General features: G+C 38.4%; 12 protein-coding genes and 5 long non-coding RNA genes across 32 annotated transcripts; 6 read left to right on the forward strand and 11 right to left on the reverse strand.

Moving 5' to 3' along the window:
- Positions 1 to 1,754: 1,754 nt before the first annotated feature.
- Positions 1,755 to 15,110, reverse strand: LOC132797587 (serine/threonine-protein kinase meng-po). Its single transcript, XM_060809348.1, is given in 3 exon segments — positions 1,755 to 3,703; positions 3,705 to 3,928; positions 14,603 to 15,110. Coding segments are annotated over 3 exon segments (1,359 nt in total). The 5' UTR covers positions 14,607 to 15,110; the 3' UTR covers positions 1,755 to 2,572.
- Positions 9,185 to 10,280, forward strand: LOC132797558 (uncharacterized). 2 transcript variants are annotated; one of them, XM_060809315.1, is made up of 2 exons: positions 9,185 to 9,519; positions 9,619 to 10,280. In XM_060809315.1, exons 1-2 carry the CDS (start codon positions 9,254 to 9,256, stop codon positions 10,022 to 10,024), a joined length of 672 nt encoding a protein of 223 aa, XP_060665298.1. In that variant the 5' UTR covers positions 9,185 to 9,253; the 3' UTR covers positions 10,025 to 10,280. The 2 variants fall into 2 exon arrangements, with proteins under 2 accessions (XP_060665298.1, XP_060665297.1); XM_060809314.1 differs by having other exon boundaries at positions 9,190 to 9,555; positions 9,619 to 10,274.
- A 1,955-nt stretch (positions 15,111 to 17,065) lies between the features above and the next one.
- LOC132797595 (uncharacterized) lies at positions 17,066 to 17,638 on the reverse strand. The gene is made up of 3 exons (XR_009633735.1): positions 17,391 to 17,638; positions 17,231 to 17,328; positions 17,066 to 17,150 (listed from the first exon to the last, which is right to left on the reverse strand). It is a non-coding gene; the product is annotated as an uncharacterized LOC132797595 (long non-coding RNA).
- Positions 17,639 to 19,025: 1,387 nt separating this feature from the next.
- LOC132797594 (uncharacterized) lies at positions 19,026 to 19,658 on the reverse strand. Its single transcript, XR_009633734.1, has 3 exons — positions 19,520 to 19,658; positions 19,300 to 19,460; positions 19,026 to 19,228 (listed from the first exon to the last, which is right to left on the reverse strand). It is a non-coding gene; the product is annotated as an uncharacterized LOC132797594 (long non-coding RNA).
- Positions 19,659 to 33,784: 14,126 nt separating this feature from the next.
- Positions 33,785 to 39,938, forward strand: LOC132797571 (tubulin glycylase 3A). The gene is made up of 5 exons (XM_060809332.1): positions 33,785 to 33,910; positions 34,685 to 35,030; positions 37,346 to 37,501; positions 39,164 to 39,676; positions 39,744 to 39,938. Exons 1-5 carry the CDS (start codon positions 33,785 to 33,787, stop codon positions 39,842 to 39,844), a joined length of 1,242 nt encoding a protein of 413 aa, XP_060665315.1. The 3' UTR covers positions 39,845 to 39,938.
- Positions 39,939 to 43,697: 3,759 nt separating this feature from the next.
- LOC132797599 (tubulin glycylase 3B) lies at positions 43,698 to 47,456 on the reverse strand. 2 transcript variants are annotated; one of them, XM_060809359.1, is made up of 4 exons: positions 46,028 to 47,456; positions 44,076 to 44,858; positions 43,945 to 44,021; positions 43,698 to 43,876 (listed from the first exon to the last, which is right to left on the reverse strand). In XM_060809359.1, the coding sequence occupies exons 1-3, from the start codon at positions 47,283 to 47,285 to the stop codon at positions 43,954 to 43,956; spliced, it is 2,109 nt and encodes a 702-aa protein (XP_060665342.1). In that variant the 5' UTR covers positions 47,286 to 47,456; the 3' UTR covers positions 43,698 to 43,876; positions 43,945 to 43,953. The 2 variants fall into 2 exon arrangements, with proteins under 2 accessions (XP_060665342.1, XP_060665341.1); XM_060809358.1 differs by having other exon boundaries at positions 43,945 to 44,858; positions 46,028 to 47,454.
- Positions 47,457 to 47,803: 347 nt separating this feature from the next.
- On the reverse strand, positions 47,804 to 48,716 carry LOC132797601 (metallo-beta-lactamase domain-containing protein 1). Its single transcript, XM_060809363.1, has one exon. The coding sequence runs from the start codon at positions 48,635 to 48,637 to the stop codon at positions 47,993 to 47,995; it is 645 nt and encodes a 214-aa protein (XP_060665346.1). The 5' UTR covers positions 48,638 to 48,716; the 3' UTR covers positions 47,804 to 47,992.
- A 764-nt stretch (positions 48,717 to 49,480) lies between these two features.
- Positions 49,481 to 50,043, reverse strand: LOC132797603 (uncharacterized). Its single transcript, XR_009633738.1, has 2 exons — positions 49,931 to 50,043; positions 49,481 to 49,852 (listed from the first exon to the last, which is right to left on the reverse strand). It is a non-coding gene; the product is annotated as an uncharacterized LOC132797603 (long non-coding RNA).
- On the forward strand, positions 49,811 to 53,116 carry LOC132797597 (FAST kinase domain-containing protein 1, mitochondrial). Of its 3 annotated transcripts, none has more exons than XM_060809356.1 (5): positions 49,811 to 51,722; positions 51,862 to 52,141; positions 52,318 to 52,592; positions 52,654 to 52,849; positions 52,912 to 53,116. In XM_060809356.1, exons 1-5 carry the CDS (start codon positions 49,895 to 49,897, stop codon positions 53,114 to 53,116), a joined length of 2,784 nt encoding a protein of 927 aa, XP_060665339.1. In that variant the 5' UTR covers positions 49,811 to 49,894. The 3 variants fall into 3 exon arrangements, 2 of the variants coding, with proteins under 2 accessions (XP_060665339.1, XP_060665340.1); XM_060809357.1 differs by having other exon boundaries at positions 49,811 to 50,037; XR_009633736.1 differs by lacking the exons at positions 52,654 to 52,849; positions 52,912 to 53,116 and having other exon boundaries at positions 51,862 to 52,195; positions 52,318 to 52,408.
- Positions 53,117 to 53,123: 7 nt separating this feature from the next.
- Positions 53,124 to 60,134, reverse strand: LOC132797596 (phosphoribosylformylglycinamidine synthase). Of its 2 annotated transcripts, XM_060809355.1 has the most exons (5): positions 60,021 to 60,134; positions 58,863 to 59,600; positions 55,462 to 56,978; positions 54,082 to 55,221; positions 53,124 to 54,023 (listed from the first exon to the last, which is right to left on the reverse strand). In XM_060809355.1, exons 2-5 carry the CDS (start codon positions 59,579 to 59,581, stop codon positions 53,305 to 53,307), a joined length of 4,095 nt encoding a protein of 1,364 aa, XP_060665338.1. In that variant the 5' UTR covers positions 59,582 to 59,600; positions 60,021 to 60,134; the 3' UTR covers positions 53,124 to 53,304. The 2 variants fall into 2 exon arrangements, with proteins under 2 accessions (XP_060665338.1, XP_060665337.1); XM_060809354.1 differs by lacking the exon at positions 60,021 to 60,134 and having other exon boundaries at positions 58,863 to 59,700.
- Positions 60,135 to 60,221: 87 nt separating this feature from the next.
- Positions 60,222 to 60,947, forward strand: LOC132797602 (uncharacterized). The gene is made up of 2 exons (XR_009633737.1): positions 60,222 to 60,258; positions 60,310 to 60,947. It is a non-coding gene; the product is annotated as an uncharacterized LOC132797602 (long non-coding RNA).
- LOC132797600 (protein slowmo) lies at positions 60,762 to 62,166 on the reverse strand. Of its 2 annotated transcripts, none has more exons than XM_060809361.1 (2): positions 62,082 to 62,166; positions 60,762 to 61,975 (listed from the first exon to the last, which is right to left on the reverse strand). In XM_060809361.1, the coding sequence occupies exon 2, from the start codon at positions 61,873 to 61,875 to the stop codon at positions 61,216 to 61,218; it is 660 nt and encodes a 219-aa protein (XP_060665344.1). In that variant the 5' UTR covers positions 61,876 to 61,975; positions 62,082 to 62,166; the 3' UTR covers positions 60,762 to 61,215. The 2 variants fall into 2 exon arrangements, with proteins under 2 accessions (XP_060665344.1, XP_060665345.1); XM_060809362.1 differs by having other exon boundaries at positions 60,762 to 61,971; positions 62,082 to 62,160.
- A 5,760-nt stretch (positions 62,167 to 67,926) lies between these two features.
- On the reverse strand, positions 67,927 to 70,952 carry LOC132797550 (uncharacterized). Of its 7 annotated transcripts, none has more exons than XR_009633701.1 (4): positions 70,855 to 70,952; positions 68,344 to 68,420; positions 68,111 to 68,276; positions 67,927 to 68,031 (listed from the first exon to the last, which is right to left on the reverse strand). It is a non-coding gene; the product is annotated as an uncharacterized LOC132797550 (long non-coding RNA). The 7 variants fall into 7 exon arrangements; XR_009633704.1 differs by having other exon boundaries at positions 68,344 to 68,407; positions 70,855 to 70,871; XR_009633703.1 differs by lacking the exon at positions 70,855 to 70,952 and adding an exon at positions 69,675 to 70,004 and having other exon boundaries at positions 68,344 to 68,407.
- Positions 70,953 to 73,950: 2,998 nt separating this feature from the next.
- On the reverse strand, positions 73,951 to 75,144 carry LOC132797583 (uncharacterized). The gene is made up of 2 exons (XM_060809346.1): positions 74,362 to 75,144; positions 73,951 to 74,282 (listed from the first exon to the last, which is right to left on the reverse strand). Exon 1 carries the CDS (start codon positions 75,058 to 75,060, stop codon positions 74,371 to 74,373), a length of 690 nt encoding a protein of 229 aa, XP_060665329.1. The 5' UTR covers positions 75,061 to 75,144; the 3' UTR covers positions 73,951 to 74,282; positions 74,362 to 74,370.
- Positions 75,145 to 77,616: 2,472 nt separating this feature from the next.
- LOC132797548 (sesquipedalian-1) lies at positions 77,617 to 80,644 on the forward strand. 4 transcript variants are annotated; one of them, XM_060809303.1, is made up of 7 exons: positions 77,617 to 77,720; positions 77,801 to 77,898; positions 77,963 to 78,304; positions 78,365 to 78,586; positions 78,809 to 80,109; positions 80,167 to 80,185; positions 80,350 to 80,644. In XM_060809303.1, exons 2-5 carry the CDS (start codon positions 77,838 to 77,840, stop codon positions 79,075 to 79,077), a joined length of 894 nt encoding a protein of 297 aa, XP_060665286.1. In that variant the 5' UTR covers positions 77,617 to 77,720; positions 77,801 to 77,837; the 3' UTR covers positions 79,078 to 80,109; positions 80,167 to 80,185; positions 80,350 to 80,644. The 4 variants fall into 4 exon arrangements, with proteins under 4 accessions (XP_060665286.1, XP_060665284.1, XP_060665285.1 ...); XM_060809301.1 differs by having other exon boundaries at positions 78,809 to 80,185; XM_060809302.1 differs by lacking the exon at positions 80,167 to 80,185.
- Positions 79,299 to 80,016, reverse strand: LOC132797549 (uncharacterized). Its single transcript, XM_060809306.1, has one exon. The coding sequence runs from the start codon at positions 79,923 to 79,925 to the stop codon at positions 79,299 to 79,301; it is 627 nt and encodes a 208-aa protein (XP_060665289.1). The 5' UTR covers positions 79,926 to 80,016.
- A 1,205-nt stretch (positions 80,645 to 81,849) lies between the features above and the next one.
- On the forward strand, positions 81,850 to 84,717 carry LOC132797582 (protein RCC2 homolog). Its single transcript, XM_060809345.1, has 5 exons — positions 81,850 to 81,958; positions 82,574 to 82,978; positions 83,037 to 83,618; positions 83,679 to 83,937; positions 84,011 to 84,717. The coding sequence occupies exons 2-5, from the start codon at positions 82,637 to 82,639 to the stop codon at positions 84,286 to 84,288; spliced, it is 1,461 nt and encodes a 486-aa protein (XP_060665328.1). The 5' UTR covers positions 81,850 to 81,958; positions 82,574 to 82,636; the 3' UTR covers positions 84,289 to 84,717.
- The last annotated feature ends 17,002 nt before the right edge of the window (positions 84,718 to 101,719 follow it).

Raw genomic sequence — 101,719 nt, forward strand, 5'->3', positions numbered from 1 at the left:
TGAACATCTACTTTAATATGTAAAGGCAATAGACAATCGCGCACTCCCTTCCACGCGCTTACAATCTATGTATGCTTTTGCAAAAACGTCAATGCGAGCAACGAGAATTATAAAAATTATAAAACAAACTTATTCTGCGAAACATTAGAGGCAGACATGTCTAGTCGTCTCGGCTGTTGACGGTGATTCTTGATCACTGATATATACTTTTTATACTATACAATAAGACGCTATTGATAAATTAATATAAATCACACTACGCATAGTTGACTTTAGCTGAATTTAAAGGAGTATCGCAATTTTCAGGTGCTATAAAAAAAATCACAAAACATAAGTATGTGTGTATATGTTCGTTGTATGTTGAAGACTATAAATAGGATTTATACTTATCAATCTTCTGAAATAGAAAATGTGAAACTCATAAAAATTAATTTATTATTAACATGCGCCACAGCGGTAAATGTGGACAAAACGATTATTTATTTTTGGTGTCTTTTAAATGTGCTTACAGCTAAACTCGATTAAATGAGCACAATTTGCCAGTCATTGGAAAATAGCCTACCAGCCCAATCAGCCTTCTTTTTATTTTATTATTAAAGCTATCTGCACAAAATATTTAATACTATAAGCAATTATTCCGAAAATACGTATACAATAAGTCAACATAGTAATACATCATGAATACTATAGTTATTATTGTATATACCAAAAATCACGGCTCTAACTTCGAAATTCTACTTTACTATTCAATATTTTTCGGTTTAAGCGGACGGAAAAGGCGTTGCAAAAATTTTAAACATATATCTATCTCTATCTCCTAAGTTTCTGAGATCCATTGTTTCATACGAACAGACGACCTGACAGACAGTCAAGTGTCGATCGTTTTTTACGCCACTCCAATCTAGGCAGAAGCAATTAAGACCAGGAATTACGCCTGAGGCATCCGATAAGCGATAGACGAAAAATCGGTGGGCACGGACAAAACAGAAGTAGCGCACGTCGTGCAGCTAGGGAGGCCAGCTTGAGAAGCAGGCTACACATGTGGGACTCATATCCAATGGATAGCGTAAGCTTCTATCTTACTCAACTCCTGAGCATTATTTGTACCATTTTGGTCGTGAGTGGTCGGCAGAGTGCACCTCCTGTCGACGATTCGCAGAGCAAAGGGAAAGTTTCGCTATGGCTGCTGGGTGTACTATTTGACCAGAGATCATGTGCTCATGTGCGGGAAGCCCGAAGTTTGGGAGGAAGCTTGCAGCTATGCAATGTATGTTATGCAGGAATTGTGTCGACTTGAAATAGAGCGAAACGTAGCCGCTTAATAGTGAGCTCTGAAAACCTGTGAAGCAATAATTAACATTAGTTCCGCAGGGATAGGTAGATCGGTCATTGATCCATCTTCCCTTTTACCTTTAATTTAATTTAAGAAAATAAAATATAATTATGCAAAACATTAAAATGAAAAACCTAACGCTAATCATATACATCATGGGGTTAGAGATGGCTCCTGCAGGCACAAAGTTATTTCGGTAGAGTCTATAAAAATGAGTTCTTCACGCGACCACCAAGTACTGAAATAACAATATACTCACACTTTCTATGTGGTGCCTGATTGTACTTGCACATTCAGATCGCGACAAGTATTTCAGACATGAGTGAAAAGAAAGAAATATAAAAAACGAGTAAAAAAATACTCAAATACGAAATTGATATTGTATTTATTTGCTGCACTACATAGTAGTTACGGTAGACCGCTGCAGATCTCTGATGAATACATATGACCATAAAATGCTGAAGCCATTAATCGAAGATCAATGTGCGCCACAGAAAACACCAAAATTCAAATCGTTTTCGTATGCAAAATTAGTTCAATAGTTCAGTATTGCCCATGGTTTGATGTGCCTTTTCAACGAATAAAAAACAAGCTCACGTTTTTTTAGCGCCTTTACATTGATTTGGAAAATACAATTCATTTTTACAAATTATTGTGAATATAAAACAAAGCTTATTATAGTTACATATAAAAAAAGTAAGGTATATATACAAATAGTTTATAAAATAAAATTTAAATTACATTTGGTCATGCATTATTTTGTATATTTCCTGAAATATATGTAAATCACACTTAACTATATAATTTCATTAGGTTCTACATAATTGCATTATTTCGTATCATTTGTATAAATAGGTTGTATATTAATAACATTTTTTATATAAAACTATATTTTCATACAGATTATAAAACCATCTTAGCGGAAGACTAGAAAGGTAACAATAGTGGAAAGTGATCCGAAGACATGATTTTCTTATTCTATTTAACGTCTATGTTTGTTATGAATATGAATTACCTATTATTTTTACATTCTTGGTCTTTAGAGCCTCTTGTTGGGCTTCTGTACTTCAAATTCTAAACATTGACAGAAGTTTATTATCTAAAAATATTATTTATGTATATAAAATTCGGTCTTGTGTTAACAAATTCCAAAATCCCTTTTTTTGGGGGAGTCATTTTTCATTATCGGTTGAATAGATAAACAAATTTGAATGTTTCACACTCATTAATTGCAGCCATCTACAAGGCCATATCTAAGGCATGCAAACTTTCAATTTCGGGATCAAAGCTTGCATCACATGTTGATAGCCAATCCCAAACGCGCCGCCGGACCATTGTTTGATCAATAGGTATATCTAGACCATAGCTTGACATCATCCTTTTGAAGCGTAACTTATTCTCATCTCCAGAGATTCGTCCTTCGCGCTGGTTAAGATAGATGCATGAATCTTGATCATGTTGATTTGGAGAGATTAGCGTAGCTGACTTGGAAGCTGAAATGCGGCATTCCACCCATCGATCTTTCATGTACTTGTTGACTTCAGTAATCTTGCAACGATCCTCGGAATCGTGACTCAAATACTTGCGAAAGCACCGCATAAGCCGTGGAGAGAAGCGACGGAAATTGTCAGGCACTTTTGTCGTCTTTCTCTGCTCATACTTCATAAAGTTGGCATACGACTGATCCTTAACCCAATCAGCGGATTGCCATGGTGGACTGCCAGTAAGAATGTTGTATAGCAATATACCAAATTGCCAAGAGTCGCTGATCGGCAAACACTGAAAGCGCTCATTTTTTATTAACTCGAGTTGCTCTGGGGGCACGCAACTGGTCCACGTATGCTTCACCTTGTGTACCAACAAACCCTTTTTAGTGGTAGCCCCAAAATCACAAAGTTTCACTCTCGTAAAATCTGGAGTAAAAACCAACACATTCTCAATTTTAAGATCACGATGTACCAAATTTTTTGAGTGCATAAAACCAAGAGCTGAGCTCAACTGTTCGGCAATCAACTTGCAGGCTGTCTCATGCAAACCATTTGGGCCAATATTAGAGGCCAAATCCCCATACGGTGCATGCTCCATAGCATAGACGTAGTAATCCATGGTTTGAAATGCCACAGCATATGCGCTGAGTATTTGATGATGATGAGATAGCTCATAGTTGTAGTGGAACTCTTTTTGAAACTCTCTGATCGTGGTAAGCTCAGCGTGGACCGCCTTTAGCACAACTGTTGTGTTTGTTTGCCTGTGACGGCAAAGCAGAATTTTGGCAAAACAGCCCTCAGCCAATGTCTTTTCAATGTTGTACTGATCTGCGAATGTCATCAACGGCAGCTCCACATCTGGAATCAAATGAATTTGGCCCCCCATCATTCTTATCTGGCTTCTTGTAAATGCTGCTACGGCGGCTTACAGATGCACCTGGTACCTCCAACTTGCCGGTACTAGTGCTAATCGGTGTCAATGGAGTACTGCATCGCTTCCGGTTGTTATGATTGGTACAGGTGCTACTGTTGTTATTGCTATTACGGCTATTCGTACTGCCACCATCGCCGAATGATCGGCGCAAACGAAAGGAAAACGATCGTTTCTCTGAAAAAGAAAAAAATGAAAAAAAAAATTCAAAAATTAATTTAAAACTAAAAGTTAGTGTATTCTTAATAATATCAAATTTTCCCAAATCATGTTCATTTTTCAAAAATATTGCAGATACTCAGGTCCATTGGTTAATTGTATGTACATAGGTAGGTATACATACATACATATATAAACATTAATAAATTTAAACCAAAATCGAAAAGAGGGAAATTACAAATAACTAAAATACAAAATACACAAGCCGCATAAAATAATAAAAAGGCTGCTGGAATGGAAGTATATTTTTGCGTTTTATTTTTTGGTATATTTGTAGAATATGGTTTAATTGAAAATGGGCAGCGGGTATCTCACAGTCGAGCACTTTCTACTGTAACTTTCTTAATTGTTTCTGTGTATATTTTTGCGACAGCCGCCTGATAAACGCATATACTTCAATACCTTGTATGTACCATATGTACATAAGTAATCATTTAATATCGAAAATGATCTGATCAAAACGGTGTTTTCCAAAAAAAAAAAATAAATATGTATGAACAAAATGAACCAAAATAAGCGTCGCATAAAATGTGATCGAGGTCCAATTAACAAGTCCCCTGTAGAAAGTTCCTCTGTACATAAAGGAACAAATATAAAAACATTGCACACATATATATTTTCCGCTTGAACTATGTAAAGAGCAAAGCTGCTCAACCTCAACGAGCCCATCGGAATGCCTATTATTGTTTTCACACCTCAACGGTACGTCGCATAAACTTCTACAGATGTTGGAAGAATTGAAGCAGAATAAACATTTTAAAAGATTTTCATTTAAAATTTTGAAAACATATTTATTATTTTGCAAAAAAACTTTCAAGCTTGCATTTCTTTTTTTATCCATATCTCAATTCCCATATAGTAATTATGTATCTATTCTATACCACTATTATCATCATACAGAATATTTGTATTAAAAAAACAAACTTTTAAGCAAATAAATGTAGATCATAAAAAAAAAGAAGTGTTGGAGCGAAAAGTCTTAACAACGAGTATTTTAGGCAATTTTGCAGACAGATTACCTATACATAAATGGGTAAAATCAATAAAATTAAGGTGAATCAGGGATAGTAATAAGTTGTATAATTGAAATTCATGTATCTGAATAAGCAATACCAGCGGGGCCACGGCCCCATTCCGGTCTGGTTTGTTTCGTTCTCGGTATGGTCGTGATACCTCGCCTTGTCTGCTTGACAGCCCGCCCGCTATAGTATATGACTTTGGGGGCATTGCTGACGTCAATGGGCAAGTCGTTGTCACTCGTGTATGTATCTTTGTATACGTAGACAAAGTGGGCTGCTGTGTCTATTCTCAGCAGCCGTGCGGGCGTCTACAAATGAGTTATACTTGCATTCATTTTTAAATAATATCTTTAGGCTGTCTGAATTATTATTATTGTTTCACGGGAGATATTGTCCAATCAACTTATTTGATTACCAATAAACAAATACAGACAACAAAGACTGACCAACTATTATTACTTTGTTGACGATATGATATTACATTTGGATGCAAAATTTATAGAAATCTAGAACTGGTGCTGAAACATACATTTGGTTTGTTTACCCTTAAATTGTTTACATAAAAAAGTATATAATGAAAGGCTATTATTGCCATGGCTGTCGCCGCTCCCAGAGTTCGATTGATGATTATATGTACATAGCATGTTTATATGCTAGAAACTACATATATTATAACACATTACATTTTCGCAAATATATTTTATTCGTGTGAATATAAATACATACGTAAATTTGCGGGTGTAAAAGTAAATTTCTGTTTAGCCTGGATGGAACAGCAAATATCAAATAGACAAAAAGCAATAAATAATATAAGACATTAATTTTTTAATGTACAGCAATTCCGGGGACTACACACAAACATGCATATATATATATATATATATATATATATAATATATATTCATATATTTTGTTTATTTGTATATATGTATGTATGTAAGTACATATGTAGTTTTTGAGCGACGAAAACAAAAAGATGAAAAAACGCGGCGGTTAAGATTAATTTTTATTTATAAGTAAACGCAAATATAATTTTATTGTTCTATTCGCGAATTTATAAAACGCCATTAGATCTTTGATTGCTATCTACATATAACGCGTATATAGGAATGTACATACAAATATGTATACATATGTACATGTGCAAGGGGACAATTCATTCATACATACATATGTATACTTTAGGCAAGCGAATAAGTATTCCATATCTAAATTGTTTCTCTGTTTAAGTAATAACGTATTGATAGAAATACATACATGTAAGTCAATCAACTCTACAAAGCTAATCAAGATTATATATATTATATTATCATTTGTCTTTTTTCCGTCAGATAAAAGGCAATAATACCTACATATTTGTAACAGCAGAAGCGATGGCATTTTAAAATATTTGAAGGAGGAGTAGGAGGCGTATCCGACTCCATAACATCATTTATTATTTTTGCATATAGATCAAGTTTGTTTTAGATTGTGCCGCGAAGTGTAGTTTTTTGGTCTATACAATCAGTTCAGTCGCAGATCGAATACGGAACGATGAACACGAGCGTATTTTGTCTAGCTGTGCTTTCGTTTGTTTACATGCGTCTATTTATTTACATGCTCACCTATATTGGTATGTGTATGCATGTGAAGTTTGGCAACGCACAATTGCCGCATAGGCTATTAGCTAACGCACATCAATTTTGTTTTACCGCGAAGAAAGTCTCGACAGTCAGGACGACAGCAATTGGTCCTTTTGCTTCAAGACTTGGAGTAATATATGTACGTATGTATTATGGTAATGTCAACATCGATGTATTGATATTTTTGCCCAATTTCGAACACTGCGAACTCAGTGTATTCCAAAAAAATATAAAATGGTATTTTGTTTTCAATATGTCTTTTAGAAGCGAGTAAAAAATCTTACTAAACAACTTTTGAAAAGTCGCTGTATTGATGTCTTTTTGCTCAATTCATTGGAAACTTCGATGCCACCAACAATGTTGTCAAACATCGATTATCACAAAATTTGATGTTTGCTACTAATCGATAGTTGTTCACCCATTTACTGTTGTGAAAAATATACGAGCATATCGATAATATATTTTTAAAGCGAAAGCACTGTACAATGTACGGTGTAAACTCCATTTAAAATAAAACGGACTTGTAACATTTTTGCGGCGACATTTCGCTTCGCAGTTCCCAGCACAGAAAACATTTGAAGTGTATCGCTACTCAACATACATATGTATGTATGTAAGTGGATATGAAATCATCAGTTTCACATGCAGAAAATAGACAACCTATTATTTATTCGCACTCATATCGGCAAAGTGAAGAGAAGCGTCAAAATGGATAATTTAAAAAAAAATTAAAAATAATGCGTCTGAGGCATTTTCTAGTGAAGAGAAATAACATTAAATAAAATTATGGAGTCGCAATATTATATACATTTAAAATTAAAAAAATGTTCAACCAATTTGCAATAATATGTGCTTGAGATATTGTCGCCATAAAAATAGGCAATGAATAAGTTTTCATCTATATTTTTTTTAATAATTATATTCTTCCAGGCGGAAGTTTTTGCCATTGGCAAGGCTGCCGAATTGGCTCGGGGTTTACAGCGTGATCACACCTCTATTAACATCTTTGTTGACAGCCAGGCTGCAATAAGATCAATGCACTCTGATGTGGTCAAGTCCAAAGTTGTCCTGGACAGCAGAAGAGCAATAGAGTCGCTGAACGCATCTGCGGTCGTGCGAATCTATTGGATCCCAAGCCACCAGGGCATCGATGGCAACGAGATCGCAGACACTCTCGCCAAAGAGGGAGTGGGGCTCGATGTTGGCAACATGTGCAATGTTCCGATATCCCTGCGAACTCTAGGCAGTGAAATTGAGGTGCGCTCTAGACTTCAGTGGGACGCGAGCTGGCGTAATGCCAACTCGTGCAAAACTGCAAGGCTGATGTGTGCCTCTACTAACAAAAACTTAACCAAATTCGTCATGCAGCTTTCAAGGAAAGACTGCAGGCTAATGCTAGGCATTTTAACTGGCCACTGTATGTCAGCTGTCCATGCTGTAAAGATGGGCATCACGAACAGTGATCAGTGCAGGAAATGCAACGAACCCGGGGGTTAAGGAAACACTTGAGCATCTTCTCTGTAGATGCCCAGCGTTATCCCGACTCCGGTTGAAATACCTTAATTCGACGTCTCACGGCTATCTCCTAGGATGCTGCTGGCTTTTGCCAAAAATGCATCCATACTGCGCGATTTCTGAGACGTAGATAAGCTACCGGTTCAGCTACGGACCTCCACTGGTCTATGCTTTGCCCCGTACTGGGGCAGCCGGTCCTACCTAACCTAACCTAACCTATATTTATTTTAAAAGATAAATGTTTGAATTGTGTGGCCATATATTTTTTTACCATCTCCGTGTCAAATTTAGGGCTTTAAAGATTGCCAAAAAAATGGTCTCCCTCAAATTTGTGGAACTCGCAAAATAAATTGCTTTTCCACAAATTTTGCTCATCTGGCACCAGCTCTTAACTCTCAAGATATTAGTAATTTGTGTATATCATATATGTACATATATATACAGTTGTCTATTTAGCACATATGTATGCATTTGCAAAAGGCAAATTTGTATGCATCTATTTTCCATGTTTCTTTATTGACTTGAACTAGACCCTTTATTTTCAGACTGTCGGCTTAATACATGCATATGTATGTATATACATAGAAAATAAAAATCGACTGATCTGGTGTTTCTCTATATAACAGTTAGAATGATTCCTTTTATTTCTTTCTATGTACTGTTAGTTAGTAATACTAATACAAAAACATTGAGGTTCCATCTCTTCTCGTATACTATCTTATTCTTGTATCCTCTGTTTGTAAACCTTTGCTTAAAAGAAATAAATAAATTAAGTACTTTACATTTTTTAACTACTATTATACATTAATAGGAGACATAAATGCACAACATTATAGAATTCAGTGTTGCAACATTTCTCAACGAAAATGACTTCAGTTCAACGAAAGTTAAGAGCTATCGCCTTCGCCAAAACACGATAACAATTTGGAATGTTTTATGTTACACACATTTTTACAAAACTAAGTAAAACTTTTTTGCTCGTTTTTGATGGTATAAGAAGTTACATTTAACATGTTTACTATTTTTATAATTGAGCTTAAATAAGTAAATCAGGTCACAAGTGCTTTGAATATACAATTTGAATATTCAAACCCACAAAAAATATTATTTAAGCATTAGATACAAAAATGTCAAGCCATAATGAGACGTATTTAACTGCGCAGTTGAAAGAGCACTTCGACAAAGAAGAGGAAGTTTTAAATATTTTGGTTAATCTGGAGCAAGCTTTTCGTGAAATTTACAAGTATTTTCAATGTGAAATGCAGAAACAGATGATACTCATCGAGAGACTATGGCTACTGACTCAACGATATCTCATCTTGATCAGTTCAGTCCCAGGTTGTCGATATCCTCAGGTTTATACTCTATCCGCAGAGGAGGCGATAATTAATGAGTACGAGGAAAAAATAGAAATTCTACGCGCTGCAACGTATGCAACGAGAACTAATCCTTCATAAATTACTAAATATATTCAATCTCTTTTGATCTACAGGGATAGTATGCAAGATGCCATACTGAATTTAAAACAGGATTGCAAGCAGTTCAATAAAATTTACAACCAACTAAATAAACGCATAGGGACCCCTTTGATAATGGGCGATGAGCATCATCAAAGTATTCAGTGCCACAAAATTATGATAACAGACATTTTTAACTATTTTTATTCTACAATATTAAAAATCAAGTGTTATGTGCATCAGTTGGACCCCATTAACTTAGAAAGTGTTGAGGATTATCGTGAACTATTAAAGAAGGAGACCGAATATGAGGATTTTCAAGATTACCTCATGCATTCATTTGTATATTGCAAGTGCCTACAATCCAGACCCACGTGTCCCATACAAAAGCTGAAATGTTATCACAAGATTGAAACCTTGAAACATACAAGTCGTATCTAAGGTCGAAGTAAATTTAATTACTGTCTGATATGTGAAAGATACGCTAAATTTTGACATTCGTTACTTTTATCTCTTATCTGAACCATAACATCTGTAGTGAACATATGTTATACAGTAATATATATGTATGTCGATACTTGCAGCAGAAAGTAATAATTAAGAAAACTAATATTACATATATGTACATAATAATGCATATATAATACATTTAAAATATACCATACTGTAAAAAATATATCAGATTGTCAGCCAAGTAGGCGTTTTTTACCATACAAAAGATTTTCTTAAATAACTTCTGCATTTTATATTTGATCGCAACCAAAGTTGCAGGAATAATCAAGACTATATAGTAGTTATTATAATACCCAACAAAATTCGCAACTCTAGCTTTAAATGGGCATGGCAAAAATTTGAAACAAACTTGATTTGCATGCAAACACAAGTGCTGACGAAAAAAAATTATATCTCTATGTCCTATAGTCTCTGAGAAATAGGTGGTCATACAGACTGACGGGCTAACAGACGGACATGGCTATATCGTCTCGAGTGTTGACACACACAAAATTATAATACCCTTCCTCCCTATGGGTAGCGGGTATAAAAAGGCGTATGCGATATAAAACACAAAACGCAAGACTCCTTCTCAAATCTGTAGGGGCGATGTTGTCTCTTTGAAATGGAAATTACATGAATTCGAAATTACATGCTTGATTAGTACAAGAGTATCGAGCAGTCTATACATAGTATTATGGAACACGTTCTTAAACAAAGCAACGCAGAAACACTCAAATCAAATTTCATAATACCACAACCCTATCCACAAGTAGCAATTGCTTGAGTTCATCTTTCACGGTATAACGAACCCTTTAAACCTTTGAAAGTGGTTTTCTCCTTCGCCATCTCCGCCTTGGACTGAGTGGCAATCAGGCGGTATTTATAAGCAAAACGTGAGCAATGAGGTGCTCTTGTAATGTTGTAGTTTATAAGAACACTGACGTGCATAGATAGATATGTAAGTTCACACTAGCCAGCTTTCCCTCAGCTTCGCTTCCGTTGATTTAGAGAGGACTACTAATTTTACTAACTAAAGGAAAACTGAAATATTTTAACTAAATTTTTTTAACTATTCAAATATTTCAAACAAAGCTTTGCAGAGATGCTTATCATCTTTTTTTTTTTGCAAATTATTAGTTTTGCCAAATACAATATAAATACTATATACTGTTCATCTGCAAAGAATAAGAATAAACCTTCAAAATAATATATAAATTCCTGAGTATTCAAATGAATATGTAAATTCAAAATTGGTAACCAAATTTTAATCAAATTATATTGACTGAAGATTATGATTCAAATGAATCCAAACAAAATCGACGTCTACTCCAAAAGGAATTTATTTTAATAATTAAGGTGCACAAAAGTTTAATAAAAAAAAAGTTTTTTATGAACAAATTGTCTTGACTTTCTACCAGATCGCGGATGATTGCAAGGTGCAGAATAATTCCTTAAAATGGATTGTACTTATTTTCAGATATAATTTAATTGATACTTGTATATAAAATATATATTAGATATTTTATATTTTCTTGAAATATAGCTTGATGAAAAATCACACAGACGATATTACATATTAACATAGATTTGATATAGGAACACACATTTAAGAGATGATAAACATTTTTTGTTTAAAGTTAGTTCAAAATAATGTTTTTTACATTTATTGAGAAATTAAATAAAAAATAAAAATAAATAAAAACTTAAGTGTGGTCAAAAAAGCAATTTGGCATTTTTTAGGTTCGCGTCCGTGACACTCGTATATCTTCAATAATTAATTAACAAGTAAGAGAGCTACAGTCAAGTGTCCTCGACTGTGAGATACCCGCTACCCATTTTGAATAAAAGTAAAACAGTGCGGCATTATTCATAAAACGGTATATTTGGTAGGAGTGGCAAAAATTTGAAACAAAATTAATCTGCGTGCAAACAAGTGTTATAAAAAAACCTCTATCTCTTATAATCTCTCAGATCTAGGTGTTCATACGGACGGATGGACAGACAGACTCGGCTGTTGACTCTGATCAAGAATACATATACTTATAGGGTCTGCCTGTTACATATATTTCCTGCCGACACAAAGTTAAAATACCGTTTTTTAAATTATGTTAAAACTATTCATTCTCATTCATTCATTCTTTCTTGAGTGTTTAATGAATGCATTTTATAAGAAATATTTATTTTAATATAAGACTGACTAGCTTTGAAGACTGATTGTTTTTGGTTTGAAAATTTAATTGAGGGGGCGGAAGTGGGCGTGGCAAACATAACAAATGCTGTCAAAAAAATTATAGCTCTATCTCTTGTAGTCTCTGAGATCCAGTGCTTCTTACGGACGGACGGACAGATACACAGACAGACAGACGGACATGGCCAGATCGTCTCGGCTGTTGACGCTGATCAACAATATATATACTTTATAGGGTCGGAGATGCCTCGTTCTACCTGTTACATACATTTCCTGCCGGCACAAAGTTATAATACCCTATGGGTAGCGGGTATAACAATACGTTTAACGGACAAAAAAGTAATGTAACTTTCTATTAGTAGGAATCATTATGAAGTACTGTTATTGTTATATTAATTTGTATATTTTTACGATTAGTAAATTATTGTAATTGTGATTTTTCGTTTTTTTTACACTTTTCAGGCAACGGATTAATATAAGATTTATACACTCTACTATGGTCGCAAAGTGCGGCATTTTTACATTTTTTTTGTGTACGGTATCATTAAATTGACTTTATTTTTTTAATTAGAATACTTCAAGAATACTGAAACATATTTTTAAAAAATTTAAGACTTCGTTGGTAATTTGTTATTCGCCCATATTTAAAGACTATGGTCTGGACTCTCTAAAAAAAAAAAATTGGCGGAAAAATTTGTGATTTTTTCTGTCAGATTTATATTTAAATATTAAATCAAACAAAAAAGCTTGAATATGGAATTTAATCGTCAAGGTATGTAATATTAATTATTGGCACTAAATTTTTAGTACATGTGATATATTGTCCAATAATGCAATGTGTTGTTTGTATGTTTTTAGGTTCCTGGTAACAAATGTATCTGTGTTTCTGTGGAGTGTAACTTGTGCGTCTAGGCTGGTCGAGGCAATATTAAAGCTGAATGTTATTAACCAAACTGTTAACAATCAAATAGTAATTAATATTTTTGCCCGATTTACGATTTACTGCTGTGAAGCAGTTTGTTTTGCAAAATATCGATGAAAATGAATAAAGTGATGTTCAGGAAATCTTAATAAAAGATAAGCTTATTCAGTTTTTCGGATTGAATAACACTAATTTACGAAAATGCAACAGAAAAGCCTGTGCAATGGCTTGCATCCTCGTTCATAATTGAGTTTCTTAAAATGATGTTCCACGCGAAAAGCCTGGTCGTAAACGATTGACGTATACTGAGGCAGGACCAAGGTTAAAGTGAAAATTAGCATTTGAACTAGTCTATGAAACAGAAAAGTCAATGCTATTGTTGCATGGCGTTTTGAAAAGTGTTTATATAATTTTAATTGCTACATAATGTGAGTTTGAGGTATGCCCATCAAAACTTAAAGTAGGTACTTGATGTACTTATAAATTAATATTTATGAGTGGTATCCAATGTCTCAAATTTTGCATAAAGTACTGGTACATTGGCACCAAATTATGGAAACTTCCGTACTTCTTCCAGGGGCTCTCCGAAAAAGGCGTCAGAAGAGCGCAAAAAATTGTACAAACTCGATATGTTTTCTCATGCAAGGAAAAACAGCCGCCTGAATACTATATCAGATGTGTTTAATAGTGCATTGACCCACTCTGACCCACTGCTTTCAACTATAAATCTAAAGGAACGCCAAAGATTAAACTATAAAAAAGCCTACCAAGAGATGTTATAGCTCTTTTGGAATCTCCTGATATTGAGCCCCCAATAACATGGGCATGTGTAGACAATAATGATAATCAGGTAGAAGAAGGCGGAGATAATAAACTCGAAATATTTGGGCAAAGTTCCCTGGAGTTGGAGGAAGAGCTTTGTGAAGAATAAATTATTAACTGGACACCAAGGTATGGAGTCACTAAACTTAATATTGGGCTCTAATTAATTTTTGATTTAATTTTGCATGGAGCCAAATCAAATTTAAAATGAGAATTTGCTAAAAATATATTAATTTAATAAATTTAGTTTAATTTTATTAATATTACATTAAAATATTTTAAAACAAATTTTTAGAAAAAAAATCTAAAATTATAACCTCATGGTAAGGTGGGCGGGAAGGAAGGCGTGGTCCAATTGAAAAAAGAAAAAATCCGAAATTCGATCTTTATTTTGTAGGTATATGTACAAAGTTTCATGTTTCTATCTTCAAAAATGGTAAAAATGCCGCAATTCGGGACTCTTAAATATAATATTATAGTAATAGAATCCATAACAAAAAGTTTACTAAACAATTTTTACTATGTATTTAAACTAAATATTAAAACTAAAACATGCAAGATAAACTCGAGGCCATATAATTACCAATTGTACCCATTTGTGGTTGCGTTAATCCTGTTTCGGTATCCAAATGAAACTCGTAATTTGATCTAGTTTTGTGGTATATTTTTGAAATATATAAACGACTTTTACACTTATAAAGTCACATTGCAAACTGTATTTGAATGCAAATTACATATTTATTATATATTTATAATTGACAATTTTGTTTGATTCCAGTAACAATAAAAGATTAAGTCCTTCTACACACAAAAATCATAAGATGGAAACTTTTAGATTTGCGTGTGATTAATGAATTAGTTTCATAGCAGATTCACAATTTTCAATAAGTTTATATACGATAATAATAATGAATAACAACTGAGCCGAATCGCACTCACATAAATAATGAACATACAAATTTCCGATACAAGTTCAACAAAAGCAAGAGAAAACACGTCCGTACGCAAGCAATTTCTCGTTCAGAATGTTTTTATATATTGTAATAAGTCAAATTTTATATTTGTTGCATCTCCATCGGGCTACTACACCGTTCTGGATAATCAGTGTTCGTGCTTGCTTCGGCCTCCTCGAGTTGGAGAAAAGCTCTAGCGCTCATCCAAAGCACACTCAAAAGCTATTTTACTTTAATTTATATGTAGTGTGCCTAAGTTTACTTACAGCACCAAAAGCACACTAAAAAGCTATTTTACTTTAAAATGTATTGTGAGTGATTTTATATTCGCCTTATACAGGAGCGGATTCAAAGGTTACATTTAACCAATAAGCATTTGCAAGCTAGGGTTGTTGATAATATATCAAAATAAGGTCGATAATATTTTCAATATCTGCTACACATACGGTAGGAAATGTACGAACAGATAGAAGGAAACGTCTCTGACTCCATACAAAATATATATTTTTTAACGATTTGTCTTATTTATTATTATTATTTATTTTTTATTTTATTTATTTTCTTATTTATGAAGCATTTTACGAGACTTTAAAACAATTTTCGATCTGTTAGGTAAAATGACCAAGGCCATTGTTTTGTCATGAATATTTAAATTTACTTAAAACAGTAATGTTACTACAATCGAGTATGCTCGACTTTAAGATACTTTTTTTTATGAGATTTACTTGAACAAATTTTTGCCAATCAATACAATAAACGAAAAATATTTAAACTTAAAAAAGGAAAATAGTTTTGGATATTGGATACTCAAAATTCTTGAAGCAATTCAAATGGTAGAAATCTGAGACGTTAAAATGAGCTACTAACCCAGTTGATTTTGTTCGTATCATGATGCAACTTTGCGATGCGTTTGCGCAAAATGAGTTGACTGTGTTGGGTAGTTAACGGTGCAATTGGGAAATATTTTTTATTGGTCATAGCTAAAATATTGTTTTTTGTGTTTTATGTTCTTAACCGACCCATGGGCAGGGGGCCGCTCCATAATCACACGAGTGAAAACCATTTGATAACCATTTTACAAGGTGAAAATCGCCACAAAAAATTGATTAAAATGTTAAATCAGTTGTCCAAATTTGTTTGTGTTACGAAGTCTATCAGGCATGCTCCGGTTTTCACTTTCGGTTTTCGTTTTCGTTTTGAAAACGAAAACGAAAAAATTGGTGCTCCCGTTTTCACTTTCACAAGATTTTTTCGAATTGCAAAACGAGAAAATTTGATTTGCCGAAATGAAAAGTAAATGCCTTTTTCTATATTAAAAAGGATCTTATTTGCAAAATGAAAAAAAGTAGTTGACTCATTGGTTTATTGTCGTTCTTTTAAGACCGCCAGCAGATCAATTAGGCTTGTAATTATTTTTAAAACGACTAATATCTGACCCCACCTCAAATTTGGATATCAAATTTTGCCATCGGCAACAACAATTTTCGTTTTGGTGAGCGACCGATAAGTCCGACACCATGAGTTATCGCCTAAGCTGCCATACTTTTGATAGAATGAAAAAGCAAGTTAAAAATACTTGTATAATCAAACGGATGGCGATAAATTTGTTGAAGTTTGGTAAAATATGTTTTTTAAAAATTAATTAATTTAATTTAATTAGTTATGTGCTAAAAGTGTATAAAAAAAATTGTTGAAAACACCGGAATGAAATACATTGAAAAGGTGGCATCCCCATTTTTTGTGGGAAACAGCTGATTGCCGTTCAACTGATTTTTTTAAAGAAAGTTTCAAATCTTTCTTTGCAAAAAAGACAAAAAGCAAATATATTTAATTCAGGGGAAGCATAAATAAACAATGCAGGATAAAAATATCCTTATGTGAGTTCAATCCACGCACGAAATTGGACATACAAAAGACATTTTTTCGCGTTGTTTACTTTTAACCAAAACACAAGTCAGCTGTTTCAGCAGTAAAAAATGAAACGTTTCGATAGCAAAACGATGACCAAAAACGTGTGAAAACCGGAGCACCTAAAAACGAAAATCTCGGTTTTGGTCCCAAAACGAAAACGAAAACCGAAAGTGAAAACCGGAGCATGCCTGTATGACAGTTTTCGAACTGCTGAGAATTGCATGTGAAACATTTCCGATAATTCCGCAAGTATCGCACAAGAAGTCCAAAGTAGAGCTGGAAAACAATCGATGGTTTCGATGTTTTTGAAAGTAAACATCGATGGAACATCGGTGTGTTCAGTTAACAATACATACGCATGTTTACATTTTCACTTGTATGCATAGCGTCATTTAGAAACAACACTTCTCACAAACCAACACCATGGTTCGCTTCCAAGGAAATATAAATTTCACTTAATGTAATCAAAAATTTAATAAAAATTAAATAATGCGACACAAAAGCAATTTTACTTACGTTGTCCTCAATTCACAGATATAATAAAAACAAGCGATAGTGGCCAAAGAACCGATGTTTATAAAATTTAAAAAAGTCAATAGTATCGATAGTGGTATCGATTGTTTTCCAGCTGCATTTTCCACATGCATTTTGAAAACTGTGAAAGAGTTGTACTCCTCTGAGGTGCAAAAACATCGATGTTTCCCAGGCACAACATCGATATATCGAACAAAATTTTGGAATTTATAAAACGATCAAAAAGTAAACGAAAAAAGTAAATAAATGTATTTCAAAAACAACTTAAAATGAATATAACGGAGCACTTTTTTCAGTTTCGTACAAACTAACAATTCATTTTTTCTTATAAACTTGTTACGTTTTTAGGTATCGTTTGTGCCAGCAGTTGGGGGGTTATCGATATATCGCGAGGCGATATATCGGAGGTAAGAAATCGTAACTCCTAGGGTGGGAGGGAGTTTTAAACTGCTCCTCCTGTTAAATAGGAGATGAAAGAGAAACGTCAAATTTTTTTCAGGAAGGATCATGTGGATTTTGCTGAGTCGAGGAGTTGATTCTTGATCGAGGTTGGAGACGGTCCACCGCAAGAAGGAAGAGAAATTGCTTTTCGCTGGTCGAGTTTTTTTCTTGGGTTTTGCTTGTTCGCATCGTAGTTGTGATTTTAAAATTGGTATCACGTAAAGCCGGGTATTCAAAACCGACTATAACGTCCAAAAATATAACGGCGCGACAATCAATGGCATCACCGCTGGACAAGTGCGGACAACCGTCGCAGCACGACGACGCCAACACCACCAGCAGCTATCATCGCGGGAACGAGGCCCGAGTGTGGAGGCCCCTCACATCGCGACGACAGACGACGCCTGGAAAGTTGAGAAGCAACTTACAACCGCAACCACCAGAGCAACAGCAGCAGCAACAACCACTGAAATCCTGGTCTGGTGCGTCCGCTTTTATCGCTCATTGCGTAGCTGTTCTGTGCCCAAAGTGCCGGCAAGTGCAATCTGGAGGAGTGGTCACAGCACCAACGGTATATGCAAGTCCAAATACCACGTCAAGTGCGTAACGGCGAGCGACACCAGCGGCCACAATCACCGCTGGATAAGTGCGGGCAACCGTCGCCGCGAGAAGACACACGGCGCTTTAACGACGGGAGCAGCATCGACGACGTGGGATAGCGAGCGAGACGAAGCCACCAACCCTGTGGCAGGAGGAGGAGGCCGACTGGTGAGTCAGTGCCCGTTCTCGTTCCAATCGCCATTATCTGTGGTAGCGGATTGCTCGATCCAGCTCGCGATCGTCGTCAATTCTAAACTGCATAAACATAGACAGCAATTAATTCTTTTTTTCGAGATCTCTATATTTTTTTCTGCCGACCTTATCAGTAAATTATAAATTTTGTGAAGTAAATTAAAATTCAAATTAAATTAAAGTAGATAAACAACTATTTTCTTGTGCAAATGACAGAGTAGGGGCGACAAAACACCTTCATACATATGTACATACATACATTCTTAAAAATCTACTTGCTGCGGGATTATATGATTATGTTTACTAATTTATATATATATACACACATTTTATCTATTATAACCCATATCGCCCCTTCACCAATCCCAAGAGCTCTTAGGTAGGTTAAGGTAGATAAATACTTATATAAAAACATGCGTATATAAACTGGTAAATAAATATATACGAACCGCCCGGATGCGTTACATGTAAAAGAAGTTGTCCTTTACGCCGTTGCGGCTATATGGTGGTTTCTCTCGTCCTACTGCGTGATTTTTTTTTTAATCTTGCTCCTTTGCCATTCTAGAGTCCAAATATTTGTTTGTTATCTGTAAATAAAAATAAATAAATTAAATGTTAGTATTTAAGGAAAATTCTTGGATAATATAATTGTAATTACCTTGAACATGGTTGTGTGAGTTTTCTCAGCATGGTGGGGAGGGGAAATCCGCAGCGCTACGCCAGATGAGGAGCGGCCACTGACGTGGTGGCCAACGCAAGGGAGATGGCGCCGATGTGGCCATCTCAGGCAGGGTAGGTACACTGGGGTCCAACTGGGCCCTATTCAAACATAAAATTGGATCAGTGAGTGTATTTATTGTTGTTTTCTTTGTACTTACCGTCGTCAATAGGTTTTTTTTTTTGTATCTCCTTTTGTTTAGCGCAATTTTCAATTGCGCGGCAGCTGTTTTGTTTTTCTATTAGTGATGCGTTTCTTCCGTCTTAAAGCAGCTGTTTTGTATCGGTGGAGTTATCGATTGTGCGGACTGCGGGCCAGGGACGAAACTCAACCTGAATACCGATGAGCCAGCCGGCGCGACCCCAGGGAGGACAAAAAGTCCGTAACAAACTACATTTTGATTTAGGGAGATCAAATTAAATCTCTATTTTTATTCAAAAATAAGAGAATGTTTACGTGTTTTGCCTTTAGCGCTGCTCTACGCTCTGATATTAGCTGTTCAGCTTTCCTGAAGAGCCTTTCAGATTCGACTGATGTGGCTGGGACACATAGAAATCGACGAGCGAGTGGTTTTAGGTTATTGTCATCTTGGGAGCACTGAAAAGATACAAATTTAGAAAAGCTATGGTATTCAATTTGTTTATATGCTTACTTTCCAAAATTCCAAAGGAGCACTCTCTCTCTTCGATGTATCGATGTTGGCTCCGATGTTTTTGCAGCTCTACTCCTCTTCCTATTCTAATTTAATATGTTTATATATCTCGAAGATTGCGTCTTTAGCAATTCAGCTTACCAGTTTACCAACATTTCAGTTTACGTTTTTTTGGAATGTTTGAGTGTCCCGGAATGTAATGGGATACCAGATTATTTTATCGATCATGTTGAATGTGATATGATTGTCGTGGCTCATTTTGCATGATTGATGGTTCTATTCTATTCTAATTCTGCTGTCCGTAAGAATAGCGGCACGAGGCAGATTTTTGGATAGACCAAATTCGAGTGCTTTGTCAATTCCACATACAAAGCTTGCAATCCAATCGACTACCCACAAAAACCCAATTTGTTAAGCTTACTCTGGAGTATGTTCACGGAGTCAAATTCTTTCTTGAGGTCTAGACATGCTACTAAAACTTAGTATTGCTTTGACTTTAGCGATTGAACTTTATTGATTAGAACGTTGATGCACAATGCTGTAGATCTACGACGTCGAAAAGCATATGCTCTCTCTGCGATTATCGAGTTAGTGCGAGTGTGCTCCTACATTCTTTGTTTCACTAGTCCCTCTAGTATTTTGAAAGAAACACTTAATAGGCAGATTGCACTATTGGCAAAAAGTCCCGAATTGCGGCATTTTGACCATTTTTGAAGATAGAAACATGAAACTATGTACATGTACCTAAAAAATAAAGATCGAATTTCGGATTTTTTCTTTTTTCAATTGGACCACGCCTTCCTTCCCGCCCACCTTACCATGAGGTTTTTTATTATTTTTGTTTTAAAATATTTTAATGTAATTTATTAATTGAAACTAAACTAAATTTATTAAATTAATATATTTTTAGCAAATTCGCATTTTAAATTTGATTTGGATCCTTGCAAAATTAAATCAAAAATTAACTAGAGCCCAATATTAAGTTTAGTGACTCCATACCTTGGTGTCCAGTTAATAATTTATTCTTCACAAAGCTCTTCCTCCAACTCCAGGGAACTTTGCCCAAATATTTCGAGTTCATTATCTCCGCCTTCTTTTACCTGATTATCATTATTGTCTACACATGCCCATGTTATTGGGGGCTCAATATCAGGAGATTCCAAATTCTTGGTAGGCTTTTTAATAGTTTAATCTTTGGCGTTCCTTTAGATTTATAGTTGAAAACAGTGGGTCAGAGGTATCCAAAGCTCTATTAAACACATCTGATATGGTATTCAGGCGGCTGTTTTTCCTTGCATGAGAAAACATATCGAGTTTGTACAATTTTTTGCGCTCTTCTGACGTATTTTCACGGAGAGCCCCTAGTAGAAGTACGGAGGTTTCCAAAAATTGGTGCCAATGTACCAGTACTTTATGCAAAATTTGAGACATTGGATACCACTTATAAGTATTAACGAAGTATGTATATCAAGTACCTACTCTAAGTTTGGATGGGCGTACCTCAAACTCACATTATATAGCAACTAAAATTATATAAACACTTTTCAAAACGGCATGAACAATAGCATTGTATTTTCTGTTTCATAGACTAGTTCAAATGCTAATTTTCACTTTAACCTTGGTCCTGCCTCAGTATACGTCAAGCGTTTACGACCAGGCTTTTCGCGTGGAACATCATTTTAAGAAACTCAATTATGAACGAGGATGCAAGCCATTGCGCAGGCTTTTCTGTTGCATTTTCGTAAATTAGTCTTATTCAATCCGAAAAACGGGCAAAAATTTTAACCACTATTTGATTGTTAACAGTTTGGTTAATAACATTCAGCTTTAATATTCCCTTGACCGGCCTAGACGCACTAGTTACACTCCACAGAAACACAAATACATTTGTTACCAGGGACCTAAAAATATACCAACAACACATTGCACGATTGGACAATATATCACATGTACTAAAAATTTAGTGCCAATAATTAATATTACATACTTTGACGATTAAATTTCATATTCAAGCTTTTTTGTTTGATTTAATATTTAAATATAAATCTGACAGAAAAAATCACAAATTTTTCCGCCAATTTTTTTTTTTTAGAGGGTCCAGACCATAGTCTTTAAATATGGGCGAATAACAAATTACCAACGAAGTCTAAAATTTTTTAAAAATATGTTTCAGTATTCTTAAAGTATTCTAATTCAAAAAATAAAGTCAATTTAATCATACCGAACACAAAAAAAAATGTAAAAATGCCGCACTTAGCGACTTTTTGACCATAGTGGATTGGTCTGTAGTTCCTGACTATTGAGGTGTCTGAACCATGCTTGGGAAAGGGGACTACTCTAATCCTTATCCAGTTTTCAAGAATCTCGCCCATGGACGATTTCTAGATAAGCATCTCTAGAAAACAATTCTCCCTTCTGTGATCTAACCTTTGAATCATTTTGTAGGAAATGCCGTGTAAACATCCAACAGTGTTCTTGCAATCCCAATACAGTTCGTCTAAAAGTAAATTAAAATTAAATCGTTTGTTTTATTTTTTATTTACCCTTCGTATAACGCGAAAAACATAATTGGCGCAGCTGGTAAGATATGTTCTAAAAGAATAAATCAACAAACAGACCGTTAAAGGATTCTAACATTATCCAAGGTCAACGCGAATAACGTTGTGTCTTTTTAAATAAATATCCGCTAAAAACATCTACGTGCGTGAAGTGCAGTGAGAAATCGGAAAAACCAAGACATTTGTGTATCCGAGCAAGTGGACAGCATTAAGAATAGCACTAATCGAAGAATTCAAAACCCAAACACCATATGAAGAACTGCTGGGACGATTATATAACACCAACTGGAATGAAAATCTACGTAAGGTCACAGAAGAACTTGAGCGGAAGTCCTATATTGTCACTAACACTAATTAGCATTAGATAACGACCCTAATAACACAATATTGTATACAGTCGCTTTGAAAACAACAGTTAACAATAAAGGTACAGTCGAATGTGAGATGCCCGCCACCCCTTTTTAATAAAAGAAATATATTTTGCGGTATTTTTCTCAAAGTATACCGAATATACTGCAAAAATATTTAAAAAATATACCAAATGTTATATTTTGTATATCGATATAGTACCGCATTCAAAATATACCATAGACGGCGCAATATACCTGATTGTCAGCCAAAGCAACTAAGACCCCTAGTAAGTAGGCGTTTTTGCCCAATTTTTAGGAATCATAACTACTATAGTAGTTATTGTACATATATACCAAAACTCTAGCTTTAAAATTACGCTTGTTTTTCGATTTTTTTGATTTGCGGAGGCGGAAGTGAGCGTGACAAAAATTTGAAACAAACTTGATCTGCGTGCAAACATAACAAATGCTGTCGATAAAAATTATAGTTCTATCTCTTATAGTCTCTGAGATTTAGTGTTTCATACGGACGGACGGACGGACAGACACATAGACGGACAGACGGACTTGGCTAGATCGTCTCGGCTGTTGACGCTGGTCAAGAATATATATACTTTATAGGGTCGGACATGCCTCGTTCTACCTGTTACATACATTTCCTGCCCGCATAAAGTTATAATACCCTTCTACCCTGTGGTAGCGGGTATAAAAAGAAGAAAGTAATTAATAAAAGCAAATATTACAATTAACCCGCTTAGGTATATTTAAGTCGAAACTACTTAAATATGATCAAATAGATCATATCAATCATGAAAACTTAATTAATATATGTAAAAGCTACCAATTACAAATGAAATTTTTCTGATGTCTCATATACCACTTAGCAATCTCAAAGTTAAAACTTTTCAAATAATTTCATACCCAGACGGAAATGGACAGATCATTAGTGAAAATATTGAAGGGAAATTTTATTTACATAATAACTTTTTTTTCAAATACTGTTTCAAAGAAGAACATAAATGACCAATGCATTGCAAATACATATAATAAAACATGAAAGACCATTTTGTACTTTCAATAAATATCGCAAACAAGACCTTATACAAAAATTAAAACCAAATATTATAATAACTTGGAATATAACACGGACCAAACTAAACCAAAATTGTAACAATTTACATTGAAAAGATAGAATAATCAAAATATTTAATTGTAGAATCGAATTAAGAAATGTAAAATTATCAAATAGAGCCCAACATTTCACAACACTTATGTTTACAGCATACAATGTAAAGCAGGCCATCCACGGGCGAGCATGTTCGCGAATATGTTGTGCTCGACGAAATTTTTCTCGTGGATGGTAGCGTTCGTCGTCAAATTTCGTGTTCGTCAAAATGTTCGCATGAGATTAAAATTATTCTATTTTGTCTGTGTTTGCACGAACATGTTCGCCAATGGACGGCAACGTTTGCACGAACATCATTTGCGCAATCGTTTTGTAGAGAGAGAGCACGTATTTGCGCAGCGCAAAATGAGCAAAAAATGTTTGAAAGAATACATTTTTTGTCTGCAAAATCAATTATTATATTATTATATCGGCTGGCAAAAATCCTCTGCTGAACCCTCCCCGAGGGTGCTGGCTGGGTAGGATCTGTATTACCTCAGTGTCAACGGGTAGCAGATCTCTACTATACGTCGATATTTCAGGAACTGCAGATCCTAGCTGAGGACTCTGTTCCTTATCTTTCGGGCATCTGCCTGAAGATAAGTAGCAGAATCCATGGTACGAGGTGTCTGGCGGTCAGACTGAAAACGCTATGGGGGGCTCCCAAGAACAAAATTAGCCAACTATGGTCTCGGAATGGACTCTTTAAACTATTCAACTCGGGCTGGGATGTCAGCCCAAACGTCGGTGGAAGGCGTGACTGCTACCACCGGCGGGCACGGAGGGGGAGAGATCCTCTCTGCGTGTCGCCAGCGGTCCCACCTCTGAGGCGGCGGGAGCAGGCCGTACCAGTTGTAACAACACTGCCACCAAAAATTCGAGGTTGGTGCGCGCGGGTGCTGTGGTCTTAACCGACACGGACCAAAGAGCGCTGCGCCAACATCTACGGTGGAGGGGAACGTCTTCCTCTTCAGTCACCCCTGCCTATCGCCAGCACCTCCAAGGTTGCGCAGCGGGGCACGGGGGGGCTGAAGGAGAAGGCCAAAAATAGGGCGGCGACCCGTATTCACGCAAGGCTTAGTGGCGTAGCTAACCTGTCCGTCAAGGACCAGGAGAGGCTTGCCTGGGCCAACACGTGGATGCGGGAAAACCAACTTAGCCCCCTTCCAAAAGACAATAAAGTGCAGACCGGTTCTACCGGCCCTGCCAACAACAAGGTGGAGTCCATGGCAAGCAAGCGCCAACGGTCCGCTGAGAGTCCCAAGCAAGGGGCTCCAGTGAGCAAGAAGCTGCGAGCACCTGGCTCCACCAACACGGACTCGAACAGGACGAAACAGAGAGCAACGGTTGCTGAAACTGCCAGGCGGCATCTCGCCGTTGCTCTCATAGACAGAGGGACCCTAACGGGAAAATGTCTGCAGAGCGGTGGCGGTTGACCCATAGTAAGCTGGTCGACGCACTGTTTGTCAGGATGGAGAATGTCCCAGACAGTCCAATGCCTACATTCGAAGGCACTGGCTGGCTGAATGGTGTCAAGATCCTGACATGCAAGGACGACCCAACATTGCAGTGGCTGCAAGCGACCGTACCCAAACTGGACGGGCTGTGGGAGGGGCCAAGCTGGACGTGGTGGACAGGAATAATATTCCGTCCATGCCGAAGGCGAAAGTCCTTTTCCCAATAGTTGTCCAGGGAGAGCGGGCGCTTCAGCTGCTTAAAAGCAGCACCCGGCCATACCGACGAGTGATTGGTCCGTGCTGAAGGTTGATGAACCTTTACCCAGTGGTGGGCAGCACGTGATCATTCAGATCAACAAGGAGGCCGAGGATCTGCTATATAAACGCAATGGGAAGATGGCGTGGGGCTTAGGGAGCGTGTACCTTCGCCTCAAGAAACGTCATCCGAACGACAAGGACACACACACGCTGAGGTCTGGGGAGGTTGAGGCAGATCTCGGTCTCGAGAGCGTGACCGACGCCACCCAGCACCTCAGCCTGACTGACAAGACGGAGGAGGTGGGGAGGAACTGTCCATGGAGACGGGCCCCCCCGCGAGTTTGCTAACCTCTAATGAGTGTGCTGCAACTCAACCTCCATAAATCCAAAACGGCTTCGGCGGAGCTACTCCTTGCCCTGGAGGAAGTGTCCGCCTACGCGGCTTTGGTCCAAGAACCGTGGATAGCGTCGGGCAACACGGTGGCTGGACTGAAGTCGCCCAACTATGATTTATACGTCCCGACATTGGTAAGCAGATCGAGAACTGCCATCCTTGTAAAGAAGGGGCTAAAAGCTCATCTACTACCTAATTACAGCAACGACGATCTAACCGTGGTGGTGCTGGAGAGCCGTGAAGGATGTTTGCTGCTGGCATCCTGTTATATGGCCCACGACAAGCCGGCTCCACCTGACGAGCTGCGGAGGCTGGTGGACATGGTCTGCTCCTCCAATAAGCATATTATTATCGGAACGGACGCCAACGCCCACCATAGCGTCTGGGGAAGTCCCGACATCAACGACAGGGGTGAGTCAGTTCTTGATTTTATCCTTAACCATAAGCTTAGACTAGCCAACAGGGGTGAGGTATCTACCTATGTAGGTCCCACCTCCAGTAATGTGCTGGACTTAACGATTTCAACTGAGTGTACCAATGTTGAAGAGTGGAGGGTCCTGGACAGACCCTCCTTCTCGGACCATAAGTACATTCAATTTACCATTCCTTTTAACAGGGTACCTGCGGCTCAGCCGTTCAGAAATCCCCGTAACACGAACTGGGCGAAATTCTCTAGCCTTGTTTCCAAGTCTCTTGGTTCGCCGGGTAACATCAACTCGGTGCAGGACCTAGAAACTAATGTCAATGTCCTTTCTGCAGGACTACTTTCAGCGTTTCGCCAATCTTGTAGACTCTCAAGACCGACGAGAAGATCGAAGCCACCCTGGTGGAACCCAGATCTCTCATCGCTACGTGGAGAGCTTACTAGCATGTTTCAACTTGCTAAGAAGGCGGACAACGAATATGTCTGGGACGAGTATAGGTCTCTCCTGAAGTCGTACAAGAAGATGATCCGATCATCCAAAAGGTCTTCATGGAGAACCTTCTGCTCGGACCTGGATAACATCAAAGACACCTCCAGACTGAGGAAGCTGCTGTCCAAGCAGGCTTCCAGTCCTAGTCTGCTCAAGTCGGGCGATGGAGCGTGGACGGAGACCAGTGCTGAAACTCTTGAAGCACTGCTCTCAACTCATTTCCCGGGATGTATTGGAATAGAGAATAGTGACTGGCAGCTCTTTCCTAGTCTCCCAGTTATGAGACTCCCTGCCAGTCTAATTACAGATAACAAAATAATTTGGGCTATCAACTCCTTTGCGAAGGTCAGGTCGCCCGGTCTCGATGGACTTTCGCCAGCAATGCTGCAAGCCAGCAAGCCCACGATTGTTCCGTGGCTATCGGGTATCTATTCGGCGTGCCTCGCATGGGGTCATATCCCCACTCTTTGGAGGACCTCGAAAGTCATTTTCCTGCCCAAGGCGGGCAAATGCAGTCATGTGGTCCCAAATGACTTTCGGCCTATCAGCCTAACCTCTTTCCTGCTAAAAACATTGGAAAAGCTACTTGATTTGCACATCAGAAGCAACTCAATGCATCTGTTGTCCCCAAATCAGCATGCGTATACAAAGGGCAAGTCCATTGAGTCTGCTCTCCATGCTCTAGTAGCCTCCATAGAAAAAGCGGACCACTATAAAGAATATGCCTTGGGTGCATTTCTTGACATTTCAGGCGCCTTCAATAACGTCACCAATGATGCTATTATGAAGGGCCTTACCTCAATTAACACGGCACCAGCGATCCACAGATGGGTCAACCGCCTTCTTTGTGACAGGCGGGTGGTGGCTACGTGGGCGATGCGGCCATTACAAAGGTAGTGCGAGGTGGCACTCCCCAGGGTGGGGTTCTCTCGCCTCTCCTTTGGAATTTGGTCGTAAATAGCCTACTTCTAAAATTTACTAGACGGGCCCCCAAGTTAATTGCCTATGCTGACGACATAAGCATTTTGATAACTGGGAAATGCCCAACCACCCTTAGTTCCGTAATGGAACTTACTTTGCGGGAAGTTAAAGCATGGGCCGAATCAGCCGGGCTCAGCATTAACGCGGATAAAACGGACCTTATCCTCTTCACGAAGAGGTATAAGGTACCTGCGTGGTCCCCCCCAAAAATAGGCTGCACTATGCTAAAGCCGAGCCTAGCAGTAAAATACCTAGGTGTGGTCCTGGACAGCAAACTGACATGGAAGCTCAATGTGTTAGAAAGGGTGAAGAAGGCCACCGGAGCCTTGTACATGGCGAAGAAGATGCTTAGTTGCACTTGGGGCCTCTCTCCTAATCTAATGCGGTGGATATACATCTCAGTTGTTCGCCCTATCCTCACCTACGGTGTTCTAGTGTGGTGGCAGGCCACTGAAAAAAGGACGTACCTATCCATCATGGAAAGGACACAGCGTCAAGCGCTACTGTGTATCACAGGCGCTCTCAGGTCGACGCCAACTAAAGCCCTCGAGGTAATAGCTGGTGTGGAACCATTACACCTATACGCGCAATCCATAGCCGCAAAATCGTCCCTACGGATTGCCGCAACTGGCAATTTGGGTCTGCTAGGCTATGGTCACAGCGCCATTGGTAGGGAGACTAGTAGAGACTTGGACTATACTATCCCCTTACCAGTACTGACCATATTAACACTATATTCTTGGAACCGGAGTGCTGGCGGGAAGGGTTATGCATTCCCGAAGCCCTCAACCTCTTCACCGACGGTTCGAAGATGGATGATGGTGTCGGAGCGGCCGTATACTGCCCGGACCCGGTCTCCAAACAATCCTATAAACTCCCAGACCATTGCAGCATCTTCCAGGCGGAAGTTTTTGCCATTGGCAAGGCTGCCGAATTGGCTCGGGGTTTACAGCGTGATCACACCTCTATTAACATCTTTGTTGACAGCCAGGCTGCAATAAGATCAATGCACTCTGATGTGGTCAAGTCCAAAGTTGTCCTGGACAGCAGAAGAGCAATAGAGTCGCTGAACGCATCTGCGGTCGTGCGAATCTATTGGATCCCAAGCCACCAGGGCATCGATGGCAACGAGATCGCAGACACACTCGCCAAAGAGGGAGTGGGGCTCGATGTTGGCAACATGTGCAATGTTCCGATATCCCTGCGAACTCTAGGCAGTGAAATTGAGGTGCGCTCTAGACTTCAGTGGGACGCGAGCTGGCGTAATGCCAACTCGTGCAAAACTGCAAGGCTGATGTGTGCCTCTACTAACAAAAACTTAACCAAATTCGTCATGCAGCTTTCAAGGAAAGACTGCAGGCTAATGCTAGGCATTTTAACTGGCCACTGTATGTCAGCTGTCCATGCTGTAAAGATGGGCATCACGAACAGTGATCAGTGCAGGAAATGCAACGAACCCGGGGTTAAGGAAACACTTGAGCATCTTCTCTGTAGATGCCCAGCGTTATCCCGACTCCGGTTGAAATACCTTAATTCGCCGTGCCACAACGATCTTCGGGACGTCTCACGGCTATCTCCTAGGATGCTGCTGGCTTTTGCCAAAAATGCATCCATACTGCGCGATTTCTGAGACGTAGATAAGCTACCGATTCAGCTACGGACCTCCACTGGTCTATGCTTTGCCCCGTACTGGGGCAGCCGGTCCTACCTAACCTAACCTATATTTCAATTATTATGCGCCCAAGGCTCTGGGGAGAAAATTCCTGTTAAGAATTTCAGGTCTTCATAACTTTGGCCATTACTAAATGACATGTTGACTGCTTGAAAATTTGCGACAAATGATGTTCGCGAACATGTTGGCCCTAGTTGGTGGGCAAATGAAATACAAGTAGGCGAGCATATTCGCGAACATGCTCGCCCGTGGATGGCCTGCTTAACTAAAATAGAGCCATTATCATACTTAGAAACAAAATAAATGGTTTTGTATAACAATAAGGAAAATATTATCTACAAATATTCAACAATTACAAATGTAATTACAAATTAATCTTAATTCTTATTGTAATATACTACTTAGCAAGTAAGAAAATCAAAACACTTTTCAACACAATCATACAAAATACATATGTAAGAAAAAATTAAACGAACACAAGTGCTAATGCTGAAAAGGAAATTACAGAAAAACCAGTCCCGCTTACATATGTACACTGAATTAAACGCTTTAGGACAAGCAAATTTCTATAGGTTGGGGGAGTGACATATCCACTACCAGACCCATCTCTCGTACGTGACACATTCTCGTAATTATCCCCCATCTTCCAAAAGATCCTATTGCATTTACATAAAGATCATATTATATTCTAAAAATAAACTCGTCGCGACGGCGACCAATCGTCGCAAACAAAAAGATCCACTCCATGCCACTTTCAAAGTCCAAAGATCAATTAAAATTTTCTATTGCAATTTGAGGACTCAGCCTTCAAACACATACACAAGATATTACACATACTCGTATGTCGCAATAACAAGTTTCTTGTTCAAACTCAACATATTGTAAAGTTAGTTTTTACTTTTCTCAGACAGTTTTCTTGCAATCCCAAAATCTAAAAGTAAATTAAAATAAAATTGTTTATTTTATTTTTTATTTACCCTCCATGTAACACGAAAAACATAATTATATAAAAGTTCACAACATTTTTTCACATAAAATAAACATAATAAACGGGGCGATATGGCCCCGCACTAAGACGTGTTTCGTTGGAAGACCTTCGCGGCACGCATCACAAGTGGTATAAACTTTAACCTACCGGGAGAGAGAATGTCGTATGGTATCGTTGATGATATTGAGTTTTGTGATTCTGGTGAACGTTTGAGCAAAAATTTCACTAAAAATGTTTGAAGTTTTTCGTCAATTTAAAATCGTCTAATCAATTTAAAAAAAGTTCATTCTCCATTGAAGCAAAAATGCTGAAAATTGTTCACGTTATGCTGCCAATTTCAAAAACCATGCTTCGAGTAAAACAACTTTAAAGGTTTTATATGCCATTACTTAACATGTGACGGTCTTCCAAAAAAAAAAACTTGAATTAAGGGTAAAAACTAGTTTTTCCACCCAATTTTTTTTCTGTATTCTAAGATAATTAAACTGTCTTTTTAGTAAAAAAAATGTATTGCTTCGGTATGCCCCATTTCTGCAGCCGCAAAAACTGGATTTTCTTTAATATACATATTTTAAATGTTACAGGTGCCCCATGAAATGCCCCGTTTCCACAGCACCAACAAATTGGGGTTTTCTCGGATTTTTTTTAATGTAGTTCAAATGTTACACTTGCCCCGTGTAAAAGCCCATTAAAACTCGGATTTTCTACGTTCGTGTGTAAATGTGTAAATTTTTAACGTGCGGAAAAGCAATATATTTTGCAAGTTTTATATATTCTAGAGTGACAGTTTTTGGCAACCTTTATGACCCTAAATTTATAACGGAAATGGTAAAAAAACTTAAATTTATGGTCACATCACTCTAAAACTTGCCTATTAAAAAAATTCAATTATTAACACAAAAAAAACAGGCGACGATAGCCCAAGCTAATATTATTTTAACTTGGTTGCAATATTTTATTGATTTCAAATTTGATATATAATCTTGCGACTTCAAAATATTAATTAATACTATTTCTTTTCACCAGAAAATGAACCAAACGTTAATTTTAATTTTTTTTATATTTATGCTTCATGCTTCTCTTCGCTTTGCCGATATGAATGCGGAATAATAGGTTGTCGCGTTTTTCGCATGCGGAACTGCAACTTTGATATCCACATTAGAGGTGGAGAACTCTCGATGGCACTATCGGGGCTATCGATGGTTGGCCACTATCGATAGTGGACAATCGCTATCGTCGATAGTGGTCTATATTTTTTCAAATTTCTTTGTATACCCGCATCCTCCATAGAGTCGGAGAGGGTCTTCAGCAAAGCAGGGCAAATCATTTCAAATAGGCGTACAAAATTATTGGTTGAAATAAATATATACTTTAAACAAATATGGATTATTTTAAAAACTTATTAAATTATTTTCTTTTACTGCATTATCGATAGTTTATGGAAACTATCAATAACTATCGATGGCGCAGACTATCGATAGTTCTCCACCACTAATCCACATACATTCCAGTATCAGAGTATCGATACTCTTAAAATGCTTTTTGTGATGGGAACTGTGGGAGGAAATGTCGCCGCATAAATTTTGCGTGCCGTTTTTATACCCGCTACCCATAGGGTTTATAACTTTGTGCCGGCAGGAAATGTATGTAACAGGTAGGAGGAGACATCATCAGCGTCAATAGCCGAGACGATCTAGCCATGTCCGTCTGTCCGTCCGTCCGTATGAACACCTAGATCTCAGAGACTATAAGAGATAGAGCTATAATTTTCGACAGCATTTGTTAAGTTTGCACGCAGATCAAGTTTGTTTCAATTTTTTGCGCCCCCACTCCCACCCCCGCAAATTGACAAAGCAGCTAGAGATGCGAGTTTTGGTATATAGAATAATGAATATAGTCCTCGTGATTTCTAAATTTGGTTGCGATCAGATAAAGAAATACATTTGTATGGGCAAAAACGCCTACTTACTAGGTGTCGTAGTAGGCTGACGATCTGGTATGTTTTTCACTCTATAGTATATATTGAGTATAGTACCATATCAATATATGGTATTTTGTGGTATCTCAATTTTGTGTATTTAAAAAAAAATACCGCAATATTTTGCTTTTATTCAAAATGGGTAGCGGGTATCTGACAGTCGAGCACACTCGATTGTAATTTTCATACTTGTTTTTTTTTTTAATTTGTTGCTCGCAATATTAGCACATTTATTCTAATTTGCGTTTTGAGTTCAGAATGAAATTGGTTGGTGTTCTAATTTGTTTTAGTTGCACCGTAATTTATATGACGGTAAATTTATCGCAACAATTCAAACAACCTTATAACATCAAATAGTATTCAAAACATTATGCGGACTAAGATCCTTAATAACTCCGAGTAACTCTCACAGCCTATTGCCACTCTTTAAACTAATTCTCCGACTATAGGAATATTGGTTAAAATCATGGCCAAATAGTTATTTTGACTCCTTTAGTTCGTCTTCGATTTAAATTTAGAAAGAGAAGAGATCAATCCACATTCCTACATTAAGGAATTGTAATTGAAGACATGAGTGTCATGAGAAAAACGGGTATTATGCTAGTAACATTTGGTAATTCGTATAACTCGAAAGTTAATAGACGTTTTTGTTTGGCCTGAGAAACTCTAAACGTTTATAAATATGATATAATGTGTGTATGTATAACAACTCAAAGTGTTGTACGAGATAGTTAGGTTGAAGCAATGTAGTGCCTATTAATAGAGTTGTTCGAGCTGATACTGAACTTATGAACTTAACTGGCTCAATGGTTGCCAAGCAGCCTCGCATTTGGGCCGTCCGTTGTCAAAATTAACAGGCCAACCCCATTATTGAATACGCGAATCAAAATATCACCCAGTGGCCCAGTCATTCAGTTAGTCAAGAATTGTGTTGCGGTACGTTGCATTCGGTTCGGAAAGACAAATATCTAGACGATAAACGAGTCGACTATTTTTACATTGCCTGACAGAGGCGTCGAACGAATTTGTAATTGAGCGCAAGGCTTCACACGAACGCTATGCACGAGGTGTCCCAGAAAACCTCGCGACCCAGTAGTGAACCACATGATATTAAGGAACAATTGGAGGACAGTGTCAAGAGCCATGTGGCCAAGTGTGCCAGCGCTTCGTTAAGCAATAAAAGTGTAATTGTAACCGTTTCATTGCCGCCTCCCATTTCCCAAATAACAGTTCCCAATATAAGTTTGATTTCATCAAGCGGAAGCATCACATCAAGTGGTTTAGAAAAATCGAGCCAAGTCCATCCTAATAACAATAAGGAGAATAACAGCCCTATCAAACAGCAAGGAGCACCCACTAATTATGTAGCCCGCCGCGCATGGATATCAACGGACCGTATGAATGAGTTGCGCCGAAAAGCACAAGATGCAGCTAAGCAAAACAAAATATTTACAATACGCGGATGCTTTAATTCCGTCCGAAATGCGTTGCTGGCTCGTGGATGGGTGGAGAAACTTGATATGCATCGTAAAGTTATTCCAATGGGTCAAATGACCTATGAGGACCTAACACAACGGTTACCTAAGAGAAAGGCTGGTGAAACGAGGCGACAATATATTCTTAAATGTGAACGCAATATAACGTCTAGATTTCTAGAGCACATGCCAGTTGACTTTTTATGGACAAATCGAAAAGAGAAGTGCGACTACTTAGATCAGGCCAAAAATCCTGGTATGACTATTAATAAATTCCATAGAGTTCCGTTTACCTCCAAGGAAGGATTATGTACCCAACTTCGGGATTTTCATTGGTTTTTTGAGGAAGGCATGTCAGAAATGTATTTTCCACGTTGTTTTAATGTTTGGAGTCCAGAAGAACTTGGTGATTTCGTCGACAATTTTAAGTTGACGGCATGTGTGGCCTATTTGCGGGCAATACTCTATAAATATTGCAAACAGGGAAGCGATGCAGTTTTCTCGCCCAGTGGCAAGATACCCTACTCTTCAATAGATTTCGCGTACAAGCGCCTAGTCGACTTTATTGATAGTTGTCAACACAATGACATCGATAACGAAGACCCACCAAAGATTTGGGAGCATGACTGGGATGCATTTCTTTGTCAGCATCACCAACTGGTCAATGAGGATGGCCGTATTCAACACGATGGCCAACGAACACTCGATCACATGATAAAATGCTGCATATCACTGGTGGAGAAAATGAAGACACATTGGCCCCAATACAGCCTAGATGGTTATCAGAATTTATGGATCGTGAAACCAGCCAATAAATGCCGTGGTCGTGGTATACTTCTAATGGATAATCTTAAGAAAATATTAGGCGTTGTTAGCCCATCAATAGCTACCAAAAGTCGATACGTCGTTCAAAAGTATATAGGTAAAAAAAAACAGTAATATTAATAAGAGTAATTATGCACCAATTAATTTGTTGTTGTCAGTAGTAATACACTTTATATCTTGCACCTTAAGTAGTTACAAATGTCAAAAGATATGTTACCCACGTCACACACTAAATTTTGTTTCATATAATGAAATGCTAGGAAGAATTCTAAATATGTTGATAACCTGGATATAAGAATAACAATATCACATTCACGCACCGAAGTACCTTGTCAATGTATACAATTACCTGGGACCGCAGCTTCACCTGAGTTGCTTTTTTATATGAACATATGTATGGGCAATTCTCTGATGTCGAAAGCGACATTTTTTTTTTAAATTTAAATTTAATCACCGTCGCACGCGACATTTTTTCCATCATATTTTTTATAATTTTTTTTTTTACTTTTTAAGTAAATTAAAGGAATTTTTATTGTTTTTTAATATATTTAGTATATATTTTTATTTTCAACAGAAATTTAATACAAAAAAATAATTTTAATAAAGTTCAACAAAAAGCAATATATTCATATTATGTACATTAGAAAGTTAATTACCAAACTTAAATTATAATATTATTGTCAAAAATATTTGATTTCAATGAATATGCTGTTCTAGCTGATCATCAGCTGAGCTTCTTGTTGGCGTACGCGTGAAATATCAAAAAGTTTTTGGCGCCTCTCCCGTTGACGCATGCATTTCGCATTTCGTATTCTTTCCTTGTTTTTTAATTTATACATTTGCATTTTTGTTTAATCATTTTTCATATTTCCACTCCACTGTTTACACCGTAATTTGTTTATTTCTTTGTCTTCATTCATCTATATTAAAAAAAAATTATCAAACGAATATCATAAAAAAAAAATTTACTTACCATGTCGCACGTGACAAACTTTCAAAATTTTTTTTTAAAATTTAGCAGTGCTTATTTTTAACCAAATTTTGTTTTATTATATTTGGTGGTAAAATTTGTGTTTGGACACAATTTTGCATGCTCACTGGACAAAAACTTTAGATGCACTCAGAACAAATGCAATTTTTCACTGTCGCACGCGACAAAAATAGAAACTGATGAGCTGATAAAAATTTTACCGTCTCAATCATAGCTCAATTTGCTTGATTTTTTAATATAAAATATTTAAATATTCTATTATAATAACGCATTTCAACGCCACATAAGCGAAATGTAACTCTCATTCAAGGAAGCACAAACGATCAAAGTTCAAGTGTTCATTTAAAAAAAAAAAAGATTTTCAAAGCGTATAAGGGAATTCCAAGAGAATATTACGAAAATCGTCATCCTACGGTCTAATCTAACCAAAAATTATTTTTAACTCTCCTTTTGCGGCTCCTTCTACCGACAATATCCAGACAGTCAGAAGAGTCAGTCGTCATTATGATAGCTGAATCGAATAATCTTTTTTATTTTATAAACCTATTAGTATATGCTTTATAAAACTCTTCAAAAAAAAAGCAGGCGAATGTTAACTTCGTAAGTCACTTTTTTTAGCTCTACACTTTGCAAAACTATTTTGAAATAAAATGAAAATATTTTATATATATTTAACGCTTAAATATACTGAATTTATATTCAGAAAAATAACAAAACATACCAAAAGTATATTTGGCAATGACATATTTAAATATGTCATTGCCACATCATCATTAGTGATTTGGGAAATCATTAAACGTCAAGCCACTGAAAAATGTTCACCATGCTACAGAATTACGAGTGGTTTTCGTAGACAAAAACATTTGTGGTGTGATTTGTATAATCAATGGTATCTTTTGTGTTTTATTAATTTCAATAACATAAAAAAGACAACATTTTACGGAGCATAAAATCTTACTTTTTTAAATAAACCAAACAAGCGAAAATTATTGTCAACTCTCGGTTTAAGGTGCAATCAGCTGTTTACGACTGCTATGGAATTGAAGCCGGTCTAAATATTTTGTTTAACAAGTAAGAAAGCTACAGTCGAGTGTACTCGACAATGGCGGGATTGGTGCCGTCATCGCCTGCTAGTAGCTTGGAGAAATGCGCGCTCCATAACCTCAGTGTGCACTGCGTATCTGTAACCAGATTTCCATTTTCATCTCAACAGTTAGATGCTCCGGTCTTGATAACTTGTGTCAGACGGTTAAATTGTTGGTAAAATATTCGAGCATCATTTCTGTCTTGTAACACCTCGAGTTCCTCGCACTCTCGCTTTGCGCCAGACTGCAGCGTTTTTTGCCGCAGCTGCGACGCGACACTCCTCGTCATACCATTGGTTCCGTGTGGGTGGGCGCTTGAACCCAATGGCTGTTTCAGCGGCAGCTCGCATGGAGTGGGATATGTGCGCCCAGAGTCCGCCGGCGTCAACAGGGAGAAGGGTAGGTTGTGGAGCAGTTCCGAGAGGTGAGTGGAGTAGGCTGTTGCTGTCCGTTGTGATCGCAGCCTAGTGACGTCAAGCTTTCGTTGCGTGATGGGGCGTACGTTTTTCGCTCGGCATAGCCGCATGCGTATCTTGGCTGCAACACGATAGTGGTCCGAGTCTATGTTGACTCCACGAAAAGTACGCACGTCCATCACACTTGAGGCATGCCTTCCGTCCATCACAACATGATCAATCTGGTTGCGCGTTTTTTGATCAGGGGACAGCCATGTGGACTTGTGGATGTCGAAGTGCCGAGATCTGGTGCTACTCACTACCATGTTTCGCGCCGCGGCGAAGTCAATCAGCCTGAAACCGTTGTTCGAGGTGGTCTCATGGAGGCTGAATTGACCGACGGTGCGGTCAAAGATGCGTTCGCGCCCAACCTTTGCGTTGAAGTCCCCGAGGATGATCTTCACGTCATGGTTTGGGCAGCGGTCGTATGTGTCCTCGAGTCTCGCGAAGAATGCATCCTTAACAGCATCGTCCTTCTCCTCCATCGGGGTGTGCGCGCAAATTATGCTAAGATTGAAAAATCTGGCTTTGACGCGGATTGTAGCCAGCCGTTCACTCACTGGGGTGAAATTGGAGACGTGGTGGCGAAGTCTCCGGCTTACTACAAATCCGCATCCAAATTCGCGCCTCTCCGCATGGCAGCTGTAGTAAATATCGCAGTTTGCTCGCTTGGAGCAACCGTGTCCTGTCCATCTCATTTTCTGGATGGCGGTAATGTCAGACTTTAATTTGTCGAGGGCATCCGCCAGTTGGATAGAGGCACCTTCCCAATTAAGGGTTCGGACATTCCAGGTGCATATCCTTAAATCGTAGTCCTTTTTCATTTTGCGGTGGTCGTCAACATAGGGGGGATCCTATCCGTGGCTTTCGCTTGGGCTTCTTTTTTCTTGCTCAGTTACTACCGGAAAAATCGGTAAATACTCGATAGAAAAGACTTATTTCGTTTTTTTTTTTTATTGAGAGCAATATGGATCCGTTTTAATCATTATAGGTGAACTCAAAGACTTACATATGTATGGTTTATAAGTAACCCAATAGTTTGATTGTATAAAAAATAAATATAAATCATTTTAGCTAAGGAACTCATTTGAATCTGTAACAAACGTTTTAAATTGATATGACTGCAGTCAAAATAGACGATGACACAGAATCAACGCCGCAAGCATTATGCAAAGATATGTTTAACCCCAAATAATTTTTTTTTGTTTTGGCAATTGCCGCGGTTTACTTTATGTACATTTTGTCAAATGTTAATCATATATGTTAGTTTGTCTTTAATATAATTACAATCTTTAATTATATTACCGCTGCAGTATCTCGCTCCATGCGTAAGATAAAAATGTACCGCCCTCTACTTAAATTGAATCACATTAAATACCTACACTTGTAACCTATCTAATAACAAATAACAAACAAATTAATAAACAAATATTTGTTTTTTAGTTTTGCATTGTTTTATTACTTCGGAATATCAAATTTTAATTTAATTTAATTTGCTCATTGAATTTTAATAAAGGAATGAGTGAGTGATAGAATTTTGGCGAAGATTTTTATATCTATAGATTATAATACCTAAAATTTGAGTACCATTTCATTTTTTTTTCAGAACGCCCTCTTATAGTCTTTCAAACTAAATTTGACATACGCCAATGGTTTCTTATAACAAACACGCAGCCGCTAGTTGTGTGGTTCTATAGGGAAAGCTACTTGCGATTTAGTTCACAGGAATACAGCCTAAGCAATCATCATGAGTCGGTGCACCTAACTAACCACGCGATTCAAAAGAAGTATCCAAATGGTAAAAGGGATAAGAGACTGCCCAGTGAGAACATGTGGGATTGCTACTCGTTTCAGGCGTATTTGCGTCAGATTGGGAAATACAATATGTGGTTGGAACGGATTTATCCAGGAATGCGAAAAGCAATAGTGGGTACCATGTTGGCATCTCAAGAAAATATGGATAGACGGCTAAATACGTTTGAGCTGTTTGGCGCAGATTTTATGATATGCGAGAACTTTTATCCTTGGCTTATCGAGATTAACTCAAGTCCTGATCTGGGTGCAACAACTAGCGTGACAGCACGTATGTGCCCCAAGTGCCTTGAGGATGTAGTTAAAGGTGAGTGGGTTCAACTTATAGTTTGCGAAAATAAAAAAAAAATTATCCAAAAATTATGTTTTTCTAGTGGTCGTGGACAGACGTTTGGATCCTAAGTCTGATTTGGGGAATTTCGAATTGGTCTATCGGCAGGTGGTGCCCCCCGACACCCGCCTACATGGGCCTTAATCTATTTGTCAAGGGCAAACAGTTACTGCACAAGGTGAATCACGGGCATAGTCATTCTACCAGCTTATACCAGCAACAGCGAAAGGAGCGTAGCCTTGCGACCAGCAGCGTATTCCGGCAACGTTCCGCCATCGTACCAGCAGCGACTGTATCGCGCATACATCGCGCCATGCCCACATTTAACGCCACTGAGTATATAGAGAAGTACATGATAGAGCCTCTGAGTAGCAGCCGAAGCAGCATCAACAGCACTCAGCAGCAACATCACCCTGATGCTATAAAAACAACATTAGCCAATTCGGCCTCCACAACCGCTTCAACCTACCCATGTATTTTAAAGCAGGCCGGGCAATCTATTACCCAACTGCTGAGTGACACACATAAAAAAAGTAGAGACTTCGGCGCTTTACCACACAAACGACAACGTAGCTGTGGACCGCGTTTTAGTGCCAACCAAGTGGTCAGCAACGAAGCCAAATTTAAAATTCTTATTAAGAATTATGGAGCCTCAAACGGAGCGGATAATTTGCTGGAAAAATCAGACCCACCAAGTGGATCAGTCATTAAAGATCGCAAATGGCGAAGCTTACGTAATGTAACAAACACCTCAACTAGCATCTCCAAAACTAAGCCAGCGCAAACTGCACGGTTGATGGACAACAGTGGTATATGTTCGTTTAGATTTGCACGCAGCAAATCTGAAATAGAGTACTCATCTAATATACATGCTGTTGGTCGAACTTTTGGTCGCAAGTCGAATGGACTACGGCTACCTATCAGCGTTTCGGTCCAAGCATTACACCGTGGAGAACCCATCTTAGCCGCTATAAAGCAGGTCTCTGAAGCGAAGCTTTCTCACCCGCAAATTGCCATTTCACCCATTGCCGGGCAACAAACTGACCATCTCAATGGCAACAATACTACATGCAAAACACTTACATGTTAAATTAAGCCTACAATCTAACTATATGGTGTCTCTGCTTATTGCCAATGAACCAAACAATACTTATTTTAAAAGATTTTGATCTTTAATCGAATATCAAAGGCTTTCCTAGCCGTTTGTTCTTCGTAAAATCGGTTATCTACATATATTACGTTTTTTAAAAAAAAGTAATAATTACAGCCACAGTTCCGATTTTTCTATGTATATTTGCGATAAAATTTATTTTTCGTTAAGAACATTCTTTGTTACATTAAAAATTATTTTATTAATTATATTGTGCATACCGCAATGTTCGTAAGGCTGTTTATTCGTTAAAACACCTACATCCCAACAGGTTTACAAAATATACAGCAGCTCCGGTTTTCACATTCTCCCGTTTTCACTTTCACAAGATTCTTTTGGTTTGCAAAACGAGTAAGTTTGTCTTGCCGAAAAGAAAAGTAAATGCCCTTTTCTACATTAAATCGGATCTTATTTGCAAAAGGAAAAAAATAGTTGACTCATTGGTTTACTGTCGTCCTTTTAAGAGCACCAGAAGATCAATTAGGCATGTAATTATTTTAAATTAAAACAGTTGTATTTATAATTTCTGATCCCACCTCAAATTTGGAAATAACATTTTGCCGTCTTATATAATAAAACGGATGGCATTAAATTTATTGATGTTGGGTAAAATTTGTTTTTTAGAAACTAAAATTAAACTAAATTAATTTCTTAAATACTTAAATACTAAAATTTCATAAAAAAAAAGTTATTGAAATCACCGGAATGAAATCGGTTAAAAAGGTGGCATCCCCTTTTTTGTGGAAACAGCTAATTGCCGATCCATTGTTTTTATACCCGCTACCCATAGGGTAGAAGGGTATTATAACTTTGTGCCGGCAGGAAATGTATGTAACAGATAGAACGAGGAATCTCCGACCCTATAAAGTATATATATTCTTGATCAGCGTCAACAGTCGAGACGATATAGCCATGTCCGTCTGTGTGTCTGTCCGTAGTCTCAGAGACTATAAGAGATAGAGCTATAATTTTTTTTCGACAGCATTTGTTATGTTTGCACGCAGATCAAGTTTGTTTCAAATTTTTGCCACGCTCACTTCCGCCCCCACAAATCAAAAAAATCGAATAACAAGCGTAATTTAAAAGCTAGAGTTGTGAATTTTGGTATATATAATAATAACTATAGTAGTTATGATTCCTGAAAATTTGCGATCAGATAAAAATTGTGGATGTTATTAAAGAAATAGTTTTGTATAGGCAAAAACGCCTACTTACTAGGGGTCTTAGTTTCTTTGGCCGACAATCTGGTACATTTTGCCGTCTATGGTATATTTTAAATGCGGTACTATATCGACATACTAAATATATCATTCGGTATATTTTTAGTATTTTTGTAGTATATATTGGTATATTTTGAGAAAAATACCGCAAAATATATTTCTTTTATTCAAAATGGGTAGCGGGTATCTCACAGTCGAGTACACTCGACTGTAGCTTTCTTACTTGTTTTTTCTTAATGTAGGTTTTAAATCTTTAATTGCGAAAAAGACAAAACGCAAATATATATCTTTCAGAGGAAAGCATAAATTATCTATATAGGATAAAATCATCCACGAAAAAATTGGACATACGAAAGTATTTTTCTTGTTGTTTATTTCTGACTAAAACACAAGTCAGCTGTTTCAGCATTCAGAAATGAAACATTCCAATAGCAAAGCGATGATCAAAACTTGTTAAAACAGGAGCACCTAAAAACGAAAATCTTGGTTTGGATCCCAAAACGAAAACGAAAATTTAATACCGGAGCACGCCTGATAAAGACCACACATGCATCGCTTTGCCGATGTTTTTCTACCCATTGGATAAAAGGGTGTCTGCAGAAAAGGTATGTAACAGCCAGGAGGCATCTCCGGCTCTATAAAGTATAACATATATTCTTGATCAGCGTCAACAGCCGAGACTATGTCATGTCCGTCCGTTCATTTGAAACACTGGATCTCATAGACCATTATAGCTAACAGGAAGAAGGAGGCATCTCCGACCCCATAAACTATATATGTATATTTTTGATCAGCATCAATAGCCGAGACGATCTAGCCATCTCCGTCTGTCTGTCCGTCCGTATGAACACCTAGATTTCAGAGACTATAAGAGATAAGACCTATAATTTTTTTTCGACAGCATTTATTATGTTTGCACGCAGATCAAGTGTGTTTCAAATTTTTTCCACGCCCACTTCCACCCCCGCAAATCAAAAAAAATCGAATAACAAGCGTAATTTTAAAGCTATTATTATTAAAAATAATAATAATAATAATAATAATAATAATAATAATAATAATAATAATAATAATAATAATAATAATAATAATAATAATAATAATAATAATAATAATAATAATAATAATAATAATAATAATAATAATAATAATAATAATAATAATAATAATAATAATAATAATAATAATAATAATAATAATAGTCAACCAGATAGAGTTTTACATACCTGTAGCATCAATTTGCAAAATATAACTAATGAGTAGTAGAGGATTACATCCGTAATATCAAGAGCCAAATAGTAATGATATCTCTAGTTACAATATACGTTTACACATATTTTTACAATGTAAATCGTATAAAACATTAATTTATACAAATTTGTCAAGAAGTCAAATATTTTTGATTCCATTTTGAGATTAAAAGATACATAAGAACAAAAACAAAAAAATTATTGACCGCATGATAATAGAATTTTTTATTCTTGTAAGCTAAATATAAATGCTTAAATCATTATGAATTACATAAATTAATATTGTGGATGAATACTGAAAAATATTTATTAGAAAAAATCTATCGTTAAGATATGTTATTTAAATATATAACATTTGTTATAAATTATATTTGCTGTTACTGTTAAATATTTTATTTAATGTCTTTCAAAGATCTGCTAATTATTAGAGACTTTAATTAAGTTAAATACAAAAAAATTGTTGAAGCTTTTGAATTAAATAAAATTAAATCTTGATCTGGTGATATATTAACTGTTATTCGATAAGATTAATTTATTTCAGATAAGAGCTATGACGCTGTAAAATAAATATAAATTAAGGTATTTAAAAATAATTATTTTAAAGTTTAACAGTCTATGTCTTACCGCAAACTTTTATTTAGGTGCAGTATACTGAAGTGCCAGGTTCTCACGTGTTGTGGAGTTTAAAGTCGTCCTAATGCCTAGATCAAGAGCTTTAGAGCTTTCTCTTGATAGTTTTTTACTTCCCGTCTTACCTCCAGTAATTTTGGCATTCTTTTCTTTAAATTTATCTTTGTTTAATTTGTTTGAGGGTGTGACATTATTAAGGATCTTGCGAAGTAGACCGCTTCGATGATTCACCCTCAATTTTGGCAAAGATTCGAAAAGCTTCATTTGGGTACCATTGAGTTCAAGGGGTCGCGTGCCATCTTGTTCCTTATTTACACTGTAATTGACTTGAAACGCGCGCTCGAATTGACCTGTAGATGCCATGGGGTTCCGTGGAAAATCCAAAACTACGCGTATACAATCCCTTACGGCCAAAGGGCAAATCCTTGCAGTCACTTCCGTGGAAGGTGATAAGTCCGGTGTGGAGTTAATCTCAATCAGTATGGGATTATAATATTCATCTAGCATAAAGTCACAGCCATATATCTCGAATGCGTTTGGCGTCAACTCGGTTTCATCTAAACTGGCCAAAACCACAGCTGTCAAATTCTGTTTGAAACCATCGTATATCTTCGCCCAAGTACCATCGGGCGCACCTACGTGACGCAAGTGACATTTAAACTGATCGAGCGACCACATATTATTCTTCGGTAGCCGAGAGTCTCTTGTTATCTTGTTCTTATAACGCTTCTGCACTGAATTGTTAGTAAGATGTATGGATTCCCGTAAATCATCCATTGTAAACTCTTGCGAACTGAAACGTAGATAGCAATCCTTATATATCCAAATGGATACCTGTGCATCACTTATTGTGAGCAACATATACTGACGAATATCAAACTTAGTGCGATAAATCAGACATGGCCGTTCTAGAAAAAAAAATATAATTTATATATGAGACTAGATATAATACCTTATAATTTTAAAGCCTGTGCATTTTTATACCCGCTACCCATAGGGTAGAAGGGTATTATAACTTTGTGCCGACAGGAAATGTATGTAACAGGTAGAAGGAGGCATCTCCGACCCTATAAAGTATATATATTCTTGATCAGCGTCAACAGCCGAGACGGTCTAGCCATGTCCGTCTGTCCTAGATCTCAGTGACTACGAGAGATAGAGCTATAAATAAATTCGACAGCATTTGTTATGTTTGCACGCAGATCAAGTTTGTTTCAAATTTTTGCCACGTCCACTTCCGCTGCTCCCGCAAATCAAAAAAATCAAATAACAAGCGTAATTTAAAAGCTAGAGTTTTGAATTTTGGTGTATATAATAATAACTATAGTAGTTATGATTCCTGAAAATTTGGTTGCGATCAGATAAAAATTGTCGAAGTTATTAAAGAAATACTATTGTATGAGTAAAAACGCCTATTTACTGGGGGTCTTAGTTGCTTTGGCTGACAATCTGTTATATTGTGCCGTTTATGGTATATTTTGAATGCTGTACTATATCTATATACCACATATACTATTTGGCATATTTTTAGTATTTTTGTAGTATATTTGGTATATTTTCAGAATACTACCGCAAAATATATTTCTTTTATTCAAAATGGGTAGCGGGTATCTCACAGTCGAGTACACTCGATTGTAGCTTTCTTACTTGTCTATAATTTCAATAGTGCCATTTCTTAAAAATAACGAGTAAGAAAGCTAACCATTTTGATTAAAAACAAATTTTTTGGCATAAAATTTAAAAGATACCAAATGAATATACATATCGAAAAATACTGAAAATATATCACAGTCGGTCATGGCTATATCGTTTCGGCTGTTGACCCTGATCAAGAATATATATGTATACTTTAAGGGTCGGAGATGCCTCTTTCTGTTTGTTACATACATTTCGTTCCGGCATACAGTTATGGGTAGCGGGTATAAAAACAAAAATAGGTTTTAAATCTTGACATTTTTAGCTTAATCTTTTCTTACATATTGTATATAAAACTATTAAAAAAAAAAAGGGAAACAGATTCTGGTTTACCAATATAGAAATACCCGACATTCGTATTAGATGATTCTATTATACTTACCAATATATTTTTGTACAATGTATTTTCGATTTTGATTGTTTGATGTCCATTGAAGAATATCATCCAAGGAATTACGTATAACGATTCCAATACCGCGAGACTGATATCCGGGCTTTAATATCCAGAGATTACGGCAACCATCCCACCGATAATCTGGACGCAATGATTCAATTTGATCCAAGTATTGAGCAGCAAGTCGAGCATATTCCGCCATGACCTTTTCGTTAACCTTAAACTTGGCATTCGTCTGAAGTACCTTAGATGACTGCATCATGAACGATTGATTCTCAACCATTTCAGTTGGCGTTAGCATTTTAATACGTGCATCGTCAAGCGAATAATGCTCTTTTTGTCTAATCATGTTCTTTATCTTATTCAAAGCAAAGTCAATCGTTGTGCTTATTACGGCACCATGTTCAATATCAACCATATCGATAGGACGGTGCTCCTTTATATAGCGCAACAAAGCACGTGCCTGAGTATGATGGAAATCTTCTATAAAGGCAGCACGTTCCTCCATGCTATTTGCGCCCAAGCGGTAGACGCGCGGATAGCTCATTCCACAAATGCCGTCTTCGCGAAACCAACGTTCTTGCTCAGCGCAACCAACCAGACCGACTTTCGTAGAGAAATCAAGAAACTGACTGCGTCTTACACGATTTCGATAGGGCTTGACTTCCGGAAATGTGTCCCGAGCGCCTTTCGTTTGCCAGATGAAGAAGGCGGGAAAATTATTGATCATCTTGGATAAGACAACTGCTTCATACTCATTGCCACGTCGCGCCAGTTCTAAAAGTGAATCTTCTGACATGGTCTGTAATTTAGCATGACGATTTGCCGGCAGCTTCTCCAACCAACCGCGACGCACCAGAGCGCGTCTTACTGTATGATAGTTACCGTACACGGTAAAAATTCTTCGATTTCGATAAGCATCAATGACCCGTGTCCGATAAGTATTACGCAGCTGACGTTTGTGTGCATCAGGCGCTAATGCGCCTGCCGAATTTGTAATACTTGTGGGACGCACCTGTGACACGACGATATTCGCGGAGCTGGCATGAGTATGATGTTGGCTTCCTCCCTGCGCCAAAAGAGAACTTTTATTCAAACTGTTGCCACCTACATTGTTTGGCATGGAGCATTGTTTACAAAGCGTGATTAATTCCGCATCCAAATTTTGTATGAGTGTCTGTATTCTGGAGACAGGATTATAATATCTGTTTCGTGTATTGAATGCACTCGTTGATGCCTGACTCATTTTAAATTGATTGCTAATGCCAGTGATTAATCTTCGGATGACTAAGTTAATGCGTCTGGTGCTAATGCAGCTGTTGCTGCAAGTAACGAGAAATTTTGAAGCAGTATCAAACCTTTTCAGTATTGAATTTGAATTGGCAAAATATTTTTGATTTTTAATACACAGTATTACCTAAACAAAAGAATTTTCTGAATCACAAACTCAATAAATAAAAACATCCTCAATCCACAAGAAAATACTGACTATTCAAGATATTTTCACATTCAAATAACAGAGTTAGTTACGCAGCACTTCGACTTTGAGCTGCAGGTTACGAAAATGCATGCATAACGACACTCGCGCAGTGTCAACATTTTTGTTTAGCAACAAAGGCAACGCCATCCACAAAACTGCAACGGAAACGGCTAGCACTGGAATCAACGACTTCATGTATGTTTATAAACATACTATATACAAACTATAGTTTTAAATTGGCAAGTAAAAGACTCGAGATTTGCACACATTTTTGTTTTTCTAAAAACTCAAGAGATCATTCATTCTTAATTCATATAATCATGTAGGCAGTAAACGAGTACCAACTGTTGATTTTTATCCACTAGTTAGTATTCCACAAATTATTAAGCAAACTCTTTAACCCATACTATTTGCATATGCTCACACACACACACATACATACATATGTATGTTGATAGATAAATGCAAATAAATTATACATTCTGTTTTAATTTTAATTTGGAACGCAAAGCTTCATCCACTTCAAAAATTGGTCCATGTCCAGGAATAATGAAGTTGCACAATTGGGACATTCGATATCGTTGCTCGCGTTGCTGTTTCTCATTCTCACTGCCCGCTAATATCCAGATCTGTTCATCCTCTATGTCTTCGCGCCGCTCGAAAAGGTCGCCACAAATACCCACAGTGCCTCCCATATGCGAGTTGTGAACTATTACGGATACACAGCTGAGTGTATGACCAGGCGTCTGCTCGACCAGCACTTCGCCATGAATGTCCAATGGACCAGAATGCTCGTAATATAGATCACGATTTGAAATGCTTGAACCAACTATATGTAGACGTGCCTGTTGGAACAGATAATTGCATCCCACATGATCAGAATGTCCATGGGTACAAACGACAATGTGAATGTCGTGCAATTGTAATTGCTGTGTTTTTAATAAAGTTGTTAGATTTTCACCATCCCATGCAGTTAATGTGTCTACAATAATATTGGTACCATCTCGACAACGTATAAGTGTACAACTGCAATTTGCATGCATAGTAGTGGCATCAGTGCTGTCCTTGTAAGAATAACCTTCCTGGAGAACAATGACTTGATTTTTTAATATCGGCATTTCAACATAAAAATATTCATAGTATTATAACATTGACTTCCAACTAAAAAGACTTTTTCTTCATTTATCTGTCAATCGATTACGATTACGATAATTCTTAAGTCATCATCAACTATAACCTATTCATTTTTTTCTATTTTACCGCCGCATTACTGCTAACGTGAAAACCCCCAGCCTATTTACACTAAACGTACCATCAACTTCAGCGTTATTATAATATAGAATATATTAATAATTAAATAGGCAACAAAAAAAAACTTGACTATAGTTAAAATGCACCATAAATCGAAGAAAATTAATAACAGGGTGCCTCAGAAATTAAAACTTACAAAATTTTAACCGAAAGCTGACTTTTGGAGATTGTAGGTGCCACACAGGTTAGGTGGAGTTCGTTTCCAAATCACTTTGCATGGAGATTTATTCTAAATCAGTAATTCAGTAGTTTAAATTCTCTAGAAAAAAATAGACAAGCTACATAATACATTTTATCTCTTGAAGCCAAATCATATCAATATAATACATTAAGCGTATGTATGTATAGCGCAACGAAATACCGACGTGATCATCTCTCGACATTAGTTCTGCGAATGAACTGCCAGTGACGTTTGCCTCGCGCTATGTTCGATTTACAACCGCAGCGCTCTGTTTTTCTGAAGTTGCAATAATGGTGTTGAAAGTGAACTCATTTAGTTTCAAGGGAATAAGAATCAATCTATGGTAAGTGGTGTTAATCTTCCGGACAGCTTATCAAATTTTCAAATTTAATTTATTCAATTTAGTTTTCGCTGTTATATTCTAATTACATAGACTCTATTGCATTATTAAAACTTTTCGAAAAGTAGAACGTTCTGACGCAGCGTTCCACAAGCGGTTATGCGTAAGAGAGGGGCGAATGCATCCACATTGCGTGATGCGACAACGATCCTTAAAAGTATTTTAGCTAATATTTGTTTATAAATTAAAAACGTAAAAGTGCGAAATCGATGGAAGAAAGCTGATTTTTAAATGTTTTGGCTTTGTAATTATTAAAAAAAACGAAGAGGTAAAAAAATAAATGAAAATAAACTTTGGTGTTAACACTTACATTATGGAAACGCATCATTCAAACAGATGCGATTGAAATTGAAATGGGGTTTTATATTTGACTGGAGGATAGTTTTATCGATATCGGTCCAGCCACTTCACTGGTCAAATGGTGGCACCGTGCACATTTCACTAAATGAAAATACATTTTGCATTGTTTAACATGTTACCTGTATGAAAGTTTTTATAATATACATGTTTTTCAATTACCTCCCACGTACTAATTGCAATTCTTTGCAATATATGGTGCAGATGCATCAAGTGCTTCTGCGACGACAGTATGCATATAGCGGAATCATGCCGCCGTCTCAAGTCTGGTATGATTTGTTGAGGTTTCCTCGATCTAAAAAACTAGTGCATTTGTATGACGTATGTCCGAGTTACATCGTTAAAAGCCGCACTATCCGACAGAATCGTGTTTTTAACGGAATAGACGAGTTGGGCAATGGAGAGATAAAGAACATATCTTACACAACCAATTTTAAGATGAACACTGCACAAAGCGTACATGAGATATTGGATTCGATGAGCCAACATTCTCAACAAATCGAGTATCAGGTGCAAGCCATACTAATGCTGTGGTCATATTACCAGCGTTTACCGAATACAGCAAGGCCACTTGTAACAAAACAGTTAAACAAAAAAATTGTACCCCATCTGTTGTCGCAAATACCTAACATGGATATTAACGAGTTGAGCGTTTGCTATTTATACTTACGTAAAATGCATGTACCAAATAGCGATGGCACGCTCCAATCTATTCTATCACGTGGGCTAAAACTCATAGAATTGGCCGTGGGAAAGGATTTGATCCCACTTCAGGCATTGTCTCGTCTATTGGTAGGCATTAATCTAGAGCGTGACTTTTTTACACCACTCGTCTGCCAGCACTTCAAACCCCACCTTGAGCAGCATATAGCTGACTGCCAATCGGAATATCAAGTCCGCTTGGTGTCCACGTGTCTCTTCCAATTGCACGGGTTAATTCACCAAGAACTGCTAGATGTCTACAAGCAACGAGTTAATGAACTTCTTCAAAGAGGTATTCTCAACAGTGGCACACCTAAGGCACTGCTCAAGTTGTTGCATATGCTCAATCTACCAGTTTGGTCAAATCAGAATACAACGTTAATACGACAGTTGATGTTACAACTTCGCAACTGTATATGCACAAGGCAACTGGAGCCCAATGATCTAAAAAGCGTTTGTCGCACTTTTTTACACCATCAAGAGCCAGCAGAGCTTATGCAACCACTTAAGGAGGCAACCGAGTCACTTCTGCAACAGGAATCATCGGCAGATGCACTCTCGTGTGCAGTGCCTTTTATGGACTTGGAGCAACGTGATGACTATGTACAACAGTTTCGTAAACTTTTAAAGTCAAAGTCTGCTTGGGAACAGCCCAATGCTAGCGGTCATTTCTTCAGTGTGCTGCGCGCTCTGAAGATTGCTGATGTGCGCGACTGCGATGCATATTGGGCGGCTGTAATTAGAACGTTGCAGATATGTTCTAAAGAACAAACAAATCTGCCTTTCTTACGTCATTGCCAGCGATACATGAACTTCAACAATAATTTGGGTGGCACGTATCGTCACCTCGAATTTGAGCGTGTGGTAAGCCGGCTTTGTCTCGATGCCATCGAAAACAGCTTGACTGGGCGACTTCCCTCAAAGTTTGCTCATATGGCCGCCTTTGTTATGGCCTATGGCCATACACCCTTTGCATGGAAGAAGTTTCCCAATATTCTACTTAGCAAGTTACTCGCCATGATGCCCCAGTTTAATATTCAGGATTGTTTTCTTATTAGTCGTGGAATTCAAATTGCCTGCGAATTGCGCTTTCGTCACCATGTCCCTTCAATTCTGGGCATGCAGCTGTCAACAATAGACAGCATACTCATTGCATGCAGTGAACGTCATCTTTTAGCCAGCGAAGAAACAAGCCAGCCACTGAAGGCCACCGATTTAAACATTATTGTGCGTACACTCAGCCATAGAAAATGTGAGTGACTTGGAATCGTAGATAAATATGTAGATAGTTCATGACAGTTGTTGAAACCTTCGTTACTTACGAGTTGATACCAATTTATTTTTAGACTATTTTAATCCAAATTTATCATGTTTATTGCAAATAATTTCAGCACTTAAGAACACTCAGGTGTATAATCTAGCACTGGAGCGTTATAAGACGCTTAGTATTGAAGATCTGAACTCACGTGTAGTGCGAGACATGGCGTACAATTTCAATACATCGCACTTCGTTGTACCTGCTCTGTTAGAGTCTATGTTCAAATATGTGACTCTACAGCACAATCACATCACGGGCGACACTGTTGAGAAAGTTCTCACATGCGCTTATAATCTTGGCTATACCCCTGCATCCTTGGAATCACTTGAGTACGCCGCTGAAATTATACTTCGGTAACTTCGCATATATAGAACCAAAGCTGCAAACCACGAACAATCAAGTTGAGGGTTAGTCATGTTCAGAAAAAATTGGGTATTGGGTTCATTTTCATGAAACGTGCTTGATTCGGATTTGCAGCCCTGTCTAAAATATATTTAAAATATCTTTACTGATTTCTTATTATCTGCAGTGACTTTGATCAGATGAGCGGCCTATCTGTGGTGCAGTCATGTCTGGCATTGTGTTATTACAAATCCATTCCAGATCAATTGATCAACTTGGTTTTCTGCACAAAGTTCATTCAGCGGATCGAGGAAGAAATACAAATATGCTATTCAAAGGCCACATACCCTGGATTAGTACTTAATCGAATAATGCAACTTAATCGAACTGTATGCTTGGACTTCCCAGAGGCAAATGTGCCCTGGTTTCAGCAGAATTATGTCGAGGCCCAGCTTAGCAAAAGTATGTTGAGTGCAACATACAAAATAATCGCAAAATTAACTGGTCTTCCATTTTTCTATAGAATCATTTAAATTCAGTGATTTTGGCACGGACATTAGGCTATATTTACAGGGTCTGCTTAAAGATGATAAATATTTTCGATGCAACCATACAACACCTTATGGGTATCATATCGACTTTGTGATACACTTCGATAAGGATAAGAAACCCATTCCTGCATCACCCATAGAAGCCACAATGTTAGATCGAATAACTAAGTAATATTTTGCTATTTTCGTTACTTGAGGGTTTTGATAAAGATATTTTGGCTTCTTTTCAGGGTTGCCATTTTATTACTTAAACTAGATTCGTTCTGTGAAAACGATTTGTCAGCGTTGCGCGGTCCCGATTCGTTAAAGATGAAACATTTGGAAATGATGGGCTACAAGGTGCTGCAAATTAACGAGCATGACTGGAATTCCAAACACAGAATGGCACCAGATGCCAAGGTCAACTATTTAAAGTGTCTCCTTCAAATTTCATAGCAAAATATTCTTTTTATATTTATTTATTGAAAATATAATTCAGTTTTAAGATCAATTCGCGTATTTTGTGATTTACTATTGTCAATGTTTAAATTGTAAGATATTTAGTTCGAAATATATATTATCCGGTTTGCTATACTTGTAAACGTTGAAAAATTAAAATCGATTTAGTTAATATAGGTGTAAATCTATTGTTTGTCCAGATGTGTACACCATTTGTAGGCGTTATTAAACATTAATTGCCATGGGCTTTCCATTTGGGTGGGAGCTTGCTCAAAGCCCGGAGGCACATATGGCCACTGGTACATAGCACTGCATCTCTCTGGATGCGGCATAAGAGCCAGATGTCTACCATCTGAAGAGCAAACACCAGCAATTCCTTCGGGACTGCCATTGGGGTTCATAGGATATTTTTCAGTTGGCACACCTTCATCATCCACATATTGCAGTGTTATCAATTGTTCCTTCTTCATCTGATTTCGCATTTCATCCCGCTGGAAAGCAAATCGCCCTTCGCCATGTGCGACCCAACAGCCCAAAACTAGATTGTCCATACTGCGCAACATTATGGAGCGGTTGGTCGGAATCTTTACAGTTGACCAACGGCACTCAAACCTTCGCGAAATATTACGAACAAGGGCAATTTCAGGAGACGTCTTGCTCGTTGTGGTGTCATACTTATCGGCCTTTGTACTGCCTACAAAACCAATCAATGTCATTAATTGACAACCATTACATATACCAAGAGAGAAGACATCTTCACGCTTCTTGAATGCTTCAAATTGTGGCTGAAGTAGCTCACTGTGCAAGATATTGGCCGCCCAACCTTTAGCCGAACCCAAAGTATCAGCGTAGCTGAAACCACCCGGAAACACCAATCCGCGATACTGAGAAAGGGATGTGGACCCTGTAAAAGATAGATAATATGAAGAGTCATCTGTCAGGAATAACAGTATGAGAATTACCTGCCAACAGATCTGACATAGTTACATCGTGTACTTCAAAATAAGCTCTAAACAGACAAGCCATCATTTCACGTTCACTGTTAACACCCTCCTCACGCAGGACGGCTACACGAATCGTCCGAGTACAGCGCTTTAAAACCAATTCTGCATGAAAATTCTGTGGACCTTTATATTGTGGTGGCTGGCGATAATTGAGGCTCTGATATTCTGATTGAACGCAATCAACATTGGCCTGCAGTTTCTCGAGTTCAAAACTAGTGCGTTCCCATTGCTTGTAAAGTGGAAGTAATTTTTTATCCAATAGTTTCGTTGCACCTCTTGTGAGCACTATTCGAGCTTTGTCGAGACCAAATCCATGTGTTGATCCCAAATAAAAATTAGGGACGCCGGCTTCATTAAAGCGATTGCGAGCCTTGCTCAGGTGTGTGCTTTCTAACTCCAACACCCAGCCACACTCCTCACTGAACAACAAACTAAAATCGACTCCAATTTCTTTGGATGCAGAAAAATTGCCTGACATTGCCTCGTTAAAGTCCACCTTTATGCCACTTAGTCCTCCGATTGCCATTTCGATAAGACACACTATTAAGCCGCCGTCGCTAATATCATGGCCTCCAAGTAGTAGCCCTTCGCTCAGGAGGGATTGAGTAACTTCAAAGGCCTTGACTAATACTTTGGTATCTGCCATGTCAGGTGTCGAATCCCCTTGTTGAGAGTAAGATTGCGCAAGAGCCGAACCGCCCAAGCGGAAAGACTGTTCAATATTGATCCAAAGCAAAACAGTATCTTTCCCACATGCTGGTCCTTTTAGATCAGGCGTAACTCGAAGGCGCACATCGGGACAGGGTGCATAAGTTGATAGAACAAGAGTTCCTGGCGATTTAACGGTCTCGTTGTCCACTTTCGCAGCCATCGAAAGTGAGTCCTTACCACCGTCTATGCCAATTCGCAGTTCCCGCAACACTTGACTTAGTGCAAGACAAGCTTCGTACATTTTGTATCCTTCGCCAGGCAGTTTAGCGGCCCACATCCAATTTCCAGAGCACTTGATGTCTGCCAATTCGGTAATCTTCACAAAAACCAAATTACTGAGAGCTTCGGCCACACACATGTGAGCCATATTCACTGGACTGACAATACCTGAAAAATAAAAGTGGTAATGATGATAGAAAAACAACATGAAGAAAACGGCACTCGATTCTAATCCAAAGCATAAATTAATATAACAGTTCCACATGACATAATAAACTGTTATGAATAATTAAAGACAAGTTACCGTAACAAGCAAATATTAAAACATCATTATATCATCAACTTTTCAACTACAATCGAAGAGTTTGAAAATGAATTTGTATGTAAAAGGAATGTAGATTTTCTTACCTATGATAGGGCGCGTTCCGATGGATGTGGCAATTCCTGAGTAGGTGAAGTGTGAGACGGTAGTCAGGGCATAGTCACACAGAGGTGCCTGAAATGGACCCACACATTGTTGTTGGGCAATTAAGCCGCCGACACATCGGTCCACTTTGTTGGTAAGGAAGCGCTTGCTTCCAACAGCGACAATGCTCAGAACGCGATCTAATGCATCCTCTATTTGTAAGTTATTTGGCAGTTTAAGTTTTTGGCGTGGAATGGGTAAGTCATTCAGATGATAAGACCGTTTGGGCATATCCCCCAGTACATGTGACAAATGCATATTAAAAGGAGCTGCGTCATAGTTTTGAAGTTCATTCTGTTGCAGTGCCTGCTGCATATCATTGGGAGCTGCCTGATCCACGAGCGTTACCGTACCATCGCCGGTAACAACGCCAACAAAACTAATGGGACAACGTTCACGGGCACAGATGCGCTCAAGTAATTGACGGTCCTCCGGGGAGCAGAGTATAGCATTATTCTCCTGGTATTCTGCTCCCCACAGTTCCAAGGCCGTTATGGTTGGATCGCCCAGCTTAAATTCTCGTGCAAAGATGAGAGCACCCGCATATCCTGGCTCGACAAGCTCCTTCAATACATTTCCATTGCCTCCAGCCCCTTGGTCATGAATTGCCAAAATGGGATTTCGATCCCCTAGCTCAATGCATGCCCGCACTACACGATTCAATTTGTTCTCCATTTCAGGGTCACCGCGCTGTACTGCATTGAAATCTAATTCAGCATCAGCAGATCCTTGTATTTCGACGGAGCTGGCTGCACCGCCACCCACTCCAATTCGGTATACTGGACCACCAATTTTGGCCAAGAGTTGACCACGTTCTGGATCCTTTTTGTGGCGCATTGAATGAGGCATAGTGCCCAATCCGCCGCTAAACATAATTGGCTTCACGTATTCGTCCCTTGCAACTGGTTGAGCAGCATTATACAATCCATAGGATATGGTAAATCCCGAGATAAGCGGCTCACCAAATTTGTTGCCGTAATCGGAGGCCCCATTACTTGCGTCAATGAGAACTTGCAATGGCTTTGCAAAGGAGCTGGGATACTTTAGGTTACATGGCTCATACGGTTGTGTGTATCCCGGTATATTCAAAGCTCCGACACAATAGCCGGCTGTGCCAGCAATTGGCAAGCCACCACGGCCAACGCCCTGAACATCTCGCAAGCGGCCGCCAGTGCCGGTGGTTGCCCCACTGAAAGGCGCCACTGCTGTGGGCATATTGTGTGTCTCCGCCGTAAAAATGAGATCCGATTGCACTTTTTGCTGTTCAACAACGCTCGGGGCACCGACATGCTTCGGTTGCAGCACGAGATGCTCGAATCCCTTAATTGCGCTACTGTTATCGCTGAACTTAATGGTGTTGTTTGGATTCGTATCGTGCTGAGTGTCCATTATTAGTGTGATCAGCGACTTGGGTAGTTCCTTGCCTTCACAGATCATGCGTCCTCGAAAAAACCAATGCCTTTAAAATCAAAATTAATTTAAAACATGTAAGAAAGTTACAGTCGAGTGTGCTCGACTGTGAAGTAATATATGTTATATTCTATTCTCAAAATATACCAAATTAATATATCACAAAAATTTTGTCATATCGTAAAGTAAGTAGAATCGGTTATAACGACTCCGCTTATAGTGTCCGTCCGGTTATTGCGACGAAAACTCGATGGATGAAAGGGCCTCCGCTTAGAGTGCGACGAAAAAAAAAATACAGCGAAATAATGCCAACAAATTTAAGTATCAAACGACGCTGTTAGAAATGTATAGCCACACGGAAGTTCTTACATTCTCACTACTCTCTGTTAGTTTCAGCTGACGCCTTAGCTTATGCTAATATATACGATTTATTATGAATTAAATTTATAATTTTTTTTTTAGATTAAAAAATTAATTTGTTTTATCTTAAAACCTATTACGAACATGGCAACCATAAAAAAAAACAAAGCAGATATTTGTTTTGCTCCTTTCGGTTAGTGCGTCTTCCAGGTATAACGACGTAAAATCGTCGGTCCCTTGAAAGTCGCTATAAATTTTCTACTGTATTCTACTGTATTTGGAACATTTATATAGTACCACATTCAAAATATACAATAGATTACAAGATATACCAGATTTTCACCAAACCAGAACCCCACAGCAGAAGCCGTGTGTTTTGGTATGCAAAATTATTACTAAAATAACTTCTAACATTTGTCTCATCGCAACCAAATTTTCAGGAATCATAAATACTGTAGTTATTGGTTCCGATGAGACAAATGTTAGAAGTTATTTAAGAAATACTTTTGTATGGGCTTTGCTTTTATTCAAAATGGGTAGCTTACTTGACTTACTTGTTTTTTTTTAATTTTTCGAGGCCATACCCCCTGGTATGGCAAAAATTAAAAAAAAAAAATTGATATACCTTTATCTCTCTTAGTCTGTGATATAGCCAGTCTCAGCTGTTGACGTTGATCAAAAATATATATTTTTGGGGGGTTGGAGATGACTCTTTCTTCCCGTTACGTACATTTCCTGTCTACATAAAGTCTTAATACCCTTGTACCCATTAGCTAACTGGTAAACACATGATTTTACTATAATTAATCGAACAGAAATTTTTAAGTCTAAATAGATTTTAAACAAAATATTAAAAAAGACCAATTTAGCTAAAAGGCCATTATATTTGATAACAAGTAAGACATCTAGGGTGCTCGACTGTGAGATACCCGCTACCCATTTTAAATAAAAGCAAAATAATGCGGTATTATTCTCAAAATATATCGAAAATACTTAAAATATATCGAGTGTTATATTTGGTATATCGATATAGTACCACATTTAAAATATACCATAGACGACACAATATACCAGATTATCAGCCAAAGAAACTAAAACCCCTAATAAGTAGGCGATTTTGCCCATACAAAAGTATTTCTTTAATAACTTCGACAATTTTTATTTGCTCGCAACCAAATTTTCAAATCACAATTGTATATAAAATTACGCTTGTTATTCGATTTTTGTCGATTTGCGGGGGCGAAAGTGGGTGTGGCAAAGATTGAAACAAACTTGACATGTTCAGAAGGACATGGCTAGATCATCTCGGCTGTTGACGCTGATCAAGAATATATATACTTTATAGGGTCGGAGATGCACCCTTCTACCTTGTACATACATTTTCCGCTGGCTCGTATCGTTACATGAATCGCTCAACAATTAATTATTATGAATTATAAATATGGAATATTTGGCTTCGTATGAGGACATTGTGCTTAATGTCGTGTACTTAAATATTATTGAACATTTGAGAAAGATCAATGTATATGAGTAATTAGGTATGGAAGTACATACATACATATGTTATATTTACCTTGAATGCTCGCTATTGCTCTGCGCACAATCGAACAATTCCACTGTGGTGGGATTTCGTTTTAATGTCTGCGTGAATAGCTTATAATAGTAGTCGATGTCGAAGTCGGTGAATGCCAAACCAAGATCTTGGTTAATTTGCTCTAATGCCACTCGGCCTTGCTCTAACACAGGCACATGATGCCAAGGTTCCTGTTTTGCGGGCAACATCTCATCAAAACTGTCTCGAGGCGTGTTCGCCTCCGTATACTCGCACTCGGTCATACGATCTCCCAGGACAGCTACATATTCGGCACGATTCCGAACCGCTGCATCATTGGCAAAGTGTAGCAAATAGCGTGTTGATGTCTCCACGCGTTGCACCTGAGAGTAGCCGAGATTGTGAAAAATGTTCACACAGTTGGTCGAATACGCCGTAGAGAAATTGAATCGCGGTCCAATCTCGACCAACATTTTAGATGCATCGTCTGCTACGTGCAAAGTTGCACTTTTCCTGAGACTGTTGCATGCCTCGGTCTGCAACGGCTGTCTCACCAGCCAGGACATTAACTCCTCTATCATCTTCAAAGTGATGCTATCGCAATCGCTGCACCCCAAGTGGTAACAACGTTCCATGCGCACAGATATCAACTCCTGGTCAATCGACTGCAGACGGCGCAGAGCCTCCTGCTCCTCAGCTGCATCGTACGCAATTGTATCGTAGTAACGTAAAATGGTCATTTCGGGTGACTGTGCTCAACTGGCAAAACAAATAGAGACAAATCTATGATTTATTTGTAAGAACACTTTTCAAGCTAAGTTTTTGTGTGCGGCCTTCGTCCGATGTGCATTGAGACTATAAATCGAACTCAATCGTTGCACACTTGAAGCCGCCAAAGCCGTTGACAACATAAACACATAGCGACCACGCTGGAGGGTTATCAGTCTCGGATCAGCTCAATTTCAAGTCACACCACACGCTTCTCGATTGCAGTTGCTGCGCTGTCGTCACAGCTTATTTTTTTATTGTTGTTTATTTTTGTTGGTGCTGATAAACAGTAAATCATAAACACATCTAATCTGCTCAATTGCAATACATTGAAATATTGATTGTCTACACGTTTTTGATTTTCTTAAATAAATTTGTATTTATTAAATTTGAAAATAAGTATTAACTAACCCAAATTAAAACACAATAACCGCTGCGCACGTGCGTAGTAAGAGAAAAACACGAATTGAGAATAATTAAGACAGAGAGAAAAATAAGCTTCAGGGTAGCGTGTTGTTTGATTGGGGCCAATTGGCAACTGGGACTGTAGAACTTTAATCAGCTGATAAAAGCTTTCATAATTGCGCTAGTTTAAAACAGTATTAAGAGTATTGAAAGTATAAAACATGTCCAATGATCATACGATATTGTAAGTCTACATAATTTGAATACATTTAATTTATCTAATTACATTTCTCAGCATTACAGATCCAGTTAGGCTCTGCTTACTAAACATTATACATAAAACTTCAAATACAAAAATTTTGGCATTGCCAAAAGTTGTGGACTTTCAAGAGTGCATGTATGTATGTACATATGTATATTTCTTTATACATATTTTGATATCCACAAAAAAGTGCTCGCTCAAGAAAAACAAATCTGATTTGATTACGAAAATTTAAATAGGTTTTTCTAAGGAAGTTGAAGTTAGGAAAGTTAAAAAGCTAAGTACTTCTGAAAGCATACATTTGCTACCAGTTCTAAATTTCCTTTCTAAATTTCGCGTATAGTAACAACAAATCATCATATGACGGATATCGCAGCGTCATGGAAAGCATTGACGGTAGTGAAAGACACCGTCCGTTTTAGCGATCATTATTAAAACGTTATTATAATGTACATATGTATATACATTACATAAAAATATTAAAATACATTTTTCAGCCTCTTAGCTAAGTGTTTATTTTTTTTTTTGCTGTTCTCGATTTTTTTTTTACATACAAGGATTTAGTTCTGAATAAATAATATTGATTTATACCAGCTGAATTCATGGTTGGATGTTGGCTTTAACCTTCTTAAATTATGTATATGTTAAATCGTTAACGTAATTACAAAACACTTAGTCTAACAGCTAACATCACTCAGCCAGTTGATAAACTCAATAGTACTTTTCGTCTTCAGGTTGATTTACAAAATACATGCATACGTATGTATATGTTTATCCAATTAAGCGATCGTAATATTTACAATTTTAGATATATATGTAGATTGTACCTCAGACGTATCTATAATCTTATGCTTGCTTTCGTTGTCTTGTAAATTAATTGTGTTGCACTTCCAAGTCGAGTATGCTTTAACTTCTAAAAATCACTATAAAAGGGGCTGCTTATGTTATGTGCATTGCTTTCGCCGCCTTAGCTGCTTGCACGCTAATCTCATCCATACTCTTGCGGGCACTCTCTGTGACTTCATCTATAGATCGCCGTGTACTGTGAATCAGTTCATCTGTTCCTCGTGCTGCCGACTCGGCAATGCCTTTGACCTCTGTGTTGATCAATCCAATAACCCACTCGAGCCCTTGACGGCCCTTACCCGCATTTGCACTAATTGTGGACGTTAGCAAGTCCTCCATGTAGTGTGATAGTGGCACTCCATAGACAGTTACTGTTGCCTCCTGCCTGAGCATCGTTTTTGTTGAATCCGAAGGATGCGGCTCATAATAAAGCACCTCATCGACGCTGATATTACGGCAGAATGTAAGATTGTTTGTCTTTAAAACCATCTGTTTGCGCTGTGGATCCACTGTGGAGCGCTCGCTAGCAAAACAGGTCTTCGCTGTGCCTATAAGAGCATGTGTCCACTTTGGAAAATACCATTTCGATTGCACAAGCCGATGTGTGTGCAAGACTCCACAGACTACTTTGCGCTCCACGACATCCGTCCCTATGATTGAGGGTGTCATTGGATTAGGGTATTTGCGCCATGCCGCCTGTGTAACAGTCTCCCACGGATGGTTGAACACATGCTCTGACGTCCAGATTTTCATTATGCAAGCGTCGTATTCGTAATTGTCTTCGTTACTTCAAGCAGGCGTTTTGGCGTCTTTTTGATCATCGATGTGTCGCAACGCCAACTTACGAGTCTGCCTAACAAAGGTGCGATACATTTAAAATAAAACAAATGGTTTAGCCTCTTTTTACTAAATGAAAATTTTGTGAACGAATATAATATATATGTGTTGTGGATTCTGACCTTCTGACGCAGGTGTTGTGCGATTCGTGTCAGAGATAAAGGTGGCCAAATATTGAAGGCAGCAACCAAGTTATCGATGTTTTTCAACATCGATAATACTCTAAAAGTTTTTAGTGTCACAAATCGATACAAAAATATCGGATAAAAACTTATTTCGCATTTTTACATCTTAAATTAAAAAAGTTGAAATGCAAAGCAATAGAAAACTAAATTATCTTTCTATTAAATTCATGTTCAAATTGCATGCAGTATTTATGCACAAAAATCGTGAATGAAAAATTGGGGCAGCAACATTTCTAATAATAACTCGGGTTTGATGAGTTGTCGGCCAAATCTGCTTATAGAGTATAGTTTTATGAATATACCCTCAAAAAATCCTAAATTTCTCTAGAGCCGTTTTGAGATACATATTTCGGGAAAAATATGTATGTATGTGCTCACTTTGTATGGGGGTGGAGCTGAGGTTATCCACCACCATACAAAGTGAGCACAAAAAATCAATGTTGCCGAATAACTTTTTTTGACTTTCTTTAACGATTTGAATAAAACAAATTGCAAAGCATTCAAATTTTTATTTTTATATTCTTGCAATGCGCTCTGAGTCTAGGAGAGCGTATAATCGAAAAATGTAGATGTATTTTGAATTTTCTCGGAAACAATGATAATTTGCTATGTAGTATATATTGGGAAATGATAAATATGTATGTTTATTTATTTTTTTTTTAAATAATTGAGTAATTATGTCTAATAGCCTTTTTCCACCTCACTCAGTTTTTCTACGTTTTTTGAAGTCCCGTTTCGGGGTTTCCATCTGCATGAACCGAAAAATATGGGCAACGGTAAAATTCTCAATATGGCCGCTCTGAAATGTCAGCTGTTCAAATGTAAACACGAGTTGGCGAACAATTCAAAAAACAGCACGCGCATTTTAAAATGGAAAATTTTATTAAATTGCAGGATTTTTATGAGGATTTTGACGAAGTGGAGGGAAAATTAGCGGAGTATAGAGTATAGGCCATTGCCAATAGTAAAGAAATCGCCATCAGTTTGGGGCTATGTACATAAGTAGATTTGCTGGCAGCAATGTAATATTTACAAAAATACATTTACTTTTTAGCAACAGCATGGGTGTTTTTGGGAGCGCGATGTTCCTGGAAACAACGAATCATTTTTTGAAGATAATTTTCGAATTAATAGGGAGGAGTTTGGCACCCTTGTGGAGCGCCTTTGTGGATTGGCCAAAAAAGGCACTACATTTCTCCTCCCACAACTCGAACAACATAGCCTCGTGGATGCCACTCCACGATATTGACGGCTTTCGAGTTTTTTGGCTCATCTAAAATATAAAAAATTTGCTTTAAAAAGCAAAATACAATTTTAATTTTTCTATTTTCATACCTTGGCGCACCTTAATGTCAGCTGTTTGTTTAATGGTGACCTCTTTTTCGTTGTCATATCGATCAAAATATCGCGTAATTACCCAAAAAGAGCGTTCGCTATTTCTACGTAGCTCGCGAACGTAGAAAAACCGACTTTTTTTTCTTATGGGTTCTTACATGGGGCGAACGTAACATTCGGCCTGAACGTGAAAAACCAAAGAAAACCGTGCGGTGGAAATAGGCTAATAGTCAAAATGTTGAAAAATCTGCAACACAAAAATTCGACGCTAACTTCGTACTAGCTTCGCAGATGTTAAGCGTTGCCATGCCAAATTCCAATTGATTTATAATTTTCGCAATAATCAGAAAAATTGAATTTTCTCGAAAACGGCTTTACCGATTTTAAGAAAACAAAAAGCAAAATATTTGTCTATTTGATTCGAATACAATGAAATAGCGCGACATGGCGTACAAGTGCTGTAAATATGAAGAATAATTTGATGATAGCATTAACATAGTGTTTTGCCGCTAACAGTGGTCAAGTAAACTGCAAAATTACGATTTAAATAAGAATATAAAATTGCGTATATTTATTAATTATAATAAATTAATATATATATAAATAGATTATTTAAATGTAATGTTAAATTATAGTTATAGTTTTTTCATTTAGTTATTTTCTACAAGAATTTAAAGTCCCGCCAAAGTTCAAAGGGTGTTATTTAACACTAAAGTTTTCTGATTTGAGTCGACTAACTGGTTTCACGCTAGTTCCAGACCAACCAAAATTGCTACATATCTTTCTTATAGATGTATCTACGAACGCATAATGACACAAGGCCGACAAGAAAGTAAAAAAAAGTTATGGTATATTAATCGGCAACATTGATTTTTTGTGCTCAATTTGTATGGGACAAGAGCTGAGGTTATTCTACTTTTCCCGAAATATCTCAAAAACGACCTTAAAGAAATTTATGATTTTTTGAGGGTGAATTTATAAAACTATACTCTATAACTTGTCCTAAGCCGATTTGGCCGAAAACTCATCAAATCTGAGATATTGGCAAAAATGTTGATATCCCAATTTTTCATTCACGATTTTTTTGCATAAATAGTGCATGCAATTTGACGAATGGGTTTAATAGAAAGATAATTTAGTTTTCTATTGTTTTGCATTTCAACTTTTTAAATTTAAGATTAAAAATCACGTAAAAAGGAGAAAATAAAGTTTTTTTTATCCCATATTTTTGTAATGATATGTTACGCTAAAGTTGCGGAGCTATCTTGACGCACATTATTCATATTATTCATATTTGTAGATCAAAAAAACTGCCTTCGATTCTTAGTTGCTTTGCTTTGATATATACAAATACAGCCTTTCGTATATTTTAGTATTTCATGGTATTTTAATTTTGTATAATTTTAGAATATCGTTTTTAAAAATAGTTAGCGGGAATTTGACAGTCGAACACACTCGATTTTTTACTTTCTTACTCAATATTACTGAATATGTTTATCTAAGGTTTAGGTTTAGGTAGAACCGACTGCCCCTGCTAGGAGCGAATCATAGACCAGTGGAGGCCGTAGCTGTGCCGGTGGAGGGTATCTTTGTCTCAGAAGTAGCACAGTATGAATGCATTTTTGACAAAAGCCTGCAGCATCCTGGTGGAGTCGGGATAACGCTGGTCATCTGCAAAGAAGATGCTCAAGTGTTTCCCCAACTTTGAACTCGTTGCCTTTCCTGAGTGACTGACCACTGTTGGCGATACTCAAGCTTTACAGCTTTACACGGCCTACCCCCTCTTTGGCAAGAGTGTCTGCAATCTCGTTGCCGCCGATGCTCTGGTGCCTTGGGATCCAGTAGACACGCACGATCTTATTATCTTATCATGATCTTATTGCAGCCTTGCTGTCAACAAATATGTTAATTGAGTTGCTGTATACCCCGAGCCACTTCTGATGCTGCAATTGTAAGGGAGTTTAAGGAGTGTTTGGAAACCGGGTTGGGGCAATATACGGCCGCACCGACTCCTTCGTCCATCTTCGACCCGTCCGTGAAGAGGTTGAGGGCTTTGGGAATGAATAACCCTTCGCGTCAACAGCCCGGTTCCACGTATACCGTGTTGATATGGTCAGTACAGGTGAGGCGGATAGTATAGTCCAAGTCTATACTAGTCTTCCTACCAATAGCGTTGTGGCCATAGTCTAATAGACCCAGATTGCCAGTTCCCTCTCCTTTGGAATCTGGTTGTGTGTGCTACAAACATTTGCTAGACGGGTTCCCAAGTTAATTGCCTATGCCGAAACTGGAAAATGCCTAACCACCCTAAAGAACAACACCCTTGGGAGTGCCACTCACATCCTTTGTAATCGTCGAATAGCTCCACGTGAGCAACACCCACCTGTCGCAAAGAAGGTGTTTGACCCATCTATAGATCGCTGAAGCCGTGTTTACCAAAATTTTGCAAACAAATAAAAAAACAATTTTAATGTCTTGCTATTTTTATTTAAATATTTCTGCAAAAAATATAGACCACGAAATAAAATGGTCTGTATGCTGCATTTTAAAGCTTTGTTGAATTTGTATATTGTCGGATGTGGAAAAAATTTGTTTTTTTTTATGTATTTGCCTGAGAAACTATTGATTTAAGGTTCTCAAATATATTTTATAATAGCATTTATCGGTGCATCTTATTATTTTTGTTATTATTATCTGTATAAACGAAATCCAGCCGCAATTATTTTGTTCAGCAGGAATATTGCGATTTAGTGTTTCTATAATTAGCACTTTTTATCCTGTTTAGTTTGCGTCATTGGCAATTTCTGAAAAGTGGAACCTCTCCACATCATTCCATATAGTGCTGTGTGTAAGAGAAGGACGGATGATGTAGCTGCATAATCACTAATGCATCAAATACGCTATTTAGTCAGGGCTACATCATTTAAATTTCCATTAAGTGAAACCTTTCGCCGCATCATTCTTCCATTCTTTCTGCCGTAGTCTGTTTAATTTTTCACCCCTAATCAGCTGTTCGCGTGATGCAGTTGTGTATACATCACACAACTGCATCACACAACTACATCATTAAAATATATAGTTTTATATATGTACATAAGTGCCTTACAGCAATTTTCTCCGAAAAAATAGATATATGTATGGGCGGTGCTATTCATTTTGAAAGATTCAAAAATTTCAGTCGAAGCGATTGCGCGACCCTTTTTGCGCGGTTTCCTACGAACTGGAACAATTGGACGACTTAATAATTCGTTTTATGGCACCTTATACTACTTTCAATAATACTGTTCACGACTTTCTTCGAGTTCGCACCCGATTGGTTGGTCAACTATTCGTCGTCACGTCCCTGCTCGGGCGCTATTTAAGAATTCGAGTATTTTTGAGTAAAAACAAAAATAATATTTGTGATCGAAACTTTATTCTTTATATGCTGCTAAAAAATTAAATTTTAGTTCTTTTACAATCTATAAGGAAGAGTCCTCTGCCTCTTAGACTGCCGAGGGTACTGCTTCAGAGTTCCCATCGCTATTTTTTGATGTTGCACTCATTACCGTTGTTCTTGCTTTCTGTGTCATGATCAGTGTTGTCAGAATTTCATGAGCTGAAATAGCTAAATTGATAGAAAAAATATGCTAGAAATAGCTAAAAAAAATATATATAAAACAGCAAAAAAAAATTGCTAATTATACCCGCTACCCATAGAGTAGAAGGGTATTATAACTTTGTGCCGGCAGGAAATGTATGTAACAGGTAGAAGGAGGCATCTCCGACCCTATAAAGTATATATATTCTTGATCAGCGTCAACAGCCGAGACGATCTAGCCATGTCCGTCTGTCCGTCTGTGTGTCTATCCGTCTGTCTGTCTGTCCGTCTGTCCGTATGAAACACTGGATCTCAGAGACTATAAGAGATAGAGCTCTAATTTTTTTTCGACAGCATTTGTTATGTTTGCACGCAGATCAAGTTTGTTTCAAATTTTTGCCACGCCCACTTCTGCCGCCGCAAATCAAAAAATCGAATAACAACCCTACAGTTCTGAGCGCTAGCTCGTTGCCGGTGAAATAAGCACTTACCACCCTACAGTTCTGAGCGCTAGATCGTTGCCGGTGAAATAAGCACTTACCAGGAGCCAGCCACTACTTACAAAGTGGCGTCTAGGCATGCGTTTTTTAATTTTCGTTTTTGTATGAAATGTCCGCAAATAGGGTCAATCGCCACCGCCTCGATTACCCACGAACTAGTGAAATAGTGCAACATATTAGGGTCTTTAAAGAAACTACTTACATTAGACCCCATGGAGCGGCCGGTAAAATAAGTGCTTACATCGGACCGCATTGAAGAGTCGGTAAAATAAGTGCTTACATCGGACCCCATGGAGGGGTCGGCCATTATAAATTAAAAAAAATTTACAATTACAATTACAGTTTTTATTTAATTTTAATTTTTCTTTATTTTAATAAGTCGGATACTTTTATTACTTTAAGGCAACTTGAGTTTTAAAATATCGTTTTTTTGGAGCTGCAAGGTTTCTCAACTGGTTCTCAGTTATTGAATCTGGAAATAAAAGATTAAAAAGTCTTAATAGATTAAAGTGGATAATGATTTTTAAATAATTATCTTTTAAAATACTCACCGATCATAACAACAAAGAAATTGTCTTCTTTTTTTCGCATTCCCCTGTCATTATTTCCATAACGTAGATTTTCTGTCATAATTTCCAATTCCTCTTCTTTGGGCACATTGTCGCTTTCCACTGTAGAACTATGCATTATACTAACTGCTTGATATTCTTTTATTATCTGTTTATTTAATATTTTACACATTAAACATATAATGCATACATAAATTATTTTTTAAGTAACTCACCTAATAATTGATCGCGGATCCGCTTTGCACTTCTCAGCTCAAATGCTTGCAATAATTTCATCATCTAGGAAACACAGCTGCGTTTGAGTAAAAGAGTAGCACAAAATAAAACAAAGACGCGTAAACAAACAGCGATGTAAAGCGTAATCGAAATTTTGTCTTTAATCTTGTGTATGCACTTTCCACAAAATAACAAAAACAAAAGCGATGCTTGCCGTTATTTTGTACTTATGCTTTAAACCGCATACATTTATTAACTAGGTGGTTCGACGTTCGATTACTATAGGGTTAATCTAGTAAGTACCCATGTAGTGATCGACGAGGTAAGCACTTACCCAGGGCCAATCGCAAACTCGAGTCGACTCGGTGGTTCGACGTTCGTTTACTATAGGGACACTTTAGTAAGTACCCATGTAGTGATCGGCGAGGTAAGCACTTACCCATGGCCAATCGACACCTCCAGTTCTGCAGGGAAGCGTAAAGCTAGAGTTGTGAATTTTGGTATATACAATAATTACTATAGTAGTTATGATTGGTTGCGATCAGATAAAAATTGTGGAAGTTATTAAAGAAATACTTTTGTATGGGCAAAAACGCCTACATACTCGCGGTCTTAGTTGCTTTTGCCGACAATCTGGTACATTGTGCCGTCTATGGTTTTGAATGGTGTACTATATCGATAAACCAAACATACCATTTGGTATATTTTTAGTATTTTCGGTATATTTTGAAAATAATACCGCAATATTTCGCCTTTATTAAAAATGGGTAGCGGGTATGTCACTGTCGAGCACACTCGACTGTAACTTTCTTACTTGTTTTTGTGTTACTTTTAAATGGTTTTTATTAAAATAAAACAGAAATGTCAATATCGATGGTGTCCTCGACCGAATAATGCTAGTACATTTAGTGCGGCCGAGTTTAATATTTGCAACTGCAGAGCACTCCTTAAACTTTTGCACGCATAATTGGCTGAGGTGATCTATTGGGGCTATAGATGTGTGTTTGTTGTTTTAGTGGGCACCGCTGAAAACTGGAGTTTGTTTTTTTGTTGAAAGCTGCCGCTCATTGAAAAGTGTTTTTTTTTTGTATTTGCATGCGACTTGATGTCATGCAGCTTGTGCCAAAACTGCATTTGCAGTTGCAGCAGTATGCTTTCGTTGTATCTGTCACATCTTTGCGTATCCAAACCTTAAAGTCTTCATTCTACAACCACGCGTCGCGCAAATGTTGTTTATAGATAACTTAATTATCTAACTTGTCTTTTGAAATATTTTCAATAGTATTTCTCTTAAGAGCTTCTTCACCGTTTCACAATTTGTATCACTAACCATCAGAGCTTGCAAATAACTGTCGACCGTTTCTCGTTGTCCGCAAATAAGTGTCTCTCTCTGACACTTTACGAAAAGACTCAGAGAGCAACCGTTTTATGGGTTCTTGAATAAGATCGCTCGCGCTCAGACCGAAACCCTTTTTTTCTATTCTGCAAGCAAATCTTGAAGCGTTCGTTTTGCAGACGAAATACAGTAGAATCCGGTTATAACGAAGCCGCTTATAGTGTCCGTCCGGTTATTGTGACGAAAACTCGAACGACCCATTCAAATTAAATTGATTAAAACATTAATTAATTGTATTTAAAAAACCTATGGCAACTATAAAATAAACAAAATTTTATTTTTCTCCTTTTGGTTAGTGGGTCTTCCGGATATAACGACGGTCCCTTGAAAGTCGCTATAACCGGATTCTACTGTATTTCGTCTGCAAAACGAACGCAACAACAACGAAAGTAAGTGTGAAGACCGTTTGCGTTGACTTTTTCGGTCAACCGGTCTTTTGCTGACTCTCTTTGTGCGAGCGTTTCTCGTTCCGAAATACAAAGAGCGCAACGAAAAGCGCTCAACAGAAAACAGAAATGAAGACAGCAAAAGCCTCTTGCTCAGAGCGAGAGCGAAAGAGTACGAACTTTTTCGGTTGTGCTCGCAACGAGAGCACAACAAAAAAACGGTCCACAGTTATTTGCAAGCTATGCTAACCACACAATACATAGATGCTTCAGCCTATACAAATTTTTGTATCATTAAAAACAGTATTATTGCGAACCCAGTCGGGCCGAGCCACAGTGGGCGATTTGGTCTCGCTAGCGGCATTTAATTCAAATTTTCAAAATTAAAAAACCGTTAATATTTTTTCACATATCGATAGCAGATGCTTTGATTAGATTTTTAAAAGCTCTACGATCAGCTGATCATCAGCTGTGAACGGTCAAACACACCATATGATTTTGCAAAGAGCTTTACACATTTGCGCGCATTGAATTTGAGTTCCTCGGAAATTTACAATTTTTAGTGAATTTATTAGAAGTTCGGTTTTTTATTATATTCAAGGTATTTATTTAAAAAAAAAATCAATGTTTGTGACCGGTCTATAAATGTATAGCTCATAAAACGTAGTGGTAATTCAGTGTATTAACCCGGATTAGCGTACACCTGTCTTTCGTGGAGTAGAACTTACCTGATTCAAGTGGATTCAGTCTAACTCTATTATTTATTATTTTTCTAAGCAAAAAAAGCTGGATCAGCGAAAACAAAAAGCTAAAAAATGCGGAATACCAGAGAAAAAAGTTAGGAAAAAAGCTTATTTTTATAAAGCAATGTGGTATATGTTTTTCATTTATAAACCCTCAGTTCAATACGTAATATAAAATATAATTGGTAATTCTCTAACAGATGTCACGTGCGACCATCGTTACAGTGAAAAAAAACATAAGCTGAAAAGGTTATTCTTAAAGCTTTGGATGACAACTATATTTAGAGCTAAGATTGATTTTAGGAACTTGTTCTGTTTTATGATAAAATATATACATATATAAATTCGTTCATTTTTTGGTTTGCATACGAATTTGTTAATTTTTTGCAATTATCAGATAAGAAAACAAAACAGAAAAAACATTCCAAAACCATTCGTAGCTTGTAGACTTCCTTTGGCATCGTAAATTTGTTTTAGCGCAAGCGAAATTCACAATGTTAGTTATGCAAGTCGCTCCAATTTAGGTGCAAACTTTTGAGGGAAGTTATTTGATACAAGTAAATATCGATATTTTGTCGATAGAAATATATTTTTTCAATTCAATTTAAACATCACTAAAATTTGAGTAAAAGTAAACTAAAGAAAAAGCTGCTTAAATTTGGTCAAAAAGCCAGAATTCCAGCTGCCCGCTGTTTTCATATTTTTCCCGCAATCACACTTCAAAAAAAATCCAAATCTGACGGGAAAAAAGCGGAAATGACAGCACTGAATCAAATGCGGAGCGATGAGCACGAGCGTATTTCGTTGCGCTCTGGTTTCGTTTCTATGTATGCGTGTATGTATCTACATGCTCGCCTTATTAGTATGTGTATGCATATGAAGTTTTGCAATGTGCAGTTGCCTCGCAGACGAGCAGCTAGCGCACGTCAATTTTGTTTTGCCGCGACGAAAGTCTCGAAGAAGAGGACAACAACAATTGCTCGCGTTCTATATGTTTGCAGTTAAATGGCACTTGCACAAGGACCGCGTTGGCTCTGCTGGTGGTATGCAAGCCTAACATGTTGTGGGTCTGGGTTCAACTCCCGATCGAGAAAATGTGTATATTTTGTTTTTTTTTTTAATGCGATTTAAATTTTTTCATTCCCTTTCAAGCTTACTGACAGAAGTAAAATCTAATCGCGCATTGATTTTTGATGAGTTACAAATTCCTTTTTGCAAACACTCTTTAAAAAAATTATTATTATTATAAGTTTATTTTTTTTGTTTTAATAAATACATTTTTGTAAATCATGTAATAATACAATTTAACAATATAAAAAATTACTGAAAAATATTAAAAACATAATTACAATAAAATATTAATTATATATGTTTTTAATATTTATATTTAAATTTTTTACCAGTTTTAATTTTAATTTATTAGATAATTTCCTAGCGAAAATTAATATTAAAACTAAATTACAAAAATGCATTTATCTTTTAAAAAAACGATTGAACTTCTAATAATTAAAATTGTATTATTTATATTTTCTCTAATTTTCTGAAATGTTATTGTTATCTTAAAATGTAAAAAACAAAATTTTAAAGTTCAAACTTTTTTAAATAGAGTTTTAATACACGCATACATAGAAACGAAAGCAGAGCGCAACGAAATACACTCGTGCTCATCGCTCCGCATTTGATTTGCGACTGAACTCAACGCTGCGTGCTGCGTTAGAACTTCTAACTTAGAACTTCGAATTTTCGAATGAGCCGAAGGGGCTCTGGTGTTCGAAATTCGAACCGCAGCGCTCGGCCTGACCAGCGTTGCCAATTTAGCTATTTCCCCGCTAGATCTGACGGTTTTCAAAAGCAAAATGCGGGATAAATTGAAAGCTAGCGGCTAGCGGGAATTATAGCTATTTGCAAAACAAAACTGATGGAACTTTAGTTTTTTAAAAACATCTGGTACCTTTGTGTATTTTTATGTTTTACTATGCCACACTTTAAAACCTTGCAGTAATTTTGCATTGCAATGGTAAAAAACATCGATATGCCAAAATATCTTTGCATTATTATCGATTTATAGTTTTTACTAGTTTTATACTCTATATACATGACCATCTGGGTATTTCACAATTTCCAAAACGATCGTGTGGGGCAGTTAAAATGCCCAAGATTTATAAACAAAAACCGCGTCATGCTTAGTTGCAAGACCCCCTTCTTTAAGAATTGGTTGCCTCTAGGTGCAGCCGATGATCCCAAATGCTTTTGTAAATATTGCTAATGCACCATTAATACGAAACTTTGTGAATTGCACGCACATACCATGACAAGCAACCATAAATCTTCGTCATCTGCGTTTTCACAGACGAACAAAATAACGATTGTTCCGACTGTCTCTGAAAAAACCTGCCAGCAAGAGGCGGCATTGTCTTTATACATATGTCCATATATTGCGACGCATTCATTGGTCAGACCTCTTGCGTCGAAAAACGAGCACGCACTAACGAAAGCTTTTGCCGACGAGCTACCTTCTATAATTGTATCATGGTCTGCGGACGAATTTTTTTCTGCAATTAACCCTTGTGCAAAATGACATTTTGCAATGTATGCCGTATACGGATAGAATTAAAACATTTCGAGAATTAGAGAATTCTCATATATATTATTAATATTATTCATAAACAACTTACATTTTAGAAATATGTCAAAAGGACATTAATATTAGCTTCAAAATATGTAAATATAAATATCATCGTCTAATTGTTAATGCACATTTCATTGTCGTCTCGTTCACACTACTACGCTGATATCCTTTCACTCGCACTCATTGTTATGATTATAGAGGGAGTGCTTTTGCCGACGAGACTACCTTGTATAATAGTATCATGGACGAGACTACCTTCTATAATTGTATCATTGTCTGTGTTACTGGTTAATTGCTGTTGTTGTCATACCGCTGCAACGCTCGATATGCAAACTGCTAAGTTGTGCCCTTGCTGGTGCTATTGTTGTTGTAGTAGTTCAATGTACACCAACTAATGCAAAAATGTTAACAAAAATTCTCAGGGAATTTTTCTGAATTGTAATTATGATCGCTTTGTTAAACAATTTAATTGTATTCTAATTTTTAAGTAGAACTCTAATGCCTGGATTTGACACTAAAAATAAAGACAGATTCGATAATTTATTTTAAAACATGTTTTTGAAGAAGGGCAACCATTTTTTTTGCCGTTCATGGTTTGCTTATTAGACAGACAAAACACTCGGAACATTAAAATATCTTAAGATTTTGGAGCACCTCGTTTGTGAGATTTTCGTGGCACCCCTGATATGAGCAATTTCTTATTTTGTGTATGGAGAACAAGCCGTTATGTGACAAGTATTATTATGCACTTCCAACTGTGTGACCAGTTGCACTGAAAATAAGGCTAGAAAATACATTGATAATATTTAATAGTCAAATTACACAAAATGTTAAATGTTTTGAGGAATGCATATTACTCTTACTTTATTCAACTATTCTAATCCAAATGTTCTTTTGTATGTTGCATATGGACGAGGATCAATTCGACGCAGGCGTTCTTCCAAAATTAATCGAAACTTCTTCATTCCATTGGCGTCCTCTATAATTTTATTTTTTTCCACTGAACAGCAATGTCTGTGAAATATTTCTTTGTTTGAAGTTACGCTTTTCTGCAAAGATGCTTCCAGGCGTTGTGATATTTGGCCTCGAATAGTTGTGATTTCGTAGTCTAAAATGTTAGACAATGCATTGGCTGAAGTACGAGACTTGGTCGCTGGAACTGCCGTCATATTAGATATTGCTTCAGAAGTACCAGAATTACTGAATTTTCTGGAATTCCTTTTTGTAAAATCATTGAAGATTTTGCCACTTTCATGCTTCATCATCTTTGCCAACGCTCTAGCAGGTGCTCTCCGTAAGTCAACTGATATCAACGACTTAGTTGACTGATCTAGAGAAGACGGTTCATACGTATCTTTGCTTTGTCCACATATTAGACTCGATTCGGATTCGGTATTCGATGTCTGGTGAATAAAATCCATTAAGGATGGTTCATCAGAATGTAAATCGCTTTTTACAGCAGTCATTGAATGCTGGAAGTTCGTTAAATGAAAATCTCCATTCGTATCGTAAAATTTATAGCCTAACATTTCTAAGGCAATCTCAGTAAGTAAGTATGACATTTTTTTAATTGAATAGCTAAGCAACGCTAAAAAAAATTTGGGTTTGTATCGGCACAATACATGTGCAGCGTGACCACAAGCTTAATTTACAAATATTCCACTGTTTAAAAAAATATACTAAAAATATTATTATACCACACCTAGCTGTGATGCCGATTTACCTAATTTCCACACAAATCTGTTCTTTTCCTTTTTGATTTATACAGATAAATATTGAGCAGGCATTGTGCAAAATTGATTATTCTTTGTATTCAAAGTCAACCATTATGTTTCTATGGAAAACATATGAATTATATAATTTTATAGCAAAAAATGTCGCGTGCGACTCTATTTGCAATGAGAAAACATTTTTTCGCAACACCGATGCTTCCGATGTTGAAAATTCAAATAATGTAAAAATGTAGAAAAAGTAGAGTCAGTTGATGAATAATACATCAAATTTGAATATACTTATACTTTTTAAATGCCCTGAATCGCATAATTTACTAAATTCCTACATTTCAGTTGATTTCTTCTTTCTCTTTGAGGTGGTTTACAGCCTATTTCCACTGCCTCAAAAACCCTTGGTTTTTTCCGTTTGCGTTGAAAAGTTTTGGTTTGGATCGACGAAGCAGATGCACTTGGTCTAAGTAGAGTATAACGCCCTAATTCCACAGCACTAAAATAGTGCGGGTTTTCTCGGATCTATTCCATTCAGTTCAAATAGCCTATTTCCACTGCCACTCAGTCCCAGGGCTGCCAATGCAAATTTATACATTTCCCCATAGGTTTTTTAAATGAAACAATAAAAAGCTGAGTAAACCTCATATTAGTATTCTTAATTAATTAAAATAAAAACTCAAACAGTTAACATTCATATTCTTTTCCATATTTTTGTGGATAGCATTTTGTTTGACGGGTTGAACTTGACGCTGCCGCCTAGTTTTTTAATTCCTTCTCTTGCAGCCATAAATGATACAACAGTATCTGTATTCAGTCGATTACGGTTTTCAGTTTTCAAATTCTTAAGAACACTAAATTTGCGCTCGACCGATGCATTTGAAAAAGGCAGTATCAGCAACAACGAAATAACAATTTTTATATTTGGAAACAGGTATTCTCCCGCAGCGTTTTTCAGACGAAACACTTTACCCCAGTAACATTCAGCATCAATGTTATAGCCTATTTCCACCTCACTCAGTTTTTCTACGTTTTTTAAAGTCCCGTTTCGGGGTTTCCATTTGCACGAACCGAGAAATATGGGCAACGGTAAAATTCTCAATATGGCCGCTCTGAAATGTCAGCTGTTCAAATGTAAACACGAGTTGGCGAACAATTCAAAAAAAAAGCACGCGCATTTTAAAATGGAAAATTTTATTAAATTGCAGGATTTTTATGAGGATTTTGACGAAGTGGAGGGAAAATTAGCGGAGTATAGAGTATAGGCCATTGCCAATAGTAAAGAAATCGCCATCAGTTTGGGGCTATGTACATAAGTAGATTTGCTGGCAGCAATGTAATATTTACAAAAATACATTTACTTTTTAGCAACAGCATGGGTGTTTTTGGGAGCGCGATGTTCCTGGAAACAACGAATCATTTTTTGAAGATAATTTTCGAATTAATAGGGAGGAGTTTGGCACCCTTGTGGAGCGCCTTTGTGGATTGGCCAAAAAAGGCACTACATTTCTCCTCCCACAACTCGAACAACATAGCCTCGTGGATGCCACTCCACGATATTGACGGCTTTCGAGTTTTTTGGCTCATCTAAAATATAAAAAATTTGCTTTAAAAAGCAAAATAAAATTTTGATTTTTCTATTTTCATACCTTGGCGCACTTAAATGTCAGCTGTTTGTTTAGTGGTGACCTCTTTTTCGTTGTCATATCGATCAAAATATCGCGTAATTACCCAAAAAGAGCGTTCGCTATTTCTACGTAGCTCGCGAACGTAGAAAAACCGACTTTTTTTTTCTTATGGGTTTTTACATGGGGCGAACGTAACATTCGGCCTGAACGTGAAAAAACCAAAGAAAACCGAGGTTTTGGGTGCGGTGGAAATAGGCTATTATTTTGAACTTCAAGCCCATGTTGACAAAAATCTAGCATTGCGTGAGCTCGCCATTCATCGTCTAATTTTTGTGCTGTCACAAATTTATAAAGGACAGGAAATCAAAAAATGTAAAAATCCCCGCATTTTCCCCACATAATGCCAATCCCCAATAAACCACCAATCAACTTAAAATTCCCCGCATTTTGGGAAATTCCCCACAAATTGGCAACGCTGCTCAGTCCTTTTACATTTCGAACCAATTTTTTTTTTCCTATGGGTTTTTACATGGGGCGAACGTAACATTCGACCTGAACGGAAAAGAACCGAGGTTTTTTGGTGCAGTGGAAATAGGCTATTACATTTACTCCATAGAAATCCACTAGAAAAAAACTAGGTTTTTCTACGTTCGTAAGCTATGTAAAAATATCGATATCAAACGTAGAAATATCGAGCACCCTTTTTGTTAAAAAACTGAAAGTCTGTGAAAACGGGGGATTGGTAATATCGATAGGGCCATCGATGTTTTTGCAGCTCTAATTTTGAAGGCTTCCATTTTAAATGCAAAATCATGACACATTTACGCTGTAAATATAAAATGGTGGCAACGTTGGATGACATTAAAAACATCTGTTTGTACAACCCAAATACATATTTAATAATGTTTTTTTTTTATAAACGCAATATACACAAACATTATATGCCTTTTTAGATTAATTATTATTAGTTAACACACAAACTGAGTTGCTATGAAGATAAACGAGAAAAATTTATGTGTTTTTGCCAGAGCACCACCCTATGATATGGAAGGTTAGTAATGATGGATGATTTTTTTGTGGTGCTGCAAGACATAAAAAAAAAAGTACAATTGCAGGGTTTCTTAACAAAAGGGGCGAAATTAATAGGGCTTTTCAAAGACGATATTTTGTGCTAAAGGGCAATCTGCTGTTCTACTTTGAAACGCGAATTGACAAGGAACCATTGGGATTAATTATAGTCGAAGGCTGTACCATCGAATTGTCAGTTGAGACGGATATGGACAATTACTGCTTCGAGATAGCATTTAATGGCAATCGCACCTATGTACTAGCCGCAGACACACAGGAAAGCATGGAGGCCTGGATGAAGGCGCTAACGTGTGCTGGCTACGAATATAAACGCATTATTGTGGCAGAGTTGCAGCGTCAGCTGCAGGAAATTGAAGAGTCCAGAAATAGTAAGGCTTTGTTCGACGTCTGCTCAGTTTTATTACACTTATGATTCAACTCTATCTTAGAAATGCGTAGCAACCCCGCTGGTATAACTCTGTCTGCTGAAACGGATACAACGGGAAAACCAAAGCCGCCACCAAGGCGGCAAAATCCCTTCAACCGTCCGGCACCGCCACCGCCAACAACTGATGTAGACCTCCAATGCGGTGTCGTGTCACCCATGCCTTTTATAACTGGATACTTTGGATCAAGCCAAGCGAAAGCAGATCTGGACCAGCGACGTTCAAGTAAGTTACTAAAGTATCTGGCTGATGTCGGATACTCAAACCGTAAAACATTTCGTTATTATTAAATGCACTAATTATTTAGTCGTGAATTGTCCAGCTTACGAGCCGAGATTTTATTTCACTTTTAACGTTTTTGGTACTACTACCAAAAACGAGATCCGAATCCCAGCTCTGATTGTTGCATCGAAATACGAATATATAAATATGCTAATAACTTTTCAGACCACGGCCTTATTTTGCAATCCACACCCAAAGCACGGCGACATGGGATAGGTCCATCTCCTACTATTTTCTACAATGATAACTTCACGACTTCCAGTCAATCCGGAAAATTGGCAAGCATCACGAATGTTGAGCGCATGGAACAGCAAATTCGCCTTGCGAATGCCATTGAGGAATTCACACGCAACCACGAACAATTTCGAAAAAATGTGATGTCGGATATTATTGCGTATCGTGAACGGCAAAGTCAACCCCTAATACAATTCTGATTCAATTTTGAAGAATGATTTGCTTTCGAAACGCATCTCATAACATTTGTATCGTCTACTTTGTGCTAAATTATAAAATATTCGTTTGTTATACAATGTAATATATTTATATTCACGACTATTTATTTATATCAGCCTTGTTCAACTGTTTCCTTATACTCTTAACTAAAAATAGAGTGTTAATATTAACGAAAAAGTTATTTGCATATTTAACTACTTATTTATAACTGGGAAAGATACTCCCGTAGCAAGTCATTTCTTTCTCGTTGTATAACATTCGATTCTTCAATCCGCTTGCTTAATTCCCGTATTGCGGCAATTCTACTTCGCTCCAGTATTAGCAATTGCCGTTGCTGTTCTTCAGCCACCATCGTCATATCGTTGCTTTGCTCTGCACGTATGGTATTATTATCAGTTTCAAGAGTGCATTGCATATCGGATAGCTCGTTGTGCTGCTCCTCGATCAGAGCATCACTTTCTGTTTTTGCAGTAGTGCTGTTAACGTTCTCATTTTGAAACATATCGTCAAATGTATCATAATATTCCCAGCCGACTCTTTTGCGTGCATTTTTCTTGAGAGTTTCTCGACATGTTCGATACGTTTTTTTCATATTGCGCCATTTACGATCGCAAATATCCTCATTTATACCTTTGTAGCCAGCATGTTCCATATCATCCACAATTTCTGTCCACAGAGCTCGCTTACGAGTTTTGGGGTCTCGAAACCTATGACGACGTTCCGAATACAGTTCGACTAAAAGTTTTGTGCTCTTCGAATTCCAATGCCACTCTTCCACGCCGCCTTCACATTCCAAGTAATAGTGTGTAGTTTCAGACTCTTCGTCCATTATATATGTATATCAATAATACGAGACCCAACAACAAAGACGGCAATAGAGCCGGCAGAATACAAATTAGAGGTACAAAAACATCGAGTGACACATCGATAACAGCGATATTTTCAAACCGTTGATGGTTCGCGACCTCCTACGATGTTTTCACAAGCATCTATGCGCGCGGGGAGAACAAATTGTAAGTAAATGAGTTTTTTAATTTGTTTCTATCAAAAATTTGATAATATTAAGCAAGATAGAGAATAACCTAAAAAGTAAGTTATAAATATACGTGCTCACAACATTCCTAAATTTGTCGCAAAATAAATAACGCCGCTACAATTTGGCCCAATCCTTCAAATAAAGATGCTTATATTTTATTGCGTTGGAAATTACATACCGCTTACTAAGATGCTTAATTTATTTATTGGTGTAATAGGAGCGGAACCAACAGAGGAATTGAAGCCGGAGTCAGCACAAATACGGAAAAAAGAGCTATCAATTGTTTGAAGCTTCTTCAAAAAAAAGAAGTGATAAGGCGCTTGCATCCAAGTCGCATGACCACTAAAAAGCAACCAACGCCAAAACCGATGGCAACTTTTTTGAACAAGAAGCCGTACTACAACAGTCATTCAAATATAATAAAGAGACTTGATCAAAATATGATGAATATGATTGCCAAAGACGTGCGCCACTTTTACGATCTCAAATAAATCTTATTGTTATTGGTTGAACTGCTTCTATTCTTTCTGCTGTTGCTTTCTTATTGTTTTTTTTTAAACTTTGATGTTTCACTCGATGCTTTTTTTAACATCGAAAGCATCGATTCTTCTAACACGAAATGTATGTGGATAAATATCGATAAAATGATCAAACCCATTTGGAAATAAACTAATTATTAACTAAAGTGACATTTTTATCCTGAGTACACTGGACACATCTTTAAAATTAAAGCATTAAAAAACACTACCCAAGCCAAAATAATCGCGTTTTTAATAAAAAAAATGTTTGTTTTTACAAATCCAGAAAAAAATAATGTGCGTTTATATCGAATTCTTACTAACATATTTTTTTTAGCATCGATAGCAATAGTGCTCTTAAATTTGTTCCATCCGCAAATCCAAGAGAAAATAGTGGAATTTGTGTTTCTTCTTATTTTTGTACATAATTAAAAAGTGGATAAAAAATTTTAACCTAGACACGATACTTTACATTTCTTCAGTTTCATTTTGTGTGGAAAGTATTTGAATTCTCCCATAGTTTAAATTAAATGTGTTGACGGTTGAAATGTCACTTAATAAAAATTTTAAAATAAATATTATATAACAATAATAATACTCCAAAGTAGTGCCTACTAATAAACCACTTTGTTATTTTATTATGAGTTTCAGTCTATCCATTTCCAGTCTTAAGCGATGTCCTAGATGAGCAATATCGTTTTATTTTTCGTGCAACTGTATATATGAAAAATAAAACGACGATTAAAACTTTTCGCAACGGCATTATACTCCGCTGTTTCCAGCACAAAATAAGTAAATAAACCTTTTAGAGATTGTGTTTTTTCTTGTGTATGCAAATTTATTTGATGAAATATTTTTTAATTAAATGCGCATTAATTTTAAAAATGCATTTCCAAGCACTTGCCTTTTGGGCTATTCGTTGACTTTTAATCAGTAATGCCGTGAATAAAAACAGTCATTTAATGAGAAACAAATACTTTTTCTTTTGTTTTTTTTTTTGTTTGATGTTCATTATTATTCTGCCTAAATTATTTTTACCTTTGTTCGGCTAAAAAAACGGTTAGACTTTGATGTAACACTATCGTATAATAGATTTTTTCATGCAGATGCGGTAGGTGTGAATACGCGTCATGCCATTTACGAAAATCATCAACATTAAATAATATCGATACCAAATCGGATTTCGGGGGATTATTTAGTCTGTTTAAAACATTCAAGAGTTGACACACTTCATATTCTGGTTGAGTTTCGTTTTGTTGTTTGATGTCCGGTGACTTGCATACGAAAAAAAAAGTTGAAAGACAACATGTAAGATAACAACTTATTAGCACAATAATAAGACTACGCTAATACTTAGTTTATATAGCAATTTATTATTTTCAATCGAATTTATGTATTTTCATTTCCGCTTCACCGTCTTGGATCCAGTGTTTTGAAAGTGACGCCAACATTTTACATTTTTTTTTACGCTATTTAGGAAAAAATGTTTATCGAAAAGTACTAATGGACTCATATCTATCGACAAAGTGCATTAAATTAATTGTTGTTATTTATCTCAAGCTGATTTGATATCTTCAATTTGCAACTTGAAAGAAATAGTCGGCGTCTCATTTTAATTGTGTTGGTGGCGTTCATTTTGTTTTCCTTGCTTAACCATTGCATGTGAATGCATGCATACACATACATAAATGTATGTATGTGGGTTGTAGTTAATAAGTATAAGAGAAATGATAAGAGATGCCAATTTGTCAATACTTAGGGAAAATGTGTGTGGGAAATTTTATTATATACTGTTTTTCAAATATTATTTTTTTTATTTAATTTCATTGCTGACATACGTATTCTTATGTACGTGTAACTTACCAACCAATCAACATCGACGACAAATTATGTTGACGCTTAACTCTCAATGATCTTTTACAGTTTAATAGGCATTACCGAGAAATAAAGGCTTAAAACGCATTGCAAAAATTAAAGATTTGAAAAATGTCCGCAAAGCGTAAGGCAGGTGGTAATGGAACCGGTCCCAACAAACGTCGACCAAAGAAGAAGGAATCTGACTATGAGGACGAATTCAGCGATGAGTCTGACGACGATGTTGGCCAACAATTGCAAAGGGGAACCCAAATGGAAGTTCTAATACCACACGATAACATCGATCCACCCAGCAAATTACCGGAGGATTTGCTTGCTACATTGGAAAAAACACCAGGTCAGTTGCTGCTGGCTGGCATGGTTACCTGGGATTTAACTGGCAAGCGCGATCGAAAAAATGTCGCAAAAGTGCGTCCCAATCTTTATAGCTTTCATCGCTTCACGGATGGAAAGGTAAACATTTTTTTAAATTCTTTTGTAGGAGTTTTGTTCGAATTTTGTTTTGTTCTAGTATCGCTCTGTAGCTAGTGGTCCCACTGCTGCGCACACAATATTAATAAACATGGATCGCAAGGCACTTGGCTTTGGACGTAATCCTAGCGGCCAGCTAGGTCTTGCCCAGGATATGAAGCTGGTGGAAAAGCCAACTTTAATTCCAGCATTAGATCATTTAAACATTGTTCAAGCAGCCGCTGGGCGTCATCACACGCTCTTCCTCACAGATATGGGCACCGTATATGCTTGTGGAGAAAATAAGTCTGGGCAATGTGGTGTGGGAAATACGCATCCGAATATTTATGCACCAACGCCGATTAATTATCGTGGTCCTCCCATAATTCGCATTGGCTGCGGTGCAGAATTCTCTGTTATTCTTGATATTAAGGGTAATTTGCATACCTTTGGACTACCGGAGTATGGTCAACTCGGCCACAATACGGATGCCAAGTATTTTGTAAACGCGAACAAGCTCTCATTCCATTTCGAAACTTCACCGAAAAAAGTAGTACTTTACATTGAGAAGAGTAAAGAAGGACATGTGACACCCGTTGATGGTGTACAGATTGTTGACTTTGCTTGCGGTAATAATCATACGGTATGTGCTGAGCCTTAATACTGTTGTACAACAAAACTTATTTAATGCTTATTTAACTAGGTGGCGATTGACTCCAAGAAGCGCGTCTATAGCTGGGGCTTTGGCGGATTTGGCCGCTTGGGTCATGCTGAGCCAAAGGACGAAATGGTTCCACGCCTTATGAAATTCTTTGATGCTCAAGGTCGTGGCGGGCGGAGTGTATATTGTGGCTCTACTTTCAGTTTAATAGTTAATGAGTTGGGATTACTATTTCTCTTTGGACAGAACAAGAAAACAGGAGAGGCGAACATGTATCCAAAGCCTGTACAGGATTTGGCAGGTATGAAGAATATTGTTAAATTTATTCCGTGCAGTAAAGGTTTTTACTCGTGTGTATTTGTTTTTTTTTTAAGGCTGGAATATAACATCGATAGGCTGTGCTAATACATCTATTATGATATCTGCAGACGATACACTAATTGCATGGGGCGCATCGCCTACCTTTGGCGAGTTGGGAATTGGAGAGTTCCAAAAATCATCGACGGTTCCAAAAGAGGTACCTAAAATGGACAGCATTAAAATACCTCAGGTTACTATGGGCTATTCCCATACAGTTCTTATTGTGGATACAACTCACGAAGCCACAAAACAGAAATTTGATAAAATGCCTGAATATACCATTGAGGATTGAGATGCGTAAATTCATCCTATCATAAAAATTGAACATTAATCATACCGCTGCCAACAATAATACTGCTCTATATACATATAAATACATACATAGGTACTAAAAAAAGTTTGAACTGATCAACGAAACACTGCTGCTACTTATAGACCCGGGACAATGAAGACATAAAGAATAGAATTACTCTACATTTATAAGTTTCACTAATCTGAGCACATCCAATACGTATATCTCAAATATTAATTTTATATTATCAGCATTACAATTACAATCCATATTATTTTGGTAATTAGTTTTCGTAATTTCTATTTCATATATTCTATTTATAATCTAATTTGTAAAACTTCTTTATGTATTAATTTATTGCCATTCAAAAATAGGCATACACTCACAAATCTTCTAATTCAATAATAAAAACTTTTATATTTGATCTTATTTACATTTAAAAATCTATAAAATCGGAAAATTGAAGATTTTATTGGTGGGTAATTACCAAGGAAATTAAAAGAATTTATAATAAGCTCTTATTTCGAGAAGAGATACTGTTTAGTTTAAGTGAAATATGTTGTGCGAAAAATTAAGAAACTCGCTCCACAAATTTCAGTACTTGTCAACATTTTTGCAAAATGAGTGCATTGGTGAGAGATACATTGAGTCAACAAAGGAGAAACCTCGTAGGAAATCAAGGAAGGACTTGGAAATCAATTCCATGAAGGGTCCTGGTGATATAGATGCTGTGAATCCTGCCTCTTGCTTGTCGACGCTTCTAGGTCCAGATCTGGCAGAATTTATTATTATTATTAATTACTAAATGGTTGCAAACTAGTATCGCATCTGTACCAGGTTTTGAGCAACAAGCTCAGTGGCTCCTTCAGTGCGGGAGACTTGATGCTTTTGAGAAACGAAATACCAACGTGCTAGTCTGTAATACGGACAGCCTAACAGCAATCTGTGTTTGCTGCCCATCATTGGTGCTGTTGAAAACGAGTGTAGTTAAAAGATCATTTCATTTATAATAGTTGGCTTTGGGGGTTTTTCTTAACATTTCGACGGCATTCAAAAATGGTGTAGCTTTAATAAACACGGCTCATCCATTGTCGGACTTATTATTAATAGCTACACTATTTTGAAAGGAATTGGCAATGACATGACAAATTTTTATTGATCTAAGCATTAAATAATATAGTTATATAAAAAAACTGTAAGCTAAATGGTTCAAATGACGAGAAATTTGATGAGTTAAACACTGATCTTAATGGAAAATTAAAATAAAAAATAAATTTGTAGATTCATTAAAAGTTGTTTATATACGCAAATTCCAAACAAAAGGGAACTGGTACGAAACAAGATTAGTGAACTATTGAAACATATGATTCGAATGCTTGTTGATAAGCAGTGGATACAAAACATTTGTGGGTGTTTATATGAATGACGTGATGATGGTGGCCGCATCAAAAAAGTGAGGCTTCGGGAAGGTTACGAATAGGTTACTTGATAGAGTCCCAAAAGTTGGATATTCTTTCAACGCTACCAAGTTAGAAAGCTAAAGTTGAGTGTGCTCGACTGTGAGATACCCGCTACACATTTTCAATAAAACCGGATCTTACGAATATACCAAAAATACAAAAATATACCTTATATATTTAAAATATTCAATAGAGTGCAAAATATACCAGATATTCAGCGAATGTAACTAAGACTCGTACTGAGCAAGCGTTTATTGCCATACAAAAGAATTTTTTAAATAACTTCTAATAAAATATTCAGGAATTATAAATGCTATAGTTATTATTGTATGACTACATAATCTCCCCTCTAGCTTCAAAATAACGCTTGTTATCGTCTCGGCTGTTGACGCTGATCAAGAATACATACGAGTATAGGGTATGGGTTGGAGAGGACTTCTGTCAGTTAAATGCATTTTCAATTTTCTACACCAGGGGTGGCGGGTATAAAACCGCATCATATCGGCAAATTGAAGATTTGTGTGACTTGGGGGCGACCAGGCGGTTGCAAACATAGGCGTGTGTACCCACACCACGCTGTACAATTTCTTTGGTTACATTATTCCAGAGACAACTGCAGTAGTCTAATAGTGTGACGTTTCAGCTGTATTCAAAGCGTTGCGCACTTTCACACTGCACCATGTTGCTCGAGTCTCTAATCTCATTAATGGCGGTGCCGCAAAAGCAATTTTGAATGTTTCTATTAGTTGACGTGTTGATGCCATTCGTGGTTGCATAGACTCGATATGAACGTAGGCAGCGATATTATCTTTACCAGGATTTGCTGGACTTGCACGTACAATCGGTCGTGGCACACTAGGAGTCCTGTGAAATTCTAACTCTCGAGAAGTTCGGGGTGCTCAAGCACCAGGTGGAGGCCTCAAGGGGGTCTCCTCTTCCTCGCTGCTTTTGTTTTCTCGATGTTTCCGTCTTCCTCACTGAAGGGAAACGTCGGAGATGGTGACACGGACCCACGGCCAGCAACCGCGTTTTGTTTTCCTGGTCGATAACGATCGTCATATTGATATTGTTGGAATTCCAAAGTCGAACGCGCTGTTCGTCCATATGGCCACTCAAATAGTCAGTAACGACTTCGAAACGGTAGCCCTCCAAATAGCAATGAAGGAGCTCACGCGAGTGAGTAATCGCACAGGCACCATTTCGCTGCACAACCTATTCTAGAGTCTACTGCAGTAGTATGTAGTCGCACTAATACAGGGGAGATATATTATAAAATTATTGAAAGGCTTGGACGTACCTGATCGGTCAAAACGCACTGGTGGTACACTGGCACTCTCGAATATATGTTTTGTTGTTCTCAATGGGCGATCTTGCTTCAATGTGTCACCTTCCGCTTTTCCCTAAGTAGGTCATAGCCTTAAGTGTCAATCCCTGCTAACTCGTTTTGTTCTTCTATGTCCACATGCTCTGTTAGCACGCTTCGTTCTGCTATCATTGCACATGTGTTTGCACATGTTTGAGTGCCCATGCGCTACTAATATAAAAAGAAAAACTTTGCCATATGGTAAAGAGTATTTTCCTTTGCGGTTTATTTGGGTTAATTTAGATTCTTACAAGAAAAGGCGACATCTTTGTGGAATCAAGAAATGCTTTGAAGTTATGGGTATCAGAGTGTTTATCCTTTTCTGTAATACAGGGTACCTCACTGTTATTATTCTACAGCTCAGTAGATAGATTTCAAGTTAAAATCCGCATTTCACCAGTTTACAATGCAAACGTCTAGTATACTGCTAAGCCAATCTGCAACTGTTTCTCGTTCTAGCACTAGCTATATATGTACTTCTCGACACAATCACTTCTCAGGAATTGTATTTCACCATAATTTTACAATATTTATACAGTGTGTTATTTAGTTTCGTCAGGATTTTACAAAATTGCTAGCGAATTATTAAATGATCGCCGAATTGTTGTTACAGTTAATATTAAAAGCTAGCTCAATTTGCCCACTTCACTTTAGATTTTCTTTTTCATCAAAAACTTTTTTTTATATCCTTTCCCAGATTTTAGCAAGCTTTGATTACATGGACTGGATTGCCTTGTGAACGCTTCAACTTTTTGACGATACCTGTTAGGTAGGAGCCTCCAACCGGCTTCGCGTAAATGAAAATCATTCATACGCGCTCAACAGCCGAATAATCACTGGTCGGATCATCCGATCAAACTTGCATGCACTCACACTGTCATTGTTGATTTTAAATTCACTCTAGTCCGTGCGATTTTGTTCGGCTCGTGCTCAATAAATATGATTTCGGGCGCTTGCTCATTCGGTTCAACAATCATTGTTTTGAACAAGAGCAACACTCAACTCGCAAAAATTAACTCGTATGTTTTTACTGATGCGCGCAGCAAGCGACACTTTTTCTGTAAACATTATTTCACAACGATTTGTATTCATTATTCATTAACATCTTTGATGGCAAGTAGGCTGCAATAAGATCAATGTACTCAAATGTGGTCAAAGTCCTAAGTTTTCCTGGAAAGCAGGAATAGCAATAGAGTCACTGAACGCATCTGTACTCGTACGCAGGAAATGCAACGAGTCCGGAGTTAAGGAAACAGTTGAGATCTTCTCTGTAGATATCCATACAGCGTTATCTCAACTCCGGATGAAATACTTTATTCGCCGAGCCATAACTATGTTCTTGACGTTTCACATCTACCACCCAGGATGCTGCTGGCTTTGCCATACTGTGGGACTTCTGAGACGAAGATAGACTCCACCGGTACATCTACGGACCTACACTGGTCTATGCTCCGCCCCTAGCAGGGGCAGCCGGTCCTACCTAGCCTAACCTAATTTGTATTCATTTGCGCGAATTTTTTCAATGATACCCTCTATAAAGATCCAAATGCAACTAATTATGAACTACAAAATTGTAATGTGAGTCATAGCTAAACAACGATTTTTTACTAAGAGGAACGAAAACAAGCTGCAGTTCGTGGAACGCATGAGGCTTGCATAGAAATTGTACATTCGGCACACGCTCTCATCGTGTCGTCTTGTTGCTAATCGTTTACTCATACATTGATGATTTCTTCAACACATGACCATTTTATTGAACGCTGACTTTTGTTCAGTGAGTTGAATTGTCTGAGAAATTTTTAACCGGAATGATGTGTAGTACACATTGTGTACCGCAAATCGAGTTGATTGTTACTCATCACTGTGTTTTTTTCAGTGAGATGAGTTGAATGAAAATTTAGGCGAATGGGTAAATCAATAAAAAAGTGAGTTTTGCAGACACTGTCCGGTGGACAGTCCGCTAACATGGCTGGTGTACGCGCCCTCTTAGCGCATCGCGTAATTTCCATAACGCCTACTTATCTTAAAAAACTGCAAATTTACGTAAACATGAACGGTTTCTACTAGAAGTCTGGTCCTAAACTCTGCAATTTTGTTTATCATGCGACATTTGTTTTGTGAGTATTGTACGAAAAAGTTTATTTTTTTCTGCGCGTCTTTTATAAAACAATCAGAAGTAGGTTAGGTTAGGTTAGGTAGGACCGGCTGCCCCTGTACGGGGCAAAGCATAGACCAGTGGAGGTCTGTACCGGTAGCTTATCTACGTCTCAGAAATCGCGCAGTATGGATGCATTTTTGGCAAAAGCCAGCAGCATCCTAGGAGGTAGCCGTGAAACGTCCCGAAGATCGTTGTGGCACGGCGAATTAAGGTATTTCAACCGGAGTCGGGATAACGCTGGGCATCTACAGAGAAGATGCTCGAGTGTTTCCTTAACCCCGGGCTCGTTGCATTTCCTGCACTGATCACTGTTCGTGATACCCAGCTTTACAGCATGGACAGCCGACATACAGTAACCAGTTAAAATGCCTAGCATTAGTCTGCAGTCTTTCCTTGAAAGCTGCATGACGAAATTGGTTAAATTTTTGTTAGTAGAGGCACACATCAGCCTTGCAGTTTTGCACGAGTTGGCATTGCGCCAGCTAGCGTCCCACTGAAGTCTAGAGCGCACCTCAATTTCTCTGCCTAGAGTTCGCAGGGATATCGGAACATTGCACATATTACCGACATCGAGCCCCACTCCCTCTTTGGCGAGAGAGTCTGCGATCTCGTTGCCATCGATGCCCTGGTGGCTTGGGATCCAATAGATACGCACGACCGCAGATGCGTTCAGCGACTCTATTGCTCTTCTGCTGTCCAGGACAACTTTGGACTTGACCACATCAGAGTATATTGATCTTATTGCAGCCTGGCTGTCAACAAAGATGTTAATTGAGTTATGGTTGCGCTGTAAACCCCGAGCCAATTCGGCAGCCTTGCCAATGGCAAAAAACTTCCGCCTGGAAGATGCTGCAGTGGTCTGGGAGTTTATAGGAATGTTTGGAGACCGGGTCTGGACAATATACGGCCGCTCCGACACCATCATCCATCTTCGATCCGTCGGTGAAGAGGTTTAGGGCTTCGGGAATGCATAACCCTTCCCGCCAGCAGTCCGGTTCCAAGAATATTGTTTTAATATGGTCGGTACTGGTAAGGGGGGATAGTATAGTCCAAGTCTCTACTAGTCTCCCTACCAATGGCGCTGTGACCATAGCCTAACAGACCCAGATTGCCTGTTGCGGCAATTCTTAGGAACGATTTTGCGGCTATGGATTGCGCGTATAGGTTTAACGGTTCGACGCCAGCTATTACCTCGAGGGCTTTAGTTGGCGTCGACCTGATAGCGCCTGTGATACACAGTAGCGCTTGACGCTGTGTCCTTTCCATGATGGATAGGTACGTCCTTTTTTCTGTGGCCTGCCACCACACTATAACACCATAGGTGAGGATAGGGCGAACAACTGAGATGTATATCCACCGCATTAGATTAGGACTAAGCATCTTTTTCGCCATGTACAAGGCTCCGGTGGCTTTCTTACCCTATCTAACACGTTAAGCTTCCATGACAGTTTGCTGTCCAGGACCACACCTAGGTATTTTACTGCTAGGCTCGGCTTTAGTATGGTGCAGCCTATTTTAGGGGGGGACCACGCAGGTACCTTATACCTCTTCGTGAAGAGGATAAGGTCCGTTTTGTCCGCGTTAATGCTGAGCCCGGCTGATTCGGCCCATGCTTTAACTTCCCGCAAAGTAAGTTCCATTACGGAACTAAGGGTGGTTGGGCATTTCCCAGTTATCAAAATGCTTATGTCGTCAGCATAGGCAATTAACTTGTGGGCCCGTCTAGAAAATTTTTGAAGTAGGCTATTTACGACCAAATTCCAAAGGAGAGGCGAGAGAACCCCACCCTGGGGAGTGCCACCTCGCACTACCTTTGTAATGGCCGCATCGCCCCACGTAGCCACCACCCGCCTGTCGCAAAGAAGGCGGTTGACCCACCTGTGGATCGCTGGTGCCGTGTTAACTGCGGTAAGGCCCTTCATAATAGCGTCAGTAGTAACGTTGTTGAAGGCGCCTGAAATGTCAAGAAATTCACCCAAGGCATATTCTTTATAATGGTCTGCTTTTTTTAATGGAGGCTACTAGAGCATGGAGAGCTGTCTCAACGGACTTGCCCTTTGTATACGCATGCTGATTTGGGGACAACAGATGCATTGAGTTACTTCTGATGTGCAAATCAAGTAGCTTTTCCAATGTTTTTAGCAGAAAAGAGGTTAGGCTGATAGGCCGGAAGTCATTTGGGACCACATGACTGAATTTGCCCGCCTTGGGCAGGAAAATGACTTTCGAGGTCCTCCAAAGTGTGGGGATATGACCCCATGCGAGGCACGCCGAATAGATACCCGATAGCCACGGAACAATTGTGAGCTTGCTGGCTTGCAGCATTGCTGGCGAAAGTCCATCGAGACCGGGCGACCTGACCTTCGCAAAGGAGTCGATAGCCCAAATTATTTTATTAACTCTAATTAGACCGGCAGGGGGTCTCATAACTGGGAGACTAGGAAGGCGCTGCCAGTCACTGTTCTCCATTCCAATACATCCCCGGGAAATGAGTTGAGAGCAGTGCTTCGAGAGTTTCAGCACTGCTCTCCGTCCACACTCCATCGCCCGACTTGAGCAGACTAGGACTGGAAGCCTGCTTGGACAGCAGCTTCCTCAGTCTGGAGGTGTCTTTGATGTTGTCCAGTTCAGAGCAAAAGGTTCTCCATGAAGACCTTTTGGATGATCGGATCATCCTCTTGTAAGACTTTAGGAGACACCTGTACTCGTCCCAGACATATTCTTAGCAAGTTGAAACATGCTAGTAAGCTCCCCACGAAGCGAAGAGAGATCTGGGTTCCACCAGGGTGGCTTCGATCTTCTCGTCGGTCTAGAGAGCCTACATGATTGGCGAAATGCGGAAAGTAGTCCTGCTGAGAGGACATTGACATTTGTTTCTAGGTCCTGTACCGAGTTGATGTTACCCGGCGGACCAAGAGACTTAGAAACGGGGATTTCTGAACGGCTGAGCCGCAGGTACCCTGTTAAAAGGAATGGTAAATTGAATGTACTTATGATCCGAGGAGGGTCTTTCCAGGACCCTCCACTCTTCTACATTGGTACACTCAGTTGCAATCGTTAAGTCCAGCACATTACAAGAGGTGGGACCTACATAGGTAGATACCTCACCTCTGTTGGCTAGTCTAAGCTTATAGTTAAGGATAAAATCAAGAACAAAGCCGCGTAGGCGGACACTTCCTCCAGGGCAAGGAGTAGCTCCGCCGAAGCCGTTTTAGACTTATGGAGGTTGAGTTGCAGCACACTCATTAGAGGTTAGCAAACTCGCGGGGGGGCCCGTCTTCATGGACACTTCCTCCCCCACATCCTCCGTCTCATCAGTCAAGCTGAGGTGCTGGGTGGCATCGGTCACGCTCTCGAGACCGAGATCTGCCTCGACCTCCTCTGACCTCAGCGTGTGTGTGTCCTTGTCGTTGGGATGACGTTTTTTGAGGCGAAGGTACACGCTCCCTAAGCCCCACGCCATCTTCCCATTGCGTTTATATAGCAAATCCTCGGCCTCCTTATTGATCTGAATGATCACGTGCTGCCCACCACTAGGTAAAGGTTCATCAACCTTCAGCACGGACCAATCACTCGTCGGTATGGCCGGGTTCTGCTTTTTAAGCAGCTGAAGCGCCCGCTCGCCCTGAACAACTATTGGGAAAAGGACTTTCGCCTTCGGCATGGACGGAATATTATTCCTGTCCACCATGTCCAGCTTGGCCCCCTCCCACAGTCCGTCCATTTTGGGTACGGTCGCTTGCAGCCACTGCAATGTTGGGTCGTCCTTGCATGTCAGGATCTTGACACCATTCATCCAGCCAGTGCCTTCGAATGTAGGCATTGGACTGTCTGGGACATTCTCCATCCTGACAAACAGTGCGTTACTATGGGTCAACGGCCACCGCTCTGCAGACATTTTCCCGTTAGGGTCCCCTCTGTCTATGAGAGCAACGGCGAGATGCCGCCTGGCAGTTTCAGCAACCGTTGCTCTCTGTCTCGTCTTGTTCGAGTCAGTGTTGGTGGAGCCAGGTGCTCGCAGCCTCTTGCTCACTGGGGCCCCTTGCTTGGGACTCTCAGCGGACCGTTGGCGCTTGCTTGCCATGGACTCCACCTTGTTGTTGGCAGGGCCGGTAGAACCGGTCTGCACTTTAGTGTCTTTTGGAAGGGGCTAAGTTGGTTTTCCCGCATCCACGTGTTGGCCCAGGCAAGCCTCTCCTGGTCCTTGACGGACAGGTTAGCTACGCCACTAAGTCTTGCGTGAATACGGGTCGCCGCCTTATTTTGGCCTTCTCCTTCAGCCCCCCGTCCCCCGCTGCACAACCTTGGAGGTGCTGGCGATAGGCAGGGGTGACTGAAGAGGAAGACGTTCCCCCTCCACCGTAGAAATTGGCGCAGCGCTCTTTTGGTCCGTGTCGGTTAAGACCACAGCACCCGCGCGCACCAACCTCGAATTTTTGGTGGCAGTGTTGTTGTTGTTGATACGGCCTGCTCCCGCCGCCTCAGAGGTGTGACCGCTGGCGACACGCAGAGAGGATCTCTCCCCCCGTGCCCGCCGGTGGTAGCAGTCACGCGTTCCACCGACGTTTGGGCTGACATCCCAGCCCGGGTTGAATAGTTTAATGAGTCCATTCTGAGACCATTTTGGCTAATTTTGTTCTTGGGAGCCCCCCATAGCGTTTTCAGTCTGACCGCCAGACACCTCGTACCATGGATTCTGCTACTTATCTTCAGACAGATGCCCGAAAGATAAGGAACAGAGTCCTCAGCTAGGATCTGCAGTTCCTGAAATATCGACGTATAGTAGAGATCTGCTACCCGTTGACAATGAGGTAATACAGATCCTACCCAGCCAGCACGCTCGGGGAGGGTTCAGCAGAGGATTTTTGCCAGCCAAAAATCTGACAGAAAAAAATCACAAATTTTTCCGCCAATTTTTTTTTTTAGAGGGTTCAGACCATAAATATGGGCGAATAACAAATTACCAACGAAGTCTAAAATGTTTTAAAAATATGTTTCAGTATTCTTGAAGTATTTTAATTAAAAAATAAAGTCAATTTAATGATACCGTACAAAAATGTAAAATGCCGCACCTTGCGACTTTTTGCCCATAGTGCAGTGTGTTAAGACTGCATTCTGGTTGCGCATCCCTGGGTAGGTAGTCATTACGACGAAGACGTGATTGGTTGCTCAACCTTGTTAGACCTCTCGCCAGGTGGTTAGGGTGCAACAGTAGCTTGGTAAAGTACTTTTCCTTCTGTTCTGCGATCACTTCTTTGACTGGTAGGATGTTTAAGTCGCGTTGTATGTTTTCGTTGCGAACGTACCACGGTGCCCCGGTGATGGTTCTCAAGATCTTCGACTGAGCTCGCTGGACTACATATGTCAATATTACTATTGCTGGCATTCCCCCATAACTGGGAGCCGTATATCCATATAGGTTTTAGTACCGAGTTATACAGCAGGACTTTATATTCAAGGCTAAGGGGAGACCGAGCGTTGATAAGCCAATGAAGGCTGCTGGCTTTTAGCTTTAGGTGTGTTCTTTTGGCTTCAATGTGCCGACGCCATGTGAGTCTTCTGTCGAGGTGTACTCCTAGATATGTCACTTCGTTTGCTTGCGGGAGTAGAGTGTTGTTTAACGTTAGTGGCGGGCAGTTTTGCCTGTTCAGGGTGAATGTAACGTGCTTGCATTTTTGTTCGTTCACTCTAATTCGCCAATCCATTTTTCAACATCGACCATATGAAGAGCTAGCTGCGCAGTTGCTTGCCTCGGGCATTTTAATAAGCGCTTGGCATTGTAGTCTCCTGCTGCTATGAAGTGGTCTCCTAGTGAGTTGAAAAAACTGCATAAACTCATCTTCAGCTATAGTGAAGCGAGGGGGGCAGTATACAGCGGCTAGTGTAAGTTGGTTGCCAGTATTTAGTTTTATATTTATAGATGTGGCCTGTAGGTAGTTTTAGCAAATTTGTTATGATAGTAGTGCTCAATACGGCTTCTGATTAGAATTCCAGTCCCACCATGTGGTTTACCGTCTGGATGATTTGTTGCATCGAAAGTACATCCTCGTAGTTGAAAATTGTATTTGTTTGTAAGGTGTGTTTCTGAAAGCAGCATTACGTCGATTTGATTGTCGAGTAGGAATTGAGCTAACTCAAGTTTATGCTGCGAAACGCCGTTAGCGTTCCACGTAGATATCCGTAGGGGACTCATTATTTGGATTGTTGTGAAACCAGCATTTGAATCAATAGATTTTGGTTTTGCTTTTTGGCTGCTCCGGCGATTGATGCTGCTGAGCCATGTTCGGTTCTTGGTATGCTGATTGCAGAAATTAACTTTTGAGGCAAGGGTAGCCGGTCCTGATTTTAAAGCGCTTGCGTATGTCACACTTTTGTCAGGGTTAATAGGTCCTAGTGAGGATCTGGCTACAGTCGAGAAGAAAACTTCAGGGTTTGATCGGAGACTTTCAACGTTTTATTTTGGGTGCGGGCGGTAATTCTTTTTTGATGGATGCGGCTTTTCAGATCCTTATAAACTGGGCAACCTCTATAGTTAGCAGTGTGATTGCCACCGCAGTTGCCGCACTTTTTCGAGTTGCAGTCATCTTTGCTCGCTGGGCAGTGTGCGGAGTCATGAAGCTCTCCACAAACTACACACACCGGGCGCAGTTTACAGTATGAGCTTGTATGACCATATTTTTGGCAGTTCGCACATTGTACCGGACCATTGCGTTTGTGCGGTTCCTCAACTGTAATTCGGCGGTGCAGCAGGAACTGAAGATTTTATATAGGGTGCACTTCGTATTTCTTCAGGGGCCTATTTTCTGGCTCGAGCTCAACCTTAAAGAGTGGCTGCGGCTTTTTATCCCTGTTAAGGATATTGAAAACTGTCTTTGCGCTGAATCCCTTCTCTTGTAGTGCCTTTGTTATCTCTGCAGGCGTTACTTCGGATTCTATACCCTTAAGTACGACTTGCAAGCCCTTGCTGCTTTTAAGCTGATACGTGTAAAAGTTCTTTTATTATCGGTAAGATATTTCGATAATACTCTGTAATTGTCTTCAGACTTTATTTGAACTTTTGTTTCGTGAATGTTGCCCTTTACATGGGGTATTATGTGAAAGTTATCCTTGCCAATAAGCTCAATAATTTTGTTGACGAGAACATTGGAACTTTTTTCTCGAATATAAATAGGCGGAGGCTTTGGCTTCCTTTTCTCGACTTCAGTAGATTCGGCCGCCTCGACCTCATAGGCGTCTGCCAAGATTTTGAATCGGTTCGAGTTCATGTTCGTTTCTATTGCAGCTAGGCTAGCATTGCCACGGGTTATTTTGTGTTGAGAATTTAGAGGGCTCGTCTTCCTTTTAATTTAGATGTAGCGATCCATACCAGTCTGCACAGCCGGCTTAATATGTTCATTGTTTTGTTCTGTTTTCGGGCAGCGCAGCGACAGACGTAGTAATGTTTGCACTGCTAGCTGATGATGTCATTAAACGCGCTATCGATTGTTATGGTTGACGTTGTCAGCGAAATTGCGGTTCTGGTTACTGCGCTCTTAGGCTGCAGAGACATCGATGGTAGCGAGGGAGAGCATGAGCGCGCTCTATTACTCTCTACGTTTAAGAATTCGGTCGAGTTGGGGTAATTGACCGCACTTGATCAGAGCTTGCATTATTTTCGGTCGCTTTAAAAGAGAAGTACGCGTTGTTTATTTGTTGTGAGAGCCGTCTCTCGTCTTGCTCACGGAGACGTTGTGCACGAATGTCGTTTTGACTCATTGTAATCGGGATTGATTAGTTAGAATTTTATTATTATTATTATTATCATGAAATTACCAGCAATTATAAAGTGCGGATAATTTTTGTTTGTGTAAAGCAATAGCTACAAAGGCCTTCTTCTTAAAATCTATTTTATAATATGAGATAACTTAAATAATGTGAGATAACTTAAATAGGTATTTACATATAATATATACAAATGTGTGCACTTATTCTAGTTATGTACAGTAAGGATAAACTTATATGCTGTTGTAAAGGTTTATGGATTTAAGGAATTGGATAGTTGTGGTTATATTCATAGGATCTAATATTTCTTCTAAAGTTTTTTGAAGGAATTTATGTCTGTGTTCAATGTAGGTTAGGCATTCAAGGAATATGGGAGATATGGTGAGGTTAAGGTTACATTGTTGGCATATGGGTGGAGGTGTTTTATCAAATAGGTGGCTGAGTGTCAGTTTAGTGTGTCCTATTCGGAGTCTCATAAATTTGATGGTCTCTAATCGAGAAATAGTTGGTTTTAAAAGTTCGTTATTGCTCTGTTTTTTTTGTGTTAATAAGTTTGTAGTGTATAGATGTGTTGTTCCATATAAGGTAATTTTGGTCTTTCATGTGATTGTTGATGTATTTAAGGGTAGTAGTCTTTTACTGATATTAAAGGTAGTGCGGTTGCTTGCTTAGCAGCTAGGTCTGCAAGCTCGTTGCCTATGATGCCGGAGTGGCCTGGGACCCATATCAGAGTGAATTTGTATTTGTATTTATAGATAATTTTTTTTGATTTCTAATGTATAGTATGTAGAGTTATTTGGGTTTTCAAGAGCTGTAAGGGCTGAGAGTGAGTCGGTGCATATAGCGAATTTTTCTGTTTGTTTTTCGGCATATCTACATGCGTGAAGAATGAATGCTCCGAAGGCTATTCTAATAGCTGAGTGGTATATCGTTTTTATTTTATTTAGTTTTGACTTGGGCGCCCTTCCGTATAGAAATAACCCATAATCAATTTTTGACATGATTATTGAGTTGATTACACAAATAATAGATTTAATGTGGCAGTTAAAGCTAGTGCTAGAGAGGCATTTTATAATATTTAGTCTTTTAAAAATTTGTATTACTAAATGATCTATGTGTGCGTCCCACTTATAATTATTAGTTATAGTAATACCCAATATTTTTAACGATTTTTCGTTTTTTAGATGGAAAGTGCTAAGTACTTTGAAGTTACATTTCTTCTTACGACAAACGTGTAAATATTTGGATTTAGGGATGGAGAGGCTGGCTCCAGAGTAATTGCACCATTCTTGAATGTCTGTGAGGAGGGTGGTTAAATTTATTGACGTGTCTCTTCTTTTGTGTCTATTTATAATTGTGTAGTCGTCTGCGTATGCCGTAAATTCGAATGATTTGGTAAGACCTATGATTCTATTGAGTTTGTTATAGGCAATTGCAAAAACGATTACGGATAATGGTGGTACGGTCGCTTGCAGCCACTGCAATGTTGGGTCGTCCTTGCATGTCAGGATCTTGACACCATTCATCCAGCCAGTGCCTTCGAATGTAGGCATTGGACTGTCTGGGACATTCTCCATCCTGACAAACAGTGCGTCGACCAGTTTACTATGGGTCAACGGCCACCGCTCTGCAGACATTTTCCCGTTAGGGTCCCCTCTGTCTATGAGAGCAACGGCGAGATGCCGCCTGGCAGTTTCAGCAACCGTTGCTCTCTGTCTCGTCTTGTTCGAGTCAGTGTTGGTGGAGCCAGGTGCTCGCAGCCTCTTGCTCACTGGGGCCCCTTGCTTGGGACTCTCAGCGGACCGTTGGCGCTTGCTTGCCATGGACTCCACCTTGTTGTTGGCAGGGCCGGTAGAACCGGTCTGCACTTTAGTGTCTTTTGGAAGGGGGCTAAGTTGGTTTTCCCGCATCCACGTGTTGGCCCAGGCAAGCCTCTCCTGGTCCTTGACGGACAGGTTAGCTACGCCACTAAGCCTTGCGTGAATACGGGTCGCCGCCTTATTTTTGGCCTTCTCCTTCAGCCCCCCGTCCCCCGCTGCACAACCTTGGAGGTGCTGGCGATAGGCAGGGGTGACTGAAGAGGAAGACGTTCCCCCTCCACCGTAGAAATTGGCGCAGCGCTCTTTTGGTCCGTGTCGGTTAAGACCACAGCACCCGCGCGCACCAACCTCGAATTTTGGTGGCAGTGTTGTTGTTGTTGATACGGCCTGCTCCCGCCGCCTCAGAGGTGTGACCGCTGGCGACACGCAGAGAGGATCTCTCCCCCCGTGCCCGCCGGTGGTAGCAGTCACGCGTTCCACCGACGTTTGGGCTGACATCCCAGCCCGGGTTGAATAGTTTAATGAGTCCATTCTGAGACCATTTTGGCTAATTTTGTTCTTGGGAGCCCCCCATAGCGTTTTCAGTCTGACCGCCAGACACCTCGTACCATGGATTCTGCTACTTATCTTCAGACAGATGCCCGAAAGATAAGGAACAGAGTCCTCAGCTAGGATCTGCAGTTCCTGAAATATCGACGTATAGTAGAGATCTGCTACCCGTTGACAATGAGGTAATACAGATCCTACCCAGCCAGCACGCTCGGGGAGGGTTCAGCAGAGGATTTTGCCAGCCAAAAATCTGACAGAAAAAATCACAAATTTTTCCGCCAATTTTTTTAGAGGGTTCAGACCATAAATATGGGCGAATAACAAATTACCAACGAAGTCTAAAATGTTTTAAAAATATGTTTCAGTATTCTTGAAGTATTTTAATTAAAAAATAAAGTCAATTTAATGATACCGTACAAAAAAATGTAAAAATGCCGCACCTTGCGACTTTTTGCCCATAGTGCAGTGTGTTAAGACTGCATTCTGGTTGCGCATCCCTGGGTAGGTAGTCATTACGACGAAGACGTGATTGGTTGCTCAACCTTGTTAGACCTCTCGCCAGGTGGTTAGGGTGCAACAGTAGCTTGGTAAAGTACTTTTCCTTCTGTTCTGCGATCACTTCTTTGACTGGTAGGATGTTTAAGTCGCGTTGTATGTTTTCGTTGCGAACGTACCACGGTGCCCCGGTGATGGTTCTCAAGATCTTCGACTGAGCTCGCTGGACTACATATGTCAATATTACTATTGCTGGCATTCCCCCATAACTGGGAGCCGTATATCCATATAGGTTTTAGTACCGAGTTATACAGCAGGACTTTATATTCAAGGCTAAGGGGAGACCGAGCGTTGATAAGCCAATGAAGGCTGCTGGCTTTTAGCTTTAGGTGTGTTCTTTTGGCTTCAATGTGCCGACGCCATGTGAGTCTTCTGTCGAGGTGTACTCCTAGATATGTCACTTCGTTTGCTTGCGGGAGTAGAGTGTTGTTTAACGTTAGTGGCGGGCAGTTTTGCCTGTTCAGGGTGAATGTAACGTGCTTGCATTTTTGTTCGTTCACTCTAATTCGCCAATCCATTTTTCAACATCGACCATATGAAGAGCTAGCTGCGCAGTTGCTTGCCTCGGGCATTTTAATAAGCGCTTGGCATTGTAGTCTCCTGCTGCTATGAAGTGGTCTCCTAGTGAGTTGAAAAAAACTGCATAAACTCATCTTCAGCTATAGTGAAGCGAGGGGGGGCAGTATACAGCGGCTAGTGTAAGTTGGTTGCCAGTATTTAGTTTTATATTTATAGATGTGGCCTGTAGGTAGTTTTTAGCAAATTTGTTATGATAGTAGTGCTCAATACGGCTTCTGATTAGAATTCCAGTCCCACCATGTGGTTTACCGTCTGGATGATTTGTTGCATCGAAAGTACATCCTCGTAGTTGAAAATTGTATTTGTTTGTAAGGTGTGTTTCTGAAAGCAGCATTACGTCGATTTGATTGTCGAGTAGGAATTGAGCTAACTCAAGTTTATGCTGCGAAACGCCGTTAGCGTTCCACGTAGATATCCGTAGGGGACTCATTATTTGGATTGTTGTGAAACCAGCATTTGAATCAATAGATTTTGGTTTTGCTTTTTGGCTGCTCCGGCGATTGATGCTGCTGAGCCATGTTCGGTTCTTGGTATGCTGATTGCAGAAATTAACTTTTTGAGGCAAGGGTAGCCGGTCCTGATTTTAAAGCGCTTGCGTATGTCACACTTTTGTCAGGGTTAATAGGTCCTAGTGAGGATCTGGCTACAGTCGAGAAGAAAACTTCAGGGTTTGATCGGAGACTTTCAACGTTTTATTTTGGGTGCGGGCGGTAATTCTTTTTTGATGGATGCGGCTTTTCAGATCCTTATAAACTGGGCAACCTCTATAGTTAGCAGTGTGATTGCCACCGCAGTTGCCGCACTTTTCGAGTTGCAGTCATCTTTGCTCGCTGGGCAGTGTGCGGAGTCATGAAGCTCTCCACAAACTACACACACCGGGCGCAGTTTACAGTATGAGCTTGTATGACCATATTTTTGGCAGTTCGCACATTGTACCGGACCATTGCGTTTGTGCGGTTCCTCAACTGTAATTCGGCGGTGCAGCAGGAACTGAAGATTTTATATAGGGTGCACTTCGTATTTCTTCAGGGGCCTATTTTCTGGCTCGAGCTCAACCTTAAAGAGTGGCTGCGGCTTTTTATCCCTGTTAAGGATATTGAAAACTGTCTTTGCGCTGAATCCCTTCTCTTGTAGTGCCTTTGTTATCTCTGCAGGCGTTACTTCGGATTCTATACCCTTAAGTACG

This window comes from Drosophila nasuta, unplaced genomic scaffold (genome assembly GCF_023558535.2).
Source record: "Drosophila nasuta strain 15112-1781.00 unplaced genomic scaffold, ASM2355853v1 ctg14_pilon, whole genome shotgun sequence".
NCBI classification, from domain to species: domain Eukaryota; kingdom Metazoa; phylum Arthropoda; class Insecta; order Diptera; family Drosophilidae; genus Drosophila; species Drosophila nasuta.

Bases quoted from the DNA above. Each gene is read 5' to 3' on its own strand.
- LOC132797558 (XM_060809314.1), top strand. From the start codon at position 9,254: ATGTCAAGCCATAATGAGACGTATTTAACTGCGCAGTTGAAAGAGCAC. The intron at 9,556-9,618 runs GTATGCAACGAG...TTTGATCTACAG, and splicing joins GAAATTCTACGCGCTGCAAC to GGATAGTATGCAAGATGCCA.
- LOC132797571 (XM_060809332.1), top strand. From the start codon at position 33,785: ATGCACGAGGTGTCCCAGAAAACCTCGCGACCCAGTAGTGAACCACAT. The intron at 33,911-34,684 runs GTAATTGTAACC...TATTGCAAACAG, and splicing joins CTTCGTTAAGCAATAAAAGT to GGAAGCGATGCAGTTTTCTC. The intron at 39,677-39,743 runs GTGAGTGGGTTC...ATGTTTTTCTAG, and splicing joins CCTTGAGGATGTAGTTAAAG to TGGTCGTGGACAGACGTTTG.
- LOC132797599 (XM_060809358.1), bottom strand. From the start codon at position 47,285: ATGAGTCAGGCATCAACGAGTGCATTCAATACACGAAACAGATATTAT. The intron at 44,859-46,027 runs GTAAGTATAATA...TTTTTTTTCTAG, and splicing joins CATTGTACAAAAATATATTG to AACGGCCATGTCTGATTTAT.
- LOC132797601 (XM_060809363.1), bottom strand. From the start codon at position 48,637: ATGCCGATATTAAAAAATCAAGTCATTGTTCTCCAGGAAGGTTATTCT.
- LOC132797597 (XM_060809356.1), top strand. From the start codon at position 49,895: ATGAAAGTTTTTATAATATACATGTTTTTCAATTACCTCCCACGTACT. The intron at 52,142-52,317 runs GTAACTTCGCAT...TATTATCTGCAG, and splicing joins GCCGCTGAAATTATACTTCG to TGACTTTGATCAGATGAGCG. The intron at 52,593-52,653 runs GTATGTTGAGTG...ATTTTTCTATAG, and splicing joins CGAGGCCCAGCTTAGCAAAA to AATCATTTAAATTCAGTGAT.
- LOC132797596 (XM_060809355.1), bottom strand. From the start codon at position 59,581: ATGACCATTTTACGTTACTACGATACAATTGCGTACGATGCAGCTGAG. The intron at 56,979-58,862 runs GTAAATATAACA...TTGATTTTAAAG, and splicing joins AGCAATAGCGAGCATTCAAG to GCATTGGTTTTTTCGAGGAC. The intron at 54,024-54,081 runs GTAATTCTCATA...TATCTTTTACAG, and splicing joins TATGTCAGATCTGTTGGCAG to GGTCCACATCCCTTTCTCAG.
- LOC132797600 (XM_060809361.1), bottom strand. From the start codon at position 61,875: ATGAAAATCTGGACGTCAGAGCATGTGTTCAACCATCCGTGGGAGACT.
- LOC132797583 (XM_060809346.1), bottom strand. From the start codon at position 75,060: ATGTCATACTTACTTACTGAGATTGCCTTAGAAATGTTAGGCTATAAA.
- LOC132797548 (XM_060809301.1), top strand. From the start codon at position 77,838: ATGAAGATAAACGAGAAAAATTTATGTGTTTTTGCCAGAGCACCACCC. The intron at 78,305-78,364 runs GTAAGGCTTTGT...ACTCTATCTTAG, and splicing joins AATTGAAGAGTCCAGAAATA to AAATGCGTAGCAACCCCGCT. The intron at 78,587-78,808 runs GTAAGTTACTAA...ATAACTTTTCAG, and splicing joins TCTGGACCAGCGACGTTCAA to ACCACGGCCTTATTTTGCAA.
- LOC132797549 (XM_060809306.1), bottom strand. From the start codon at position 79,925: ATGGACGAAGAGTCTGAAACTACACACTATTACTTGGAATGTGAAGGC.
- LOC132797582 (XM_060809345.1), top strand. From the start codon at position 82,637: ATGTCCGCAAAGCGTAAGGCAGGTGGTAATGGAACCGGTCCCAACAAA. The intron at 82,979-83,036 runs GTAAACATTTTT...GTTTTGTTCTAG, and splicing joins ATCGCTTCACGGATGGAAAG to TATCGCTCTGTAGCTAGTGG. The intron at 83,938-84,010 runs GTATGAAGAATA...TTTTTTTTTAAG, and splicing joins GCCTGTACAGGATTTGGCAG to GCTGGAATATAACATCGATA.